Genomic DNA, 144,179 nt, shown 5'->3' on the forward strand with positions numbered 1-144,179 from the left:
CTGCCTTCAACCCTGCCTGCCAGCGCTCCCTCTCCTGCTGAGGGAGCGGCGCCACCGCGGAGCTCACCCGCTTCCCGGGCGGCCGGGCCTGCTCCAGAGGAGCGGCGGCCGGCCGCCCCTCAGCCTCCCCCGGGGCGGGGGCGGCACACGCCCGCGCGAGGAGCAGCGGCTCGGGCCCCGCCGTCGGGCGCCGTTAGCGCGCCGCGAGGGCGGCGGCGCGGGGCACGCCGGGACTTGTTGTCCACTTGAGCGGGGGCGCCCACCCGCTCCGGCCGCTGGGGCGGGAGGCGAACTAGAGCTCCCGGCATGCACCGCGCGCCGCCCTGCGTCACCGCGACGCGCTTGAAGGCCCGCCCCGTCTCTCTGCCGCCGCTCCTCACGGCCGGTTGTTAAGCGGCGGGAGGAGAGGCGGCCGGTGTCGTTGCCGGCTCAGCCTGGGTCTTCTCGGCTCCCTTCGTCCTCCCGGCTGGGCCGCGGAGCTGCCCCTTCCCTTCCCCCGGGGGTAGCGGGCAGCGATGCGAGGCGCGGCCTCCTCCCCGTAGCCGCCGGCGGGCCTTTGCCCTCACCGCGGCGCCTGAGGCGGCCCCCTGCGGGGTGACCCGCCGAGGGGCCGGCCGGGCCCCCACCGCCCCTGGCGCCCCTACCGCAGGGCTGAGCGGGCCCTGACGGCCGCCGGTGGGGCTTGGCCCAGCCCGGCCGAGCGGCTGCCGCGGCGGAGAGGCGTCTTCGAGGAGGGGCCCCCGCTGCTGCCGCTGCCGCCGCCGCCGCCGGCGGGGGGGAGGCGACCGGCGCCATGTGGCAGAGCATCGGGCTGACCTTGCTGGTGATTGTGGCCACCTTGGCCTGCGTGCTGCTCTTCATGCTGTGCGGTGAGTTCCGCCCGCTCCCCTCGGCGGGGGGCGAGGAGGTGCGGGAGGGCTGGCCTGGCTTGGCTTCGGTGTGCAGTGCTCGTGTCCCCCACCCTCACCCCCCCGCTTTCTCAATCTCTGGTGGTTCCTCTTTGCTCAGATTGACTGAAGGAAATGAAAGGACACCATGCCCCGGGGTGCGGGGGAGCGTGTGTGGTTCACAGCGCCCCCTTCTCTTTGTTTCCAAATAATTTTGAGCCTTGAAATGCTTCCAGAACTTAATTCGGTGACTAATCTGAAGCTGACAGCTTTTTTAGTGAACGGACTACTGAGCAGTCACTCTGTGCAGCTTCTACATGGGTCTGAAATGCTAGTGAATGGAAGAAGTAAACTTCCTACTGGTACCCCTCAGCTTTTGACATCTGTTTGCTAGAATAGATTGAGAGCAGCTCTTAGGAGGTTTTTGTATTATGTGGATCCAAGGCTTGCTTTTTTTTTTTTTTAATGCAGAGAGAAGGGTTATTTCAATGGGAGGCACGACTTGCAGGTCGGTTGGAGTTCTTGGAAGGAATCGGCAGTGTAGTGCGTGTGGGTGTTGTAATCAATATGCTGAACTTAGAGCTCTAAAAAAAAACACCCCCCAAAACTACCACCACCAAATTCAAACTATGTCATAGCCTGTGGTGAAAGGCTTGTGAGATAAAAAGCAAATGCTAGGTGGATTTATAAGTGATTTTTGAAAACCAAGGGAGCAAAGTGAAGAGTCAGCTGACATTTAATACTGTGAAAAATTGTTAATTGTGGTCAAAACGGCAAAGCATTGTGAAATGATTTTGCAATATCAAGGGACTGGATAGTAAAATGGGAGGTGAAATCCAGTATTAACATGTATGGAGTAATGTACATAAAAAGTGTGAAATGTATGCATGCATAATTTATGTGGGGAAATATAATGGTTTCAAACTGAGCTGTTAGTATCCCAAAGAAAGGATTAGCTGAAGTAATTGCAAGCGTTTCTCCAAAATATCTGTTTAATGCTTTGTAGCAAGCAAATAGGCAAACCAAACATGAGAAATTTAAAATAAAATAGAAAATGTAATTATATTGCTACAGGAATCTACCATGTGCCTGTGTCTCAAACTGTATTTTCTTGTCAAAGTGTATTACCTTATTTAAAAAAAAAATCCTAGTTTCTTTTTAAAAAGATGAGATGGTAAGAGCTATGTAGTGATTTCTGCATGAAGAAACGCTAAACAGGTTAGATCTGTTTAGCCTGGAAAACAGATGACTGGAGGAAGGGTGATGGTTATAAAACTGAGTAGAACGAAAAAGGTGAACTGGGAATGGTTGTGAAATTTTATGTACTCCAATTCCTCTGTAATAATGAAATTAAATGAACAAGCAACAGGCTTAAAACAAAGTTTTCTTTTACTCAATGGGGAAGAAAATTGCAAGCTCATTAACAAAGAATGTTTTGGATGCTGAAACTTTTATCATTTAAAGTTCATGGAAGAAAGGTCAACATCTTTAAGCCATAGTACTAATGCTCAGCTAAGGAAACTTCTGAAATACAGATAACTGGGACTGCAAGGGTATATGAGGGTGCACGTTCTATACTTTCCCTGGTCTTGTGCTCTTTTTCTGTGCGTCCTGTACTGTCCATTGTTACAGACTAAATGGTGACCTAAGTGGATATTTATTCAAATTCCTATATGCTCATTAGGTGTTGTCTGGCTGCTTTTTGTCTTTTAGAAGATGAAACATGGTACTTGCTAGGGTTTTTATGTTTTCAGAATATGCACGAGATCTTTGCTTTGTTGCTGAAAGATTTAAAATGATTTTGCAACGTGCTGTTCAAAATCGGAAACGAGGATCATTTTCTCAAGGCCTTTCCGCTTTTGTCTATATGTGACAAATGGAATTGAAATGCTAAGAATCTCTTTAACTTTGCCTGCTAACTTAAACATCTCTCCAGTGCCTTCTTGCTTAAAGAGACCAAAAGTAATTAATAAATGACTTTATTTTTAAGTGGCTTATAAATACTTAGAAGTTTGGAGTTCAGTATTGTACATTCAACTTGGATTCAATGAATACTTTGCTTCGAATCCTTCATTGTATTTAACTTTCAATAATATCAGAGCTTATCAAATGATTCCTAAAAATCATTTTCAAAAGTACTGAACACAGGAAGCTGACATGTTCATTGTTTTTTTTGGGGGGGATTTGAACTGTTACCCTGTTAGAAGTGACTCAATAGGATTTGATAATGATTTACAGTATTAGTAATGATTTTTTCGCATCATACAGCATTTATTAATTAATATTGGTAGACTTCTAGTTCTCGTGCCATGATTATTAATGGAAGGTATTCAAGGAAAACAGTGCCAAGACCACTACTAGAAAAAACTGAGTACAAGCTACTTTAAATTCAATTGTTTATCTGTGCCAGTGATGGGCAGTTTCTTATTCACCTTCTTACCTACAGGTTTCTAGTCTTTACAGCCTGTTAGACTCCCAGGGAGACTGAGTGCTATGTGTGACAGGATATAAGTAAACGCCAGCCAGTGAGACATACAAATTAATGGACAAACCTGACACAAGAATGGCTGGATATAATCTTGAGTAAGCTTGATCTGATGATAAAAATATTTTACAGCCATCTGATGAGAGGTATTGAAACAGCCTTATGAAAAGGACTTACAGGGTCAAGAGCCTAAAGAGCTGTAACTTGGACTCTGAGTGGCGTGTAAAACGACTCATGGTGTGAATGCTTGCAGAGAACAATAGACTTAAGTATCCAGGAGGCATCCTAGGATCATGTGGATTTCTGCTGCTTATCACAAATATGATGTGGTAAGTGCTATCAAAACTTAAATAATGGGGGAAAAAAATCATTTTACCATTTTTCTAAAGTGACAAGACAAAATTCAGAGCACAAACTATCAGAATTTATTTGGACCAGTTCTTCAGCTGTATGAAAAGCAAATGTTTATGCCTGAACTAGGCATTTATGTCTATAAAAGTACTTTGAATAAATGACCTGACTACTTCTTCTTTTAAACATTTCTGGATGCTTGCAACTGCTACTTTCAATGTTAATCTGAATTTGTTAGGAAGCACGGAAGGCTTGCAGCTAGCAACATCTCTATTTGTAAACTGATCACATCTGACATAGAAACCATTGAGGGACTGTAAACATAGCAATTTTTCAGTTGCTCTTTTAAAAGTGGGACTAAGATAACTTGCTTCCACTTTTTTTTTGCCCACCTTTTCTGATTTCTCTGGTTTCTCTGGTGGTCTCATTGCTGCTTTTCTGTATTCTATATTCCTCTGCAGATGGGAGGAACCCATGCATAGTCAAGGATATAGGATAAGATACAATACCAGCCAAGGTGAACTCTAGTACTGCTTACCTCTGTGTATTTGTTTTATTTTCCCAATTAAGTTATGCATGGAGCCATGTGAAATGGCCGAAGTGCCTTCAGTGGAACAGATGGAAGTGTTCATTTCATTTGGCAAGAGAGGCTGATGAGATGTGGTTTGAGAGACATGACCTTAAAACAAAAACATGTAACTCAAAGTGCTGAAACAAGTGTGTGTTTTGCTTCACAAGTCTGAATTCAGTTGCAGATGGGAAAACATTTGAGCCCTAAATTCTACCTGAATAACTTTTCTTTAATGCTTTGTTTAAACAGTTTTGTAACTATCTTAAATGAGTGAGTCTTGTAAAATACTTCGAAAGATGAGGAAAGTCATGCTTGATTAGACCACCGATAAAGAGAAAATACCCTTTAATTTGAAGTTGAGTTTTGAAACTGTTACAAGTGGGAGATGGGAGGAGAGCGAGTTTCTTTGTGATCAGTCAGCAAGCAGCATGTGGTAGAGTATTGGATTAAACAGGACCAGGTTTAAGGAGCCGTGCAGAGCAAAGCACCGTGTCACCTGATGTCTTCTGTTATTCCAGTATCAGAGTAGTGTATGCTTCCTTCAGTCCGATCTTCTCCATAGCAAAGCTATCCACTAGGGCAGTATATTCTCTATATCTTAAAAATGGCACAGCATTAAAGTGACTTGTCTGTGGTCACAGAAGACATGTGACGCAGAGCTCGGAGTAGAATCCTGTTCTCCCAAATCTCAGATTAGCATCTAGAGCTCCGTGCTCCTTTTTTTCAGCTATGGCTGCTTAAGATTTTCTGTGATGGACACTTCAGCATTTGAATACAGGCAACATTCACCTTGGTGATACCCCAGTTCTAAATTAGTCTTCATGTGCGGGAGTGATAGTATCCTGTTTTCAGATCAGTAGAGACACAGAGGTAAAATGATCTTGCAAGATTGCACAGGAAGTCCATAGTAGGGTCAGAAATAGAAGCCAGATCTTCAGGCTCTGTCTTGTGCTGTTACAGCATCACCTTCCTTCCTTTCTTCATTTCATTTGTATTTCACATAAGAAGAAATCAAGTTGCTTTACCCCAGCACTCTATATTAGCCCTGGGTTTTTGTTTTGTTTCCTCTTCCTGATTCAAATGGAAGAGGAAAATGTGCTCCAATAAAGAAAACTCTCTGTTAGCTTTTGCGTACAAGCCAGTATAAGGTGAATGAAATACATGGACCTGAGACTTGTACCCCTCACCTTTTGAGGGGGAGTAATGTGGTAGTCAGATCACTTTTTTTCTTTCCCCTTTACAAAGAACTAAGAGCTGGTGTGGGAAGTAACAGAAAAGGTAGCTTTAATGAAGCGTAGTCAAATCATAAAATCTGTTTAACATCCTGATATTGCACAGATGTTACATACATCTATGTATGAGTCAGTAAAAGAGGCTTTGACTCATGGTCCCATCTTCACAAACACGTTGCATCACGATTTATAAGAGGGGTTGACATACTGATGGCACAATGCCAAATGTGGCTTCAATGTCTTTGGATGGCACCTGGCTGTGGCATTTTAAGTGAGACAGTGGCTCGCAGCTTTTATGAGTGCTAAACTCTGCAAAGCTGGGAGCTGCTGTTTTGCCTAAGTGCAAAATACTGTCTGTTTGTGGTAGACAGGATGTCCTGACTCTCTCTGGATTCAGGTATCTGCTACACCAAGAGCTGGATCCCCCGCTTTGCGTTGCGATGATGTACTGTTGGATCTGGCTTACTTCTTTGAGAGGCAACTTCTTTCACTGATTAATGTAGAAATATTATAGTCTGCATGTCATCACTGCTTGTTTGCTGAAGATGAATTGTGGGTATGCTGTTTGGCTTCCACAGGTTCAATCAAGCTAAGGATGATTTGAAAAGGTAAATCAAATGGCTAAAGAAAATAAAGCAAGCACTGGAAGACTGATTCAAATCACATATTTTGTGTGTGGTGAAGTTAAACCAGTAGGACTTCTTTGAGAGCTGCTTACCTGAACAAAGTGGAAGCATTTGAGATGCAAGCCAGTGGTGTTAGTTACCTGTCCAGGAAGAGCTCTACAGCAAAAGAGCTGAGGTGCATAAAGACAAGGATGCACGGAAATGCCCATTTTCCTTTTTTTGTGTATTTTAAATTACTTTACAATTATTTTCTTGTTAGAAATATACTATAATGTAACTTACAGTTCTTCAGTATGGCATGATGTCAGGTGTTACCATTTTGCAAAGTTCTTAAGAGGCTGAGAAATTAATAGAAAATGCATTGTCTTCTGATTCAGAAGTAACTCAGTACTGTGAATCTGCCTCCAGGCTTTGTCTGTGTGTGTGGTTTTGTTTAATGATGTATTTAGCTGATATTGTTGCTGGAGAGAGTTTCTCTTACCCAGAATAACTTGTTCTTTAGTAGTCTGGTTATTTCCAAAGAAATTCTTATTGGTTTAGTAACAATGAGGTGACAGGGAGTCTCAGCTGAAGAGGCAGCCTTAACTTGATTCAGACAAGTGTGTTTGTTGTGGGGGCTTTTTTTTTTTTAACTTTCCATCCAAGCTGGCACTGTAACTAGAGCATGTGAAAGGAAGAAATCTTTCTACTTTGATTACCTTATACATAAATGTCTTGTGAGGTTTTGAAACTCTAGTTTTCAAGCCTGGTTGCCCTCCCACTAGTATCATTAGCTAAGCTTGTTGTAATTTTCTTTTCAATGCACTGCATTGTGGTTCATTTCACCTGGCTATTATCATTGATCTGGTTGTTTGTCGACTATAACCAGTCTTGTTGGCTGATTATTTACACTGTCTTGTTTCTAGTCTCGAGCTAGAGATCTCTGAAGTCTGTTTATGGTACTCAGTATTTTGGATACTCAGACCATTGTGCTCTAACTCAAACAAAACATGGAAAAAATTAATGCTGCTTTTCTTGAGTGTCTGAGAATGAACTGTGAATGTTCTTTAGTATCTCTTCCACCCGCCCCGTAATTCTGTGTGTTAAATGGCCTGTTTGCAGTGATAGAGGAAGCATGTGGTCCGCTTTATCTAGCCTAAGTTAAAATACCTCCCTTAATGGGGTATTTATTTATACCAAATCTATTCAAGTCATGCTTCTGTAAAGTGCCCTGTAACTCTTTTGGGAAGGGCTTGAATATTTTTGGCTCTTCCTTCCCCCTCCATGGTGGTCTCTGGAAGTAATGTGTCTGTTTCACAGTAATTCACTTTGCAGGTGTTTTAGTAGGATTTTAAACAATCAAACAAAAACCCAAACCCAAACAAATAATAATAAAAAAAAAAAAACCCAACCAAACAATTTGTGGCTGAGAGTTCCATTTCCCCCCCCCTCCCATGCTTAAGTGGATTTAGTAGAATGTACTACATGCTTTTCATGCTCTTCTAAGTCTAATGTCTCAAATTTTGTCTCTGTCAACAAATTGAGGAGTTGAAGACATTTTTAAATGGCTTGTAATATCCTGTTTAGGTCTCACTTTCTTGCAAGTGTCCTGTATTCACCTGGAATATTTTATGCATTTTCTTTCCTACGTGGACTAGAAATGAGCATTGCTTTGGAAATTTGATTACTTCTAATGATGTTTAGACCCATGAGAAGAATGATTTATGGTCTTCAGAATGCACAAAGCATTGAACGTTCCAGAGACCTGAAATACTCCTCAATGGAAACAACTTTCAAAAAGTTGCTACTTCAATTTGTACTTCTAGATCTGAAAGAAAAAAGATGCCAAAACCAGACATCTGCCATTGAGGTTTTTTTCTAGGTGCAGGGGGATTTAATGCATTTGTGGGACATCAGATTCAATTTAATCACAAGTCATTTAAAGGTTTAGGTATTAACGGAAAAGGAAATACTTGGTGTAGGCTTTAGGAATTAATTTAGGTCATAAAAGGTTGTCATACAAAAGCTTTCCTGCAACTATCCTCAGCGGCAGAGAAGTTACAGAAATTAGAAGTCTGCAGGATGTGAAAAGTATTCCAGGAGGGAGGGGAAGGGAAGGGTGGGATCTCGTTTCATCCTAAGCAATGGCCTGCTTGCATTGGCATGACTGATTACAGAGGAGGAAGAAAAACAGTGGTGCTGTGGTTACACAATGCCACTTACTAGTCTTTCTTCCCCTTCCCTAATATGCCCCGTTGTCCCTACTCAGAAGTCTGTTTCTACTGACAGCTGTGTAATTGGGAGGATGGGTTTCCCTAGCTCTGTAAAATAGGGCTCTTAATATTTGCGTAGGTCAGCAGTATAGGCTTGAATAACTAGCAAGACCTTCTGAACAGAGAATGGGAGTATTCATTTATAGCTCTATGCAAGACAGATGGTTTTTGGTGTTGCAGATGATGCTTATATAGCATATGTTTTCGAACAGCTGTTTAAATTTTATGCTATTTAACTGTGTATTTCACAGAGAAGTTACATTCCTGTTCTATGGATGATGAAAGTTGACTGGTTAGCTATAGGGAAAGGGATATCACTAGTTCTCAGCTGGGTAAAACTCCAGTCTCTCTTGACCTAAATGCTTAGATAAGGGAGACCTTTTAAAAGGAAGGCTTTAGGATAGGTTTAGATATATTTATATCTGCTTTTTTAAGTTCCTTGGCTACCTGTTATAGAAACACTTATACAAGAGAGAGGAGGAGCTGGATCTTAAATATTTTTCAAGAGACATTCTAGAAATATGACCATCTCAACTCATTACTTGCATAGTTTGGGGATCCAGAGCATTTTAGCAGTGGAGCAGAACATAAACTTACTAGAGAATGTTAATTTTACTTTAATGGGATTTGGGCATGGTGAGGGAACACTTTGAATTTGGGGGATGTGGTCTTTTAGTGAACATAAGGAAGACCTTGTGCGTTTCAAAATAGGATTTATTATAAAACATGGTATTAATTTCAGGGTCTCCAGAAGTGTGCTTAATAGTGATTATGTAATGCAGCTTTTCAAATGTGATTTTTCAGAATGATGTGTTTGCTGAGTGAGGGTAGAAACTCTAGTGCTACCTTTTTACAGTGCCTGTGTAATGAATCATGAGTCCTTGTTTTATGTATAACCACATAAATTCCTTTTCTCCTGACAGTTAAGACCTTTAACTGTGTGTTGGTGATCACCCACCTACTGCTTGCTGTGGCAGTACAATTTGGAATGTGCAGGTCCTTGCCTGGAGCTTAAATGTTTGCTTCCTGATGAGGACAAACTTTATGAAGTGGAATTGGTATTTATAGGACTGTAGAAAGGAGTGGTTGTGTTGTAGAGGGGTGTTGGGGTTGAGAGTTGGCAATTAGAGGATGGGAGCTGGTAAATTTTTTTCTCACTTTTCTGGTATATTTTGCATGAGAGCTGACTATCAATTTGTATGAAGTAACTAAGTAGTACCTTTTTTCTTTCTCCTACAGGCTGGTACGTGGTCTGGCAATTGTTTTTGTCTAAATTCAAATTCCTGAGAGAATTGATAGGTGATACGGGGTCCCAACAGGGAGACAATGAGCCTTCAGAGACTGAAGCTGAACAGGAGACTCCACCCTCGCCTCAGAGAGGTAGACAGAAATCTGCTCGACAGCGAAGGGCACCTACAGAAGACACAACTTAAAGTACTCCGTTGAACTTCTGACTAACTATGAATGGTTAAGCACCTCTGCACTGTGTTGTTCAGTGGTTTGATCTTACTGAAAAACTGACTTGAGGTAATATTAGTACCTGTGGACCTTTACTTCTGAGCTACCAATGTATGCTACTTCAGTAGAGGTTCAGGGAGGGCTTCAGCAGCGAGTCATAGAATACTGGAAGAAAGGAGGGGTGGAGAGAAGTCTCCATCAGAAAAATGCTGAGCTGCTGTAGCTCCTATCTCTGCACACAGATTAAAAACAGGTCCTGGACCATAGGCTTAGCCTTTGCATTAGTCTGAACATAGTAAACATTTCAGACTTGAAATGCTTTCTAAGTTATTTTTTCCTTACAGCACTGTAACTACATATAGTGAAATTGAGTTTTATTTCCTTAGCTATATATGAATATATATTTTTTTCTTCAACCTTGAGAATGCATGTGAACTTGAAAAACAGTTGAAAGAATATCCTGCTTTAGAAAGTATTCTAAAGTGAGATTTGAGTTATGTTCCTATATATATAAAAAGTATAAATGAAATATGAAAAATCAATATTAGATGCACATGATTTGGAGGCTTTTATTATCTCCTTTAAAAAAAAAAAAGGGGGCAACAAAAAAAAAAGGCAATCAGGTGGTAAGACCTGTTTTCTTGGTTTTGGCCTGAGAAGGTTACAGGTTAAACAGTCCTGCTAGGTTTCTGTATGTTTTTCCTGAACCTTTTACTCTAAGTCCAACTTCTGTTGGAGAGGGGAAGGTGCCTAGGTTATATACTCACTGTTTAGTATTCTGAAGTGTCATCGTTGGTTTTTGGATACTAAGCACTTCTCTAGTTCACTTTGTACACCTTTACATCAGGTATATGGTACCTGACATAAGTTCTTTCCTGGAACCAGTTAAGGCATTCTGACCAATTTGGTAGACATCACTGTAACACTTTGATAGTGTTATAGCAATGAATTTGGTACCTCATGTTTGCTGGAGGACTTACTGATTTTTACCGGTAATAAGCAGTTGCTCCTGTTTTCTTTGAGAATGACTTATACAGCTGTTTTGACATTGCACTTCAGAATGAAGAGCTCCACTTCTGTTTATCTAGCAACTCTGAAGATGGATGCATGAGATCTTTGGAAAGAGGAGGAATGTGCATGTACCACCTCTGATATGTGTATGAGAGAGAACTACCAACAGGTCTTGTCATGAACAGCTTCAGTTTTCTCTCAAAGCTTGGATATGCGGTGGTGTTTGGATCATTGTTCCCTGTATAAAAACTTAAACAGGACTACAAAATTGATCTTGTGCTTTCAGCTGTTAAGAAGTTTAAACCTGTGACTTCCAAACTTGTAGTTTGGTTCAATTATATGGCTAAAAGCAGCAACATTTAGTTTTTTCATCAAGTAGGCCTGCATCTGGGCAAAGAGCACTCTTTCAGTGCCTTTATATTTTAATGTCATCTGTGAATACTGTTCAAAAGCTAATGAGAGCATTCACCTCAAAATGATTTGGATGTTTCAGTATTAAGTAAGATCAGACCTGACCTTCCTTTGGCATCTTAAAAGTCTTTCTTTTGTTTACTAGCATGTATGTATAAGCATGCTTTGTATTACAGGGTTACATTTTCAAGCATGATTAGGCAGTGCTATGCACATATCCTTTAAACACATGTAGAAATACTGATAGTCTCCTTCCTCTATCCTGTCTGCTGGCAAGGGAATGCCTAATGATGGTTTGTTTTTTTTTTTTTTTTTAAATTGGTAAAATTCCAATTTATTCCAACTGAGCAAAAGCAATCAGATTCTATTCCATGCTGCTTTCAGTTGTTTGCCTTGCACAACTTAATGTCACAATATTCTTGTGTCTGTATGTCTTCTCACACGATGAGACTTTCCGTTTAGCAGTGCTAACCAAGTACTGTACATTTTTCTTAAGAAGCATCTTTAGCATCTTTGTCTTAGGCTTTGCTAATATAGGCTTACGAATAAAGATACTTTTTTTGTACTGACGTAGGATATTGACACTCCACTGCACTTCACTTTTACCTAGACTTTAGTGCACAGAAGATGGCAAAAGGCTGATGCTTGTAGTATCCCCGGCTGAGATAAGTAACAGTTAACTCAGTCTCTGCTTCTAGTAGCTGTGAAGAAATGTGAAGTTACAGCAATATAACAGGGTAGCTCTCAAGGTGCAAGAATCAAGACTCTGGAGCAAGATAATGAAGGAAAAATCCATGTGAGTTTGAATGGTGACACTGATCAAATATGCAATAAGATGGACGTGGAACCTCTGGGTAGCTCATCTGCTCTAGCCAAACAACTTCCTTCTCCCTTCCTTGCTGTATGTAGGTGTACATTTCACTCCCCAAAGTTATTTTCAATCTCTTTATTTTTTTTAAACAGCTGATGCTATTTTTTTAATGTTGCTGTGACATAGCTGCTAATAATGCTGTCTGCCTAGTATGTAACTTTAATGACCTTATTAGTAGCAGGCCAAAGGTTTATAATATGCGGTTTGGAAGAATTTTGGAATGCTGATGTCTTCTGTCAATGTATAATTTTTCCTGAAGGAGTCTGTAGTAAAATCTTTGTATAGGGCACTTCATGCAAACCTGAAAAAGCAAATATGTGTGAAAGCGTACTTGTGATGAGACCTGGGTTGTGATTGCTGGCAGTCCAATATACTCATGTCTTTGAATATTTTTACCAATATACTTCTGAAATGTTACTGGTGGGTAAGCACTTAACTTTGAATTGACCCGTTCAAGTCTGAAACCTTACGAAGACAACAGGTTACACAGTTGGTCTTGTTTTGTTTAGTAGGGTCTATTTTTAAAACTGTTTATTGCCTTATTGTTGCAGCCATTCTCTTGAATGTATTTTGGGTTCTTATTTTAAATAGTCATATCACCTTTGTTGCAGGGGCTGTGTAGCTTCAAATAAGCAGTAATTACCAATGTTGTATGTGACAGTTAATTGAAAACAGTTACTGCAATGAAGGCTGGAACAAACAGAGTGTAGACTGGTGGAAAAAGTACAAAAGCTATTGCTAAAATTTGAGTGGTGTAAACAATTTTGTTCCTGCTGAATTACATAATTCAGACCTGTTAGGGAGCCACTAAGGTTATTATCGTGGTCATTTACTGTTTGCCTGTGAGGCTAATTCTATGCAGTTCATCCACTAACACTGCTGCTGTAGCTATTTGCAGTAAATGCCATATACTGTGCTGCAATTTGTGAGCAACTTGCTGCTTAATATCAGGTTTTACACTGAACTAGACCTGTGTGTGTACTTCTGTTTTGTTTGGAAATGACCAGCATACAGAACGTGTTCAGTGTGGTCATTTGCTTCTTCAGTGTTACGATACTGTACCTAAAGCTTCTGTGGTTGTCTCTTTTCATCGTTAACTGTTCTTTTAACTGACTGCACAGATGAAAAATAAAGTAACCAGACTTGATATGAATATTTGACCAGAGTGGTTTTCTGACTTTTTTTGAATGGGATTTTGCCTGTAGAATAAGACTTCTTGTTTGAGTGTGCAACGCTACAAAAGACGACTTGTCAAAAGTCACATTCTAGCTGGTGTAATACCTGCACATGACTTCATTTGAAAGGGCAGGTTAGTGTATATCTTTTAGAGCAGTTGTTTATTAAAGGTGGGTTTTCTGCCTTATCCTTGAAAGTTGTCATTTTGTTTTAGCAATTAAACTCAACAAAAATCAAACCACCTCTTCCCTCCTTTGTTCTTGATACTTTTAAGATTGGTTGTAGACTTCTTAGTTTTTCTAAAAGTATGTTGGTAAAGTAGGAAGTTATTTTGGAAATGAAGATGTACAGGAGAAGGAAATGAGAATGTGTTTCATCCCTGATTGCTTCTGTTAAGTAAAATGCATAAATTGAATCCTGGGTTCTTTTTATTGAATAATAAAAGATTAAAATAAGATTTTGAAAAAAAAACAGATAAAATCTCTAATGTTGAGAGAATGAGTTGGTTTGCTATTGTCCTACTCTTCTCACTTGTAAAAATGGGCTACTAATGGAGTACAGTAAAATGCCATGGCATTATGTAACTTGAGCACTTGGGACTCTTGACCTCAGAAAGTTTGAGTTGTGTGTGGGGGGGTGTTTGGGGGGCTGATATGAGTGGGAATGATTGGTGGTGGGCTACCAGTATCAGATGCTTGTAAAATACATACTTGCTTTTCTGCTTTGGTACTGATCCCGAGGAAACACTTCATGGTCTGTTCCAGTGGGATGAATGAAGGTGCCCTTGTACAACTCCGCTCTGCCCAAAGTCCCACCAAAGGCTGTTTTAACTGGTGCTCCTTCCCCACGGGCGCTCGTGTGCTGTCAGGGCTCTTCTGTGGCCTTGATCCAACGCAATTAAAATCCACAATCTTTGTAAAACACAAGCAGTGTTTCATCTTGCTTGGGTAATACTTACATGAAGATTTTTTTTTTTATGTGGGATTAGACTGGAAGTTGGCAGAGTGAGTATGCTGGGGTTTAATATAAACCTTTAATACCTTAGCTGTATTCTTCATGTAGATCAGAAGCTCTTATCTTTTGAGCATCTGTTATCCCTGTGGGTGTTTGTAATCAATAAAGCGTTATTTCTGAAAGCTGGATAGAATGGAGGCTTTTTCACACTGCTTTCTAGACTGCCTGTGAGAAGGGTTTGCATCTGATCTAGGGCTTATGTCGACGTGGTGATGTCAGACCTTGCTTCAGGCAAAAGGAATGGCAAGATGGACCTGTGGGTGGACAGAGCAGCAGCACGGAGTGAACAGAACTAACCAGTGCTAATGTCTGAGAGCTCTTGGGGTGTAGTCACCTTTGGAGGAGGTATGGCTATGGAAATCTGGGGGAGAAGTCTCCTAGAGGCAGGAGACCTCTCATCAGTAGAACTGAAACCAAGACTAACATTCTGTTTTTTACAAATGGGGACACTGAGATGAAATAAATACATCTTGGGCTTTATTTTCCTGCGTTTCTATTCATGGGGCTTTTCAGCTTCCACAATGGGAAATGGGTAATACAAATGTTCCTTTAACTTTGGTAGCAAAGAGACCCTAATATGTAGGGGAGGATGGGATGGGGCCATAATGCGCTCACTTTGGGGTCGTTGTCAAAGTATTGCGCGCATACCGTTTGTGGTGTACCTCCCTCTGCTAGCAGCCTTTGTGTGTGCTGCCACAGGGACCCATCCTGGATGCTGGCAGTGTACTTGAACTCTGAACGGCAAGAAGAAGGTATCCTGTATCAGGGAGCTGTGGCCTGAGAGGTACTTACCTGTGAATCCCTCACGCCTGGGTCTGTGTGTGCTGTACAAGTCACGTGGCTGACTTCCACCCCCACCCCATTAAAACTTCCAGCCTTCTATGCAGATGACTGCAGAGTTTTGAAACGAGAAGGTATGCGTAACCTGTGTCCTCCTCAGAACCGCTGCAGCGGAGGACAGCTTGCTGTGTGTCGTATCAATTTCCTCTCCTCTGTGCTGGAGTATTTTGACATCTTGTACGGGGGGGTTGAAAGCTGCCTATCAGCAAATGCGTTGGTTCACAAATAACACTAGCTCTGGCTTGAAGCAAGTTTTGCTGCTACTGTGTGCTAGATTAAACCACTAGGGCTACATTAACACTGAATTTTGATTACAGCCAGTCTTGAACTTCCTAGCACAGAACCCTGCTCCTCCTTATTTAAGGACCTAATCAGGAGCCTTCTGTCTTTCTGAGAACTTCTTGCTTATTTTGAGTTAATTGCAGTTCTTGTGTCTCAAATCAGCCCTTCAATGCTGGCTGATCAGCTGTTAGCCTTTCCCATGTTTAAAAATGTCAGGCAACATCCTTGCCGTGGTAGAATGCATCAGAATGTGTCTCTTGCGCACCAGTTGTTTCCAACATGAGTGGTTTCAGCTTTTAAGAATGTAAAGAGTTGCTACCCTCAAGTTCAGTAAGACCCTGCTTTGAGAACGTCCTAGAAGAAACAAGACGCTGCCTGGGGATCTGTGCAGTTGTGAGCGGGCTGAGCTTGGCGCAGGGTGCTGGTGCCTGCAAGGCACGAACAGGCGGCTCTAAGAGACGCCACCGTCAGCTCAGGCACACCAGCTCTGCAGCATCGATTGCGTTCTCCGATGCTGATAACCCCCTAAAGCCCTCTCGGTTTGGTGGCGGGACGGCACTGCATCTGCTGTGACTTCTGATCCTGGCACAACTTGACCTTTGTCTTTCCAGGAACGGAACTGGTCTGATCGTCCTCTGGTGCCAGCGGGCTGGGGGAACGTTCGCCAACAACTGGCACAGGTACTACTGCCACGTGGGAAAATGCTCATCCTTCCTCCAGACCAGCGGAGGGGGCATGCCAAGGCAGAAGGCAGGGAGCTGGGAATTTCACTTTGTGGCTCTGATTTGCAGGTCTTCTACAGACTTTCTGTGTTAGCCTCTTTATTTTCCAAAATCACAAGGTTTATTTAACAATTGCGACATTTAAATACTAGCGATGACGCTTATTGCAGGCTTAGTTTTTACGCTTCCCAAAGGATCCAGAACTGAGGGCAGACTTGATTTTGCTTTTCCTTGTCCCCGCTTCCAGGATGTCCTCGCGTTTCTCCTGAATCCTGGGGTGGCAGGCATGGATAGGGAGGGGAAAGCGCTTATCCCTGGACTGCCTGCTTGAACAGGTGAGTTGCTTGCAGCGCAGATCCACTCTGAAGCCCCGGAGGCTTTCAGTATCCGGGCTGGGTAGAAAGGGAGCGTTGGGGCTGGCTTTTCACCACTAGATGGCATGGGCCCTCAAGCTTTGCGGGTGGAGGTCCACCTCGCAGGAGAAACGTTGAGTGTCCGTCAGGGCCAGTGCCGTTGAGCTCCTTTGCGTTTGCCCTCGCTGTTTTTGGTAATTCCGCTGGTGTTTAGCGGGGCTGGGAAGTACAGGGGCCGCTCCTTGCAGGGGCTGAGCCCGGTTCTTGTTTGGCCGTATGCTTCCGCCCAAAAAAGTGGTGGGACACGTGGAGTCCTATCTAACTCAAAACTGAGAATAAATGCGTTGGGATTAAAAACTGGGCTGTCTGTAATCACCTAGCAGGGCTGAGGGTGACACTGGCTCTCACACCGTTGCTCTGCCTGGTGGCAGGCAGCTCCATGGGGAGCAGGAGCGCTGCGGGGGGCATGGGACCACTGCTGGAAAGGACTTGGTTGCCCATGTGCTGGACCACTGCAGCTGTGGCCACCTGCCCGACCTGCGGGAGCTTGGGCAGGAGGAAGAAGCCTGTGCCCTATGGCCAGCTGGAGGAACAGCTGAAGCCAGCCTCTTGCATAGGTGGTGCTTAAGTCCTAAAAGAGACAGGGCTTCCATTTTTTTTTCTTGTCTGGACTCCACCCTGAGGTTGACTAGCCAGGATCCATCCATCACATCAGGGAATACAACAATCACGCTGGATTTTCTCCCCTCTCCAAGACCCTTCCTCTCAGTTCATGTTAAGTGACATGTGCTCATCGTCAACAATTTAACCAGGACTGGAGGATGCTTCAAAAGTAATTGTGAGGGACAGCGGGGTAAGCCTGTCCTAGGGAAAGGAAGAAAGTGTGCTGAGGAGACAAGAGTGTAGGGTGGTGGGGTTCAGTGTGTGCTTCCTGCTCTGGGAAGAGGACACACAGACTGAGGACACTGTTTCGAGGTACAGGTACATGACAGGAGCAGTGTTTTTTCACTGTACTTTACGCCAAGTACTTCAGCGGTGGCTGCAGCAACAGGTTTCTTGAGATGTCCCACATGTAGATAAACAAATGCACTTCATGCAGTTGGTAATGAAAGCCTGCAATGTGCTGCCACAGGATGTCATCAAGATATGTTTGTGAACCTGCAGATACAGGCTAATGGAGACTTCCATGGGCAAATCCTGAGTTCATAGGATAGTAAGAGGTATAGGCAGGCCTGTATTTCCTAACATCCCTGGTCCAATGATTGCTAGCACTACGGAGAGTCAGGTTTGTGAGTTTACCCTGAACATACGCATCTGCCCCTGTTAGAAACAGAATATGGGGCTATGTGCACCACGGCCTGATCCAGCAGGGCAGTTCTTACCTTCTTAAATGTTGGCAGGCTGATAGCTAGAGATGCTCAGAGAAAAAAACGAATGGAATATTGCACACACACATCCCCTCAACTAAAAAAGTCCCCAAACTCCAGAATGAAAAAAAAAAACAACCCAACTTTGTTTTACAAATAGCTGTTGTGTTTACTGCTATGAATGACCAGCAAGAAACCAGCATTCAGTGCAGCACATGGGAGGAGATCACAGCCTTTCCTGCCCACCTGTGCCCATGGCCTGGGATGCTCTGCACACTGAGAAGGGCCAGCAGAGATCAGAGCTGGGCTCTGCTTTTGGGCTTTGTGCTGCACTCAGCAGGTGTGAGACTGTCCCACCTTCTGTGTAGTTATTTCACCTGTGTAAGGAAGCTGTGAAAAGCCAATTAGTTCCTACTTGTGCAAATGGTAAGGTTTAGAAAGCCTTAAATTTGTGTTCTTTACCTAAAGGGCAAGGGCTAGAGACAAATCAGGCCTGGAGGACTCGCTGCTGTGTGTATGCAATGAGCTTTAAAAATAGATGCATCTCAGCTGATGATGGGGCCACAGCTGTGGCTTTTCTGTGCATAAGGCTTAGTGCCTTCATTTTTGTGTCTGTGGAAAAGAAGCATTGCTGAGGAATGGGAAGGTGAGCCTGCTGAAGTCCTTTCCTGGCTGCTTGTCATGCAATTTCCTCCTGGGAAAGCCATGGATGCATTCAGGTAGAAAACATTGTATTTCACTTTTCTACTTGATTGTTTTTTTAAAGGATGGGAAACTGAGTAATGTTCACAGAGCATGGAGATTTTATTTTCTGTTGCCTTGCCTGGAAGCAGAGGTTGGCATTTTCTGCTGAAGTTATTCCTTGTGAAGTGGGTTGGATGGGTTGCTCCAAAGATTTTGGTTTGCTGTGGAAGAGATGCCACGGGCTCCTGTGCTACTGCCCTATTCTGGGACTCTGAGCAGAAAAAGTTATCTGTAGCAGAGCCCCTCTGATAAGTAGCTGATGAGATGTCATGGCTCCATATGAAATACATGAATTGTGGGATTCCCCCTATGCTAGCGCAGCCTGAGGCAGATTGATCTGCTGGGAAACTAGTTAACTGCAGGAGTCTGGATTGCATGGTGGTGGTCTGGTATCTCGTGCTGGTCTCCAAGTGGGTGCTCTTGTTTCCTCCAATAGCAGTATTGCTGGTTTGTGGTACAGGAGTAGCTTGTGAGTAGCTCGATGCTTCCCTGTCTGGTTAGCTGCTAATGAGCATGGTGCCCAAATACCTGACTGTTTATTCCTGTGCTGCCAGCTGCCCCTGCAGTTCATTGCACAGGCAGTTCCTCGCTGATACAAGGCTTTGCTTGTGTCATTAGATACAGCGTTGAGAATAAGCTCTTTGAGAGTTTGTTCCTAAATATTGTGAAGAGAAAAACAAAAATGTGCAAACACTGTAGAAGTGAAAACTCATTCAGCTGGATGTACGTACTCACCATGTAAGGTACATGTTGTCTGCAATTGTGTCATCCTCATCCCCATATGAGGAAAAAAAACAGACAAAAATGGGATAAGGCATATGTGCTGGTAGTGGAGAAGCAGTCAGGGTAAATTAAAAACAATTTTTGCAAAACGTTTCTAACTAGTAAAAGAGAGCAAACTCACTTTGTCAGAAAATAATTTTGAAACCCACACTTCAAAATTAAATGCTGTTCAATGCATGAAGCTTCTTTAGCCTTCCTTGGTGATTCAGCCCTTCCTGTGCCAAAGGACACCCGGTCCAGATGTGCGGCTACTTAGCTCTGCATCTGGCACACACTCTCCCTGGAAATGAGTGTCTGAAACTCTGTATTACACTTTTCTAGCAAGGCAGGGATGTATGCAGGATTGCTTATTGAAGGGGAGCTAAACATCACCTAAACGGGCATCTCTGTGACCCTAAGAACATCTGTCTGATTTTCCTGTCCCGACCCCTGTGTTTCTCTGCCCCGGTACAAGGAAGAGCAACCCAACCCAGGAATGCCTTCAGGCTGGGAGCTGTGAACTCCTAAGCAAGCCCTCTGTAACTACCTGGACCCTGTGCTGCTATGAGTCCAGAGCTGGCAAGAAAACTGCTGGGAGAGTGGAGGCACAGAGGTGTGAGCTACCTGCATGTCCTGCTTTTCCTTCATCTGGCACAGAGCACGTTTTAGTCGACGGGACTTTAGAGTCAGGTCTGATCCCCAAGCCTGGAGGCTGCCTGAGCACAGGGGGAGGTGGCAGGACTGGGGGGATTCAGCTCGGATGTGGGTTGTGACATTTGCGGGCTCAGGCTCCAGGACTGCTCCGACTTGCTGAACCCTCAGGACCAATGGTTTGATGGTACCGACACCAGCTTCAGGCTTGATGGGCTGGGGGGAGTCCATGAGTTTCTAAGGTATTTTAGTGTTCGGGTTGTGACTTGAACTGTGTATGTGGCCACACCAAGTTTGAGGAGGCAGGTATAGGGTCTGTGGGTAGGGTTCATCATCTTCAAAATTTAAGAGCCTATGATATGGTCATTTGCAGCTGAGCTACTTGTCTCAGCTGTCCTTGAAGACCTAAGGAGACCTAATCATTGGAGCCTGGAGAGGGTTTATCTCATCCTAAAGTAGATTTAATCATATGGCTTGGTCTCTATTCCATTTAAAGGGGACCCTGATGATCTTTCACATGTAAATGTCTTCAGGCAGGCAAGATGAATTGCATCTGGGGTGTCTCACATTGGAAGCAGAGGTGGGCTAATCCAAATTGGGGCACTTCTGAGCATCACCTCCCCATGGAGAAGAAAGGAGGGAGCGAGAAAGAGGCTTTCTCATTTGTGTATCTCAGTGTCTTCAGCAGCTTTACTCCTCAGATGGAGCTGGTGGTTCTGTGTGCTGCCTGCGTTTGTGGGACGTGTGGATTTCCACCTTAACTTCTCAGTGTGCAGAGGCGGCTCCACCTGCTGCTGCTGCAGGATGGAAATGGTGGATCCCGCATCCACCTCCTTCTGTGTGTGTACGCAGGGGAACGAGGTGTCCTGTGCAGTGCGGCCCTGCTCTAGGAACGTCCTTTTGGTCATCACTGCAATTCCTATGGAAGTGATCTAAGTTGCCAGCAGGGTTGTGCTCATTCCTTAAGTAAATCTGTGAGTGGACAACCGAAAGCTGTGTCTTGAGCAGCGAGGCCTGAAAATAACTGCAGGTCAAGCACTGCGGAATGCACATGCTCATTCTCATTTATCAAAAACTAATTTCTCTTTGAAATGCGGCATGAAGAAAAGCCAAGTAAGTTAACTTCTCCCCTTCTGGAATGCAAGCTAATTACAAGTACCTGTTTCCAGCTCAAATCACCTCCTGAGATAAAAGGCTTTTGGGTGGGCTGCTCCTACCGTCCTTCATAAAAACAAAGCACAGGGTGAAAAAACAGTAAAAGACCATTTTTTCTTTTTCATGTTCATGGCCACTCACCCTTGTGGCTTTTTCTCTTTCAGCTTAACTGGGAATAACGGCAGACTTGAATCGCTGCACGGGAAAATGCCCTGGAGCCTTCTACCTGCACAAAAAGTTTTAAGATGCACTTTGATTCCTTTCTGCAAGACAATCTAAAGCCACAGCTGGCTTTTTTTCTTTTTTTCCCTTCCTCTCTGCTCTCTTCTTTGAGATTTTTCTGCTTGTCCTTCACTGTAACCTTCATTTAACCACGCTTAAGTCTGCCTTCATACAAATAGCAGATGCTTCTGGAACATTGTTATTGTGCCTTCCTGGTTGGCAATGGTTTGGGTAGCCCTGGCTGCAGTGTTGAGCAAGATAAAGCTAGCTAAGTAGGAAGCTACGAAGGGCCTCTCGGGTTTGGTTTCCTGCAGCTTTGCATCAGGGAAAGAGCTCTGATCATTTTTCCTGTAATTAAGGGGAATTACAGAGAAGGAGAAAAAAAATCCCCCTGATCTCAGGGGGAAACCCCCCCACCCAGCAGCAAGATTTTTACATCCCTCCCTTGGCTAACAGAAGCTGATACCCCGTGGGCGCGAGCGTGCGTGGAACCAGGGAATCGTGATTTTTGTTTGGGCTTATGGTACGTGTAACCTTCTGGGAGCCCGCTGTGTGCGGAGGCGGCTGCCGCTGCTTGTGCCGCAAAGCTGAGGCAGCACGTTGCAGATGAGATGAGCTTTATATATCTCCTGTAGACCTGATACTTCGTACTCCCCCGTTCTGTTTTTGCTGTAGCCAGCCTGATGTATCGAGTTGCTGCTTGTACAGAAAAAGATACCGTGTCTCTTGGTGTTCAGCAGAGAAAAGGAAACCCCTGTCAGGGAGACGGTACGTATGCTGAGTCCATTGCAGCTGCAGCAGTGCTCCTTGGGCGCAGGTTTCCCAGGCACTGACTGGGCTTTGCTCTCGGCAGGGACTTGGAGGATTCATGGAGATGGAGAGGTCAACAGCAACACAGCGGACTCCTATGAGGAACATTGACTTGATGGACTTTGCTTGTGGGGGTGCAGGGTCAGAAGTTAAACCCAGAGAGGTGCAGAAAGAAGAAAGCAAACTGCAGGTCCATTCTGGATTGAGCTAGCCCGATACTGTCTGCTGAGAAGACAGAATTGAAGCACAAACTCCTGTGAGGAGGTTACTATTGCAAATTAAACCCCACGAGAGGTGGGAGAGTCATATTCTGCTCAGCATTGCCTCTCCCTCAAGAGCATTTCAGCTTCTCCTGCTCAGAAATCCACGGTAACTGCGAGCCAAGACCATGTCGCTGTCAAGACATGGGTTTATCAGGAGGCACCAGGAGCTTTTGTCTCCTTGCTTCTTGCCACAGAACTGCCAACTCCTGATTTTCTGCTGCCCTGCGAGGCTGAAGGGGAGGACTCTGCAACAGCCAGCAGCATGCATGCCCAGCCATGACCTGACATTTTGACCTGAAACTATCCTTGTTGGTCCTTTGCTCTGGGAGGCCATCCCTAAGTGGTCTTAGCCACTGACCTGGAAGGTGGCGGGATGAAGAGCACCCTGTTCTGAACCCAGCAGCTCCCCAGAGGCACAAAGCAATGCCCTGGGAAGGTGTCTCCTCCAAGGTCAGGCTGCTGACTATTTCATGCCCTGCATAACTCGCAGGCACCGAAGACTAAATACTTGGTTTTTGAATGGAAAACAATGTACTTGCATTTCCCAAGTGATTCCAATGGCCGGCAGCATGTCCAGCATGATCAGGCCTTGCTAATGATGAGAACTGCGCTCCAAATTTAGCTCTAATTTAATCAAAGTAAAATTGCCTCTGGGCAGTTCGTTGGAGGGAAACTGAGGTGGTACGAGTTACTAAGAGTCTGTGCTAGCCCCATGCTAGCTCCCAGGAGGTTAAGTTTCACATCACTCCTGCTTTCTCTGAAGTCAGCAGGTTTATGATAAGGCTGGATTAGATGTTTCTCCTGCTGCAGTTCACTTTATTCAGGTACTCTCAAGCCTGGCTTCAATGTCCTCTTTGAGTCAGAAGAACTGCTGGGAGGACTTTGCAGCACTAGATGTAACTGTAGATTTACTCTGGTGTTGAAAAGCCACACAGCTATATCCAGGGCTCCTCAGACAGAGAAAGCTGCTGTCTTAGGTGGAATTTGGGTGCAAATAGCAAAAAGAAATTATTTTAAAAAACCCAAAAATCCACTTTATCTGGATAGTCCATCTCTGTGACGGAAAAATCTTCTAGCAGAAAAAGGGCTCTGTTGATTTAAGAGTGATGTGTATATGTTGCTTTTGAAACTGCCAGCGTAACAGGTTAAGATGAAATGAATAGGCACGTTTCAGAGCTGGGAGGAGTGCTCTGTGACATCCTCTGAGACTGGCAAGACCCCGTCTTTGCCCTGGAAATGTTCCAGTCTAAACATGGACTAATGCCGTGAACATTGTGAGAGGAGAAAGGGGCAAAGGAGGATTAAGAACTACCTTTGGAGTAAAGCCTACGAGTTTCTAATGCCTTTTGATTGAGACCGAGGCCTGTTAAGATGGAGCAGGCAGCCTGGAAGTCGGGTTCAACAGAGAAAAGCCGGATTTGGAGCCAAACAGCTACAGGTGCTTGGCTCGTGGGCAGAGGGAAGGTGTTACCAGTGTAGCAATACTCTGAAGAGCACTGGCAGTGGGAGGGACATTTCTGAAACGTAGCCCAGATGTACATGTCGGAGAGTGCCAAAAGCTCTCGGGTCTAGAAGTTACGGGGGATGTGAAGATGCTGGGGTGTAATCTAGCATCAGGTGACAGTGTGGGAACTTGGTTTCCTTCACCCGTGCTGCCGTTGCTGGAACAGCAGACAGTGGGTTTGCCGAGGTTGCAGCAATGCACAGCTAATGAAAATGTAGAAGCTGCGCAGCACTGGCTTGCAAGAAACAGTAAAGGTAGCAGCAGGGGGTTGCGCAGTATGGGGCGCGATGAAGCATGTCCTGTGTCCTATCTCAGTATGAACTGATAATTTCTCTAAAACCTGCCTGTTTCAAGGGTGGCTTTTGTCTCTCTTCTTTCTCCCTCACTCATCATCCTGGAAGAGAAAGGAAGCATTTTTCTAATTAACATGAATTAGTATTTACTTAATGTCTGGAGTAAGGAGCCAAGCGTGCTCCGCATTTGCCACTAGTGTGAGGCAGACCTTTTTCCCATACTGGACATCAGACAGTCATTTCACACTGGCCATCAACTTGGTGGCCAAACAGCAGCAGTTTCTTGGCAACTGCGTGGGGACACTGTGGCTCAGGGAGGGGAGCAAAGAGGCTCTGGTTTCTATTCTGAACCATTTTGGTTGTCCAGTCCCTCCTTCGTCGTTAGTTGACCTTTTTAAATTTGGCAGAGGAACAAAATGGAGCACTCTTGGGAAGCAGCCCTGCATCACCGGCTGTCCCCTGGCGAGGACACGACGAGCCAGACCAGGCACTTTGCTCTTGAGGCTTTCATCGCACTTACACTCCCCAGCGGCAACATCTTTTGTTGGTGGCCAAGAACTGGAGTAAGCACAGAGCCGGTCCCTGGCTTTTTCTCTCCCCTTGCACACTCAGGGTGTGTTTGAGAGGGGGTAGGGCAGTGCCTCGGCAACTGTGAAATGGGAAAAGTAACTTTTGGGAAAGAATCCATGATCCTTAAAGCCACGTGGTTGTTTCAGATGGAACCCACACCCAGATAATGCTCAACTTGGCATGTAGTAGAAGAGGGGTGCTCTTACCATTGGGCTGGGGGGAAGGATGGCTACGCTGAGCAAAGTTGCTCTTCCAGTTCCTGCGTGGATCATGGCTTCACCAGTAAATGGTGGAGAGGGGGAGCAGGCCAGAATGGGTGGACGGTCACATCCATGTCCTGTCGCCCCACCTTATCGTGGCATTGTGTTGAGAGGAACTGCCCCATTCGCCTCAAGGACCAGTGCCTGTGCTATGATGAGGTGGTTTGGGATACAGCTCATGCAGCAGGAATAGACACCATGAATGGGGCAGGAACGTGGCCCGGTGCACTGTAGACCCTGATGGTTGTATTTTGGACTTGATGCCTTGTGTAGCTGAGCTGGATAAATGCTTCACCTGCTTCTTCTGGACAGGCAGAGAAATTGTCTGTCCCTTCCTCTTATACCCTCAAGTTCTCACTTCACACTATAAGCACTGATCAGTGAAAAGATGGAAAGTGAACTCCTCATTTTAGAGTGGCTTTGATGGTATTAGCAAGCAGCAATATTTCCTTTTAATATGCTTAGAGGACTCTGAAAATGATAAAAAATAAGACCAAGTGTTGCCTTTTTTTATATAAAAAAAAGCTAATCATTTAATCATTTTAAAATGACTCTCTACAAGATAAACTGTAATACAGGCTTGCAATAAAGGTTCTCCTTTTGAAAGCACAAACTATCAACGAAACCACTAAGCTTCAAAACACTTTTTCACTTTCTAAAAATCTACAGTGAAAAAAATGGACACAGAAATCCAAAAGAATCCCAAACAACACTAGTACAAAACAGGTTCACGCGGATTGCTTTTTGGCAACTGGCTATCGGTTACAATAGCATAACTGCCCTTTCTGGATGTTACGCCAGAGCCGAGCCCTGGAGCGGATTCTAGGCTAGCTGAGGTTGTGCTGGCTCCCGCTGTCCTTCCAGGAACAGCCTACAGACCCTGGAAGCGACATTATGGTAGCTAAGAGCGGTCTTTACTCTGAGACAATACATGAAGGCTACGAGATTTCATACACTGCTGAAATGGTTTTGTTACCTAAGACAACAAATCCCATTTCAATAAGGCACCTGTTCAGATACAAACTGGGAAAGCAAAAAGTTAGGCAGAAGTACCTGTTTTCTAGGTGCTACTGATCTCATGACTGTGTATGTACCAGTGATCTGCTTGCTGATGCAGACGCTCAGAACACATCAATGTGGGACTACCTTGAACTACACAAGGACAGTAGTGTTTCTGCTTTAAAAGTGCCAGAATCACCTGGAACTTACCTGAGCTATTGCTCACTTTGAAGCATGGCTTTTAGTCTGAGGACCACAGGCAAACAAAAGGCAATGAAGACTAATTAAACTTATATGTGTTTTGGAGCAGCCAGCATACATGAAATTTCTAAAGGAGTCTACCACTCTGCTAACAATTTTTAAGGGTCTAAATTCAAAATTACTGGGTAGGATTGTGTGTACTTACTGATGGAATGGCCCCATTAAAACAGGAGGTCATTTCTGGCAACAGTGTAGTGCAGAAGGACCAGCACCTATGCAACAGAATTTGGAAAAAAAGCCCAATAGTTGAATGGAAGTCAGAACTGCAATAGATGCAATTAATTCCCAAGAATATGTCCCAGAAAAATAAGTGCTATTTCTTCATTACATTGTGTATATGCTATAGAGATGTTTAAATATCTGTTATTTCAAATTAAGCTGTTTTCTTTCCATACAAATTACAATTTGTATGTTAATCCCTCTGGAAGGGACTGGTATTTTGAGACATTGCTCATCTGCATCCTCGAAGATGAACGCAATGAATCCTGGGATGCTCTCAGGGTAACTCTGAGTCCATGAACAATAAGGCTTTTGAGCCTGACTGTTAAATTGCCAATGCAAGGACATACAAAATAAACATGTATGAATTTACACTGCTGGGAATCCATCCACGTTTTGAAATCCCATGTTGCACAGTTATTAGAAATAGTGAAATTTGAATGCCATAAGATATTAAATAAATATGATTCTGCCTTCTTCCCTAGAAGGTTCTGTTTCTTACATGGCCTAAAACCGCTCTTCTCCCAAATGCTGTATGCCTTGCTTGATGTGTTGCTTGTTGCAGTTGTGCATATATGTTAGTCAGAATCATCAAATGCTGTACATAAAGTAACATCAAGAGGAGAGTTAAATTTCATGGAATTAACCTATAGAAAGTAATTTCTAAGAAGGGAATGGAGTTCTATGAGAACCATTACACTTGCTTCATGGATTGCTACAAGTAGGTTTCACAACCAAGTCCATGTGCCAAAATCAAGATGGAATGAAACAAGAAGAGTGCAGCATCCAGTTAACAAATATACTGAGGAAACAGGCAGTATATACAAAAGATACGCACTTCTTACCCGACGCATAATTTTTAAGGTGCTTAATTGATGTTTTAGGGAACGTAGCAACATATACATACATGCAGTGTATACAAATCTAAATGTGTATTAGAAACATAATACAGAACCAGATATTCCCAGATCCCTGATTTCATTAGATTATCTAATGCATAAGAATGTGTTTAAAATATTCCATAAAAAATATCTAAAAAAAAACCAAACCACATTTACATAAAAATAGCTCCAGTTTGTTTGCTTTTCTGTTTTGTTGCTCACGGATTGGATTCCACGGGGTTTCATAAGGATGCCATTTGGACCAGCGAGAGTTTGAACAACTGTGCGTGACGAGACAGCTCTGTTACTTGGTCCACCATCTTCTGTAGGGCTGCTGTGTTGGGGTAATGCAAGGCAGCCATCTTGGTAGCCAGAACAACACTCTTCAGCAGTTCACACAACTGGTTGCTGGAGTTCATCACTTTGTTGCGTATGTCCTGAGTCGTCACTTGCCTCGTGAGCATGTCTCCAATGAACACAAGTTTGTGAGCGCTCAAAATGACAAATTTGCTGTGAGCCACGAAGATTCGGGGGGGCTGAGAAGCGTTGACGCAACTGAAAAAGGCATCGATGGCATTTAGGAGTGAGTTGAAGTGAGTCTCGCATTGGTCAGAATAGAATAAAAGCAGCTGGCTGTCACGGGAGGTGGCAGTGCTGTTTGCAGTCTGGAGAGCTTGAGGCGGCTTCCATTTTGAGATGTCATTCTCTACTGGCTTTGTGATCTCTTGCTCCAGACGTTGAAACTGATTGATCTGGAAGGCAAATAAGAAGGCTCTCTTCAAAGAATATTCTCGTAAGACATTATGTATTACAATTTCACCTTATGCCTCAGGACACCCCTGGGTACCCTAGATTGACCTTATGCTACTCCATATGTTTTCTAGGATCTTTTATTTTGGAAAGTGAGGGGTAATCAAGTGCTCTGGTTACCATAAATCCAAACACACAGAGTTCAGAAGAGAAAAACATCTGAAATACTTATTTGCATTTAAAAAAAAAAAAAAACCCTCCTGAATTTACAGGCTGTTGCTTATTTGGAATATTCTGAAATCACAAGTGAGAGAGATGGATCCAAGTGGCAATGACTCCTACACAATCTTTAAAAAGCTGCCATCTCTGTGGGATGTTGAGATGACAAACCTTTTAACTCTCACTTCCACATTGCTTGTACAATTTTCTGCCATATGATATGGCAACAACGTATTGAAGAATTGATATGAGGGCAAAGTGACAGCCCTGAATCTTATATGACCTACTTTTTTAGCATTTAAAGTGATGCTAAGCACAGTATTTAAGTTAATGGTATTGATGTTCACTGAACAGATGTGCAGGTGGCACGTGTATTCAGTGTGGTCCAGTGATGAAGGCACTGGATTGCAGGTCAGGAAAGCCAAGTTCTCAAGCTGGCTTTGTGACTGACCCACTGTGAGGCACTGCAGAAGTTTATTTCTCCTCTGTGGTAAACTGTTGGAGACAGAGACTGCTTTTTATTACATGTATGCACTGGGCCCACCACAATGGTGCACTGTATAAAAACAAAATTAGTCTCTTAAATTGAGATGGTTGGAAATCGTTTTCAAGGGAAGAGCTTATTCCTGCCACAAGAGATGTTGTTCTAAACACTGAGAGCTGTGGCTGTGCTTCCACTCCATTACAAAGTGGCAACAAGGAAATGAACAGGGCAGAGATGCTGGTCTTCAGAATAGCTACTCTTCAGTAAATGCTTAAGATTTCTTCGGCATAAGCAATCACTGACACAGTTGCACAGGGCCAGGAAGGTGCTAAAATCTTGATGCTCACTATTTCCCACTTGGAGCATGACAGTGCGTGTCCTTGTCCTTTGTGTTGATAAATCCATTAATGGTGGAGCCTGACTGGCACAAATCCCACTTGGAAAGAAACTAACCTGGAGCTGCTGTTTAGCCAAGACCTAACACCTGCCGTCTTCGCCATCTAGCACTTGGGACTTTCCAGCTGTGTGTGCTGGCACTCGTGCACCTCACAGCCGTGATGCTAGCAGCTGCACTTCCCTGCTAAGGGAAGGGCCTCTCCTGCTTTATTTGACCAGTACTCCTTATGTGCCAGGAACACTGCATTTCAATGCAATTATTGCACCTGAGCGAACATACCTGATGGTGCTCTAGCTCCATTTTGCTCTGCTTGATGATATTTTCTTTTTCCAGCAGCTCCTTCTGTTGCCTTTCAAACTCTTCTTTCCCCTGTTTTGCATAACATAAGACATGGTGTTAAATCAAAACCACTCCTGAGCTAAATGACAACTCATAGGTCAAATAACAGGCTTCTCTGTATTGGCTTTTTCACTGGTAGTGCACCACTAAGAGTATGGAGAAGAAAAGGACAGTGTGGCAGAGCAAAAGGCTATCGCTATTATGTATGCAACAGTCCTATTTGAGAGGAAGTAATCACCCTGGTGAAATTACTTTTGAATATGTATTAGTGTGACAACCTGATTGCTACTTTCCTGCAATCAGCTTCTGCAAAAACCACAGACAACTCTTACTTGGCCTTGTGCAGAACAAGGTGTTGGGTTTACTTACCTGCAGGTGAACATAATCGTAGTCATCCATCCAGCTCTTTTCTGAGCTCTCACTGGTGGTATTGTGAGGGTGCTGACCTTTACTCAGGAGTGGAGGAAGGGAACTGCAGTGGTTCTGTGCTTTTTCTCCATGACGCTGCATATGAGGATTGTCATACACATAGTCAGGAGTGTTCATGATATTCTCTGGTATGTTTTTGAAACGTGAGCTGCTTAACGCCTGTTTGAAGAGCACCTCTGCGTTGATGCTGATGGTAGTGGTCAGTTGCTTGGCATCATCCGGGACTGTCCTTGCCACCATAACAAACCGATCCAGGTCATCACACTTGTTCTGCAGTCTGTTGACAGCTAGAACATTCAAAGACCAGTTGTAGCTGTTCAAGTCGTGACTGGTTTGGGTAAGGATCTGGTGAGAGTCCTCCAGCCTTTGCACCTCCCTCCTCATTTTGTTAAGGAGGCTGAACTCGGATAGGCAGGAGGCATTGGCTGCTGATCCTTTCGCAAAGTGGAGGTACTCCAACAGCGACTGCTCTACCTTATCCACAGCAGTGTGAATTTCATTGATGTGTTTCTCCATATATCCATAAGACCGCCAGTCTGCTGTAATGAAGGCCATGAGGTTATTGACAGCTGTCTCCACCATCTGCTGGAGGTGATAAAGCCTCTCTATAGCAGTGTCTGGATCAAGGATTAGTCTTTTGTCCTGTGCAGTTGATGCTGAGAAAGAAGAGTCTTTTGATGTTGTTGACGATGTGGACATGTTACTCCTTGTGCTTCCTGTGCTGGAGAAAGACAACCTATTTATCCCATCAGTCACATCCTGTAAGCCTTTAGTGTCTTGGAGGACTGATGGTGGCACATCATATACACCTTCTCTTCCTTCTGGGATGAGACTTTCGCTGAGTCCTGTCTGTTGACCTGGGAATGCAATTCCCCTTGGGGTATCATAAACATCTTTTTGAGGTGCAATTTGCTGTCCAAGAAAATGGTTTTGATGGTTCATAGGGATGTCATAAACATTCTGTTTCTGTGGCACTCCTTCCGGCAATAAAAGGCTCTCAGGAGAAAATTTAAGTTCTTTCCCAGTTGCTTTGGTGATGGGAGGAGGAATATCATATACTCCTTCTGGTCTTACACTGTGGCCCACTGGAGACGAAAAATCCTGCAAATTTTCCCTCAGGCCTGTATCATCTCGGCATGCAGATGGAGGTGTAGCATAGACCTGAATCACAGAAAGCAGACCATGAATGAAACCTTTGGCTAGAATAGTAAAATATTTTACATCTTCCATATGGCCTATAAAATACTGGGATGGAAGATCTGCCATTGACTTTCATGGAGTCAGCTACTTATCCTCAGTTTGACTGAGCATCAGTTTTAATATCTCACTTTTTATCATTCATCTTGATGAAAATTCTCATAAGCAGCAAAATCCAAAAAGGCAGCATGCTGCCACAAAGATAATGTAGGTCTAATTATCAATTCACACTCCATAACGTTAATGATTTTGATGCAGTGCTTCACTTTACCAGTTTGAACAGTTTAAAAACCTAAGGAAATCTTTAAGTACTGAATCTCCTTTTCCTTCAGGATCATGCATGAACTCTTGTTTAAACATGTCTTTGGTCACACATGAAAATACAGGATCATGTGGAAAGAGCGTAATACTTACCCCTTTGGCAGGTGGTATGTCATAGACTCCTAAAGCTTTTGCTTCTCCCATGGGAACTGGAAGCGCAGGCCCCTTAACCGATGCAGGGGGAATGTCATATATCTAAATAAAGAATAAACTGGTTACAGAAACAAGTCACCTTAGGGAAGCTCTGATCTCAGATGAGTTTTCTCGGTTTCCGTGTTTCCTCTCAAACATCCTGAAGATGATCAGAGCTCTTCAACTTCGTTTCATATGGGAGAACTGCTTGGATTTGCCTGGTATTTTGGACAGTTAGGAGGAAATGCACTTTGCTAGGTCCCCTCTGGGCAACTGTGTGGACAGCAGGCTGGAGAGATGAAGGCATGGCTGACTTCCATCCTGAGAGTTAAATCAAGGCCAGTCTATTACAGATACCTTTTGGAGTGAACAGGGGACCAGTATATTCATGTGACCAGAACTGATCACACCCTTACTGACAGAGATTAGAGGGGTTAAGGAATAAGCTTGTACTAGTACACACTAAAGTCTCTGAAATGAAGGCTGCCCCTGTCAGCATTGCCTATCTGCTTTATTGGGTGCAGTGTGAGCTGTCTTACTAGCAGAGAGTACAGCTGTCAGATGTTTCAAGTGTCCCACTTGGTGGCATGTCCTACATTACAGTGGGTTCTGCATGTGGTCTAAGGCCACTGTCTGAATGTCTCTTAACCCAGACTTCCTAACAGTTCCAGCCATTCGGTGTCTGTCTGTGTTATGTACTATTGGGCTTCAATGTTGTTCCCTAGAGGAGCTGCTCTGTCAAAGAGCAATGGAGAGATGCAGGGTCATTGAGTTACAGGTCCTGCAAGCATCCACTCTAGATGTCTGTGGTCTTGGGGACTGAATGCTAAGGGTGTTCCCCAGAACAAAGATATATTTCAAGTTCAGTGACATGGTGCAGTAGGTATGTGGTGAAAACAACTCCCTGCATAGTAGCTGTTCATCTAGGCGATAATTTTACCCTTTACTCAGTGAATTACTGTCAACTATGCAACAACAAAGTAAGGGAAAAAAAATTGTTCCCAAGCAGCAAGTTTATTCTGTTTAGATATACTCTTTGATCAAAACACAGAAAACAAATGGGACTTTTGTGTTTGGTGTGCTGCCAAATCTTAGTCAACATCAAATACAACTTTGAAATACTTCTGCACTCTGTGAATAAGCCACAGCATCTAATTAAGACATATTTTCTCTCTGAAATGAGAGAACTTGCTTTGCTCATAAACTTCTGGTAGAAATTCATCACCTTTTGTGCCCTGTCAGTGCTGTTGGCAGTTTTATTGGTACCTACCCCTTGGAGAGGGCGAACAGGGGGGATATCGTAGGTATCCTTCTGGTATTTGGAAGGGAATTCATAAACATAACCTTGTCCTGACCTGACTGGAGTTATTACCTGTGGGATAAAAGAAAAAGAGGAAACATAAGTCTCTGAGGATCTTGGCATGTTCTCTCTGTAACTGCACAGGGTATAAACAGTCCAGTACTATTAACATTCACGCTTTATGTGGCAACGTTAGTAACACAAGTCTACATATACTTCTGACAGTTGAACACAGCAAAACAACTGTTAGTAGCTACAAATGCACCATCTTTTCCTTCCAGACCAGTTCTGACACGGCTGCTACAGTATCTTCTATCTGTCAAGCACAGATTCTCCAGCAGGTCTAAGACAGCTTGGTCCCTTCTTCCCATTGACCACGCATTAGCACAGACCGCACGAGGTGATGGTTACACCACCCACTCACTGAGATGAGTGAGAAGGCTACGTACACGCTGATCCTACTAAGGTGTTGAGTGTCCCCACTTACTGACAGAGGCTTAAAATACTACATTCAGGCTCTGGGAGTCTACCATTTTGCTTGTGGAGGTATTTCCCACCTACTCTGGCAGGATGTCTTGCGTACTGTGCTCCATAGCACAACATCCTGGATAACTGAGTGTGAGCTGTGGCTTTGGAAAGTCTTTACATAGAAAGGCTATGCTTAAACCTTCCAAAGCGGGACATTCAATTTTGCCATCTCCGTTTGGTTTGTCTATATTAGTGGCTAAGAGATAGGAAATGTTAAGCCATTCTTGAAGTATATAATGCAAGAACAGCCTCTGAAAAAAAAAAAGCCTAGAATTTACATTTTTTGACATTTTCTAAACCATTAACTACCATAATGACTTCAAATAAAATTTGGTGAAAAATAAATGCCTTATGTCTTGGACAGCATCTGCATGGCAGAATTTCAGTATAGTGTGGTATCAAAGACATGTTACCTAACCCCAAGAAAGAGCTGGGTTTATAGTGGAAATGCTGACATCTTAACCTCTGCTGGTGCTATTCAGCTCTAACAAAAAATATAAATACTGGAACCCAAAGGCATAAAATGGCAAATTACACAGGCCCATACAAGATGTGGCTGTCTACTCAGCTGGGGAGAATTCTGTACCAGAGCTACCTAACTGTCTTTAGAAATGTATGCAAGACGTACAAAACAGTTTCTGCCCACATGCTCAGTAAAGATCCTATAACAGTTTTTGCTGTAAGGAATTGTAGCATCCTGGCCAGATTTCACAGTGAGTTTTGCTTGACTGAGGTTGGCAGAGAAAGTCCCCGATGCTAACCCATTACCTCTTCTCTGCTATGTTAACAACACCGGCTTTTCTTCTTTTTACTTGGTGCCCAAATATTGCTGTGTAATCTCTGGCCCTGTACCATGAAACAATCACTGGATTTTCCCCAAGGTGACTGCCATACCAGCATACAGTACAGGTCTGATTCAATGTGAGTAGCCCAAGGCAGTGTGCCTGGTAGTGCCAGCCACTGCACTGACTGCGTGTGCCTTAGGTGAGGGAGGAACATCCACGCGTGGTAGGTGGGGGAAGACAGCGGGTTTTGCAGCTGCTTTTCCTTGAATTAGCATCAGGGGACAGGAACTGGAAGCAATACGGTCTCCAGAACGTGGGGTCAGTTCGCTGCCCATGAGAGAACTCCTGCTGAATTGGGTGTGGGGTTAATAGGGCCTACATACGTAAGAGTTTTTTAAAAAGAATCTAAACCTGTATTGAATTTATGACAGAGCGTTCCTCTCCCACAGAGTCACCTACTACATTGTAAAAGGTATCTACAGACAAAACTTTTAAGGAAGTTCTCCCTTAAGCTACTGGAAGCTTCCCATAATGGATCACTCCAGACATTATCCCTCCCAGGCCGCTCTCATGTAATACTGGGATTATTTTGTTTGCCTGAGAAACTTCTAAGTTGCATGAACATTGCTTCCTCATGCTTTTTCTGCCGGTAAGGGCTAGTGATCAGACTAGCATAGTTTGCCGTGTATTTTTTGTATCTCCCCCCCCCCCCCTTTTTTTTTCAGTTGGGTGCTGCCACTCAAATGCTTTCCACCCAAGTCAGGAACAGAAGGATTTAGTTTTAAGCAATGTTGACTCAGAGGTTCCTTCCAGGGGCTCCAAAATTACAACCATGGTGTTGCTTCAATAATGAGTCACTGGATGTTTAAAAATGATCCTCCGGGAGAACATACAATGCACAGTAAAAACAAAGGGCTGTTTCCTGGGTAGCCCATCTCCACAAACCCTTCTGCTACTGTGAACACTGTGGCATTAGGCTGCTTGCTAATATGCTGGGAAACTGCTTGACCATCCCAGAGAAAAAAACCCACACTGTTTGTGGCAGGCAGCCAGAGGCCCCACACCAGCCCTAGAAGCAGGGAGGACCGATGCACCACTGCAGTTCGGCTCTGCTTTACCTGCTGATTGTTACCTAGCCAGACAAGGCAGGAGTCAGGCTGCGTCAGGCTTCAAAAAGACAGATATTGGTCCCTCAGTCTGAAATTTTTATAAACCCTTGCTCAGTTGTGGTCTACTCCAGAAGCTGAACTCTATCCTAAATCCAGAGCTGGAGTAAAATTTGACCAGATCTCCTCCAGGCCTCAGATGTGTGATGCTACTTACAGTCCTGCCCATGGAGGCAACATATGGCACCTCTGCAGAAGCTTTATGGCACCACAGTTCTCCAAGGTTTGCACAGCACTTTAGAGAAGCGCCTTTACACAGGCTCATAAATAACTGTCCTACCCATCTCATGCCTAAACTCGTTCAGGATACAAGACACCACCACTCTCTCCTTGCTCAGAGAATTAATTTCCATGAGCAAACTCAAAGAAAAATCACAGGCCTCTAATATAAAAAAGGGAGTTGATCTGAGCAGACCTTTAAGATCATCGAGTCCAACCGTAAACGTAACACTGCCAAGTCCACCACTAAACCATGTCCCTAAACACACACAAGTAAAACCACTTGCTCTTGTTGTTATAGGTAAACATGATATTTTGCTTTTGTAAAAAGAAGCCCTGGTGGCAAAGCAGATGACATCCTTACACTGTGGAGCTTGGAACATACATGGAAGAGAAGCTGTGCTCATGCCCAGTATTTACAGAGAGATCCTCCCTCACTCTGCATACAGGAGTGTCGTGCAGCTGCGGTTATTCTTGTAGCTCATCTGTAGAGACCTTTCCCATTTTTCAATAAAGGCTGACATACCAGATGCTATATGAAGGGTTTACAGTACTACAAGACCTGTTTTTATTTTCTGTGCTGTGATACAGTCCTAAATAACTACACTAAAGCTAGACTGGCCAGATGAAGGAAGCCAGTTTCACTCAGCACTGCAGGACTTTTACCATGTATCTTGACACTTCTGCTCTTTCCCTGACTTGACTAACCTGAAGTAGTGGTCAAGCAGGGTCGCTCCTTTATTTGGGTGAAACAAACCCCTGCTCTGGGTGCTTCCGGCTGTTGTCAAAGGAAGTGAGAGGTTAAAACATGACGTGCCTGATTCTGGGTATTCATGAGTACAGCCTGCCTACATGGGCGACTGCAGACAGAAGACCTGAGCTGTCTGCGGGGCTGTGCTTAGCTACTTAAGGTGGCATTTATTTTCCAAGTAAAAATGCATCAGACGCTTTTATGTCTGCTCCTTTTTAGGCTTCTGAAAAAGCTACAGAAAAGACAGAAAATACAACTTTAAGAAACCCAGCAACAACCAAGGTTTGTTAGTAACGTGAAAGACAACTTTTTTTTCCTAATGACTCAGGTGTATTTTCCTGTGTGGAGGACTATCATCCAGTAACAACATGTTCTGAGTGATTTCATCATAAAATCCTCTACAAATGCTGATCTGGTCTGCACTGAGTACAAGAACATTTCCTGTTGTACCTCCACTCCTCTTCCCTTCCAACACTTTTCATTAGGTTAACCGTGCCTCTGGACTGCTTGTTCCTAGTCAATTCAGAACAGAATCAGCTCATCACCAAAACATATCTTGAGTGAACATTTTATAACAGTAATTAAAAGAATACTCACACTACTTGACAAAGTGAAAATGTGGAGCATTTGTTCTGACTGTCATGTCCCCAAGACATGACCTCACATGGGAAGCCAGGACATGTGGTCGCACTGCTTCTTCTCTATGAGGAAGAGGGAGGTAGCTGGGTAGGTGAAGTAAGAAAGGTACCAAACCCAGTATTTTCAGAAGTAACTTTTGATTTTGGATATTCACCCATAAATACGTTAAATGAACTTGCTGCTTCTGAATGGGATGCTCAGCCCTTGCAACACATTGCTGAACCATTTTTTATGGTTTTGAATGTGTGATGGCAGTTTAGTTTTGAAGATGGACTTCTGAAGGAAGGAGGTGGCTGCAAAAGAAAAGTTCCCCTTCTCCCACTTCTGGTCCAGGGATAGCAACCCCGTCTGGTACTTAGGAATTTATTTCCTAACAAATGTCACTGAACTTCAGACCTCAGGAGGATTCTTTTTCCTTTTACCTCTTTTCTTTTAAGAATGCCTGTGGTCATCCGAGTTTAAATAATCCTGCATTTCAAACCAGCAATTTTCCTTGTTTACGTGTTAAAGGAAACAGATGGTGTTCCCACAAACTATCTAGCCCAACATTCTCAAAACATTGTTAACCACTTAATCCATGCAGAGCAACTAACAGGGACCAGGTTTGGCTCTGGTGAAACATATAATAAGCCTCCTTCAAACTTTCAGTGCTGCAAAACAAAGACAATTGAGCAGAAAGTTTGTTCTGTTCTTGCTGAAGACCATGCTCTTCCAAAAGCAATTACTTGAGTCTTTTCCATGCCAATGGCATGTTCCTAACCAAGAAAAAGAGCTGAATGTGCACGTACTTTGCAAAATATCCAGTCCTGTGGTTCATTAAATCCCTCTTCCTTAAATATAAGGAAAAAAACCCCATTCTATTTCTTCTAGGACTAAAATGGACGTTAGGCTGCAACAGAGAACATTCCTAACTAAGGCAGCAACAAGACAGTTCTTGTGCTTATGGCAGACGCACAACACTGTAGTTACATTGTTTAACAAGGACAAAGAGTGAATAAACCTACTGAAGCCAACAGAATTACTTTGAATTTACAGCAACACTGTGGAGGGCAGAATTCGGCCTGCTCCCATAAACAGCAATGCCTGACATACAGAATGATGGGAAACAAGCTTTGCCGAGTTTTACAGGTGAGAGAACTGAAGCAGAGGTATGTTGCACCTCAGCAACACCTTGCCCCACCCAAACCACAGGCAGACAGGGGAGCTGAAAAGGGCAGCTTGCTATTTCCCAGTATGGCCTCTTAACCCCAAGAACCTACTGACGCCTGCTGACTGCTTTTAAAATAGATCAGTGCTTTTTGGAGGTGGAAAAGAAGAGGCACGTGAGGTAAATTTTATAAATTTATTTTAAATCTGGATGAAGAATTGTATTAAAATATATTTCTTCCCATGATGCTCTCCTTTTCACCCCATGGGTAACTCTCAGCAGTTGATGAGCTACTGCCATCAACTGCTGCTAATCTCAGCTGTCAGTCCTGTATCTATTAAAATCAGCTATAGCTTACCCTATAGAGTAAGAGTCCTGCTCTGGAGGAGGCCAAGTGGTGGTGCATAAAATGGGGCTGTTATAAAGCTTGGACATGGGAAAAAATGAATCAAAAGTAAGTAAAGGAAAAAGAGCAGGTTTGTTTTCTGTTATAAAGTATTTCTGTAAATTTAATAGAAACCTCTAGTTGTTGAAATGCTGTTCCTAAGCCTCTTAGGTGGATATATAACAGCTCCCTGGGCTCTCTTAGGCTTGTAAGGAGAATGAAATACCAAAGAGAATACTGGTAAACTATAAGAGAGAGAGAGAATTAGGGGAAAAAAATCTCATCCCTACTCTCTTGAACTCCTGGTCCTTTTGAAGGCAGTGGCAGGAGCCATTGAATGATGCTGGATCAGGCAGTGAGCCAACTCTCAGCCCTTCTTTCTGTTTTGCTGTATGTACTCAGGAAGCTAGGTGTGTCTCCTTAAATGTTTTTTCTTGGGAAAGGTTCTGTGGCTAAGTTAAACCACAAGAAGGTTCTGTTAAAGAAAAGAGTCTCTAAGGTAATCTGGGTATTTGGAAGAACCTGGCTAGCTGGCTATAACTTCGTCCTTTTTACAGAAAGCGCATAGTGTTTCCTCTCCTGTCTTTTGCAAGCTGCATCAAGATTTCCAGTGACTGATAATCAATTTCCTGACAGTAATACTTATTGTATCACTCAGTATTGTCTGGTGTAAAAAAGAGCAAAAATGTTTTTATGAAGCAGCAGCCTTGACTTACTTATTTGCTATATACGATGACATACAACGTGTTTCCCAGCTGTCAGTGAGTAAAGGTTGGGGTTTCATTCTCACATGTGCTAAGGATACTCGCTCTTACAAATGTTTGTTTTTGTAAGTTGCTATAGGTCTTAAGATTACTAAATCATAACACTTTATTTTAACCTAAATAATGTATGAACATCAGGCCACTATAAAATGCACTAGTAGAGTATCTTCTGCCAAGACTGAACCACTAGAGAGCTTTTGATCAAGGCTTACAAGCTGAAAGAGAGGGGAGGAAGCCTATAGAGGTATTTCTTCTAATGTACCAGGCTTGTAGCTGCAACTATGAGTTGCTTCTAGTGCTACAAGCCCAAATGCGTCTGCAAGGCAAGAGGAAATCAACAAAAATGACTGTATCTTCTTTCCTGGGCTGAGTTATCAGCTCTACTGTGTGGCGGAAAGAAATGCAGTATCAACACACATAGTGACGCTGCCGCTTGTCCTCAATAGGGTGTTCCCTAGTGAATTTTCTGAGAAGTAAGATTCAAGATGTATGAAGATAAGGATACGTGACAAATACTACCCTGATACAGAATTGATTTATAGTTCTTGATGTTGTTTCAATCTTCAAAATACCTGCTTATTTTCTCTTACGCTTTATGTTCATTTGTTGTCCAAGACCTATACCTACAAAGATCTGCTTTTCTGCTGTAACTGTACATGCTCTTAGGGCTAAAGCATGTCCAGATGTCACTGATGCGTGGTGTGTTAAATTAAAAATGCTTAGCTTTGCAGGCTCAAGGATTTAAACAGGAACTTTTAAATGTGGTATGAAGTGCTTCACCAGTAGATGCCCAGTCTTAAATACCCTCATGGTATTGTAATGCAAATAACAACAAGTAATGAAAATGAGTGTTATGCTTTTCTCCTTTTGAGGTCATGTTATTTCAACCAGATTTATGCAAGTTTTGGGTTGTGAGTCTTGAAGATGTAGAGCAGAAGTTGTGAAACTGATCTAAAATAAAAAATGTGAAATCATGAGCTGGCTTTGATTCAAACCCTCAACTGCTGGTGATACAGGTATAGCCAACTGCTTTGCAACTAGCCTAATCCTGACTTTTCAACTTCTGGTGTGACCCTTTCCATTAACCAGCACACAAAAGCAGGTTCATTGCACTATTTTTCAGTTTTGTATTTTTTCTAAATCTAAAGTGCAGGTTTATTGTCTTTCCAAACAACTATTTTTTTGATCTATGGAGTTACATAAACGATCTAAGCTCCAACTAGCATAAAATGACAGGGCTGTATTAAGTGTAGTGGAATGGTGCTGACTTGCATCATCTGTAGCTTTGGATTACAGTGTTGAATTTTTGCTTGCTGCTGGTGTTCACTATCACAAACTAAATGCAGATCAAACATCTCTCTCTACAGACCTTACTGAATGAGCAGTACAAGGTACAAAAAAGCTCAATAATTTTGTCACTGACAAGATTTTACCACTTTTCTTCTTTCTTTTAATGATGTTTTCATGACCTGATCCTGCTCTCACATCAACTCTAGGGCTTTCTGCCAGCTGTGTTATGAGCAACACTTCTGCTTGCTTCAGTGGAACAGGCTTGGTGCTAGCTGGCCTTGAATTGCGAGGCTGACTGGGAAGGGGTATTTCCTAGCTTCTGGTGGAGTCATTCTTGCTTACAAAATGTGATTAAAAAGAGTCAAACCAACACTTCTGAGGATGTCCCATTTTTTGAGAGGAAGAGAACAAGAGAGATGAACAAAACATAACTGTTACTATTAAATTATCATCAGCGTTTTTGAGAAGTGTGAAAGAGAACACTTGTCCAATACTCTCACTAAGAGTTTTACCAGTGCCATCCCCATGACAATTACTCATTTTTAGACAGACAGTGACATCACCACTTCTGCATGTGTTGGCCAACAGGGCTAATGAGCTGACATGTTACAGTACTGGTGACAGAACACGCATGCACTCTGAAATAAATGTCTGTGGATGGATCTTACGGAGAAATAAAATCCCCAAATTATTGTGTGATAAGTTCTTCTAGTGGAGAAACATGTTCATCTGATAAAGCATTCTCTGGAAACCTGTGATTAAATTTGAGCTGGAGTTTTGATTAATGAGAAGTGCGTGGCAAAACTCAGCATCTCAGCATTTTGGTATCTTGCCCATGATAAATACTTAAAGCAGCACCTTGCTTTGGCCATCCCAGTCTGTCTAGTCTTCCCATTTTAAAAAGGTTGTCACATGAAGAACCATTTGGCAAACATGCACTTGTTTTCTGTGCTGGTAACACTATGACTGTCTCTTATCAAAGATAGAAACCTAAATTTAAGGTAGGTTTGGAGGAGGAGAGAAAATGAAGAAAAAGGATGAGAAGACGAGGTGCTGGGACAGGTAGGGCAGAGAGTGGTCTTACTGTTGTGAATGACGTGAAATCCTAAAGGCTCACAAACAGTAAACCAGTTTGGCTCAGTCCAAACAACTAGTTTTAATTCTTTTGAGGATCTTAATCTTATTTCTGTTATTTCTTCCCTCCTATATTGAATTTCTAGATGGAAAGTTGGAGGGGGGCGGGGAAAGCTTCATTTGGGAATTGTTGAAGTAGGGTATTTCCATGACTTCTTGTTTCCCTTCAAATATTTTCTTTCTCCCTTTAAGACATTTCTCAGAACAGATCCTTCCCTGTCACCAATTTCAGTTTTGGTGAATTGGCATTTCCTAGTAGGCAAAAAAATGGTTGAGATGAAGCATTGCCAAAGAGTTTCAATTTCACAAGAGTGCTCTCGGAGGTACATTTGGGCAGAAACAATAGAAGTGTCTCTAAATCATTTAGGTTGGGAACTATGTTGCTCTGAGAGAAGTAGGCAAAGAAAACATTTCTTCAGGCAGAAGCTCAGTTTAATTTGACTTGTAGAGGTTCTCTGGCTCACAAGCTATATGCTGGCTCCATTTCTGTATGGCTTTCTCAAGGCAGCTGTACAGACAAGTGCTCCTATTAACTGGTGTTTAGATTAGCATAGCTTGCTTTGGCAAGTTCATGGAAGGTACAGACACCTTTTAAACAGATATAAACTCCATCCTTAATTGTCTGTTGCATCTATATAATAATTACAGCAGACCTCAGTCAGGACTGACTGTGCATATAAAAAAGTTGTGATGGTAAGACCAAAGGGAAAATGTGTCTTTTTAGAGATAGACTGTCTTATGGAAGATTTCTGTCTCCTAAGAACTTAACTAGATTAATTTCACTTTGATTCCATTCTAACTATCTGTTTTGGGAGAAAGCTTAATTTAGATTAATTTAAAAGAAAACTGATGCAATATTACCACTGCTATTTAAAAAAGAAAAATGGAAACGTTTGATGCCAGACATGTGGAATGATGATATTCTGATGCTAATTAGTCTTCCTCCAAAAGAAAACATCTACAAAAATTATCGAATGCCTGCAAAGCCTTTAGATTTCAATAGAACTATGCTTTCTGACCATCAGCAACCTGTCTTCATCTATCCTTTTCCTATCTCCAGAAACCACACTTCCTCCTTATGACGAGATTCACTTTTTGAATAATCAGTTTTCCACGTTTTTGTAAAATGCTCTGCTGTTGTGCTTGGGTTTTAGTACCTACAGGGAAATTTAGATTACCCAAACTTAGTGTTTGGTTAGTGTGTTTTCAGATGTAACCAAAGGTTAGATTTCTAACAACCAAGAAAGAGCCCATAAGCTTGCATCTTTCTTCTTATTATCACTCCTTTTTTTAGCTAAGTTTTGATCCTGCACTTCTGCCTGTGCAGGCAGATTTGTGTCCCTGGGAATCAGTTGTTGGATGACATTGCAGGACTGGCCTTTTTTCTGATAATACTGGGAAAAAATGCACGCCTCTGGTCTACAAATAGAACTGATGAAAGAGCCCTGCGCTTAGGGAGAAACAAGGAGTAATGCTGAGCTCATGTTTGCTCAGCCTAATAAAATGCAGTCTTTTTCTTAAAATACTTCTCTACAAATCACATTAGTGACTAACTACTGCTTACTCTGACTTGTGGATGAGGGTTTCTTCACTCAGTGGTTTTCATGGAGACCACTGAGGATAGATTAACTGCACAGGCTTTTTATCAGTAAAATAGCTCTTCTATTAATGTCACATGGAAAGTTACAAGTGAAACTGTGTGCTGTTTTTACCATTGAGTTTACATTTAATTTGAGAGAATTTCACCCTTTAGAGTGTACTTTGTGAAACAGAGCACTGAGTGTTGAGGTATGTGTTACCATTCCTGCTGCACTCAGCAAATTTGCTGTGTGTTCAGCACTTTTAACACTGAAGCAATATTTTCTTATGAGGGATACAAATCCCCAAAGTAGAATTTGTAATGTGAAAGCAGAAGAGAGACTATAAGATGACTCTTTGGGCCATTTAAGTAAAACATATCAGAGGAAGCTGGGGTATTTCAGATGTGAGGGTAAACGGGGACATTCTATCTCAGAATGTAAATATATTTTGTCATCAGAAAGAACAGGAGCATATCTAGTATTTTGTAGTTTGGCAAAATGTATCTGCCACGCAACTCTTTACTATGCTTAATGTATATCTCCTCTTACTTCATAAATGTGAAAATAGGCAAGAAAAAAGATAATAATGTAAAGGCAGGCTTATTTCTGGAACAAACATTATATGCAGCTGTCTGTTTCCTCCCAGCTAAGACAGTATTTGTTTAATTGGAAGGAAAAACATTGTAACATGGCTAACTGGCTTCTGCTACTGAAGTCTGTGCCAGAGCTGTCAGGGTGGTGCTGCTTGTGGGGTGGTGTTTCCACTTTCTCATGGATTCAACCAACATGACTCTAACGTAAATAAAGACCAGGGAACAAGGTCTGTTCCCTTAGTCGTGGTTTACCCAAACCTCCTGCTGAAGGCAGTGAACTCTTGAGAAAGGTGGAGATCACAGGATGGCGGGGTGTGAAACCCTTGATCTGTCAAGGGCATGTTTATACTTGGAAATAGCCCAGGGATGTTTGCGTGTGAATATGAGTTCCTTCCCTATTCTGCTTTATCCACTTTTAAAAGGTGGATAAATGTGAGTGTTTCCTGAATTATAAAGCTCTAGTTCAAACTGACCACAAACAAAAAAGCTGATGTGTTGCAAGTTGGCATTCATCTCTATTTGCCTGAGTTAGTCCATGCCTTGTGGGAGCTGCAGTTCAGGGCCGGTAACCCCTGCAGTGCAGCCTCTTCCCTGGTCGAACAGCCGTGGTGCATCAGCCTCATATTCTGTTTTGTGCTGATTTCCCTTGATCAAAAGTTCTGTAGGAACCAGTAGCTTTCAGGAGAAAGCTTTCAGAATTTGCCAAAACTGTCTTCCAACAAGGAAATGTTTCCCTTGAACTTTTTGGCCAATGTCATTTTCAGGATGGCGGGACAGCACAACAGATCAGTTAGGGGAAACACTGAGCCAGAAAAAGAGTGTTTAAATTACGGTGGTGACTTTTTTCACATGTAGCTTTCCCTAGTTTAAAGCCCATGTGTGAACTAGTGATTAATCACAGATGCAAAAGAGACTTTGTGCTTTGACAGCACCTTTCCCAAAGGATGTTCTCAAAGCAGTCCGTACAGAATGAGTTCCCTCATAATTACCCCACATATTTTGCAGATGAGATTGCTGAGGTGCAAAAACACCGCTCAAGACTATGCAGAAGTCTGCGGCAAGGATAAAATCCAGGTTTCCTCAATGTCAGATTCATCTGAAGGTTCCTTCTCTTTGCTGGTTGCAGCAAAAGAGAGTAAGTTTGAAGGCAGAGCACAGAAAGGAGGAATAAATTCTAAAACACAGCTTTGGTATCTTTATGCTCCTCAGACACTCTTCACACTTAGGGGTGTAACAGTTTTGTGACTGAACTTGCAGCGCAGCTATAAAAGCTTGAGGCTAACCCAGGCTAATTTTAAACCATCCCTCTGTCATTTGTAGGGTGAGTTTTAGAAGGTGGTATTTTTATTTGATAGAAGGAGCTGATACAGCTCTGTTGTCAACAACTAGCTTGGCCAGAATCAATTCATCGTTATAATTACCTGCCTCAGGACTCCTTTTTGACTTGCTTTGCCTTTCTGGCTAATGAGATGCGTTACCTCAGCACAGCTTTATAACATGCTTGCTGTTGATTTACTGTTGCTTGAGGCTAGACAATTCCTGCCTGACAGCAGTTCCTAAGCTTTGCCTGTAGAATTTGTATGGCAGCCAAACCACACATTTGCACAAAGAAAACAGGCAAACCGTGCGCAGAAATGGATAGGATAGAAACTGCTGCTGATCCTGCTTAGAATGGTGTCTAGAGGACATGGTCTTCTCTAGCTACTGCTATGGGAAGGAAGAAGGCTTACATATAGGATGACCTCATAGCAAAACCCTTCAATGTCCTTAAAACTGCCAAAACGCACAGCTTGCTAACCAGCTGTTTCTGCTGATGGAAGAAGGCAGAGTGGCTCACTTAACCCATTGGGGCAGGTGTCACAAGTCTGAGAAGAGATTCAGCATTTTGGCAGTCAAAGCAAAGATTCCCAAAATCAAATCTTCAAGATTTCCAGCTTTCCTTAATACTAAGGATTGTTTTTACTGATCCCTAGAGGAGGAGGATTTGGAGGACAGACTGTTTCCTCAGACAAAGGAGACAAGTGCTAAAGTGCTTCCCCTTAATTAGGCTTTTCTTTCACAAAGGCATTAGCAGATAGTTGCAGCTGCAGCAGTAAAAAGCAGTTTTGCAAGGTTAGGATGATAAAGAATGGTCTCCGTTTTACCTCGGACTCCTCCCTTACTAATAGCCCTACAGTTCTCTCTTGTCTACCATGGTTTCAATCCCAATGGGCTCTTTTTAGTGTAGAACTGAGCAATTTCAAGGGACTAGAGACATGCCTGCCTCTGATAAAAGCAGGACACTGCCATGAGGTTTGCCATCCAGCAAGCCTGCTGCTAATATACAGTGAATACTGAGACTCAGGGCTCTTAGGCTAAATAAATTTAAAGTCAGGATTAAAGCGATCCTATCCTAAGTAACAAGAATTGGCTAGTGCTAAGCAGGTTGGTAGCTACTTTGCTGAGGGTAAAATGCTTTATAAATGTGTGTGTTTAGTTTATTCTACAGTTGGCAGCGTAGCCATTTGTTTTTATGCAGCATAGCTGACCTTTCATAGGTTGCAAGGAATTAAATGAAACAAGTTACACGTCAGCCAAATAAATGGTCTGAATTTTCTAAAGAAGGTGACTTGAATTCAGAAAATGCATATTCAAGCTTGCTGAAAAATTTCTAGGCAGAAACTTGAAGAAAACAGGTGCTTTAGTGCCTCTGATTGTTGCATCTCAACAAGAAGTTTGCACTTATACTGAGAAACTGAAATCTTTGTTTTAATTTATCTAGGGTCTTAACACAGTCCCTGTAGCAACCACGTTTATGCAGAATATCCTGTTAGTTTCCGTGGAGCTGGAGAGGGTGGGAGGGAGAAAAAACTTTACATGCAGTTGGAGAATTTTTTCCTTTCAGGCTTACACTGTGCAGAGTACACACACACTTGCATTAAGCTAAATAAACTATGCTAATGGTCATTTAGGCAGGTCAGGTCCTAAAATTAAAGTACACAGCACTTATTCCAAGCTAATATCTTGGGCTTCCCAACAGACTTCAGTGCAGCTCTGCAGTATGGTACATCTCCTGTGGTCCAAGCCAGCTAGCTGAGGCATCTCTGCACAGCGCTGTAATGTTTCATGCAGACATACACTAAAATGGGATCTCTTCTGTGCTGTCCCATCAACAGGCTATTTACCAGGTGTTCACTATCTACCTTGAAGGGTATCGAAATGCTACTGTGGACAGGTAAACTATACTGCCCCTGAAAAAGATTTCAGTATATCTAGTTTATAGGAAAAGGAGAGAAAAGATGTGGATTTTCTTGAGAAATCTCACATAATTGCTCCAACAAAGCTCATACCTCTACCTGTGCAGCAAGTGCAATTTTCTCATTTTATCTTCCTGCACATCCTATAAAGCATAATCGTGGAAAAGCTGAGCAAACAAACCTCCTTATAACTTGACTTGGAATGATTTCATAGGTTTTTTTTTTTTCTCTTGCTCAGAAGGAAAAAAATCCATTTATTCTTATCAAGGAAAATGAAATTATAACAAGGAAATAAAAGCATTAGAAGATGTCTTCCAAAGGCCTGATATGAAAAAGGCTGAGTTGGGGCTGAGGCAGGGGAAAAACCCAAAACAGACTGCCTTGCCAATCTAAATTAGGAGATGAAGGTTTAAACCAGTCAGGAACTTCCTGACAGAGACATCATCTGCTCACATAACTTGGATATAAATACTATGTTTTAAGCTCTAAAGGTAAGGAGGATGCTAATAGCTGGAGCTGTTCAGCTGGGAATGGAGGGACTGTAGGAACTTCCTTTTGGCTTGGCAATAAGGGGTCTGGAAGGCCAGCAGAATCTCCTTCCTCCCTCAGGTACCTTCCTTAACCCTTTTCTGCCACCAAGGCACTGTGTGCCACCAGGGTACCTGGCAGGTAACCTGTGAAGGTAAAATGAGGGAGTGACAGGAGATGTGGAGAGCCTGAGACGGACAGCAGGAATAAGGGGGAACCCACATAACGCAATGCCTCTCACTGGAGCCTTGGGAGCTCTCAGCTGCTGCAGTAATGGCTGCATCATGGAGCTGTTGCAGCTCCCACTTTCAACCAAGAAATTTAGCTGTAGATAAACATCAAGTGCACCCTTATAAACTTTAGGGTCGGTATTAAAACATCCCTCATTATCATCATCCTCTTGCTCCCTCACTCTTCCAAGTATGGCCCTTGTCTCATCAATCATTGCTTTCTCTTTGTAGTTTAGATGCACTGCGGCTCTTCCAGCAAGGCAGTACATCATTTTTAATTAAACAAAAATTACTTGGCCAGATGATGTAACTGCTCATTAATTTGTGGGAGAGTTAATCCTACTGCAGCAGCTCTCTTTTTGAGCATATAATGCAAGAGTGCCATAGGCCAGATGTGCTTCAGCCTCCCTGGGAGCCTGTGAGGACACAAGATCACATACTTCCCCTCACCTTTAGCAGCTGCAGTAGCACAGCTCCAAAATGCTCTACTGTGTATCTCAGTTGCAAACTAAGCAAGCCATCAAGAACTGGGCCTTTCTTTTCCTCCCACTAACTATATATATATATATTTATCCTTCCTATATCTTAAGTCCACAGGCTATCACCAGATATTAACCACTTCACTGGTGGTCAGCACAAGTGACCTGCTTTGGTCATGACCTGCTTTGGTCATGAGCTATGACATGAAAGCAAATGCACGCACCTTGTTAGTCAGAGCTGGACCATCAATACATCTCTGCATGGAGGGTGGCACCTGGTAAATTTCTTGTCCCACTAGACCGTGACCAGTGGGTATTTGGTAAATTCCCTGATTCAGATGGGAAGGTGGCACTTGGTAGACAGGGTCTCGTGCTGAGGCATGTGAGCTTGGCACTTGGTAGATCTTTTGCTGATTGAAGGATTGATGCATCAATCCTGAATTGGACATATCCTGGCCAGAAGGACTGTCCTGTACAACTGGACCTATCAGAAGCTTCACACGGTTGCCTGGAACGATGCCTTGCCGGCCGTGTAAGGAGCAGAGCCACCATCCTTCAAGACCTTCAGTGTTCTGTTCTATCACCGTCAAAATGTCTCCTTTGCGGAAGGCCAACTCTTCTGCACATTCGGGGACATTATCGTACAGGGCTCTTGCCATAAGATTCTGTGGAGAAAGAAGGGCAAGAAAAACAAATGAACAAACAAGCTAGAATTTTTCTAAAACTTCAAGCACTTTCTAGGTGGAGAGAAATAAGAACTGAATTTGAAAAAGTGTGCAGGAAATCAAACTAATATGGAAAATAATGCAGCACAGGATTCCTCTGTCCCAAGTTGGAGAAATGAGGGGTTTATGCATTAGCAACACTGCTAGTGAGAACTTTTCCACTAATACTAAGTCAGATAGAAGCTCTTTATATGGTCTATTCACCTGAACAGATAGGAAGTCAGGAAAGTTCTGCTCTTGGCATTGAGATGTTCCTCCTGTGAGTGGGCGCTTGTACCTTCATCTCTAGACACTGATTTCCTGATAAACATGCTCTGTGTACTGCTACAACTATAAAACTTGAACAAGACTCTCAGGGATGTAATCCAGAGCTGTTGTTTCCAAACACTTTTACATTTGCAGGGTCCCAAAAGACTTTCCACTAGAGGTGCAGATCCCACTAGTGTAAAGACAGTGGGCTGGCTTTTCTTAGCTGCCACCTGCAGGCTCCTTAAAGTCAGGGATCTGTAGACCACGTGGTGAGAAAAACTAGCCTAAAATACAAATTGACAAAATGTCACAGTTTTTGAACTATGATGCTCACGTTGGTATGTAGCTTTGTGCCTTCTCATTCTTCCCGTAAACTTCCTTGGTGGCACAGCGCAGCATAGCACTAGATTAATAGGTAAAAAGCTTTTTTCCCCCGCTGCCTCAAAATCACCACCACCACCACCACCAAAAAAAACCAACCTCAAAGGACAATGTTCCTCAGTGTGCCACTCTCTGTAGAAAGGCTGAGGAGAGCATTATTTAAAAAATAATGTGCCCAGTGACCCCAGCTGGAATCATGCCTTTGCCATGGGGAAAGCCGTACCAATCTATGTGGGCTTGTCCTTATGTCAAAGAGTAGATGAATTTAGGTACCAAACATTACCATAGAGTACATCTATACATAACTTGGGAGGAGTCCAAGGGCAGCCAAGGAGTGTCTTTGACGTGTGTCAACGTAGTTTAAGCATACTTACATGCATTTTGCTTGATTATGTCAAGTGGAGCAGTAACATTAATATAGGGAACTTCACACAGGTCTACTCCCAAGCGTTTGCCTAGTGTTTCAGGCAGGCTTTGCAGCTTGCCCGGACCTCCGTTTTGTTGTGGCCATGCTACCAGCAGTACCTCTGCTAAGAAGTTTTAAGCCAGGTCCAAATGGATGTAAGATTGTGGTCTGTGAGGTACAGATGTGTTACTAACAAGTGCCATCTCCTCTCACGGATTGAACCAGCTCCCTTCCCTCTTTCTTTGCAGGCCTGCATGGCACATCCAGTTCTGAATAATCAGCCAAGCTTAGGTATTCAATGGAAAGCAGGCAGGCTGTCAGCACTGACATTCTTGGACCCCTCACAAAGGCCGTGAACATTTAATTTCTTGGCTCTGGTGATATTGCCAAATGCGTTGGCAACAACTGCTCCATGCCTGCCTGCTTTTCGGTGAAGGCAGTCAGCAGAGACGGTTATAAACTAATTGTAAGCACTTGAAAAAATATAGGGAGCCCTGGATCTGGAGTGTTCTAGCTGAAGTATGTGGATGCAGTACACAAACTGAAATGGTGCTAATCCACCGTAAAATAGGATATGCAGCTGTCTTGAAGATTTATCTTCCCTCTGTTAAAGGGATAGTGTCAAGTACAGTTTAGTATTTTTATGTGTGATATTTATCCTCCTTCTTGGACATATCAAAACTTTTTTTTTTATCCCCCACTTGTTATATCTTTCCCCATTGACACACACTGATGTTTTCCCATCATCTCTGTGCCTTCATCAAGATAGCAGACTTCCATTTGACCTTGCTCAGTTCAACTTTTCTTAAGTGTAACATACAGCCAGGAGGCTGTATGAAGGGCTGACTGGATGGAGAAAGGGTAAGCTCACATGTCACATAGAAGGTAGATGAATCTGCTTTTCCCAAGACATGTAGTGTTGAAACGGGGTGCATGAGATCACTTTTCTCTTCTCTGAATGGGGGATCAGCTTTCAAATGTATGAGAAACACTGGTTTTGCCTTTCATCAGCATCATTAGAGGTCAGTATAAATTAAGCTTTGGCTTGGAAAAGCAGTACTGCCATTTTGAACTCCCATGTAAACAGCAGCACTGGGGCCCACCATTCTCTCTGATGTACGTCTACTCAGCTCATCAGTCAACAACACTAAGAAATGCAAATAGAGATAAAGCGGGGAGAAATTTTGTCCATGCCTTGGCAGAACTGTAAAACTATTCTTTAGCACGATCAAAACCAGTGGTCTCTTCTTGAACACTACATCTATGCTCTTGCTGTGTCGACCTGGCTGCTCAGCTGAGTCCAAGGAGCTCAGAAAACAAAAGCTCCTGTCTAGTCTGAATATTCAAGTTCATCTCTTATCTTTCTACATTTCTTTCTAATGTGTCTTTCATAGGAGAAATCTACTAATGGGGGGGGCACAAAACAAGCAGGCTAAATCAATGATAAATGCTTATTCTTCTATACTTTGGTGATTAAAGGTATTTGAAAAGCCTGATTAGCTTCTACAGTAAAGCAATTCTCAGAACAAAGCTAGAATGGTGGTAGAATTAGAGCAGATAAAAGTTCCCATGTGAATTTTTTTTCCAGTTGCTCGTTATCTCTGTCCCAGTGACCTTCTCACCACCTGGCATGCAGCATGTTAATACTTTCTGGATGTGCTTCAAGAACTTCTTTGCTGCAAACAGCTTCAGATGCTCGTTGTCAGTGTTAACTCAGGCACCGGTATGTCAATTATACTAATTGGTTGCCACTTGTTTCACAGCAATTTCCACAAGGCCTTTTAAATAGCCCAGAGCCATGCCACCAGCATCAGTCACTGATGGAGCAGTGAAGCAAGCAAAATATTCCTCAAATAAGCACTGGGACCAGAAACACTAAGCCTGTTGCTTGTTGCCAGCAACATAGGCACTGTTCCTGCTAAGCAAACCTTCTGTGTTTTGAGCATTTCCCTGACTTCATTCTTCCTTCACAGGATTTCTTAATATGAGCTTCAGGAACAGTGGCACAGTTGCTTTCATTAGTCAGCAGAGTCAGTCTTGAGGAAAATGAAATTGTCACCACAGAAGGTCATCAGGAAAGCTTTTGAAAATCACAGAGGTACCTTTAACCTGCTGTGGTGATCAAGATGGTAGTCCCTACTTTTCCACACACAGAAAGAAGTCCTGATCAAAGACACCCCTCGGTGCCTGTGGGCTTTATCTGGATTGATTTGACAAATTCGAATAATTTTTGGATGCTGTGGGCATCACAGTCCACATCTCGCAACACTCCCTCTCATCAGCTCAGAGACTGGGGAGGGTTATCTGGAATTAATTGGACTTGTTCTTAGAGGTATGGATCTGTCTGTGAAATAGGCACCAAATAAGCACTAACATCTGATATGAGAAGGCAAAGGCACAGCAGTGACTTTTTTGTATGACTAAGTGCTAAAAAAGCCTTGGCCATTTCCTAAACAAACTGGCAACAGAGAAAGGGCTGATGAGAAACTTGTCTTGGAGCTTGTTTTCGCAACTGGAAAGTTGCACAGAAGTCCCTTTATATTTCTAATACAAAGAGAAAAATGGAGGGCAACAGATTCAGAACTACAAATTCAAGTTCTGTAATGGCAGGGGAGAAATGATCTGATCCTAGATAGGGAAAAAAATTTTGGTTTGCCATAGAGATCAGCTGTGCTTCATAAAATGAACATACTGGCAGCTACCACTTTCTTTTAATAAGATTTAAGGATGGAAGTCTCTGTTGCTCTCCTTTGGTCCAGTTAAATTAACTACATGATAGGTGCAGTGGTGTTCTCCTCAAAATATGAAAGTACGTGTGGTCTATATACAGCTCCATTCTCCTGAGCCCTCTGTGTTACAGCAGCCATACTTCAATTACTGAGTGCTTCTATACAACTAATGGTTGACTGGAAAGATTCAGTTCAGCTTTCGCATCCTCAAGCCTTGCTAGCCATACCAAGATGTTTGGAAGTTGAAGCCAGGGTCAGGCCCCCACTGTGTTAATACTCTACAGACAAAACAAAACAAAACAACTTGTTCTTAAGAAGCTTAAATTCCTCTTAACCTTGGACTCTTGAGTGCAGTAAAAAGCATCTTCTGTAAAATCACTGAAAAAAGGAAGTTTTTCAGTCTTCTGTTAAATAAAGTGCTATCCCAGTCATCAGGTCAAAGTGAAAGGGAGCCTGACCCTAATGACTGCTCCCTGGGGATTTTAGCTGGAACATGCTGCAGGAAAAGGCTCAGCAGACTTTGTTGATGCCTTGTGTCAGAAACTGTCTAAAAGAACTAAAACTGAAGTGGATACTCTCTCGATTAAATGCAGATTACAGTGCCCGTGGTCCCAACTTTCTACATTGGTTGAGACAAAAGTAAAGCTTTTAAGCTCTCTCTAGGTAAGGTGAACCTGGGATTTGAAACTTCTGTCTGAATTTTCTTTTAATGCCAGTTGCAAGTCCATTAGATAAACCCCGGAAAGGCGCAATTTGTATTCTCTGCACATCTTAGATTTTTTTTTTTTTTCTCGCTTTTGCATCCAGGACGCATGACCTAGTAAAACCTGACTGAAAGCAAAAGATGCTGCCCTCAAAGCTGTCAGCTGTTCTACTTGCAGAACCTGAAGAAAAAAAAATAAGACTCTGTAAACTATTTTTCTTCTCAGATGCTGAAGGAATTACAGGCTAAATTCAGATGCATAAATGAGGCCTATTATAGGACAGTCAAAGGTGTCTACTCTCCCCTTAGCCTACTGCAACTGATGGTTAACATGCCTGCAGCTGAATAAAGACACGTGAAAATACTTTGAAGAATATGGTCTGCTTTGGTTGGCCTTCCCTGCAGCGAAGGGAACTGATGGAATTCTGTAATTTGTGGTTTGGAGGATGAAAAGGTTGTTTGTTGATGAGGCTGAGTGGCAGAACAGGGCAGAGGCAAGAGTTAAAGAGAGTGGCGGAAATATCTACTCTTTCTGTTAGAATAAACGCATCCAGTGATGTGGGTAACAAGAGCGTTTGAGGTGCCCACAGCCATGGAAGCAAACACAGGAATAATAAATGACATGCTATGAGATTAAATACAATGGACTCTTTAAGTGCTGAGTGTCATGGTGCCAAGCTCCTAGTGCAGGGCTGCCGACTTGACTCCTCAGCCAGCTCTGCAATGAATGAACGCTTGAGGAAAAGGTTCAACCAACCATAAGCTCAAAGAATTTGTCACTTCCCTCAGAGATGCAATACGAGGATGTTCCAGAGCACGCAGGCTTGTGGATACTGATCCCTTCTCTGTGCTTGGCTGGTGGGGCGTGTTGTTTTGCTCTGCTTTGTCTTGTTCTTAAATACTGCTTCCTATGCGTATAGTTTATGTGCTAATAGAACTAGGGAAATCACCTCTGCTAACTGAAAAAGGGTGGGACCCCTTTTTTCTATTATTGGACAAACTGTTTCTTAAAACACCAAATGGCTTCTGTGTTTAGCTAGCTTAGGAGAAGGAAGGAAGAGAGGAACAGAGGAAGGAAAGATGGGGGAAGACACCCCAAAGGAGCGTCTGTGCACAAACCAGTAGCTTCATTTTGGTTGGATCACTTTTAATTATCTATCACATAATATTTTTAATACAGATTCCCCTGTCTTAGGTTTCTTTAAAATGAACCACTGCCATTCCAAAGTAAGCTTAAGCATTTATGTACCCTTGTACAGTTGCAGTAGGCCTAACAGTAATGATTTGCCTGTGAGACTGAAGAACCGATCTGAAAACAGAGTAAAGAGTGAGTTTTATTCTAAGAGAAACAGTTTGACTACAAGCAGTAGCGGTAGAAGAGAAGGAAGTTTGTGCTCTGTTGTCTCTTCTGACAGAAGGGCTTCAGTGCAAGAGTCATTGGACAGTTTAACATCGGTGGGTTTTAGCTCCCATCTCCTTTTCTATTTCTCGCTGTCACTGCCCCTGAAATAAAGAATTTATTGTGCTGTGTTTGCAAGGAAAGAAACTATTGAGGGACAGTAACAGGTCTATCTATGACAAGCAACTTTTCATGAAGGCTACTTAATACAAGTTGACAGAGGTCACTGAATAAGACATTCAGCCTTGAAAAATGTCTGTTGCTGGTCTCCTCAAACCTGGAAGAACACAGTGTGAACAGCAAAGGCAGTATCTGGTACACACAAAGCTGCACTGGCATGTTCTTAAACATGTCCCTGTGGGCACTGACATGGGGAATGGACTATGAAATGGCTGTGTGTAGACCTGTAACAGCTAATCACCACCAACAAGCTGTGTGCAGGTACTTACTTTTTATCTTAAGTCAATAGCTATGTAGAGGAGGCAGGAAGTGCTACCACAGGACGTATGAAGAGCTTGCTGCACTACCAGGGTGTTGCAGTCACCACAACTTTGGCAGGAGGACTCTGAAAGGCCCTTAGCATCTAGTTCAGACTGCAGGTCTGCCTGCTGACTCTGGGAACTCTGAGCTTCCTTGGCTCACAGCTAACAACAAAAGAGGGAGCCTGGTTGCAAATGCTCAGCATAGTAATGTTTCAGTTCACTCTTACAGGCAAAGCCCACAGTTCCAGTTTTCAGGCACTCTTGCTTTCTTCCACCAAAAAAAATAAGTTCTGTTTTAGTGCAGATATTTTTCTGGTCAAGCATTCCAGCCCAAATAATTACAAGTCCTGCTGGATGGAAATTAGGGCAGTTTTCCATGCACAGATTTGGAAGGCTGGCTTTACAGCTAATGAGAGAGCTATGAGGTAACAGGCTGAGCAGAGCCCTAAGGAGGACAGCTCTTCCTCCACCCTAAGTATCCTGGCACTCTAGTCCTGTCCATCTCTGGAACAGAGGCTGTCAGTCATGCTAAAGTACGCCAAGCTGCCTGGAGGCTGTGATGTGGAAAACCTTGGGTCTGCAGGGGAGAAAGGCAAGTATCTTATTTCAGTGTTCCACCAAGCTGTCCCAGCCCCTCTGTCTGGCCTGAGAGGCCTGAATTTCAGAGTTTGTTCTGGCTGGGTTTTTTTTGCAGTGTGACCAGTTACACACAAAGTTAAGGATGAAAAATGGGAATGTCCCCTCCTTACTGGATCACACTTGGATAAGCCCAAGTAGGCATCATGGCTGTCATGCTCTGGATACATTCACTGCCAGTTTATGCAAACACAATACTCCACCCAGCAGGGGCGGCAGGCAGCGAGCAGAATGATTAGGGCCCAGGCACTTCACACTCCTGCTCAAGATGCTGATGTGGTCCATCAGTTCACCCAAGACTGGGGTTCAAATGTAACATAACCATGTGAGAGACTGAAGGCTCTCTGGTCTGAGAACATTTTTTGTTTCAGCATAGCTGTTCCGTTTTAAGCAAACAGGAGATGTTTGTGTATCCAGTTTTTTGTAGGCAGTTCGCAAAGTACTTTGCAAAACTGAGGCACAGTGGTGAACCTGCAACTCGGGAAGGAATCCAAACATGTGAATCCAAAGAAGGAATCAGAACGGTAATAAAGGAATGGGGGGGGGTGGGGTGGGGGGTGGTAAAAAAGGAAAAATGAGAAAATGAAGGTTAGAGCAGGAGATCCTAACTGAAGCTTTGGCCTGTGTGAATAAAATACTTAATTGTTCTGCACTGAGTGCATCAGCTCATTGCTGTGCCTGACACTTCAAACTGGACAAGTGAGTTGAAAGTTTTCTGGCTCTGTACCTATTGAGCAACAAAATGATAACTCTGCATTGGCTAGAAGGACAATAAGCTAGGCTTTGTTTGTTCGTTCGGAAGATATTCTTTTGTCTCGTGAGTTTTGGTTTGTGGCTTGGCCGGTTTTATTTTAGTTAGAGGGAATGTGAGGTGTAGGGGTGCTGCTCTGCTTTCCTGGGCATTACAAAGGTAATCATAGAAATATAATTCGAGGTCAGATGTTAACTAAGGAGTTGATTTACCCCTTCTCTTTCTGATGCAGTGAAGGATGGATGTATTGTATCACAAACACCATTTATATCACACAAAACCTCTGAGGTGCTCAGTAAGCTTGTAGGGGGAGTTTAACAGAAGTGGCAACTCCCTTTTACTACATAGCAACCTTCTGTTTGGAGTCTGTGCAGTGAGATGCAACAGGTCATAGCTACACTAGAAAACGGCATATCTGAGGTAATGCTCTTTTGCTCAGCCCTGGGGAACACCCCTGAGATTAATGCACACTGCTTCTGTGTTGTCAGACCACCCACCCTGTTTTGGAGCTATCATAGAAGACCGATACGGTTTGCGACAGTAACACTTACAAGTGAGGCAGAGCACTGATGACATATTCTGATCTTATTCCCCTGTCCTCCGAGTTCCTGGGGTTTTACAGGAGTGCTGAAATACCATTTTCTTTGCTATTTCTGGGAATGCAAACCACATCCCCTGACTTACCTTCAAGACCTATTAATATTTTGGGAAATTCCACCACACCTAACTCGTGAAGTTTTCTGTGTATGTTTTACCCTCATAATCAGTTTCCTTTCCCCCCACCCAAGGAAGGGTGTGATCTAGTTCCATGACTTTAAAAGGCCTTTTCAAATCTGTCTGAGGGCTGTGTGCCTTCTGTGACATCAACGGGGGGGAAGGAAAAAATAAAGCATGCAAACAATAGCCTTAGAGTAAATATGATCTCACTGTGATTAAACCGCAGTACATCAAAATCAAAAAGCAGATGGAAAACCTAACCTTTTTCCCTCAGGCAAGCAATTAAAAACTTAATGAAAGGAGATCGGATGTTGAATGCTTAAGAATTGAAGGAGCAGAGCAGAAGGGAAAAAAAAATATATGGAAAGAAAGAATCCTGAAACGTGTGTTTTCAGTTCTCAGTTTTCCATTTTCTGGCATTTGCAAGCAGTCTTCTCCCAGACAAAGTTTCCTTAAAAAACCCCCCTCCTCCTAAATTTAACCCTTCTCTGTGCAGCTCTGGGGAAACAATCACAACTCGATTGTCAAGAAACCATAGCTGTGCAGACACAGTACCTCAGTATTGTCACCAACTTCTGTCTGAAGTCTTCAGCTTTGGAAAGTAGATTATTTATTTATTTAATCTAGAACTTGACTGGGACATACTCTTCTTCCCCCAAGTCTCTCCAAAAATTCTCCATAGAAGGGAAAGCCACCCTTCTCTGTCACTTTAGTGTCACCATCTGGGATACTACACAGCAGCTGCAACTTGGGACGCTCTGAGAATCCAGCTTACTGAAGAAAAATAAGCTTGGAAACTCATGTTTCCAGGCTCCTGCCAGCCTTCAGCAGGCTGGTGGGGGGACAGGCAGCAAGTTGCCTGTGAATTAGATACACTTCCAGGGGAGCCAGGCCTGGCTGGCAGATGAGGCTTGCCATGTCTGGTCAGGGCCTTCTCCATACCACAGGGCAGCGGCCAGGAGTCAACAAGCCTCCCAGAACAGCTCGATTTTGGCAAGCTGACATTTGCTAGGGAAGTGTAGCCCTGGAAAGGGAGAGTGTGTGGGTGCGTTTTAACCAGTTATAGTTACTATGCTTAGTGTCAGAACGAAATACAACTTAACTGTGTTCTTGATCGCGTGAGAGATCGGTTTGTGCAGTTTCTGGGCTGCAAACAAGATAAAGCAGGGAGAGAGGAAAAAAGAGAAGATATCTGCTTGTAAACTAGGCCCTTCTATAACAGTAAAAATTGGTTTATTACCCTAAGCATTTTAACTGGATGAAAAGGCCATAGGGCAAAGGCATTCATGACCCTACCTACTGCAAGCTGTATGTTAAATCAAAGAGTGCACACTTACAGTTGTTTTGTACTTAACCCTTTGGATCAAAAAATTCCTTTGAAAGAGAATCATTGAATTTTCATGGTCTGTATTTTCCTCCCCCTGCCCTCAATTAAGCAGGATATTCACTGGAGGAATTGAGATTTACTCCTAGGATCCTTCAGCATTTTCTAAGATTTGTTGCCACCAAATGATTCACAGTATTGCTATGGCTAAAGTTTTCAACCTTGCTGTGAATGAGGCCTGCTTAAGAAAGGGCATTCCTGTAGAGTAAATCCATTCTTATTACTCTTCCTTTTCCAGGCAGGCTAATCCACCCTGACTGTGAATGAAGTGTTTTTAAAACAAACACAAAAATAGAAAGGCGAGAATGGGCCTTATCCCTACAGAGAAAAAAAATATACAATTTTTGTCATGCTATGTGCTTGTGTTTCTAGGACTGCAAACTATAGCTTTAGCAGTCCTGTTTCTTGTCAAATGCAAGCTATGTCCAAATCTGCTGTGGAAAAATGAACTCCTTAAAATTAAGACAGTTTCCACTAGTGTAATGTCTAGACCGAAAGGCAAAAGAAAAAGGTCACTTGCCAAGAGCAGCCTGTGATAAACAGGCAGCAATATTCAAGGGCTGTACTCTTAGCTGCTAGAAAGTGACCCAGCTTCACTGAGAGCTGCTGCCATTTACAGGCAACAAGGAGTACCTCTAAATGCAGCTTTACTCAGCAGCAGCCCGACTTAACAAATATTGCTGAATACATGCCATAAATATTCTTTTGCAGTACAGTCCCAGAGGACTGTCTGATCAATCCTACTGAAGATCTAGCATAAAGCATCTTTCAGGGGTCAGAGTACTGTTGTAACAGGTAAATGTCCGTTGCTTTCATGGATGCTCAGAGAGCATGTCTTAACATAAAGAAGCACCTTGAAAAGTGACTTGCACATTTACAATTCCAAACGTCACTAAATGTGGGCTCCTACAAAGGTGTGTGGACTTCATGTCTCAAGAAGTTCAGCTAATTGTCTCCATCAAGTGCAGCCAGAAATGGGAACCGTCGAAGATAAGGGTTCTCCAAAATTGTTGCAGCTAAGGCAGATACCTGTGCATGCTCCTCTTAAGTGCTTATATTGCTTTAAAAATGAAATTAAACTCTAGATCTTGGAGATAGGCGGGTTCCTAATTCCTGTTGGTATGAATAGGATTTAAGTACTTAAATGTCTGTGATAAGCTAGTCCAAATAAAATAAGCAAAACAAAAGTGACTTTACCTAGGCCCCTAAGTGACCTAAGCCCATCTATTGTATGCAGAAGTCATTCCCACGCCCCTAACATTTTTGATAACAGCAATATGACAAGGAGGAAGCCCTATGCTCCAGTCATGTTTTTCTACTTTTTGTATGCACAGAGGCACAAGGCTGCTTGCTGTTTCCAGATACTGAGGGAACGTCCTTTTCTCCTGTACTTCCGTGCAAGAGCAGGACCTCATGCTTGGCTGAGGACTACCATGAGTGCAAGCTCTTTGTGAGAAGATAAATAGGCTTCTTGTCTCCTACCATTTCTAAAGTTGGCCATAGTAGCCAGTAGGTACACTCATTCCCGTAGTGGTACATGGAGGTATGTGTGACTTGGGAGAATTGCCTCATTCGAACTTTTACTCGGGTCACCAGACGCACCTGGCCTTGCTGCAATGACTCTGGTATTTGTAATGGAGCACAGGCAGTTCAATAATATAAACTTCTCCTGAGCCACCACACGTATGAGTTCAATGTTCAGTGATAAGATATCAGTGCAAGTACAATGTTTTCTAACCCCACTTGTTGCTGTGCTTGAGATCATAAGATTCCAAAGGTGAGTTTGTATGTGGTCTCAGGAATTGCGCTCCAACACTTAACGAGTTCACAATAACGCTTCATGAGACTTCTCCAAAGTCTAGCCTGTATTCTGCAAAATGGTGGTTATCGGCTTAGAAGGGCTGCAGAACTCCCCTGAAATGTACTTTCATTTTTCCTTTGCAGAAGATGTTTCCATCAAGTCTTACTATTAGGCAGTTCTCGTGCTCTCTGATCTGGTAGGTCTCCCTCTGATCAGGTCTTTTGATAGTATGGCATTGTTTGGAATGACTAATGTTGAATCAAGGTACCTCACAGCAAAGTAATAGTCTAATGTGACTGCAACCTCTAGCAGAATCTTAAAAGCAGGAGTAAAACCCCCAGATTAGTATCCAATGCCTCTTGTACTATCTAGGGTCAAATTGAATTGGAACTACCAAAAATATAAGGAAGACTGTTCATCTGGCAGTTCTGCTTCCCCATCATATACTAGGAACTACTGGACAGAGACAGATTAGGCTACCAGTTTCTTGATGAAATAGATTTACAGCTACATTACTCAGGAACAGCTGTTAGCATAAAAACATCGAAGTTTAGAAATCATGCAAAAAACTGCATGCTGTTAGCTGTAATGCTTTGTGATGGCTCCTCTTCTTCCTCTGAAACAAGTCCTGTAACATCCCTAAGCCTCAGCACCTCCATCTGTAAAACAGAATTAACGGCACCTTGCTATCCTACCAAGTCTTTGGGAGGGCAAACAAATTCTATTGTGGGGAAGAGTGGGAATCTGAAAATGACGGTGGCCCTCCAAGCTTTGGGAAGGAGCCAGTCCTACTGCTACATCTCACTAGTGCTGTTGCTGATTTAGGCCTGACCCTGCTAGACTTCTGCCACCTCCCTCCGTAAATCACGAAACTTCCACTGCAAATTCACGACGGTAATAGAGATGGCACAAACTTGGACAGTTTTTCCCTTTGTTGGTTTGCTCCTCTAGTACTACCTGTTAGAAGTAAATAGGAACTGTAAAACCTTGTATGTTTGACTGTCACCCTGTGATTGCTGAGATACCAAAAAAAAGGAGAACAAAGAGGAGTGTGAGGAATAAATGAAATGGAGAGGATTTGGTTAGTAAAGTACAGGCAGTTCTTTTCCCTTTACATGGCCCGACACTCAAAGTCTTTCATTGCCAGGGTTACAAACAGCTTTTCACAAGCATTTCTGGTTGGGAATATAGTATTTCTTCCCAGTGACACTATTCTGTTTGTCTTGGCGTGCAGGCATTGTAATCAAGTCTATATATTACAGGACTGTGCCTTAGCACAAATGGCAGGCATTTCAAACCCTATTTACTTAGGTTTCTTCCTTGCCCAACAAATTATCTAAAAATAGATAATCAAGACCTCATACTTTACATCTACGTCATTCCTTTTGGCTTAAATGAGGTAAGGAATGTAGGGGTTGTTTTCCTCTCCTCTTTCACTAAATGTTTGGATCTTTTAGTAAACAGATAAGTCCCCCTTTCTCCTTCCCCCTCTTTTTTTTTGTCTTGCTTGTGAACAGCCAACAAGCTACAAAAGCCTTGTTATGATAATGCCTTCTCCCTTTTGCTTCTGTCACACTTCTATTGCCCAAGATAAGGGCATTGGAATTGCTGGCCAGATATATCCTCTCCCATCCATGTTCTTCTCTGATGATAGTAACCCACTGGTATTTCTGGTCCTACATAGTACATTTTAGCTGTAACTGCTTCATCCTTGGAATCACAGTCTGGGTTTGGTTTCAGAAAGTGTTGATCCTACCTTCTGGATTACAGAATACTGGAATGGCATCCTGTGAGAATGTGATGGGATGTAGTTTTGTGGTACAGGGAGATTTAGCGCAAAAGTATGCTGTTGTCATCAAATGAAGAACTGGGGTGTTGCCATAATACAACTGCACCCTACAGGAATTAGTTTCTGAAAGTAGCTTTTAGACAAGCAGGACGAATAAATGCTCACAACCAACATATAAGTATTTGTTAATGCTTAACACTTCCTATCTTTCCACGGCTCAGTCACATCTTCACTGAATTTCACACAGTGCGCAAAAGATAGGCAGAAGTGTAGAGACATATATAAAGTAAAATTCTGAACTTGCTTAAATCCACAGAGATTTTCCCAGTGGCTTTCAGAGGATTCAGACTTAAGTATTACGTTGGAAGAATGTTAAAAGAGTGGGACGGACAATAAAAGAAGCTTAGGTGAAAGAAGAGAGGGAACAAGTTTTTAAAACGCTTATGAGTGAAAAAAGGGTAGACTGAGTAGCGGAAAGGATTTCTACGCCAGAAATGACCTTGGGCTTAGTCACACTGAAAGTGAAGCCCTCAGTGATGGAGAGACATACTCAGGGTCTCGCACGAGTCAGTTCCTGTTCTGTCCAACTGTTAATACTCTAAACTATAATAAGCATCTCAATCATTTCATTAAAGGAGGCCTTATCTTATGGACCATCACAATGAAAGTAAAGAATGACAGGCCCCAGTATAACACCAGGAGCAGTTAAATAGACCCAACTCTGCACCTGGAAGCTAAGCCACCTCTAAAGTGATTATATGTCCCCAGGCAGGCCATGAGAATGCTCTGTTCCTTTATTTTCTGTATACAATAAAAACTACAAGACATTTGTTTTCCTATAGAAAAATGAAAGAAAGAAAGAAAATACAGAAAGAAAATAACAGACACTGAATGAGCAGGTATTTTCTTTATATGTTACTCCAGGGATAAGAAATAGATCTAAGGATGTTTGTCCTAGTTAAACAGCGTTAAGTAAGTACTTCACATTTCCCAGGGAAAGTAAACACCCTAGTCTGACAAGAAGGTTTTTGAGGCCAAAACCCTCAGCAGTCTTCTCTTTTTTTTTTTTTTTTTTTTTTTTTAATGGCTTGTTCTTTCTTTGTCTAGCTCTCTCCATCTAGAATTACGTAATCACAAACCCAAACCAAAATGCTCATTCCAACCAGACAGGGCAAAGGAAACATTACAGAGCAGGGAAGACATCCCCCTTTTGAGCCACCTTATCGGTCCCTATTCTTGCAGTGCCACTGGGCTACATATGAAGCACGATCTCCTTGCAGCAGAGGAAGGATAGATGGTGACACGAGAAGTCAGGAAGCTGCATAACTATGCAGGACCATTATTTTGCCACTGGGATACAAGTGTCGCTTAGCCATGGGCAGTTGGAAAGCAGTTCATGAGCAGTTCTGGACTAACAGTGACACTGCTCATCTACCCTCAAGTGCCTGACATTTTGTGGTAAGTCACAGCTCCTCTAAGCAGCTATAAAGTCCACCTGAACTGATTTGAGGAGGAGTAGAAAGGGACAGGAGACAAATTTGATCTCTGACTTCAAATCAGTGAGTTGAGACAGAATTAAAAAAAAAAAAAAAAAAGCCATCAGATCCAGATCAACATTTGCAAAGTCATGGAGTATCTTTGCCTATCTATATCTTATACAATTTCTTTTTCCTTGTTATTCTTAACCACCATGAGATGCAGAAACTGGCAGCAGCTTTGAAAACTTAACTCTGACCTTTCCCAAAGTTTGGATATGAGAGATCCTGAAAGCTTGGGTTGAGCTCAGATATATGGAAAAGCATGAAAATCTGTGTATATTTACCTAGGTATCACTTGCACATCTCATTCTGCCCAGGTTTATAAGCCTTATACAATGTTATAGCATCAGAGCTCTTTTACAATACACTGCCTAAATTCAGTAAGAAGATGGACTTCACTTCCAAAGCAAGTTAGTCTCCAAGTAAGTATATAACGTGTGACATTTCCAAATCACTTTTTTATTGATGCTGAAGTTATTTTTGGCAGAGGAAGGAAAGTTTTTTTTTTCCTTCCCTCCCCCTTTTTTTCCAATCATACAAGATTATGGTATGTCTGTACAGTAATCTAATGCCCTGTGGGCAATTCAGTACCTTGCCCAGATGTTTTTAAGTACAGTAATATTAGGATGAAAGCCTCCACATTTGCGTCTCCTGGAAAAAACCTCTGGTAAAAGGTTAATCTAAAATCACTTATTTAATACGAGAAAGGGGGACAGGCTACCTATTTTTTTAAATATACGGTTATGTGTTGGGTATTTTTTTTTTCTTGCTTGTGACCCATCACACAGACCGCCCTGAAAAACTGCGCTGTGATAACGAGACATTCACAAAGGACTGGAAAACGGGTGAACTACATCACGGGGAAAAGCAGCGATACTTGTCCCAAACCGATGCTGAGCATCGCGTACAAACACGCCTTTCCCGAGATACCGGGCTCGCACCCTTAGCGAGCGCCGGCGTAAGCGGGAGAGGCGCCGAGCCACCGGGCGGGCACCCGAGGGGGGGGGGGGGCAAAGCCCCTTCTCCCCCCACCGCCAACACCCTAGAGCAGCCGGGGGGTCTCCGCCGGCTTGCCCCCCTTCGCTGCCCCCTTCGTTTCCCGCCCCGGACACCTCCCTTGGGCCTCTGTGCCTGGAGACAGCGCAGAGCGGCAGGCGAGAGGAGGCTTGGCCGCCCTCCCGGGCCAACGGCTGTACCCGCTTGCCCTGGGCGGGGGGGGGGGGGTGCCGAGGGGAGCCCCGAGCCGGCCGCCTCCTGTCAGTGCTGCGGCCGCTCCGCGAGGGGAAGCCGCTGACAAGCCCGTGAGACTTTGAACGCCCGCCCCAGCCCCGGGACGACGCCCGCCGCCGCTGCCGGCTCACCTTGTACTTCATGGCTGCGGAGCGCTGAGGGGGCCCGCGGGGCAGCTACACCACCTCCCGCCGCATCGCCGCCGCCTCTCCGCGCCCCGCCGCCCAGCCCCGCCGCCAGGCTGCCCCGCTCATTTGCATAGCGCCCCCCCCATTGGCCACGCTCGGGGACAAGGTGGACCCTCCCCCGCCCCGCCCTCTGCCTTCCCCCCGCCCCCGCCGCCGGTCAGTGCTGCGTTGGCGCCGCGCGCCGGGGCCGTTAGCGCGGCGGCGCTGAGGGGAGCGGGTGCGGGCTCGTTGGGGTGAGCTGCTTCCCCCCTTCCATGTAGCGGGCGAGGAAGCCCCGCACAGAGCGAGGGCTGAGGGCCCGGCTTGCTGTGACCCGGCGGCTCCCCCCGTGCCGTTTCAAAGCCGCTCACCTCGAGTTCTCCGCAGGAAACGGGACACTCGGAACAAAAGGCCGCCTGTCTGCCGCCCCCGCCCCGGCTGCTACGTTCAGTGCTGGGGGATTTCTGGGCCTGTCAAGGTTCAAAGCGCCCCGGCTGTCATCAGTGAAGGCAGCCCCGGGAAGAGTGGCTCTGAAGTGACGAAGTGGCGAGGCACCAAAAACGCCCCTCGCAGCCTGGCCGGGTCTGGGGCCTGCAGGGCCGGGGCCTGCCTCGCCAGCCAGACTGCGCAGAGGTCCCTGCGTGCTGCTGCCAAACCTGCCTGGTGCTAAACCTTTTCCGTCCATCCCCTCTGTAGTTGCCTTTTTTTTGTGCAGCTTTTGGAGGGGTTGAACGCTTCATGCTGCTCCGTTCCTGTCTTTGCAATCGATTTTTGTTCTCGTTTGCCCCCAAAAGATGATCTTTTAGCTACTACCTCTCGAATCAAAATGCCAACTGTTCGCTTTGCCTGGGAAAGCCTGCTATTTAAACGCTGATTAGACACCAGAGGCCAAGATGGCTTTAATGATCTAGAGATGTCCATTATAAAAAGTGACCATGGCAAATAAGGATTACTTGGAAGAGAGTAATAATTAACTCTGGTATCTTGGGGCAGGAAAGAGCGGGGAAAATAAATGTGTGGTGATCCTCCATGCTTTTTAAGTCAGACCCCTTAATCAGGCATGATTAATATGGTGCACATAATAGAATCTTTGTGTATGGGACATACTCCAGCTTATTTAGATGAACAGGAAATAAATTCTCTCCTTTTTGCCCAAGTTGGATCTTACCCAACATTTCTAGGTCACGGATGGACTGGAGACTATTTCTAGCGGCCTAAGGAAAAACAGCAAAGAATAATCTTGTTCTACCAGATTACAAACATAACTTCATTCCATAGTACAGTGATATCCTTAAATTCTCATGTGACAAATCCTCTAGAGTGGGATCCTATTGCTAAAACGGCTTCATGGCTTTTAAAGAATGTCATACTTTATCTGCAATCTTCTCCGTTCTCTAGTTCCAGCATAAAATCTGTGGTTGTACTATACAAATTTACTAAATGAATGCAAAAATAATTTTTTTTCTATACCATCTTCTTGACTGCACATGCCCTAATAGTTCATCGGTATGAGGCCCTGTCAGTACAGAAGATGTCTCAGTTTTTAGTGAGAAAAGTGAGCTGCTGCTTTCTGCAGTGCAGAGCATGCCACTGTGACTGGGCTGCCTATGCAGTTCTATAGCTTCACTGGCTGTAACCCCTCGTAGAGGTTTTTCTCTGTTTTTCTTTCCGTTTTTGTTGTTGCTGTTGATTGTTCTGATTTTCCAAGAAGATACTTGAAGTAGATAATATTTTATATGCGCTGAGTTTGCGGCAGCGTTGTTTTAAGTATAGCATCAAAATAAGTTTGGGTAGTTTCAAGAGAATAAAGCTCATTTGTATGCTGTGTCCTTGGACACTATTTAAGAAAAGAATTCTTCCAGTGATTATGCATAACCAGCTTACTATTAGGAGAGTGCAAATCTCTTTAGAGTGTTTCTTAACAGTAGAGTTTGACCTTTGATTTTCTTTTTGCATGTTTTTGCTCGTCATACTCCAAGGATAAAAATTTCTCCTGGGAGGAGAAAATTTCTCCTAAGTGCAGAGGATGCAATGACTAAGATGTTAGCATGGTATTGGACTAGCATCCAAATCCCGTTCCCTGAATAAGCTCTGTGTAATCTCTTTTTGTGGCACCATTGTCATGAAGATAAATGCACTGAAGACTGTAAAACCACATTAATAAGAACTGGATAAGTATCAGAGACAAAAATAAGAGAAGTAGAATCATATTTCTGACTTCACCTATATTTAAATGGAGAGTGCATCTGGTTTCCAGTCATCCCACCAATAGTGATACTTTTCACATAATTGGTGTTTTTCCTTTTTCAGAATGCTTTACAATCACATTATGAAACCTAAGCACATTTGAAAAGCTGTGCCTTCTGCTTTTGTTTTAGCTTGCATTGCTTTTAATGTATGTAAAATGTCCCTGGCTGATCTTATTATGAAGTAACAGATGTGTTAATGTAAAATTCTAGTTGGGTTGTTCCCTTGTATGTATTGTTTTGCCTTTATCACTCTCCATAACTCATATTAAAAACTTTTAATTAGATGCCACTGGAATGACACTTTGGGCATGAAAACACAAAGTGTATTGGTGTTGATAGCTATACTTTAAAATTCTGAAGAAGCAGATACAAGAATTGGTATTTTACAGGGAGAAAAAGAGATTGCCGTCGCACACCACCTCCTCAGTGAAGTCCCACTGCTCATTTTATTCACGCACCCTCCCTCCCTCTCTCTCACCTACTCGGTTTACCGTCTTAGGGTTTTTTTGCACTTTGAGGGGGTTTTTAATTTCCCCAAGGGTGCAATACCCCCTCTTAGTGCAACACTTCTAGCAGAGCTAGCAGCGTGGCGGAGCTCCCCGATCTATCACGAATATCAGGAATTAGATATACCTTGAAAGAGAGATTTCTAAATATGATCCTCTAACCTTGACGCATTACTATAAGAAGCCAGGATTGTGGCAAGCACACATTTGTGGTTAGTGCAAGCACTTTGCTGTTCTTGACGACCTTGTCAACTGCCGTGCCTTTACTATATAATATTGTATTTCAGGCGTAGTCTAGGAAAGTTTTGAGTTGGTTGCCTTGGATAATCAGCTCAATTATACAATGGAACATGCTGATGAGGAAGCCAAGACCTGGCGTTACTGATGTCTGTGTTGTAGAGGCAACTTGAGCTGTATTGCCAGGATTTATAACTCCAGGGTCCTACTGAAGTTCTTGGGAGGGTAATTCATGTAATGTGTCTTTTTGCTTCACAGCACAGCAGTGGCTTGATTCACTGCCTCATATTTTATGCCGCTGCAATTCGAGCAGAGTAGCAAGCGGGTTCTGTGACTTCGTCTTGTGCCTGCCTCAATGGCTTTTGTTTGTTTCTTTGCTTTTGCCGAGGGCAGTTAATATTACTCTCCGCTCATTTGGGCAACCTACTGCTTGTCTCTGACCCTCATACACCACCCCGGTGAGCTTATCGCTCGCTTTGTTTCTCACCGCACCACTGGTCTGTGTCTTCCCGGTGCCCTCCTGATTGCCAGTTGGGGTTCTGGGCTATTTGGGGGACGGCAGCAGGTGAAATGGTAGGGCGGCCAAAGGGACTGCTTGTCAGCCAGGCTCTGCGGCTCGCCCGCCGCAGCCCTCGGCACACAACGTGAAACGGAGCTGTCAGCCGGGCTGGGGGCTGGGAAGGGAATACCCATTGAAGCAAATCAGCCAGCTATCGCCCTGTGACAATTGATAGGAGAAGAACACGAGACAGATATCCTGCTCTGAAAGGTTACTCAAACAAAAATCCCTTGTTCCTATTTCCCCATGACACAACCTGAGAAAAGAGAGACACAGCAGAGTGTCTCCCTCACAGTTGAGAGAGTCTTTTCAGGAAGGGTCTGTGAGCTCTGTGTTTGGGAAACACTGAGCTATCTTTTTCTTTTTTTCTCCTGCACAAAGCCCGAACTATCCTTTGGTTAACGTTGTGCAGCATCTGCATCACTTCTTGCTGTGATACTTGGCCAGGGGATTGGGATTAAAATTAATTTAGTTATAGTGCCACTGCACTTTACGAGCAAAGGAGTCGTGGTAATTAGCCTTGGTCCTGCCACCTCTATAACGCTACCCAGACTGGTTCAGTCAGTATGCAGTGGATGGAATTTCTTCAGTGTAGAACGGTTTTATACACACTCAGAGTGGTGGAATTTGCTTGCTTGGACAAATCTGTTAGAAAAGATGAAACGCTGCTGTTTCCTGAAAAGAACATTAACAAAAATTCACCACTGACGTGGGCAGGCTTCTCTGTCTGTCTGCACAGAAAGGCCCCCTCTCCCACCTCACTAGGAGATAATGAGAAAAAGATTTCATTCTCACCCAAAGAAGGGAATATTTTGCCTTTCAGCAAACCAAAACAAAGTCTGCTCTGTTTTTCTTTGACCAGTGATGGAAATCTTTTCAAGCAAGCGGTCTATTCCATTTAGCAGTAACAGAAGTCTGTCCTGGCAGACAGAGGGGTGGGTAGCGATCGCTGTAGTGGTCAGGTTTAAATGCAAGGGTCAAATTGTGAGAATAAAAATTGTTAATAGAAGCATCTTTTCAAATTTGACTGTCCTTTGCCATTCTACGTAAGATGCCTTTTAACCACAGAGCTAGTTCACTTGCCTTGCTCAAGAATTCTACATCTCCTTTAATATATATGAACTAATCTTACAGGCATCCCACCTCCTTTCACAATAAAGCACAAAAGCTGTTCACATTCTCAGGGCATTTTATGCAGTGTTTCTTCAGGAATCGCTCATTTAACTTTGTAAGTCAACCATCAAGGCCCTGTTTAGTGACCCTCCTTCAGATAAAGGGAATAAAGGCAGCTCCCTCTGTCCTCTCTGTTTTGCTTCAAATGCCATCCAGAAAGAAACATACTGGTGTCCTCCCACCCAAAAGGTTTTGAAAGTGAATCCAGCCTTTGTTAGCTTGAGAAATCATGGAAGGCAGTTGGAGTTTAGATATTCTGGCACTAGCTATCGCTAAGCTACCAGCCTGACCCAGTGAATAAAAACTGAAAAGTCTGTTCAGTTACAAAAAAGGCGGGGGGGGGATAAATACCATTACAATTTTCACTTGTTATGAGAAGCAGGCAGTCACCTTCTCGGGGAGAATGAACATGGGAAAGGGCAACAGTGGAATCACTATTAAAACAGCATGAGGGAACCATCTCACCCTGGAGAAAGGAAAGGAGAGAATGTAAAATCGAAATGAAGTAAATTTATCTCTGGTCCAACGCCGAGTACTAACTGCAGATGAGGATGGAAAAGAATAGCTTTTCCAGGTCCGTGAAGCACAGCAGCTCCCCAGCCATCTGGCCGGTGTAGAGCACCTGGGTCAGGGGGACTTCATGTTCTCAGCAGCATTGGAAGGAATTTGTGGAAGACGGCAGCAGTCGTAGCTGGGCTGCCACGCATGGTTTGCAAAGCTGAGGCAAGTAAGAGCTCTGCGAACCTTGGTATGTGCACTGGTGCAGATAACATTGGCGCCTTGGGTAGGAGAGATGGCAGAAGCTGGTGACTTCAAGATCGGTGCAGACTGGGTCCCCAGTGCTTGCCTGCCCACGAACCAGTGGTGTTGGGAGGGCAAGAAGAATGTAAGGTATGCGGGGAAGACTGGAGAGGGAAAAGAATGTCAGGATGGAGGACGCACTGGCCTATTCCTTCCAGAGATACTGTCAAAGGCTTATTCATTTCCCAAACAAACCAACCAGTCTAACAGTCGTGCTCGCAGAATACACTCCTTTATTTTCCCCTCTGGCACTGAATATTTTTAATACATGGGTTAAAAAATACAGGCTTGCTTCCAGACGTGTGGCGTGCATGCCATTCAACCTACTGATGCCAAAAGAGGTTTTTTTTGTTTTTCTTAAGAAAAGCTGAGAAATAGCACAACTATGGAGACTGCAAAAGGCTTCTGTTCTCTCTGGTTCACAATTGTGCGGATGAAATAGGATAAATGTAAAACAGGGAGGTTGCTCAAGAGGAAATGTATGTTTAGACATCACAGCTCGTTTAAGATTAAAGGAATCCAGAATTGGAACCGGAATTGCCTCAGACGAGAAACTTAGGCACAGAGCTTAGGCATGTTAAGCTTTTCATGCAGTCGTAAGAAGTCATAGTGCTGGCATCCAAAAGCTCAGATCTTTACCTGAACTTTATCCACATGGATCATGTTACATTATTCCACCAGGTATTAAAAGTGTTAAAATAGGAGTGAATTGAGTAAGGTTTTTCTTTTCTTTTTGTTTTTGGGTTGGGGTTTTTTTTTGGTGGAGGCCAACCATCCCACCACTGCACTATGATCCCAGTTTGGAAACACCCCAGGCTCTTTTGAATACATGCATCCGGCATACTAGGTTTGTGGGATTGAAGTCCTGGCTCAAATAGCACATAACCCACCCGCAAAGGAGTTCCTTCATGAAAGCAGGAGTGTGAGTGTGGACAATTTAAGTAGGAAACAGTGGTCTGGAGTAAAAAGGTTCACTTTCCTGTGACACACTGTTTGATGTTGTGTTGGGTTTGTGTAGCGAGGGAGGGGCTGCAGGGGTGGCTCCTGCGAGAAGCTGCTAGAAGCTTCCCTGGCTCCAACCCGGACCTGCCTCTGGCCAAGGCCGAGCCCATCAGTAACGGTGGTTGCACCTCTGTGATAGCATATTTAAGAAGGGGAAAAAGATTCCTGTGGTGAGAGGGTAAGATGGAGGAGGAAGAAGAGGAAGAAGAAGAAGAAGAGCTACAGTAAAAAAAGAGGAGGAGAGGAAGAAGATGGGAGAAGAAGAAGAGGAGCTCCAGTGAGGAGAGGAGTGGGATGTGAGAGAAACCACCATGCAGACACTGAGGTCAGTGAAGAAGGAGAGGGAGGAGGTGCGCCGGAGCAGGGATTCCCCTGCAGCCCGTGGAGGACCCCATGCCAGAGCAGGTGGCTGGGCCTGGAAAAGGACGTGACTCTCTGGGGAAGCCCACGCTGGAGCAGTTTGCGGAGGACTGCAGCCCATGGAAAGGACTTGAGTTGGAGAAACTCATGGAGGGCTGACCCCCGTGAGAGGGACCCCATGCTGGAGCAGAGGAAGAGTGTGAGGTAGTCCTCCCCTTGTGGAAGGAGCGGCAGAGACAACGTGTGACGAACTGACCGCAACCCCCATTCCCGCCCCTCTGCACCGCTGGGGGGGAGGAGGTAGAGGAATCGGGAGCAAAGCTGAGCCCAGGAAAAAAGGAGGGGTGGGAGGAAGGTGTGTTTTTAAGATACGGTTCTATTTCTCATCGTTCTACTCTGATTTGGTTGTAAACCAAATTAAATTGGTTTATTTTTCCCCCCGAATTGAGTCTGTTTTGCCTGTGACCATAAGTGGTGAGTGATCCCTCCCTGTCCTTGTCTTGACCCATGAGCTTTTCTTTGCTATATTTTCTCTTCCGCATCCCACCGGGGGAGAGGAGTGAGCGAGCGGCTGCATGGTGCTTTGTGGCCGGCTGGGCTTAAACCAAGACAGATGTCTAAAAGATAAGGTTTTGTAGACTAGCACCAGTAAGTTTTTTCTCAGCAGGTGTGATCTCTCTCGCCTCCACACATGCACACACAGAGTAATATGCAGCAATTCCCATCCCCAGAAGCTTTGTCTTAAATGCGGTAGCGCACGGCTCTGCTCTTTCCAGTGTCTGGTGCCCTGCTCCTGCCTGCCTCTCCCTCCTCTCCTCCTGCGTTCCCAGTCCTGCAGTTGACAGGGTGGAGAGCCCCACTTCCAAACACACATGCCAGCACTTTCCTCTGAATTTGTGTGGAAGGAGGTTGTACAGAAACAAGAAGCTACAAAATGGTGTATAAAGAGGGGTGTGCGTTGAAGTCCTTACACATCTATTAGATGATAGATTTAAAATAATGCATCAAAATCCTTGAAATCCTGTGAATCGTCTGTGCAGAGCATCTCTGCATCTTAGCCCCATCTCAGGGAGCCAGGACCAAAGAAACCCTTGTCTAAATACTCACCCCTTCCCCCTGATTTGCAAAATGCACACTACTTTAAATTGGCAAAAACTCAAAACTGACCCTAAAATACAATCTATCCTGACTGTAAATTGTCCGTCAGTTTTACACATCATCCAAGGAGTCATCCTGTGAGTGGACTAGCCAACTGTGTCCATTTTGCTTGCAAAGCCTGTTATTTTTGTTCTCTCTGGTTTTAGGAACCTGTTGCATATCTGCCGCACTTCTTTTTCCAAAGGTAATCTGCTGTTGTTATTTTTATATCCTCATGTTTTCCCTCTCCCCATCTCTCACCAGCAACTCTTTCACAGCACCAAAAGCATTTCTCCCTGGTAGGGCCAGCAGCTCGGTTGTTGTCCACTATCCAGTGACCAGTTCTTTCCAGTGAGAGGAGGGGAAGCAAAAATGAAAATTTAATAAAATGCAAATTAGGGATTTTTTAAAAAAATCAATCCAAAGGGAAAACTCCTGTTTTGCCTTTACCACCAAGCTTCCCATGAACTCTCAGCCTGGAGGTGTTTTGAGGCTTGAGGAATTTCAGGGAAATTTGCTTCTTTTGGAGGTGTTTAGAGGACGATAGGAAAGCGATCATCTTTTCTCTCTTTCACATCAACCAGATCTGTGGAGGTCAGCTGATATCCATAACAACAGAGAACGGCACGTGAAACGTGTCACACTCTGACTTATTTTTCTCTTCTTTGGGTGTTGGTGTTTAAACTCTCATCTCATACTCAGTGTAAATTTGCATCTCCACAAAACTGCCAAAAATGGTTATCTTTGCTGCCATCTAAATCTGTTTATGGTCTACTCTCCCAAAATCATTCTTTAAAGGAAAATGACTGATTTCCAAACCCCTCCTCCTCTTCTGTTATTTTTAACAAGCAATTCAGTCCGATGTCGTTTAAAGAAAAGATCATTGCATTACTACGTGTTGCAGGACTCTCAGGGAACAATACTAGAAGAGAAGGAACGTGGGAACTCTGTTCCCTCTCTTTTCCATTGCTATCATTTGCAAACTCTGAATGCTTCCAGCAACGGGGTAGCCAAAGACGGGGTGAAAAGGACAGAGCATGTTCCCATTGGCAGAGCTTCCCTCGACTTCACTGGGACCAGGATTTGGCCCACACCACGTAGCATCCCGAGCCTTGGCTTGGCTCCTCATAGTAGACTCTGTAGTCTCTGCTGAGGGAGGCAGCGCTTGCAGATAACTCGGCCCTCACGAGTATCCACCACAGTTATTCTTCTGCTTGCTTCAGTCTGGATACTTAGACTTGCACAGCTGATAGAAGCACCAGTCTTGGGATCACATGAAAGGAAGGCTGCACGCAACCGTTCGTTGATCTCTCCTTCAACACCTACATTCTCTTCTCTGTCTGCCCTTTCCCTCACATCCCAATTGACTCATGGTGTTTGCTCCTGAAGTCTGATGAGGGCTTGAGTCATAAGGGTTGACACGAGGATTTGACTCCTCACCTCCTCAGAGTTCAGCCCTGTCTGGGAGCTGTAAAGATCTGTCTCCACGTGTACTCATGGCTTTTAAGGAGGGGCTTAGCTCATTTGTTGTGCCGTAAGGTCCTGGAGAATGTACATCTGGAAGCCATTGCTAGAAATCTCTGGGAGTGTCAGGGTACTGGAAAGGCTCTCCTTTAACTTTAAAGTTTTGAGATAGAGCGTGTTGGCTCTGGCTCTCTAGACAGTAAGTAGGCACTGTAAAAGGACCTTAGTCATACTTTCAAAAGTAAGGCACTGTAGCGCACCGTAGTGAGCGCAGCTGCCGTGGGATGGGTCCACAGTAGCTATTCGAGAAGTTGTTGCTTCCAGCAAAAGACCATGGTATGGATGAGTGTTTGCCCAAAAAGAAGACCATGATGGCCGTACGTATGCGATCCCCTCTCCCTAGAACATAAGCAGTGGTCTGACATGACTATTTAGTGGTGCAAACGCTGGCTCAGGAACATGAAAGTCAAAGATGTGCTGGGAGAGCAGGTTTCAGGTGTATATGTGTAGATAGGGTCAAAAGGTTTGGACAAAAGCTGGTGGAATAGGTTCCTTAGACTGGTCTTATAATTTCATTTTCCTTATTTCTCAGAGATGGATGTTCTGGTGCAGAGATCAAAAGTGGGAAAGCATAAGAAATGCAAGGTCCCAAATGCTGACTCCCGACCTAAGCACATGAGTGAAAGAAAAGTCTGTCGGACCAAGTTGCATTTGTAGGAGCTGTAACCACTGTGGGGAGGAATGGAGGGAGACATTTCTTTGAATTTGTGGGAAAAGGGAAAGAGGGCAAGAAAAGGAAGATGGGTAGAGAAATAGACTATTATTAATCAAAATAATGAGAGAGAAATAGTCAGGGGCATTAGGGCTACAAAGCACCCCACACCTTATGTGGATCAGTACAGATTATAGCCTTTTCTGTCTTTTGAGAAATCTGTTCCCCTCCTTACTTTGATATTTAAAACATTCTGCACTTGATAAATAATGAAAAATATGGTTCTTAAAGACCGAACCACATTCTGGTAGCAGCCAAGATAACTTTATGAAGACAGACAAACTTGTATTAAATTAAAATATATATATATCACACTAGAAAGTTATGTAAGATTCTATTTTAAAATCATCTGGTCCTAATTTACTAAATTTACTGCCTCAGAGCTAATGCCAAACTGCTGCATTTGATTTATAGAAATACTTTAGCACATTTTTCCATAAGGCTATTGTAGAGTATATTTACTGCCTTTTTATTATTGTTAAAAATGCAGACTTCTTTAAAGGAAAGGAACATTTTTGAAGAGCTTATTGATAGTTTCTCACAGGATGCCAGGAGACATGCAGATAGTAAACAATGCTGTGTGCTTAGGAACATTCCACTCGATTTTCAGCTCCTTCACCATCTTTTTTTTTTCTTTGTAATTGAACAAAGTGATCCATCTGGTAAATGGATGTTTGAAAATGTGTGGTTTGTGCCAAACCACTTTTCTTAAGCACAGACTACATTTTTTTCAGGCAAATATTTAAACAGCAGCCGTACTGTGATGCATTGCTAACCATTAAAAAAACACACACGAAACCCAGACAGCGGGCAGTGGGGAGTCGGGGTGGAAGAAAGCTTAACAATTATTCCATTAAAAATCTATCTAAAAATACCATGCTAAACAACCCTCCTTCCTCCCCTTTCTCTCCCTGACAAGGGTTTCCAAATGGGAAATGACTGCTAGGGAGTAGAACCTATGCCCTGTGTTCAGCAGAGCGATTGAACGCGTGCTTAACTTTACGCACGTGCTCAAGTCCTTCCTTATTCATTTGTATGTGTGTGCTTCACTGAACTGGGTCCTTGATGAGTCTTTGCCCGCTTGTGCAACAAAATTGTGTTCCAGAAGAGTTATGTTTTTCAAGATTTTGAGAAGTCATCGTAGCTTGCTTTCTCCTGTGTCCATCTCCTATTGAACTTATCCACTAAGTTTGCACCATATGCAATGAGTTCTCAAATATATGGGTATTGGATGGAGCTCTGGTTCAGGCCTTTCCCTAATTTTTATTCCTCTCTGTATACTGATCTTCTGAACCCAGAAGTGCCAAAACACCACAAGCAGAGGGAATTTTTCTGGTATTTCCAGCTTGAGCAGAAGTAGGTGGTATTAGACATCCCCTTTTCTTCTGTGGTAAACTCAGACTAATTCAGATCTAATCTAGCAGTCATACCAATACCTCTTCTCCAAAAGTCCCCATGCAGTTACCTGAAACTTGTATTGCCTGCTTTCATTTTGATACCTCTCTTTCCTCATCCATCTCTACAACTGCTCTCTGTTGAGTCTTAGATTCAAATTCAGAGTCTTCTGAAGTCAGACAACCAACTAACCAAGGACTTTAACTTCAGCCCTGTTTTGAGTCCGTAAACTCCCTCCCATTTTAAAGCCCAAATCTGAGTAATTTTGAAGCTCAAGGGATTGATATTTTTTGCCTTGATGCAGCAAGACATCAGACTCTTAATGCCAGCTTCAAAAAAAGCATCAATGCTTTTAAAGTGTGTGGTCTCAACAGCAGTACTTCCAGATGAGTTGGGTTTGCACAGCTGAAGAGGCTGTTACTTCAGTAAAAGAATGAGAGGATGTAATCTCAGTCCTAGCAAAGCTGACTCAAGTGTGGCTGTGACTCCACGGTATCATCTGTTTAGTCTCAAGATAGAGAAGACTTAGTCAGCTATCCCAGCCTTACAGTGCCAAGGCAAAGTTGACGTCTATTTTGTATCCATGAATGCCTTGCCACTGAGTCTGCTTGTAACATCCCAAGATTTTAGGGCATTTCAGTTTTGTGAAACAGGTTACTAGGCTGTTGTGGGTTGTGTAGTTGTTGTTACGGTTGTTCGAGAAGGACTATCAGAAAAGGGGAACTGTGTTTGTTGCCCAACATGAAAGGCTCCTGGCTGAGAAAATTTCCCTGCAGCTCATCAAGTACAAATCCACTGAATCTTCTCAAATGCTTCTGTGATATAGATGCATGAGAGCCACTCATGAAGAAATGGACTGACATGAAAGAGAAGGAGGGTAAAAAGGTCGCAGCTGGGAAAAGAAATGATTCAGCACTAGTTTTTGCGGGCTGGCATTTGTGTTTGCAGGTCAAAGTCAGTGTAAAGTTGTAAATGTTCTTCTGTGTTCTGCTCTGGAACGGAGATAACGGCACAAGACAAGCAAAGTGCTAAAGTCTAAATTTAATTTGACACACCATGAAAATGAGACAATTGTGTGCTAGCTGGTTGAGGTCCAGAGATGTCACCTCCCATTACTATCATTTGTTGAGTGGTTGCCAACATTTGTCCGTTTTCACAGCCCCATCAATGCTATAGAAGAATATTTCTGGGACTCCTCGGCAGTCTGAGGAAGAGTGGAGCTTTGTTTTTCGGGAGCTAATCCCCTTAAACCACTTCCTCTTCTCATTGGAGTGAGGTTTTCTTAATGCCTTTTTGTGTGTTTTGTTTTGTTTTAATCACCAGTGCTCTTGGGGCTGTTTCCAGGTCTCCCTGGAAGGTCAGGTCTGCTTTTCTCTTTGCTTGCCATTCATATGGTGAGTGCTCCTCCTGCCCCCTTTGCTCAGGCTTTGAGGCTGCTCTGTTTGCTGACCTCAGTTCTCTTCTTTGAGGTTGACAGTGGTTATTTCATTATTTCACTCTTTAGAAAAACAAAAGAGTTCCTTAAAAACTTGTGAATTTATATCCCTTTTGCTGTTTATCACTACTTCACCCAAATATCTGGGTAAATAAAAAGTGCATCTGCATCTTTCAGCCTTTTCTTTGCACAGTGCTACAATGAAAGACACCTGATGCAGAGAGGAATTTTTCCACCTGCAGCTCTGGACAGCTTTCAGCTCTGCTTTAATGTTTGTCTTTGTTGTTTTCTCTTGCAGGGTTTGTTCTGCATTTCAGAAAACAAAAACAAACACGCATGTGACATGTTTATATAGTCATGGTTCTAGACTTCAGATGTATTTTGTGTAAGCAGGTGTCCCCAGATAATCTAAAATATATCAGGCATGCCATTTTTATAGACATACATGAAATAACTGCTTAATTAAACTAGCATCCTAAAGACTGCATTTGTCTTTGATTCGTTCAAGGTCTTGGTGGTGTTGAGAACCCGCAAGCTATACTGAAGCTGCTCAGTTTTATGAGTGATTACTGCCTCTTGGGACCAGTCCAGTTGATAAAGCTTATGTTGAAGTAGGTGACAGTTGCATTCATATGTGTAGGGTAATAATTCTGACTTACTACATATAGATGACTTCATACAGATTAATTCTAAATGCTCACCATGAATGATGTCGTTAGATACAGAAGAATCTGTCGGGGTATGAGAAGATTTAACTTAAAAGTGAGTCCAACCTTCAAAGCAGCAACTACCTCCTCTTTAATCAAGGACTTGTCTTTTTATAACAGTATTAAGTTCCAAAGTTCAGAGCCAAATAGCTAATATTAGCTGGATGAATTTTGCTTCCTTCTCTCTCCATTACTTATTTACAAACAATTTGTGCTATTTCTCAGGTTGGCTGATTTATTTTCAAAATAATTTGGGGCTTTTTTCCTCATATCATGGCTCCATTTCATTAGAAAAATCATCTCTTGAATTTTTTTCCTGCTATTCATGACTCTCTGATCCATTCCCCTTCAAGGTTTCAAAAATGAATTGATTGCAGAGTGTGCCACCTTTGGACCAGATGAGGTTAGAAAACAAGTGCTGAGATGCTAATATGAACCCATCTCTGGACCACAACCACAACTGACATGAGAAAAGGAGTACTGGAGAAGAAGTTGGTTCATTTAGCTGTGTTCTTTAGCAGAGGAAAATAAGGGAAGGATTACGTACATTATAGTCTGTCAATGGTTTATTGACCACACTGTGGTTGAATTTTGGTTAAAAGAACATCTTCCAATGTTTAAATATATATTGCCCTAGAACTGTATATGGCAGAGATGTAATACACCTATTTGATCACGTAGTCCCTTGCATTTAGGAAAATTTACTGCATCCTCTACTACAGGCTTTCCCCTGGTGTATGTGGTAGGTCAGCAATCTCTGAACTGCTGGCTGTTCTTTGAGATAGAGTAGTAGTATCACCAGTATTTTGCAGGAAGGGAAACTGAGGCACGTGGTGGTTTGCTCATGATCACACAAGAAGTGCAAAACAGCTGAGGTACAGGCAGCCGTGAGCTGAATGGCGGGGAGAATTGGCTACTCAGCTGTGACAGCATTGCTTAATGGGGGAGCACAGACATTGCTCAATGGGGCTGCTGTATCTTCACTGAATTTCCCCCATTATATCCTTGGCTGTGTTGTAATGCTACAAATAGCACCTAGCTGGATCTCCCTTGCTCTCAGGCTTGTGTCATCCCTCTCCTCAAAAATCAAAGTGGTTTGGAGGTTTGGTTCACTTAGGCATGTGAATGTTTGAGGGCTAGACTTTCAAAAGTAAATGTGGGTTGACCAGGGATGGGACTGGGTTGCCTGAGTGTGGAGTCTATGGACAGGTCTATCTTAGGGTATCCCAGCTGACACATAGCTGCAACTCCAGGAAGGCAGCTGTATCCAATAGGTCCTATTGCATTATACTCACCCTTGCATGGATGGTTGAGAGTTGGGTGCCTGAGCCTTTTGAATCCAACCCCTGAACATTTGTTGGGATCGTGGCCAGGATATCTGAACATCCTGGCTCAGCAAAGCTGAGCTGGAGTTTGAGACCTGCGTCTCTCCTGTCCACAAATGCATTTCTTCTGGCAGAAACCAGACATGCAGAGGAGAAAACACATAAAATAATAATCATCACATCTTCAAAATATGTTTGAGCTGTTTCCAGGTAAAATTTTGGTCCAGGAATTCTGGGAACAGGAGAGATTTGGTAGTCAGAGTAATAGTAGTAGAAAAATCCGGGCCAGTTTCCGGTCCCTAAGGTTCAGCCAAGTGAAAATTCATCCATTGTGAAATTGTCACAGCCTGCTTGCTTAGGCGGCCATGACCTCTGCCACTTTTATCCTGTAAGTACAAAGTGGTCTCTTCCCTGGTCCAGCAAGGAACAGAAAATGATTCATTGCAGTCAAGCATCTCAGTGCTCAAAGTAGCCAGTAAGTTTTTCCCAGGACTTTTGAAAAGCCTGTTCATTTGGTGGAATGCGCACAAAAGGCAAAGATATGGTAGAGGGAAACTATTCTTTTCAGTTGTTTTCTGTTTCCACTAATTTGTGCCATATTTAAAAATGAAAGACCCCTAAATCCATTACTGATTCAGTACCTTCTGCATCAATATCCTGCTCTCTGCACCAGCTAGCTGCAGCTACCTTGCTAGCTGCAGTGACAAAATGTGTCTTTCTGGTTTTTAGAGTGAAATCACACCTCACCCTGGGAGTTTCTAGGTCATATGCTCACATTCAGAAAGGATGTGGTTTTCCTGTTCTGTAGGTTGCAACACAGAGCTGCACCGAAATGGACTCTGAGAAAGCTTGCTGTGTAGTGCCAGCTATGACAAATGCTTCACCATTATTCTTCACAAAAGGGTGAAACCCACTGTTTTAGTCTTCTGAACTGCAGCTAGCTGGGAAGGCTAGACTCAGGTTTAACTTGCATGCTGGGCACACTAGGACAATAGGACAATAACTAGAAGGACAGGGAGACAAATGGAGACATGCAGCACAATGATGCTCGTGCAAGTGCTTAGTAAAACTGGCCCTTACTTACTCTTTGCTTTGGCTTCTGCTCATATTGAAGGTGCCATCACAATAAATCTCGACCCTTTCATCCTCCATGGCAGGTACCTAACTAGACTTTGCATCCTGGCTTGACTCCATACCACAAAGCTGCACTATACAAGGAATCCTTATATGCCACCTTTTTGCTTGCCAAACATCTGCTAAGTCCTTGTCAGTGCTTAAGAGGTCTAGTCTGAGCCCTCCGGCTTTGCAGTCTGCAAAGGGCCTCACTGTGCTCGCAGGAGCTAGTTTCTGCAACCAGTTCTCATTCAGTTACGAGAGGCTTAGCAGACTTCCCAGGAGCATGGAAGAAATGTAGGTGGGGACATCTGCTCCTTAAACCAAATGATGGGGAAAAGCAGATGCAGTGGTTCCTCTGAAGCTTCCTCCAAAAGGGTTACACGTTTCTAGGAACACAGGGCTAGTTCTGCAGGGACTAGCTGTGTCACTGAAGAAGCTTTATTCATTCACTCAACCCATTCCTGCTAAATGCCGTAACATAGAAAAGAAAATTATCTTTCCTTTTTGCCGGCAGGTGGGCATGGTTCATCATCAGTGCATTTATATCCTCAGGGAGGGATACACTCCTCTTTGCTGGGAGCTCAGCAGTCCATGGGTCTTTATGCGTGAGGACCAAAGGTTCTCTGCCCTCCTTCCTGATAGATTTGCTAATAAATTGAGAAGAAAAAGGGCTCACCACATTAATGACATTCCTCCACTCACTGGCAAGCAGTAGACGCCTCTTGTGCTAGGTGCCGAGGATAGCCCTGATGTGCCTAGGAGATGTGCACAGCTATGCAATTAAGACATCCACCCATATCCTAGGAGCATTCGCTGTACTGGCTGCTGTTGGCCAGAGGGCCAATGCCTGCTAAAGCTCCTTGGTAAATCTGTTGCAGCACCCCATTTGACAGAACTGGAACTGCTGAACGTACTCAGCATGGAGTTCTTTACTGCTAGCACTGAAATCATGTCTCCCATCTTTCTTCTTCAGAGAAATCTGAAATCCCTCAAAATCATAGTTTGAAACTCCTACCAAAGAAAAGTTTTAAGGAAATATTTGCCCACCGATTAGTAAACTGATCTTTAAGGACAAGCTCTTGAGATTATTGCATAATTCCTGGTCTCCAACCCCATAATGAAAAAAAGCGACCCTTCTCTAAAACCACCACCTGGCTACAGATCATGATTTAATTTCAAGGAAAAGCTGATATTAAAATAATGAGACCAATTCTATGTATTACATTTTAATAATCTTCCAGACCGTCTCATTTATCCTGAAGTGGCTTCTCTTCTTCTCAAAAGAAAATGTGTAGAGCATAATCATCATACATGGGTTGGGTTCTTTTTCCTATAAATATGTTTTGAGTGTGAAACATGGGCTTCACAACAATTTGCTTTTGGTCTTGATTTCATGTGGGTTTTTAATGGGATGCACAATGATGTCAAAATGGCTTCTAACCTAAACAGCTCATCATTCTCCTGGTATGGCTGGAGACCACATGTGGTGACTTAAGAGACAGTAGTTGCTGGTGGATCTCAGATATCTTCTCACCCTTCTAACAGAAGGTAACGTTTTACATACAGAAGATGTTACTGCAAAATTTCAGCCCATACTGAAAAAAACCCAAGTTGAGTCAAGACAGACATGGTAGTGTGGGGACTGCAAAAGCAAAGGGCTAGCTCAGGGCGTGTTTGCACTAACCCAAAGGAACTAGATACATTTTCCGGCTCTTTTTTTATTCAAACATAGCCTCAGGTCTGCTGAATCGTTCATACCATTCGACAACAGAAAGTTTCTAAAGTCTTGCATTAGTTGAATTTTCACAGTGCGTCTCCCAAAACTACCCATGGCAGTATGCAATATTTATATCTAATCTAATATTTACCGCCCCGTTCTGCAACTGTGCAGCTTCTTCCTGGAACAGTGAAAGAGCTTCAAGGGGGCTCCCACTCATGGGTGGATCTTGTGGTTAATGTGCCGGGCCCCCAGTTTAACAGTGAGGCCGTTTGATGCACTAGCATGCAAGCGTCTCTTCTCTCTCTAATATAATTTGCTAAATTCAAAGAATACAAAACACAGATGAAAATGGCCCTGACCTTTCTACCAAGCCAGCAGTGTTGTTCCATTTTTGTGCTCTAGTAAGCGGTTCTAACAGTCTGAAGCCTGCCTAATTCTACACACATTTAGCTTTGTTTTGTTCTGCTAATAGTGTAATTTATTTCACATGGAACAAAGGCTGCCAGGGGCACTGGATGCTCTTCCCCTTGAACAGCACTCTCAGGGTCTGCTCCCAGGTCATTCTTGTCTCTGAATATTTTCTGAGGACTTACATTTCAAATTGTTCCTACCAGCCTGGCATGTAAATATCTAAGTGGTGATGACTGCAGCAGCTCTTATAGAAGTCTTACAGAAGTCCGTAGGCCAGATTATTAAAACTATCTCTAGGGGAGGATTCTACTTTATTTGTGAAGTATCATAACTGATTTCAATGATGCTACTCATCAACCGAGGTGTTTTCAGTCAGAATAACAAAATATTGGATTCTGTACCTTCTGAAAAGGATTCCTGCTTTCAGTAATCTAGTTTCTAATTGATAATGGATATTAAAATATCTGCATGTGTGCACATTATATTCACCTGTAAAGATACTCATTTTACACGTTATCCTGTTTACAACTAATATGGTAAAACATTCCTCTGCTTTTTAATTACCATAAATGTACCTTAACACAGTCAGTAAGTACTGACTGCATGCTCCATTCAAAACACTGATATTTTCTTTCTTTACTCATGTTGGGTAATATCATTCATGTTAAACTGTCTATCTTCTTTCATCAGTCCAACTGAGAAGTAAATATTCTGGTTGAGAAAGAGTAACCAAGTCTGACCCAAGCACCTGTGTTGATTAATGTAGTATGTAATTTTGCAGCAAGCACCTCAAATAAAAAGGAATGTGAAATCAGTTTGACACGTTTATTTCCTATTTTATGCCATATTACACTGATTATTGAAAGGTTGAGTTGGAGATTCTGACTTAAAAGGTATCCTCCTGAATAAGGAAAAGAAATGGCTAAAAATTCTTGGGTTTTTGTTTGTTTTTTTTTTAAAAACAACCCCTAGAAATTGATTTATCTGAAATATAAATAAAGCCCCACTTGGTGTCAAGTGCAGACTGAAGAGTGAGTGTAAAAATTTCAGGCTGTCCCTTGGCTCAGCGCAAATCATCCTAGTTCTGCTGATTTGAATGAATTGACACACATCTTCACTAACCAAGGATCTGGCCTTTAGAAATGACTGTGTGAAATGACCTCTACTTTCACAGCATTCATGACTGACTGTCCATTCATTTGAACTTGATTAAGGTCTAGTGTCTTTCTACTAGATTGCAATAGATACCAGACCTCTAGTGCACGCTGCTTCCCACCTTTCAATTGCCTCTACTTAAGAGATTCAAGCAAAAAACTTGTCTGTCTTTTCCCTTCTACTTCCGTTTAGATCTTTGACTTCTGCAGTTGTTGCTGGTCCTCTGCAAAAGGAGAAAAATCAGGTGGAGTTTACACAGCTGTTTCTGGTCGGAAGCTGCCTCTAGGCCTTGATGGGATGGGCTTCTGGGTGGCTACTGAGAAAAAATTGTCCCCCTTGCCCCCTTTCCGAAAGTTGCACCTATGAATCTTTCCATCATTCCAGTTCAGCATTTAAAAAGCAGTAAATGCATATGGAGAAGTTTAACCTGATCACCTTCTAGGTGATAGAACAAAGGAAGACCTGGAAATGTCGAGATGGTCACCATTTTCCCTCTGTAGGTTTTCTTTAAAGCTAAGGATTTGTTTGCTGAAAGTCATTGTTCCCTACCTTCTCATGCTTCTTCAAAAAGTGTTTTAGAATTGCAATTCACTTAGCAAAAAATGGGTATTAAGGAACTTGGGAATTTCCCCTTGCCTCTGCAGGTGTTTTTAGACTGGCAAGCCTTCATTTCGCCTGGAATATGAACCACTCATATCCAACTGCTGCATAGTTTTGGAAGTATATCTATATTGTCTTGTTCCTCTATGCAGATTTATAAATGGCAGCTACTTTAGGACACAAAACTGTTTAGTCTTTTATATCTTAAAATATTTTTCTATGAGCCAAATTAACCTTACAGAAATTATCTATTTCCTACTTCACTGTTGAAGGAAGCCTTTAAGACAATGGAGAAAAGTATTTCCTCTTTTCCTTCTGCTCCATGCTATATCTATGAATATTGTATTTCCTACTAACGTTGGCCCCTTATATTGAAAATGCAGGCAGGATCAGAATAGCATTCACATAGCTCCTTATGAGAGCCTAGCTAGTGACTGCAGTGTATCAGATTTTTGGTATAGGAAATGAAATTAACATAGTATCCTGAGGATAGTGACACAATGGCAAATAAGTTCTGCATATTCAAAGTGATCTGTATACTGCAGGTAACAATACTGAGGCAGATGATTGAAAAAAAAAACCCATGCTTTTCTACATTAAATTGTTTAAGTGTTTCTCGCAGAGATTTAAAACAAAGCCAGATGACCTTTATTTCAATGTAATTATTTAGTTTCTGGGAAGAGAAACAACATGCTTGTATTTTGGGGTATTTCTACCTGATTTCTCTCATTTTTCTCTCATGCACAAAAGGAGGGTGAAACTGTGGGGTTTCTAAGTCTGAGGAAGTACCCTATTTCCAGTTGTAAAAAGAGTACAGGTGTTGTGTGAAAGTGTTTTATTCCCTTCATCTTCTAAGATTTTAAACATATCTTCCTGCATTTTTACATTTTTAAATGACAGAGAATAAAAGCTCTGTAATAACTGGGGGTTTTCCTCTTTTTTTTTTTTTTTAAAACATGTAAAGAAATGTAAGCTCTTGATCTACTTCTCCCTCTTCCAGGGAGCGCTTGGACTGCTAGCACCTCTCATTCCTCTAGGCCAATCTTTTTATGAGTGTCCATCACTGTAAACACCATCCACTAGAAGACTAAAAACTTCATGTTTATTACACGTCATAGCTTTGCTTATAGCTGAAGCAGTTTATTAATTCACATTAGCAAAACAAGATTAAGGCTCTGTCCCACGACCTAGTAGAACAGTTCTTGCTCTCTCAGGTAGTGCTGTAAAGGACCTAGGCCTGTTGTGAATAAGACCTTGTCTAAAATCTAGGCTGCCATAAAGGAGGTAGCTAGAAGCATTTGCAGGACACCATAATATCTGGAACTCATCCACAGAAATGCAATAAAGTATTTTTAAATACATAAGAATCTTCCAAACCTTTGGAAATCTGAGCAGTTTGCTTTGAGAATGCCCATAAATTAAATATCTCCCAGACCTGCAAACCACATCTGTTGCCAGAGTTTAATCCCAAATACCAAAAGTGCAGAAAGAAGCTGGCTCATAAAGTGTGCAGCGGTACTCCTATGTGCAGATAGATCATCTCCTTTTGCAAAGTCCCCGACAAATCCCCAACATTTTCAATATGCAAAATCAACTTGCAGCTGCATAACTGCTACAAAGGGGATTTCTGCATTGCAAGGAGATGGTTTTCTTCGTGGTATTGCTTTAGGTACATCAAGGACTTCACAGGCAATTTGGAATTTCATCTCACTGGGCTAGACTCTGGATGAGCTACCAGCCTTGGCTCCCTGAAAGTCAAGAGTCATGAGTTTCTTAAGTTCAGATAAATGATTATCCACGCATACGGTGAAGTTTTCTAAGGAATATATACGTGTACACGCACAGAGTGTTCTCCCTTAAGCTTTCTTTTCCTTAGGAAACCAGGCACACACACACCCCCCACAGGTGCACACACATACAGATAGACATTTCGTAGATCGATTTAAGAATCAGTTTGACAAGTTTACCAAACTGTACTGGTCCCTGAAGTGCTATTTTGTCCTGTTGCACATTTACATAGGCTGCATTGGTAGCTGACTTTCGGAACTAAACGCAAGGGAATATGTGTGGTTGCTGTGATGCTTTCAACATATGTGTTATTGCAAATTTCTACTTCTCTACATGTTAACCGGACTTGTGGGTTTGGTAGCACTTTTGCATAACTTCTATTCGTGCAGCTGCAAATCTCTCCTCTTCCTGCATAATTGAGTTCTGGCCATTAAAATCAGAACCAACAAAAAAGGTCAGCGTTTAACAATAATCCATTATATAAAATGTCCACATGTTGTTTCCTATTCCCTCCCTAGATAACTAGGATGGATTTTTAGGTACTTTTTGGCTGACAATTAACACATGTTCATCGTGTAGTTTGTGTCTGTATTCAAGTATTTTGAATCTCAGCTTGATTGCTTTTATGTGATTTCTTCTGTGTAAGGAAGTTAGGGTCAGACTTTTCCATCGGTTTCTCAAGAATAAACTCATTCTTCTGTTGCTGCTGGTGTACATGACTATTTATACTGTGCTGAGGTAGGACCGAGTTAGACTGTTCAACTAATGTTTAGTTCCTTGGATCCTTCCAGCAGGCAAGATGTGCAATTCCTCAACTATTCAGTAGGATAACATTATGAAATCATGTATTTTTTTTACCAGCCAGCAGATAAAATGACAGCTCTCCCTGTGCTCTGGAACGCCATTGTAGTGGCCTCTTTTACAAGTCTTGTCAGCTTAAGTAAAACAAATACCCTACTCATTTGCCTTAGGTTACAAAATAACAACTAGGCATTTACTGTTGTTATAGGGAACCATAATTATTATCAATTACTAAGTATGCAAACGTATTTTGTATACTCAATGGATTTAGACCTATTTTCATTCCAGTCTAATTAGAAAGCTACATGGTAATCTCCAGCCTCAGGCTTTTCCTACCCATCCTTGAGTGACTGCTTAACTTATCCCTTCAAAATAAACAAAGAGCTGCCACATCCACAACAAAGCTCCAAAAGGAGGCCCCATACACAGTGACACAGCATTAAGAGATGACTTTTTTTTAGCAATTCCCTTCTATTTTGCTTTGCAAAATTGTCTACTAACTACTAGATTCAATGGGAAGTTTTAACTTTGAAATTCAATTTCAGTATTTCTAGACCAAGTTAATATTTTCTTTCATACATGGGGGGAGAGGAAGAAAACAAATTTGGAGCAAAGATTAGTTAGTTGACTATAAGACAAAAAAGATAAATTCTGGGAGTATAAAGTACGGAAGCAGGTATCTGAACGAGGTTATGGGCTCTCCTTTCGCATGTGTTTTCCAGAGCATGTTAGATAAACCTGTGTCGGGGTTAGCCTAGGGATATCAGACCCTGCCTTCTGGGCAAAAAATGATACTAGATGATCTCATGAGGTCTCTTTCAGCCCTAGTTTTCTAAGATTAAATTCAAATTAGACAGGAGGCTGCGCTGTGCGAGTCACTGAACTTAATCCACTACTGCTAGAAATCAGGGTGCCCACCGTGCGCCCCAAAAGGTAAGAGCAGACCCTCCATTTGAGAACTGTGCTGCTGTAGGAGGAGGTGGACATGGAGATGGGAGGACGCTGGCAGTACATCCCCAGGATGGAGGCTGTGAGCAACGCCAGTCACAGTGGGTCACTCCCCTGGCCTCTGAGACTGGCAAGGTAGTAGAGGAAGAGTTCGAAGGGAGTCTGCCCACTCTTCCCCAGGGAAGAGGCAGAACTGGCTGAAAGAAGAGGGCTCCTAAAGTTTGGGTCTCTTACACCCTGCTGGGACTTGGTGGGCATCTCTGATGTAATTGACTGTTTGCTGGAAGGCAGCTGGATGCCCAGCTTCCACATTCCAGGTGAGCATCCAACTTGCTGGGTTACTGATCTACCCTCTCACTTCCTTTGTTATCTTTGTCCCAGTTTAGGTGAGGGACCAGAGTGGAATAAGTCCATCTAGTGAGACAGTGGCAGGACCACTCCAGGATAACATGTAACATAGTAGCTAAGGCAGCCTCCTAGGAGTTGGAGAAACCATCGTCAAGCGCCTGTTTCACATCAGGCAAAGAAAGGTTTGAGCTCTCGCTTCTGGTGTCCCAGAAATAAGATTTAGCCATTGGGCCTCTTGGTAAAAGAGAGGCATAGTCCTCATAGCCCCCTCCTGGGCATGGGTTTTGGGTGGTTGTCATGAACAAGCCTGCTGGAGGACCAGTATTTAACATGTATTAGGCACAAAGCAGCTTGGAGCTGAATGAAAGAGAAAACGAGGTTCAGTGTCTGCAGGCTGAGGTCTGGGTTCTCAGGGTGTAAACCACAGGCTTTGTGCAGAACATGGAAATTAGGCACCTAAACCACCCACACAAATCTCATCCCATCAAACTGTGGTGTTTGTCTGTTTATGTTTATAATTATGGTTATATTTGTATTTTAGAGGGAAACGCAAACAAGCCTCTTTACCAAAAGAAAATAGCTCATTGCACAAACAACATTTCTGTCAGGAAGAAGGGACCCCATATGATAGAGATGGTCACACTACCTGATGTGCAGCCGGGAGGTGTTTGATACCACAGCAATGAGGCTTCCATGAGAATTTGGGTAGTTTAGAACAGAAGTTTCAAGCTTCAGCGAAGGGCAGGTGAGTGTATATATCCTCATGTTCACTGTTGTGTGCGTGACAGCACATGTATTTTAGTCACAGGATGGATATGCTTTTTGATCATGGGAGAAGCCAGAGCTGCTCGTGTCCATTTACAAGGTTAAGTAGCCTGACTCTGGCAAACAATCGGACTCTATTTCTCTGTATCATGTTAATATTTCCACTCTGGGATATACAGTGGCTTTAGGACCTCAGGAAGAGCTGTTTGTGCAAATTACCAAGCAAATCAATGGTATGTGCATTCCAAGGACTCATAACTCAGGCAGAAAGAAAAAAAAAAAATCATCAAATTGCTCAAAGGAACTTGTTTAGGGTGGCAGTTTCCTTGCCATATTTCAGCTCTCTGTCTCCAGCTATTCAGGCTGTCTAAAATAAATCACTGTCTTTTTTTTTCTTCTTTTTTTTCCTGAACAGTGGGGGAAGTGTGATCAGTTTGTTTGTGCTAATTCTTTTTTTTTTTAATTCTCCTTTCCATCAAACCAAACAAAACCTATGACTGTTTCTATTGACAACTCTACCCTAAGACCTAAACATGCAAAAACTTTCAATGGGCTTAAAGTAGTATTTTAACCAGGAGAAGTAAAAATAGCTTAGCTGTTTTACCCACCACTGGAATGTAACACAAGCTATGTACGTAAACCAAGCCTCACATATTAAAAAACATCAATAAGAAGGCAGATCCATTCCCCCCTTTAGAAGCTATGGATTCCATCCTACGTTGGAAGGATGTGGAGTCCAGACTCCTGTTAGGTGGCCTTATCCCAGACAGTGGTGAGTCCATATAAAATCACAACCAGTTGTGGGCCTTTTTTTGCCAAAGCTGAATATATTTCCCTTTGAAGTACTGTTGGTGAGGAACATGTTTTATTACGCATGGTGTTAACACTAGTTCAAAATTTTAACTCCTTTTTCATATTAAAATAAGAAATTGTGTCCGTGAGAGCTTGAGACCGGCTTTTTAACGACAAGCTGCAACTCTTTTTTTCTCAAATAAAGTAAAGGCACTGCTTGGGAGCAGGAGACCAAAAGGATGTTTCTAAGCTAAAAGGCAGGCAGAATAAGCTTGGCTTGTCACCAAGTTGCACTGAATTTGACAAATGAAATTTCATTAGAAGTGCAGGGGCGGTTGTGAAACTGCCAGTAAATAACTGTCTCCCCAGAGTCTCACACTTTTTCCAGTCTATTTTCTCTTCGGACTCCATTCTGCCAGGGACAATATTTTAAAAGCAAAAACCAGAGCTAAGTGTCAGAGTTAGAAGTTAATAGATAATAAAGGTCAAATGTATTTTTTCCAGGAGCTACTGGAATTTATGCCATTATTTTATCTTTTCTTCCTCCCTTGCGCTTTCTCTCACAGTTGTTACCACTAATAGGTCCAAGCCAAGGCCGTGAGTCTAGACAAATTTGGGGATGGTTCCAGAGCTAAATTGTGTAGCTGACCATTTTCTCTCCAATGACCTGAAGCAAAACCCAAGCCCCATGCCCATCACCCTGTGCTCTGAAATGCTTGGAGCTGTTTCAGACCTGGATCTGAACTTCATGGCTGATGACCTTCTCTAGTCATCATCCTTCAGTAATCCAAAATATAAATTAACTGCACATCATCATTCATCCCACCAAACCACATCTGTGCATGAAGCTACTTTTGCTCTCTCAGGGCATTACAAAACCATGAAGTATCTCTCCTCCTGGCTGTTATTGAGCAAAGAAAAAGGGTTCTTTGTCTTGTTTCTTGCTGCTTCTGTAAGGAAGGTTTTCTACTCTTTCTGGCTTGGGGTTGTAAGACACTTCAATTTCCAAACAGGAGGCTCTGTCATGACAGTTTGTGTTTTCTGTGAGGATTAGCTGTTGAATTTACTCTTCTGTACCACCCCTCGCTGCTCCTCAGCTGGAATGTGGGCTGGGGTGGCCTGGACAATGCAGCTTCTTTTGCTCTGAAGCCAAGGCAGGAGGTCCAGTGATGGTCCGAAGTGTGGGAACGCAGCTTTCCTGCACGGACACTGTCACTTGTGATTGACTGAGACTGGCTCGAGGGAGCACCCAAGCTCTTTTCACAGGAGGCTCCCCCCTCAGTGACGCAGTCTGTATCTCTTCTTAGAAATGGCACTCTGAAGGACACCTACTTCTGAAAACACGTATATCTGCATCTCTGTCTCTCTTTGTTGTTAGACGCGATTTTGATCATGTGTAGAGATGTTTTGTAAGTGAACACTTTCCTTCCCTGCATGCAAGGAAAGAGCTAGCTTTTCTTGGTAGCAGGTCAAACCAGGTGTATGAAACACCCCTTTCTGAAGTGCACAGCAGTGTCTCCAAATGGACAAGAGATGGAAGAGGAAGTGCCCTCAGACTCATTCTCTAGTTTTCTTTTTAAAAACTTGAGACCATGTGTTTTGGGCAAAATTCATACCTGCTGCCGTCAGAAGGGCAGAGCTGGGATTCCAGCTCCCTAATTTGATTGATAGTTTAATTTGCTGGGAAACAAGTCCTGCGTATCACATGCTTCAGCTGATAAAATCAGCAGAACTTTACTACCTTCCCTCATCAGGCCATGTCACTGATGTAAATGGAAGTCATTACATCGATAGTTTATGGGAAGAGGATTTAGGGTACAGAGAGAATAGAGCCCCGGTCTTTGCTCTTCCAAGTTTCCTAAAGCCATAAATGCTTGCAGAACTAACATGAAGAGCATATTTCCAGTGTAGATGAATTTGGAGGACTCGGTTTCTTGGTACAAGTTCTGTTTTCTAGAACCTTAATTAGAACTTTCAAAAATCACTGATAACCTAGATGTCTTGCCACTGCTCTTAGTAGAAGGTAATCCTAGATGACCTTCCACAAATTCCTTTTAATTAGCCTCTTTCCCAGAGTGTGCCATGCCAGCAGATGATTAATACATTAATCTTACTGTATTTGCAGCTGATTCTTTATTCTTTCTCTACAGATGGAGTTTTATTTTGAGGTCCCATGAAGTTTTAGGTTGCGATCATCTACTGTAAAATCTATTCTCACCCTTAGAAAGTCTAGTCACATTTAGGGGAGGATGGGGGGGGATGATCGAAAATAAAATCTTGCAGATGATATTGCACAAAACACCGCACACAATTGCAGACAACAACATACACAATGCTGCCAGCAGTCCTGCTGCTTAAGAACAAAAACTGTCTCATGAAATCTGAATTTACAAGTTGATTGTAATGCTATTGAACAAGCTAACAAATGCCATACCATTGTACAAGCTCACACAGGAGGCAGTGCTAACACATTCATTAATGGTACCAAATTGTGTAGATTGTGACATCAGATATACTTTTTAGTCTTGAGAAATAAGAATTTATTTATGCTGCTTATTATTGAGAAATAATACAAAATGGTTCGGTTCACATGAGAAAAAATTCCAGTTATGGCACTTGATATTCACCATTGTACTGGATAGAAAATAGCCACGTGAAAGGAAAATCTGGGGGATTTAGTTGGGCTAACTCAATTTGCTGGAAAACATGTCCTGCATATCACCTGCTGCAAATTTGATCTGAATTTGGGTCATCAATCTGATGTTAGACTGAAATGTAACATAACATTAGGGAGGGTCAGCAGAACATTGAGCTTTGTATTTAAAATATTAGAATCTATGTCAGGCATTAACTACATCAGCTGCTATATATGGCACTATGGAAAGCATTTTGCAGCTGGACTCAGTAACTCTCTGAAAACATTTTCCCTGAAACTTTCTGTTAGGGGAAAAAAAGGTAAAGAAATAGGTAAGTACACTTTTGGTGTCTCCAGGCTTTATGAAGGTATGACTCTGTGGATGGTCATGGGGAGTGAGGATGGCAAGGTTCAGGGTGGCGACCGGTCACGTAGACCATGGGGAGTCTGGAAGGAGGATCTGTCAGTCTGCTTCAGTCGAGTTTATCTGTCCCAGTGGTAATCTGGGTACCAGCAGCTATTTGATGGCTTTATGGTAGGCGTGGGTTAGAAGCCACTGGAAGGGCTATAAATTTTCAGACTTGAGGCATGAACTGACGTGTAACTAATGGAGGTTAGGGACAAGCTTCTCCTTTGGGGAAACTGCTGGGTTATCTGTATCTTAGCAAGGCAGCTGGTTTTACATCGAAACCAGCACGTGGATTAGATGGACAGTTAGTTGTATCAAATACAGTGGTTCCTGTGTACTCCAGCTGTCAGGCTGGGTAGGGAAGCTCTGTCAGATGGTGAAAGCACACTGTAAAAGAGATCTGCCAGTAACTTCTTACCATAGCTGTATATATACCGTATAGTTAAATGCTGAGGTACAAGACCCAACCAGTGCTGTCAATTGCTGAAGTCCTTGTAAGTGGGGGGGTATGCCGTACCTTGCAGAACGGGAACCTGGGGCACCTGTCGTTTGAGTAGCAAAGGGGAAAAGCCAGAGAACAGGGAAATCTGATGGCAAAGAAATCTGAGACAGGCTCCAGAGAAGATTTGCAGCAGTGATATTTTGCACTGTTTCCCACTATGTTCTGGGAGCCAGTAAAGATTTCTGAAGATATTCACTTGATAGAACACCCACTGCTTGTTTTAATTAGCTTGGTCTCATTTTTTAATAGGCACCAGATGAAAATTTTGAGTGGGATCTTGCATGCATTTCAGTATTAATGCAGAAAGATGGGCCTGACAGAGTTCAAGCTTGCATCCCAGTTATTGCAGGTGTAGTTCCACGGGTCTGGTATGGCACAGCGTAGGGGGAGCGGCAAGACCCAGCCAAATTAAACTTTGTGGGTTGGGGCTATCTTTTGCATATCACTTGAAAGACTTAAAACATACAAAGGCCATTTAGGTTCCTTTTTGCTCATCTCTGTTCAAGGCTGCTGAGGTCTTATGTTGAAAGCAAGTAATGATTGCCTGTGGTGGATAGCTTTTCTATTAAGAGATAGTTAAAGCATGTCAGCAATCTTTGGCTGATAGCAGACAAACCAAACTCCTCTCATGTTCTCTCACACAGAGCTTTTAAGTCTTGCTGACATGCCTGGAGTTGAAAAAGCCAACGATGAGCTGTGATGATAGCTTGTAAACACAGAGTGTAGCCACACCTTGCAGCATCTACAGCCTCAGGGAACAGATCTGCCAACCTATATCTGCCCTTAAATGCCAGGAAACAAATAATTGGTAATAAAACACAATGGCTGTTCTCCATCTGCAATCAATTTGTGTTTAACTAATGATGTTAAGTAGAAAATAGCCACAGATCTCTTTTATTAGGTTCTTGAATAAACAATGGCTGTAGCTCAAATGCTTCATTAACAGGGAGGGAAGCAGCCACCGCTTCCTTTTCCAGGTGTCTGTAGCTGCTAGGGTTTAGCATAAACGTGGGCAGGCAGGAATGGCCTATATTACTGCCATCCTCCTTTGCTTGTGTGATGGAGGGAAGTGTGCCTCTGTTTGCTGCATGGTCTGGATGAGTACGGTGCGCTCATAACAGTGAGGCAAGCTCTGCAACCCAGTGAAAAGAGTAAGTTCTTCTGCTAGTTGCAAATGGCTTTGGGCTCAACCATGAAAAAAGTCAGCCAGGGTCTGGAAGAAGTTCTGGGTGTTTGGGGGAAAATTACGGAGCTGGGGCTGCCTCTAAGCTCTCAAGCAGAGAGCCTGAGACAAGCCACCTTATGTGTTCCCTGTCTCCCCTTGAGCAGGCTTGGGGGGCAACTGCTGGTGGCATTGCAGTCCCCTCGAGCAGGCCAGCTGCATATAGTCAAGATGTTTTTTCAGGCTCCACAGCAGAGAGAGGTTCAAGGTGTAACGTTGGAATCGGGGTCCGGTGCAAAGGTTGTCAAAAGCTGAAGGTGATGATACAACTTTGATTTGACTCACTAAAAGCCATACACAGGTAACACCTCTCAACTTTTCTAGGCTTAAGGTTATTCACCCTTTAAGGTAGTTTTTTGTGCCATCTATAAATTACAAATCCCAACTCTCTTAAAGTGGAAATTATGTGCTATGTATGCACACAGGGCTTGGCTGTTCTCTTAAAACAAAATGCCATGCCAAATAAATAATCATGAGCATAAGGAAATGTCATGAATGAGAGAAGGGAAAAAAATAATAAAATGAAATAAGACTCCTTAAAAATATTCTGGGAAATGAACAGACTTTATGAGCAAAGACAGTATAATTTGTAGGCAGACCAGTGAATCTGTGTTCTTTAATGGCATTCTAATGCTGCTGATAAGAAATGCATGTATTTATGGGACTTAAGTAGATGCTAAATGCTCTTGCTTTAGGGTTAAAGCAAATAAAGCTTTAAAGTATTTTCAGAGAGCCCCTTCACTTCTAGCCTGCTCTCTATTAGCTTTAAAAAAAACAAAACAGAAGAATTCCTAGAGGAAAATATTTATGTTCGCTTGGGGCAACCCAAAGCCTTTCATTTGTTTTTGTTTTGAAAGGCAAATGTTTACCCTGAGTCTGAGCCTAGCCTGCAGGTGTTGTGGCTGGCCCTATTAACCTGCACGGGCCTGCTCACACGCAGGCGGCTTTCAGGGTGGCCTGCCTCACTGCACTCAGCTTAGCTTCTTCCTTTGCTGGGCGTGTTATAGAGCCATCTTTCTTGTGAAAATCTGAGTATTTCTGGCTTGGATTAGGTTAAAGAAACTGTGAAAGGAAGGGGGTTTGTTTTGTTCTGGTTTTCCATTCCTGCTATTCAGTGCTAATGGCTTCAGCCAGATCAAAATCAAGGAAAGCAAAAGGGACTTCTCCCTGACTTCCCTCCAGTGTCTGACTGCTTCTGACCATGCAAACATTGGTTCTGAGCATTAAATGTTAACACTGATCTAGTCCAACCCTTTTGTATGCATCTGTATTTAGTTTGCTATTCTGGATCCCCCCTTCTCCAATGGAATAGTAATGGTGATCATGCAATACGGGGTTATGTAAAAGGGCCATCCAAAAAATGCTATATATTGCTACAAAGAGTGTTTACTTTGACTGCTTCTTATGTGAATCCTAGTGATCCACATACACACGGTGGTAACCCTACACAACAGTGAAACATAACGACTAGAGGCTGTCTTTAATTGAGCAGGGTAATATTAAACAATTGTACGAGGAGTCACCGAAGCTGGAAGAGCCCAGCCCTTAAATATTGGGTTACTCAACAGCTGATGACCATGTCATCTAGGTCCCTGGGCTCTCCCTTCTGCACTCATCCTTCTAACTCAGTGATACTTTCTCCATTTGGTCAAGGATGCATTAGTCCTTAATTAAAACTTCAGCTAAGTCTCTGTATCTCTGCTTCTCATTACTCTCCAGTAGGCTAGAGCTTGAGATGTGCCTCACTTGCACTTTGTCATACTTGGAAAGGAAAGAGGACTAAGCTGGCTTTAAACTTGTACCTGGCTGCAGTCTAGGAGTTACTGTGTTGGACGCAGGCATAAAACAGAGCAAGCTTAGGCTTTTTTCTGCACTTTGTTTTGTCTGCCAGCATCTCCTGGGGACTACTCAATCGTGTGAGGATTGTCAGGGGGTGGACTTCCCACTTATGAGTTGTCCCTGAGGCCTTACTGCTGCATTGAAGAACAGCAAATGCAGGAGCTGCTCCCAAGGCCAGGCTTCCTTGAAGGATTCCTTTAGATAAACTGTGGCCAATGTGTGTTCATGAACTGATTGCACAGCAGACGGGAAACAAATGGAAAGCATACAAAACCTTCTATCCACATTACAAGTTTGTATATTTTCTGCCTCCACTTCTAATCCAGTCTGAAGCTCTCTTTTTTCCCTTTTTTTTTTCCCTTAAAAAAAAAAAAATCCAAGCGCTTGGTATTTTTCTTCAAGATCCATTATGAGGTACTCTGTTTTTCTTGCTGCTTTACTGGACACTAAACCCAAATTTCTCCATGGTAATTTTTAGTGACCTAAAGCTCTGTGCACAACATGTCTGTAATTGGGTATATTTCAGGCAGTTGCTGCTTCAGGCCTTCATCTTCCTGTATTTCAATGGAGAGGAAAATAAACCATCTATGTCAACTGGAGGTAGAGGTTATAGATGGAAAACTATGGCCCCCATGAATGAAAGTATTATTCGTGGAGCAAGATGTAATCCCCAAAATCCAGGCTGGGAGAACTGCTGCTCAGCTGAGGCCGCTTTTAAAACCTATAAGGCAACTTGCTTTCCTTGTAAACTAAGGAATCAAGTATAAATACATTTTACTGCACCTTTAAACCACAAAACAAAACAGATGGTTGAAAGGTACTGTGCTCTCTTGTCAGCTCTCACCTTCTTTATGTGGACTACTTCCAGCCCTCCCAGTCTTTCTTTGTGGGTTTTAATACAGTTATTAATCCCAGTTTCCCTCCCCCCTTGGCAAGGAGCCTCTCCCCTTGCCAGTCTTTGGTCAGACAATACTACTGAAGCCTGATTCAGAACCTGCTGATGATGCCAAACCTGCGATTAGCTATTGTTTGGAAACGCTAACAATTAGGCAGGGTGTATATGTTCAACTGGAAGCCAGCCATCTTGTGCAGGAGGTCAGGGGGTGGAGATGATTTGCTGGACAAGTGTCACAGAGCAGCTCAGTTTACTGTAGTGCAAAGCATCAGGGGATGTGCAGCGAAAATCCCCGATGACACATTGGGAGAGGACATCCTCAGGAAGGGCATGTTGTGCTGCAGCTGCCTGCACAAACCAGGTGGGTCGGCTTTGTTGCCTGAACTGCAGAAGCAGATAAAGCACTGAGGGCTGAGTAAAAAAATATATAGCTTTCTCTAAACAAAAAATAATTCAACGCTGTGATTCTTGCAAAATCTGGGAGCTGGCAGGGCACTGTAGAAACCAGCACGTGTTCTTAAGTCTTGTGCTCCAGAAAATGTATCGTGAGCTGGCAGTGCTGGACAGTGGAAGGCTCATAAAGATAAAATATTAATGCTGTGTGCTTTAAGGTGCTGCATGCCAAGAGGGAGGTACTTGATTCAAATATAACTTGCCTGGGGGCCATGTGAGCCTGCAGACTTGTTTCAGCTTGTTACTAACCGCTGTGCCTTGTTTCTGCCATCAACATCCAAATGAGTAGCTAAGAGGACAACTTAATTTAGTTACGCAGCTCCCCTGAATCCAGGCATGGGCATGGCTTTGCCAAATGGGTTGGGTTGTGTACAGAGGGCAAAATGTTGCCCTTGCCCTGCTACCATGCAAGCACGAAGATGCGTGGGCAGAGCTGAGTTGGCTGTTGTTTGGAAGGCACTAGTGTTAAGTACAAATTATATTTCTCAGGGCAGGAAGGCTGAAATTTATCCTGCCTAGCTGAGATGCTGAGAGCTAAGTATCTCCAGGGCTTATTCAGTCTAATACCAGTTTCTATTGACTGTGGAGAGAACAACCTAGGCTAGTTGTCTTTGTTAGGTGAGGTCGATGCTAATGCCCCAGATCCTTGGGTGCAGGGCTGGCTGGAGAAATAAAACACTGTGGCGCTAGCAAGATAGCCAAGGACCAGCGCTTCCTTCTGTAAATCCTGAATATGGAGTTGGGGGATATAGTAGGAGGGGATGTCTGCATGGGCAGACACTGAGACAAATGTGATTGCCCCTTTTCCATTGACTAATTGAGGATGGAGTGATCCTGTTCTCTCTTTTGTGGGCTATGAGACATGTACTTCACCTCTGCTGGGCAGCGGTGCAAGGCAGAGACTTCCCTTCTCTCTTCTAGCTGGGCACTTTGGCCCAAGTGCGGGGCAGTGGTTTTGGTCAGTCCCTGAGAATAAGAAAAAAGCTATGTCTGAATCCTGCTGTCTCTTCCCAGGCACGCTCTGGATGCAAGCAAGCCTAGGTTTCTTATTTGACCTCAATTTATACTTTCCTAGAGAGAAATCAGGAGGGTCTGCAACTGAGAGTCCTGACTGGAAGAAAGCAAAGTCTGCCACAAGCAGCTATCTACCTGCCTTAGTAAGAGGAGAGAAGGGAAAGTTTCTGCTTAGTGGAAGAAAGAAAGTGAGTGCAGCTAAAACCTTGCTAAACGTAGGGAGTCACTTGCTACCTTTCAGCTCCTGCTTACTCCCTGTGATTTGGCAACACTCCATTCCACCCACACAATTTCTTCAGTGTGAGTGGGCTTTGCAAAAACCTCCTTAATCCAACAGAGAAAGGTTTTATGCAATTGCATCCAGCACTATTTCACTTGATTTAAATGAGAAAGTTAAATCTCAGTCTAGACAGAGTCCTCTCTAGCTCCTGTGAATCTTGCACTGGCGAGGTGTATCATCTGTGAGTATGTTTCTCATTTTCTAGACGAGCCCAGGGGATCTGCACCCCCCTCCATAAAATTCCTGTCTGTGCTAAATTGCCTTTTAGTCCTGATTTATATGTCAATAAAACACATCATGAGAAGGAGAAAATGTTTAATTGTATAACTGATATGACTTACGCAGGGCACGTTTTTGGTGGTTATTTATGGACTTATCTTCTTTAAAAGGGGTATAAAGACCCGTGACTTTCATTTACAGTAGGAACAGTAAAAGGCGAGGAAAATAAATGCGGTGAAGGACAAGGAGTAAACCTTAAACTCATATGGCTTCTGGAAAAGGACCTCTGTCAAAAGAATCACTGAAAAATATGAAGAGATGGAGGTTGGATTTGGGATCTTAAGGGGTTCCAAGAAAAACTTCGAGATTCCTCCTGTCCCCTATCAAGCCAAGCCAGAAAAAAACCTTACAGTGGGGCTGTTTGATGTTGAAAGTTGGAAAACTTTACTTTTCTCGAAGCAGTAGCAAGTGAAGAAATCTTTTACGTTGCTTATGAAATAATTGATTCTGAGTTCTTGTTTGATTTCTTTCACTCAGACCTCTTTTAAAATTGCACTGTGTTTTTCTTTTAAAATAGTTTTCTTAAGGGTGAATATGGTGCTAGACACCAAAAGACAGGTATGCAAGCCTGTCTTCAGGTTTCTGCTGCAAAGTTTCTACTGGCAACCTTGTCCTACTGATGACAGGCACCCTGGCAGCCCCTTAAACAAGTTTTCAAGCGGCACATGCAAGATAAGAAGACTCCAGGATAATTAGAAATGGGTTCATTACTGGGAGGCCGGCATGATCTACTTAATTACATCATAAATGTGCTTCCTTATCTTTTCTATCGCCTGTGTAAGGATGTAGCTTCTAAGACTGTTCTTTAGGGGTAAAAGCTAAGGAGCAAAGTTAAGCTTGTTGTTCAGCTCCAATTTGGTCTCATTACTGATGTTTATTATGGAATGGAGTTAGTGTTGACATGTGCTTTGTTCTGCATGACGTGATTCTTGCCTCAAGGGCCACCTAGACTTCAAACGCTGGAGAGTAGGTGCATGGTAATGCATGGACATGCCTATGTATTTGCATATTAGGCTGATAGAGAGAAGAAATACTTCATAAATATGTAGGTCAGCAGCATTCTTATCTCCTTGGCTTTCACTGTCTGAGCCCTGAGCCTACTTGCCTTACCTATGGTGGTGTCCTCTGCATGGGAACTTGGCCACTATGGTGCTGTGGACCAGCAAACGGGGAGAGTGAAGTTGGGAACTTCTGAAGATTTCAGAGTGGTGGGGTACAAGGCCTCCTAAAATGTCTTAGACTGTCCATAGGAGATGCTGAATTCTTCCTGTTGACATCTAGAAATTTCCCTTAAATATGAGAAGTGATCAGCGCACTCTTCAGTTCTCCTCTAATGGAGAGATGGACGAAGTCGCTCACATCTTTGTACTTAGATGCTGTACCCCAATGGGCTGTATCAATCCCCTGAGACATCGTTTACTAGAGACAAGCCTCCCCCTTCTTCACCGGAGAAAATCCTCCTGGCAATATGTTCAGTAAAGATGCATTTACTACCAAGACTTGCAGCGTTATCCTTACCCAGGATACAAGCTCTTGCTAGCTTTGGCACTAAGACTGGTTGCAACCAAGCCTAACAACGAGCGCTCTGCCTGCCTTCTGAATAATGTGGGTGTTTGGTCAGCCTCTAAGAAAGAGTATTTTCTTGCTGAACTGAAAAGAAAGGCAGTTATGCTTCTATTAAAACAGCTTTTGACTTTGTGGAAAGTGAAACTTACCATTATCCAGTGTTTTTGGCTTCCACCTACAGTATGTTAATCGAAGGAACACAGGAGCTTTGTGCATCGGCGATGGTTATCTCCATAGGAAATCCAGCATTGTGGTTGCACTGGCCATTTTTCTGCCTTTCCCAATTTTAGGACTTCTTTTCACTTGCAGGACTTCCTTGTTCCAAATATTTCTTCATAGACCCAAGTGCTTTTTTTTCCTCCTCTGAAAGAAAAGGTCAATGAAACAGAGATGAACAAAGGAGGAAAATGTCTTTCCACTTACTTACCGTCCTGCCAATTCAAACAGTTCTGTGCTGCGCAGGGTTTCCCTGCACGCCTCTCCTGATGATGCACAAGACTGACCTCAGGGAAAAACTCTGATTCGCTCTAAACTATGATTAAATAACTTTGCCACTGTCAGTGATATGTGTTTTCAATCAGCGGCGTGACCTTTTTTTATATCCCTGTTAAGGGCTAAGGAATTTTGGCAGGTATCATAAACTGATGCATGCTGCACGGCCTTACTTTACTTCTCCCAATGCATTTATCAGGAAGGCTGATATCCAGAGTTGTTCAATAGCTCTGGAATGCTTATTCCAGCAGTTCCTTCATCTGCAGATCTGCAGCCTGATGTTGCAGCTTTGTGCTGGAGAACCAAAAGGTCAAACAGACCTCATCCAGGGTAAAATCAGCTACTTTGTGGGCTTCACTGAACAAGCTTTGAGAGAAACGCAGCCAGTAAACCAAAGCACAACCAATCCACAATTGTGGATTAAAAATACAATATTTTATGAGTTTGAATAGCTTAGCCGTTTTTAAAATATTTTTGTTGCTCTTTGTATTGGAACAGTGCCTAGAGCCAGACCACCACATGGATTATGCAAACTTAAAACAGAGGGTTGATCTCTATACTGGAGATCATTAATCTAGCTTTAAAATGACCAGTCATGCTTTCAGAGGTCATTTTGGTTTGTTTTTTAAACCTGCTTGTTGTCTTGAGTAACCCAAACATAACATTGCTGAGGCCCTGCCCTTCTTCTGATAAGGGACACAAAAACTGCTATCGTGCATGGAATTTGCCTCCTGAGTATATAGGTATATCAAGTATATAGGTGACTGTCCACTAATAACCAGTTCTTCCGTGTGAATTTTCTGAGTCACTTCATCTTTCAAAGAAAGACCTGAACTGCATGAAAAAAAAACCAAAAAAACCCAAACCAACCTGTGGGAGTTGTCAGGAAGTAGCTGACCAAGCTTGTGAGAAAATTGTGAGTTAAAGGAATATGTGAAGAGTTTATGCCGCGTGTGGAGGGTGTGAAGTTTTAGACAGGCTCAGGGTACGGCTGCAGTAAGCCATAACGTAATCCTTCTAGCATGCGATGTGCAGGATGAGCTAGAGGTTGAGTAGAGTTACTTGGCTTTGGGATCTTTTCCGTTTGCCAGGAGAGTCAATCTGAAGGAAACCTTGGAAACAGAACACACTTACTTTTTTTTGAAGAGCTCAGTAACTTTTGCTATTTGTACTTCCAGATCCAGAGAAGTGGTTGTCACAAATGACTCTGTTCCTCTTGACTTGTCAGGGGGGTCTCTGAGGTATGACAGTGGCTCCTGAACTTCAAAATGCTTTCACTATCCTTGTGGTAGCATGCAGAGAACCCAGGAGGCATGACTTCCCCCTGCCCCAAAATTCATCTAGACAACATTAATGCCTTGTCCAAAAATTACAGAGGACACAACTACACGAAACGTGGTAGAAATGACTGCTGCCTTAAAATATGCTCACATCATGGCACTAACACCTGCCCCCGCTCCCAACCAAAACACATTTATAACAACGGCACTGAGTAAGCTGTAGGGTCCTTCAGCTGACAGCAAGACTGCTGGTAAAGGTTGCAGAGCAGTCTCCTTTCTCTGCTCCCAACAAATGAGGAAAACTGATGTCCTGGCAAGGACTTTTCCTGTCTGTCTGGGTCTTGAGCACAGAAGCAGCACTTCCCAGGGAAGAAAAAGAAATTATATTTTTGTATGCAAATAGCAGCCAGCTGCTGGTTGTGGTTTTTGTTGTTTATTCCCCCTGCCCCCCAACTTCTAAAATGCGTTCAACATGTTGAACCCAATTTCTCACCCCTCATCCAACCTGCAGAGGATTTAAAGAACAGGATCAAAAACTTCCCCATATGTCAAATACAGCAAGTGTCCTGAGGGATGAAGGGGCTGAAGGCAACTTGTTGCACCAAGCCCAGTGTATTGGCTCAATATGCATCCAGAACTGTGATCAGACGTTGGGCCAAAGAGTTTGGCCAGGTGGGAGACAACTTCAGGGGGACTATTCATGAAAGCAGTATGTGCTGCCTTGCTGCAGGACCGCTGGTGTTGGCCTTAGTTCATCTCTCTGGACTCTGTTTTGTAGAAGCTTTAGCAATCACTTTTGCTCTCCTCTTCCTTCTCTCCAGCCCCTGTGGTGTGAGCCATGCACTGCTTGTGGTCCTTCCTCTCAGAGCAGAGGGCAGGAACGTTATTTCCCTCTCTGTCTTCCCACCAGGCTAACTTTTCTTCTGCAAAGTGTGACCTTGAAAGGCAGTCTGTGCCTGCCTTGTCTCCCATCAGGGGAGTGACGGGGTCAAACAGCTCATGCAGGATTTCTTGTTCCTGGTGAACGTGCGTCTCTCCTGTGACCTGGGAGATGTGCTGATACTGCTGGGGTTTGTCTAGGTGTGAGGAATCTTACAGGCACAGCTGCAGGATGAAGTTATGCCATTGCAGTAATGCCAGCATGAATTCCTTTGCTTGTGGATCAAGAGCATAGTTCAGGCTGTTTGAGCTGTTTCTGAAGCGGTAACTCTTGAGTATGGCAGGACAGGCAAGGTATCTGATCCAAGCAATGCCCCTGCTTTCCCGAGATGCATTACTGACCTGCTGGTATGTACTCAGTCCAGGAAAGAACATATAGCATGGGGGACTCGCTAGCTGAGGGATCTGTACAACAGAGTAAAGCAGGACGGCCTTTTGCTAAGGGCGTCAAGTAAGAGTCTGAAGTCTGTTGGTGTGTTATTTCATCTGTTGGTGTGGTAGGTTTTTGGGTTTTTTTTTTCCCACTGCCCAAGAGTGAGGCATGAAACCTGCCCATGAAGTGCCTACAGCATTCACCCCTCTTGCTTACTTAAGAGAATCTCGAAGGGAGTTGCATTACTTGCTTTCATGTGAGGCAGCAGTAACCTCGTGCTAAATCCCGTGAACCAAAGGCTGCAGGATACTTGAGCTTTCAGCCAGCACTTGACTTCATAGCTTAGGCAACCAAATAGCACTCCAGAAGTAAAACAGGGTTTCTCAAACGAGTGCTTTGGGATTATTACCCTTACATTTCAATTAATATGTTCATTCCTGTAGCGCAGTCTGAGGCATACAGAAAACATTTGTTTTGCCAAATGGTACCAAGAGCAAAATTACCCTTCTATGATCCATGTGGTTTACCAGGGTAAATCATAGTACTAAAAAATGATGGAAAGACAGATCCAATTAAAATCCTTTTAAAAATAAAAACACTAAAGAAATCCTTGTCAGCTGTGTTTAAGGAAGAAAGGCAAACATAAAATCTTAAGCCCCCCTCCTCTAAAGAAGGACAACATTGTACTGAAACAGCTAACTGCTGCTCTATATACTGCATGATTTTACTTTGTATACTTTCATAGCACTGAGGAAAGAAAATAAGCTACAACCAACATGCCTTCCAGATATGCCATAAGGCATTTTCCCCCTCCTCCTTGCTCCATAATGAACAAACACTCTGCCTTTGCTTCACAAACAGATTATTTATTGCTTGACACTGAATTCCCCTTTTATTTGGTATATTATTTTCACCAGTGTATTTCGAAAGTTGCTCTTTCGGGTATCTGCTCTTCTAGCACTGAAAAATGCCTCTCTGTGCTGAATGAAGTGCCACAGGAAGTTATTAGTTTCTAATTAGGAGAACAGCCTGAGGGACAGGCTACACAGGCAGTCCTTGCGACCTGGCAGGTAACAGTGAGAGAGCAAGCACTGATATGAGGACCTGAAGTGACTTGTACAAGAGCCGGGCAGAAGATCTGTGGTGCTATTGGGAACGGAGTCCACATTTTCTGCATCACAGGAGGGTCTCATCTCTGACAACTCTGGATGGCAGGATTTTCGGGACCCCAGGAAACAGTCACTGTTGTAGCTGGAAATAACCATCTTGGAGATTGCAGAGGTACATTTAATTTAAACTACAGGGAATGTACCTGAATTCCCGAGTAACCTGCAGTGAGAATCGCCTGATGCTTCTCACCTGGAAGATCCTGCTTGAAGGTGTTCACATGTCTGCCAGGCTTTGACTGGGTGGGTTGATGGCTTTGGGGTCAGACCACAGGCACAGATCCTGTAATCAGGCCCAGTTTTGGAACTGAGAGCCACTCCTGCCATGGCTGCGTGGGATGGGCCTCACCTGATGGCTGCTACTGAACTGCAGCTTTAACCACCACACTTAAACCATAAATACCTCTCAAACTGTTAAGCAAGCTGGAGGGTAACTTGTTGAAGAGCGTTACCCCAGAGGTCATTCTCCTTCAGGGCTTGGAGCAGAGGTCTAGGCTGCATTTCCTTTCTCTGCAACAGGCTGCAGACCCGCTGGAAGCTGTCTGTCTCACCTTCTGGGAGGAGGACCGTAAGGGGAATAATGACGGGTTATTGCACTAGCTAGTAGAGCTAGTAGACACACTAGTAGAGGGGTGTAAATGTTGCTCACAAGAGCCCATTTCACAAGTGAAAATCTGTTGTTTCAGTATATTTATTGTAAAATATTAAGCAAGTGGTGTTAGAAGCATCTTGTTAATGTTGTTTGATCGGTGGTTTTTGATGATACTAATGGTACTTTTAAAAATGAATCAATGCCAAAGTCAAGGTCATCTGTATGACCTTTACTTGAGGTTAAGTTGCTTAAATCGTAAACTTTTCCTCTTACTCAGTGTAGTCACTCCCTTTCTGTTTCCTTTCCATGCTGCGTGGCTCCACGCATTATCTGGTATATACTGTATGTCCTCCTCAGCCCTGAACTACATAGTTATTTTTGTGTTCGGCTGTCAGGTGGTGCTGCTGTTGTAGATGTCCATACAGTGTTTATCTGTCTAGTGATGAGAGGTGATATTGTGGAAGGAGCAGAGAAGCACAGAAAGTTAAGTTAGCATCATCCAGGGCAGGATGTGCTGCACCTGCCGTCAGGCATCTCATCTGAGCCACTTCTCAATGGATGGGTAAAGACATTTCTAACCCCTCTTTTCAGCTGAAGTCTACTTCTTTCATAATTATGGGGGGCGGGGGGGAGAGAAATATGCAATCCAAAATCTTGCTTTTCATTTCCATTTAAAACACGCTTTTTATATCAAAATTTAGATAGCTGTGTTCTTAAACAGTTTTGTTTTGGAAAACAGTAAAGCCAAATGTTTGAATTTCTGATAATGCTTGCTGACAACTGTTTTCTGACTTTGACCCAACTTTGTTCACAGGCTCACTTAACTGAAAACCAGATTTGTTTTCAGGTCAAAACAAACTGTGAAATTGAGAGCAGAAAATCCCAAACCCTTCTTACTTGTACACTTTTCTTATACTACTTGATTAATTTAAGCATAGCCCTCTGCTTTTGGTTGTGGTTGTGGATGCTCACCATTCTAGCAAAGCAGGCCAAAAATGTTTCAGTGTAATTAATTGGAAGTAGATAAATATCAAGTATCTATTTTCAAAGCCTGGGGTTAAATAAGGTAATAGGCATTTTGTAGGAACTGTGCAAATGTTATGGATGCAATCTGAGACTATGGAAACCTTTTGCGTACAAGAGACCATGATTTTTCTTTCAACAAACTGCATTTGCTACTTCAGCAGCACATTATGACTTTACAACAAATAAAGCAGGGGCCTTCTAGACAGGTTACTTACTAGGGCACAGCACCTGACTAACACTTAAAGTATTGGCAGTGAATAAGGCAGAGGATTTATGGAAAAATAGTATGTGATAAAATGCATACGGGTGAAGACTAAAGCTAAGAAATGCAGATATAAAGGCTATTTGTGCAATCTGGATTCAGAGTACTTTGTAGCTATAGTATTCTTTTAATTTGTAGTCATTTTTGATACTAGGAGTGCTGGACTGAGATATGGCAGGGAGGTTTGATGTGTGTGTGCATATATATATATATATAGCACATATATATGCATATTTAAAACATATATATTGGTCTAAAACCCATGCTTGGTTGTTCTTCCAACCTGTATTCTGTCTGCGTGGAGAGAATTGAGGGAGTGGGGACCTGGACCTCCTCAGCCTTCCTGAGAGGTACAAGCAAGGAGGCGGATGCAGAACCCTGCAGTACCAGCTGTGTGTGGCACGCATGATGGCAGACAAGCTACTTGGGTCAATAGGACTCCCCTTGGAGTGGAGCTTCACTTGGACAAGGGAGGAGAGCAGTTTTAGTGGCTGCCTGTGTTATTTAGCCTCATTAATTCACAAAAAAACCAATGGGCAGCACATATGCTGCTGAAGCAAGGTGCTTGGTTCTGGTGACAGGTTGCACCAGAATGGTAACTGCCTTGCCTGAGGTGAGCAAGAGGAAGGAAATTAAACCAAAGATTAATTTTTCTAGCCTTTTGCTCCTGGAGGTGGATGAAATTCGTTTGTGTTTCCATGTCAGATGAGCGTGGACGTTGCAGCCTCACTCTGTGTGCCGTGTGGCACAGCAAACACCACCGATGCTCAGTTAACAGCATGCTCTGTAGCTCCTGGGTTGAGCTCTGTCAGCTCCCTGGGCAAACCGTGCCAGGCCTGTTATTAAGTAATGCTAGTTCAGTGCTCAGGAAAAACAAGCTGGGCTAAGTCTTGGGAGCATTTGACAGTTGTTTTTTTTTTTTCCCTTCTGTTGCAGAGCAGTAGGGAAATGTTGGGAAATTCAGCATGGGCAGTTACAACAGACTCTCTGCAAGCTCTGAAATACACTTCCGTACTTTGCAGTTTCGTGAACTTTCAGGTATAAGCTGTTGCTTTGGGCCTCTCTCAACAGATTTGCAAATAGGGAGCAATGTTAACGAGGTTGATAGGGATTAAATACTGCACCAGTAAGTGCTCAGTGTGCGTCAGGCCATGGCACTTTCTCTGTTCAGGCACATCACACTTTGGGACGTACAACCTGGTAGTGGAAAAGCTGGAGGCAGGCCTCATCGATAGGGTTCAAACCCGTACCCTTGCTGAATGAGTTACCTAGGGGAGATTATTACACCTATACACGTACGTGCTCCTGGGCAAATCTACATACTTGCATTATCCCATCCGCAGCGCTGTAAGCATGATGTTTGCCACCCAGCGAGTCTTACCTGTGCATGGGGGTTGGGGGAGGTAAATCATACGAAACAGGAGGTAATAAAGAGCCTAATGACCAGCAGGCAAAGCAGACATGAGTTAATGTAAAAGCAGAGTAAGTAGTGTAGTTAAAAGCTAAAGGAAAATAAAGCTTTGGCTGTCCTGTTGCAAGTGCATGTATCAGCAGGAGTCCCCATGTTCTAATTTAAGTGAAGAATTAGTCACAGGCAGCAGAGCAGAGCCTCAGGGAGGTGAAACAACGCCCGTAGCTGCCTCCCAGAGCCCCGCTCCCTCCACGAGCATGCCAGGAGCCTCCCTGGTGTCTGCCGGTGGGCAGACAGGCATCAGCCCGTATCCTTCTGCAGTCTCTGGCTCACAGGCTCAATTTATCAGGGACCGGCTTGGTCCCGGGCAATAAATGAGCAATAAAGGTTGACGTGGCAGTGGAGAGGAGCTGCAGGCACTCGTTGGGCTCTGCCTGGGCAGCCGTTAGGAGGATGGTGTTCCACCCTGTGCAAGCCCACGCGTTTGTAAGGGCAATGGGAACACCCTGACTGGCACCCGTGGCGTACAGACAGGATCCTTGAGGAAGTCATCATCACAAACTGCTGTTGCCTACGTGAACGTAACCCAGAGTTGCAGTTGTGATCTTCCACCTGACCGTACATTAGCTTACGCTTGCTGTATGCTGTGCCGAAGGCAGGTTACTGGTCAATAGCTCTGTTTGGCTTCAAAGCTGATGCTAGAAAAAAGTGCCTTTTCCCACCCACCCCCTCCTTCAGTTAACCCTGATGAATAAGCCATTCTGAGTTAAGGCAAGACAAACATCAAACACTTACATTTACACACGCCCCCTCCCGAGTTTGAGACATGGCTTGCAATTCCTCTCAGGCCTAGTTGCAGCAGCAGATGATGATGTTGCCATGCTGGTGTGCCCAACCTCTCTGCCAGAAGCTGCTGCCACCATGGCAGAGATGACAAGAGAAGCAGCATGCTCCTCTCTCCCCAAGGCAGTTTGCAGCCTCACATACTAACACCAGCTGAGGTCAATGCTGGTGTGAGGGGGGATGCTGGGCTCCGATGTGTGCGGCTGAGAGCCATGCTTCAAATATTTCTGTTGTAGCAGTAGTAGCTGAAGTTCACCCAGCCCTTGGCAGGTCAAGAAGCAGCTTTCAGTCCATAGGGATTGCAAATTGCTTCTGACCTTGCCTGGTCTACCTCAGCAGTTTTATATTATGGGAGGTAGAATAATTGCCACACAGACCTCTTCCCCAGCTCTGAGGCACCCAGTTCGTCATCCCCGCTCAGAAGTCATGTGTTAGGGGATATCACTGAGATCCCGTCCCTCATCCTGCTTTAAAAGCTTTATGTTCTTAAACTCCTGTGGACCTGCTGATCCATTTACTTCCCATATTATGACTTCACCTTTTCCCAGTTCCTGTTTTTATTTGTCTTCTCCCACTTTCTTGCAATTTCTTGGCTGCCTAAGTTCATACCCTAAACAAAGCATATAAGAAAAATGAGCAAAACCACAGCAGAGCATCCAAGTTTAAAATTTATCATGGCTTTGGATGAGTAATTAGCAATTGCACTGCTTCAAGAACTATTTTTACAATTGCCATTGAAAGCTCATTACAACTTGTATTTCTTTTTCGGCAATGATGCATCAGCTCATTGAATTAGTAGTTGCAAATGTCACTTGGACTTGACAGGAGGAGGACAAAAAATCTAGTTAAATAGTTTGGGTTTAAGATGCTGGGGTGGGTAGCGGTCTCATCTAATATGAACTTTCTAGGGGAAGAGGCATGAAATTAGAACTATAAAGAAATGTAGAAACTGCCATAGTTGGCAAGATAACGATTAATCTCATCACTTGGCTAATTGACAGGTTTTAAATTTGGTGCCTATATTCCCTCCACCATGTGAGGTGAACTGGGAACCTCAGCATGGCTCTCCTGGTTTAGCACTGTGTCGGTGATGACTTGCTCTGAGACTCTGGCCTGAGTGCTAGGGCACTGGTGGATCGAGAGGCTAGACTGGCAGCCAGTTAATATTGAAGAGCTGAAAGCAGGTCAGATGAGTACTCCCTCCTCCTTTTCCTGCAAGACTTTACAACTAGGTGGTTTAAGTATGTTCACAAGAGTTGAGGCATGGGTGATCAAGTGAGGCAGAGAACAGAATTAAACATTGGTTTCCTTGCATTGCAGCTGAGCTGTAGGGTACGAGGAGAACCACAACTCCTCCAGTTTTGTTTTATGCAAACCTGTGAGTAATCGTTCTAGTTCTCTACTAAACTGGGCCTCTTGGACAAACTAGGCAAATGAAGTCTTCGTCTGTGGATCCCCTCTAAATCTGAACTTGAGCAAGCCAGCAGGTTGTTCAGCTGTAACTTTGCTGGCCAAGATGTTTGCCACCCCTGCTTTGCACAAAAATGCCTGCCATAGTGACAGGATATGTTATACAAGGTAGACAAGGGTCTTGGCCAGCAAAGTCCATCTTCCAAATACTGTGTGTTACAGTGGAGTAGCTGCCTTTGACCAAATGCTCCTATACCTGCAGGCCGGCAGGTATATAAATATTCTGGTTCCCTCCACTGCTGTGAATGATTTTCCATATTAGGTTAAGAGACTTGCTGGACTATCTGAAAAACTGTAACATTAGTGGAAGGGACTTGCATCCAAGGTGACAGTAGTTTATTAGTGACATATCTCATGAGATGAATGACTGCTAATGAAGTCAATTATGGTTTGAGCTGTCAGGACAGTAATTGTAGACAAAAGGACTAGTTTGGACTCTCATGTGTTTAAAAAAAAAAAAATCCTAAGCATACCTTTTTATTGAAACCAAATGTGTTTTTGTGAAAGGTGTGAGTTACCTAAGAAAGATATATATTTAAATGTTGTCCTGGTTTTGGCTGGGATAGAGTTAATTTTCCTCTTAGTAGCTGGTACAGGGCTGTGTTTTGGATTTAGGGTGAGAATAATGTTGATAACACCCTGATGTTTTAGTTGTTGCTAAGTAGCACTTATCCTAAGTTCAGGATTTTTCAGTTTCCCATGCTCTGCCAGCAAGCAGGTGGACAAGAAGCTGGGAGGGAGCACAGCCGGGAGAGCTGACCCAAACTAGCCAATGGATATTCCATACCATAGAACATCATGTTCAGTATATAAACCGGGGGGAGTTGGCTGGGAGGGGCGGATCGCGGCTCTGGCATGGTCAAGCGGTGGTGAGCAATTGCATTGTGCGTCATTGTTTTTTTTCCTTGAGTTTTGTTTCTTTTTTTTTGCTCTTCCTTTTTTTATTATATTCCTTTTCATTACTATTATTATATTTCATTATTATTATTATTATTGTTAGTATTATATTTTACTTTAGTTATTAAACTGTTCTTATCTCAACCCACGAGTTTTACCTTTTTCCCCAATTCTCTTCCCCATCCCACTGGAAGCGGGGGGATTGAGGGAGCGGATGCGTGGTGCTTAGTTGCTGGCTAGGGTTAAACCACAACAAATGTGCATAGTTAAGTGTCAGTTTAGTACCTCATCCATTTTTGTGTTACGAGATGTGCATATGATAGTTGGAGGTTATCTTGGGTATGCTTCTCTCGGTGCCAATCCAGTTCTGCTTCAGGAATATCAGTTCATTCCCTTTCATGCTTATTTACCCCGGCTTACTTGCAGCGCTATCAAATAATCAGAATTTGAAAATTTGCCAAAGGGTAATTGTTTTCAGCATTGGGATAAATATGGAAACACCACTTGTGACATTTTAAGCCATTCATTTTTGTCTTGTGTTTTTGTGGGTTTTTTCTTCCCCCAATCACAGTGAGTTACATCCCTAGATAAACATCTCACTAGCATACCATTTAAATGGTCATCCAAGCCCAAATGTGTATGTTGGGTTTGCTGACAAAAAGAAGGGCATACCACTTGGCAGCAAATGCTTCTCAAAGTTCAGCAAGCCTCTGACATAAATTTTTATATAGGTATAAGGGGTTTTTGGTTTGGTTTTCTTTTTTTTCCCCTCTGAAGTTCTGGAAACCATTTTCCTTAAACTCCGACAATAATGAAAAACACTTGTTTGTAGCAAGGTCTGCACTGTCGCACGGGAGGCTCGCCTGGAATTCGCTGGCTCGGGGGTCAGATGAGCTCACGGCAAAGATGGGGAGGTGAGCGCGAGGCGGCACGCAGGCCGGACGCCCACCAGCAGGCAAGCGGGGCTGCCCGCGCCGTGATGAAACGTGGCGTGCTAGGTGGCTGAGCAGCCCGGGCAAATAACCCTGGTATTCACAGTTTTCTCACGTAAAAAAGCAACTCTCGAGACTTTCATGCTCCAGCAGCTCTGCTGCAGAGTGTACCACCTCTAGGAGACGGTATGAGGAACTAACGCCCGACCTCGACTTGGGCCTCCTCCAGGGGAATTCAGCTCATGAGAGCCCTGGCCACAGCGCAGCGTGGGGCCCGGACTGCTCTTGCCCACAGCGGTGCAAATCTGTAATCACTCAGAGAGTCCGATAATCAAACCACAGTATTTCCCTTGCCGGGTCAGTAAGCGTACTTCACGTTTACGTTGGCGCATGGCAGAATGCAGTCTTAAGGGCTCAGTCTAGTGGTATGCCACATGGCTCTGACCAGGAGCTGGATGTCCTCTGCTCCTCTGGTGGGGAAGGACCGTCCCTTTCACCTGGTGTGTTCAGGACCACACACAGCCACGTTATTTCAAGAGTGGGAATAAGAGCTGTTGTACCTGTTGCTCTGATCTCTGGGCCATTCAGACTCAATTTGAACAGTAATTCATGTGTGGAAGAGTTATTTCATGCACTGTGGTTCATGGCTACAGATAAACCTGATAACTGATCACTTCAGTTCATTGCAGTATAGTTGTGGAGAACTTATCTGGGCAGAACCTCGAACAGGGTGTCATGTCTTTATCGGAAATAGTTCAGTGGAGGAAAAAGTCACCCACTGGAGCACCGCAGAGAGCTGTGGTTTCCCTCCTCCAGAGATCTGCCTCTGGAAACCATGAGTTCAGTTGCAGCTGAGAACGATTTCAAAGGAAAAAGTCAGTAGCAAATGAAAAGAAAAGGTGGCAATCTGTTTGCTTGTGTCAGCTGCCCTGGCTGCATCCATAAAAATGTGTGACTGCTCTTACATGCAACAAATGGGAAGCGTGTCTAAAATACCGCTTCTCAATTTTTCCTTGAGTTGGTCCCCTGGTTCCACAAGGACTGTCTGCCTTAAGAGGAGTGAATCCCATTGCTTGTGCCAGCTCTGTCAAATCTGGCAGCAGATTCAAACCTTGGGAGAGAGGCCATGGATTTGCCCTTCATCACATGGCACATTTTTCAAATGTGCTAAGTGATTAACACTGGACAAGATTGGGATCTGTAGCCTTCTGGCATCCCTGGTAGTGCTCAGATGCATGCAGGGGCAATCAGAAAGCAGTTTCAGTATATCTACTTCAGTTTGCCAGCAGTTACAAACTCATAGTTGCCTATAAGCATTTTTTTTGTTGGACGGATGACAGAGGAGGAGATTGTGCATTCAAAGGAGTATTACGGGAGGTCATTTTTTTTGGTGGCACTGGAACGTGCTTTTCTAAGCGTGGAAGCTGTGGAGGTCAGAGGAGTCTCTTCCTGCTTTTGCAATAGCAGTAAGTTTCAGTTTACAAAACAGTTTCCCTGGGACACGAACACAAGGCATTTGACAGCCTTGTTAGAGATAAGTTGTTTGGGAATGTTTTTCTCCAGATCATTTTTGTAAGAAAACAAAATCCTACTTTGTCTAAAACTAACCCTTTTCATGAGAATTAATAATTATACGAGACTTAGCTGTAAAAATTTCAGGGTTGGTTGTTTGGTTTTTTTTAATTTAAATGCCCTGTTTTGATATTTTTGGGTAGAAAACTCTAGCTCAAAACTAAAAGTCTAGTTCAAAATTACCTTCATTTTAACACTTGACTTAGTTATAAGAACCCTGAAACAAGAAAAAAATCAAAATATTTTGAAGTGCTCAAAGCTTAAAAAAACCCCACAATGGGGGAAAGAAGGGATAAGTGTGTTTTAGATTTTCTTTTTTTGTAAATCTAGATTTCTCTTTAGAATAATTCTCTCAAAGCCTCAAATATTTTCCCTCACATAGGAGGATTGTTTCTAGTCCAGTTTATTATGGATTCAGTAGTAAAGCTGTGTCTTCCACAACAGATAACCTTGCAGATACTGTTTGAGGAGGAAAGGAAATCTGACCCAGTCAGTCTCTTAGTGGAATTACTCAAACCAGAGGCCTTTTCTACATGATATTATGGGTACCTGCTTTCTGATGCTTTCCAGACAGCACTCATAAAGAAAAAGGGATGGTGTCTCTGAATAGAGGGGTATGGAGAAGTTTGGGCTGTGCGGTGGCATGCCGTTGAACGCGTGAGCATGTACCCGGAGCCTGGGCAAAATAAAAACCGAGTTTTGTTGAGCTCCACCCCGATCCTACCTCCACTGCTCTTTTCTAGTGGCGCTTTCCCCCTCCAGCCTTTTCTGAAATCCTCACCCTACAGGAAGGGAGAAGAGACCTCCCTGGAGGAACTGGGGGCCCAGCCACGGCAGCTGTGCCCAGACCCTCTTGTGCCACACGGAGGAGTGGGGTGAAACAACTGGAGGTGTTTCCCCGGCACAACACAAGAGATGCATATCGGTAAGGTGGAGCATCTTTGAGATCTCTTGTGATGGACATAAGGCTTTTCAAGTAGGCTGTAGTGCCAGTGGTGTCCCACACTTAAGGGTTTTTCAACAATCCAGGATCACCAAGTGGGACTGAAATCATTCACCTTCCCTGCCTGCTGCTTGTCCCACAGCCACCAGTAACGCTGTGTGGTCTGTAGGGCTGCTGGCACCACTGGGAGATGGACTTGTGACTAATCCGGAGAAGAACCTGGCAGTGATGATTTGTTTGCTGATGGGGAGGGAAGTGGTAGAGGTTGACCTACTCCTCTGCTCTCCCACCTCCTGTAGGACTTTATTTCAAGAACTCTGCTCTCTGTCCCTTTGCTTTGGTGCTTTATTCTCCTCCGTTTCCCTCCTTCAGGGTTTTATTCTTACCATTTTTATCTCACCTGCTTTCTGCTGCTTTTGTGTTTTGAGAGCCAGTGATGAGAACAGTCATAGCCTAGGACTTGCTACGAACAGAGCCTGAGCTGTTGCTCTGTTGCTACAGAGCCTCAGCTGTTCCATCCATTGCTGCAATCATGGGCTTTTTTATTATTCGCTTGTTCCGTATTGAAGTTTTTAAATTTCCAACTTAAAGTTTTGGAGGCGTACCTCAGAGGTGGGAGCATGGCAGTAGAGCTGCTGGGGAAGTCGCAGAGGACTTGCTCTGAGAAGGCAGCACAGACTGGGTTGAAAGAGGCTTTATGTAATAATGCTCTCTCCAGCTTCCCCTGACACTTCAGATGAGTGGTCCTCGCCCTTTCCTGAATTAAAAAAGGCTGACCAAAGAGATCCCTCCCAGCAGGTCAGCGTGCCTGCTGCTTCTTGATAAACATGCTTTATGTCAAACAACTTAGCTCAGTGCAAGTTTTCCCTGCCCCTGAGCCACTCTCCTGTTGCGATAGCTGTTGCTGCCCTTCCTGCTGGGAGTGAGCGTGTTCCTCAAGGGGAAAGCGCCAGGGCAGGTTGTGGGAGAGGAAGCATATCCCTGACGAAGAGGAAGAAGAAGGTGGAGACCAAGACTTTGCACAAGGCCCCCTCCCAAAAGCCCCTTAATAATCTTGTGTCACACCCCTGGTGTCTCCTGTTTAATTCCAGGAAGTCCTTAACTCTTACCTAGTTTCCCAAGTATTGCCATCAGCAAGAAAATGGTGCTTAAACCAAGTGCTACCAGTGCCTCTGGAAACCTTGAGTTGATCTTTGCTGGCTTGACTCCGGAGCCAGCCAAGGCATAGTGGATCACCTCTTGAAGGCTGGCCATCCCCAGAGTAGCCCCATAAGCTAAACCCAATGAGCAAATCGGCGTGGAATGGCTCCACGCTGCAAAGGCTGTTTCATGTTGTTTTAAACTCGAAAGCTGGAAAATTCAGAGCCAGCACTAAATATTCATTCCACTTTGAAAGCTGAGCATCAGGGAGCCATTCCTTAAATAGTGGATGTCTGTTCTCTGAGCCCAGATGTGCTTATAGCATGGGTCTTGCCAGCGTTTTCCCTTCCTCATGCTTCTCACACAAATGTGCATGTGGCTTTCTAGCCATCCGTCTTTACCCTTTAAAGTCGGTGTGAGGGGTAGCAGCTGTTCCTTCTTCAATACAGGTGGCAATAACACTGTACAAATTGTTTTCAACCTTAATCACTAAAGCTTGCCACACAAGTGATCCTATTTCTTGCCAGAAGTGATAAATCGGACACGATTTTGGAGCAGATGAAATGTTAGACAAAATACATTAGTCAAAGACACTTTGGAGTATCAGTTACTTTCCCATGGTATGTAGGTAATAATTCAGTTCTTAAAACCTTCCACCTGGATTTGGAAGGTCACCTGAGCTCCTGTTGCAGGCATTTAGCAGCGAGTTAGCATGAGGTAGCAGTGCTAACTGGTATGTGAATTGATAGATAGCATCGTGTTACCATTTATGTAACTAGAAACAGCAGCAGACTCCAGCCTGGAATTTGGGATACTGGTCTTTACTAATCCATCTTACTGGGCCCAGGCTGGGATGTTCCTGTCACTTGCTATCATTTTACAGAGGCAGCCAATCTCAAATTATCACAGCTTTATCCCTTCTTTAAATAGCGCAAGCTGGGCAGACCCAGGGTAATAACAACGCACAGAGATTGCACCAAGCACAAATGGACATCTCCTGAAGGTCAGTCGTCCCTTCCTTCCATCTTCGGTGGCTGCCTTTGCCTAGTGCGTGCAAAGGAGAGGTTATCCTGAATGAACCAGAGGAATCAAGAGCTGAGATGCTTAGAGAGGGGAGCTTTTTCTTTCCATAATGCTTCTGCCACCTTTCCTTGCCCTGAGTAAACCTGTTGCTCCTCTCAGGGAAAGAAGTTGCTGAAGGAAGGCAGTAGGGTTATTGTCTTCTTACTGGTCATGTGCACTGCAGCGCTGGTGAAGGCATCTGTCAGATTGGGCTTTGTCTTGGGCGCTGCACAAAGCTTAACAAATGATGTGGTTTGAAGTGATGGAGTTGCATCACTTCAAGTAAACTCAGTAAGACGTCGATGTGAGAAGGGATAGATTCCACCTGTACCTCTTACAGCAGGTTCCTTCCCCCGACCAAAAGAAGAGCAAAGGTGAAAGTTTTGAGAGTTTTAACCAGGTTTTCTACTTTTTTAAAGTGACCGTGCTTGTGCTTGTGTGCAGAAATTTTATTTCTAACCCAGCAGAGGGGACAACGTGTAGAGGAAGACAGAATGGCCAAGACAAAAAAAATCACAATTTTCTCTACTGTGGTCTGAGGAAAAATGTGTTCTCATTTACTGCACCCATACCTCCATCATATTTCAGCACCAAGAATTGGAAAATAATGAAGTCAGTTGTCAAGACATTGAAGTCAAAACCAGCCAGCTGAGTCAAGTAAGGAAAAGATGGGAGGGATGACTCAAATAGTTGAAGAGCAGGTGGTAATCTGATAAGTTCTGGGGCAAATCACAGGAAGGCTGATATGGAGTTGAAGTTAGGAAGGGGTTAGAAGAAGGTAATAAAAATCATGGTAATCAATGTAGTTTTATGAAAATTGTCAAATAATTGCAATGTAATTTTTGTAAGATGCCACCTGTTTGGTTGGTAGAGGTAATGGTTTTGATATCTACTTAGACATACATCTATTGAAATTTCTATAAGGTATATGATTTTGTTCCACATGATGTTCTGAGTTAGAAACAAAACTATAAATATATAAGACTAATTAAAGACATTAAATGAATTGCAATCTGGCTAATAGTCACACTTTCTAAAGTAATTATAAATGAGGAAGCATTCAGAATGGATCCTCCTGACAGATGCTCATTCTTAGGCTCAGAGCTATTCAGTCACTTGGTTTTTGACTTGAGAGCACCTGTCGTATTTCATTAGGCAAAGACAAAAACGATGACGCAACCATTGGTGAAGTAATAAAGGACAATGTCAAGGACAGAACTGTTCTTCAGGGTCTTCAGGATTGTCTGGTAAACTAACCTCATCCAAAAAAAAAAGTGTATTTAAATCTTCAGTCAAATTCAAGGTACTTATAGACCAAAAATGTAGCTTTAGAGCCATGCCATTTGACTGGGAGATTGTGTTTTGGAAACATGTGACTCACTCAGGCTCGTTGTTATAATGGATAATCAGCTAAACATGCACTCCCTGTGTGATACGGTATACCTGAAAGCAAATGCTACTGTCTCGGATTAGAGCAGATTGCTGAGTAAAGGTCAAGGAGGTGATATTTCCATGTGCACAGCATTAATGAGACCATTACTGAAATACTGAGTCCACTCCTGGTGTTTACACTTTTAAAAGGATGTTGACAGATGGGCAGAGAACAGAGAATGGCCAAGCAGCACGAGCATAGGTTGAACCGTGCCGTCTGAAGAGAGGCAAGAGAAGCTAAATCAATTTATTTTGCTGAAGATGAGATTTTATATTCTTCTACTAGTACCTGAAAGCAAAGAGATAATTAATAATCGAGAACTATCTCTGGATATAGCAAGGTAGTTAGGTGCTGAAGGTGGACAAAGTCAGATTAGAAAACAGGCAACTAAAAATGCCTTTTGCATTCAGTGTCAGCAACTAACCACTTAACTCGGGATGTGGGGCTCGCCTGTTACATGAAGTCTAAGCAAACACTGAATCTTTTTCAAAAAGATAGATAGGATGCTGGTAAACAAGAGTTTGTGTGAGGCACAAGTGTTGTGATAAAAATACTGTGGCCATTATAGTTCAAGCAGGTCAGGCTAAGTGAATTTACTAGTTTCAGTGGCTCTAGACAGAGAGAACTGATATCTCCCACATAATTTTAGCAATTCGGAGTAAAAACACTGAATGCCTGGAAACGATCAAATGTTTGATTGTTGCAGGCAGTGGTGTAGGGAAACTTGGTTTGATCTGAGCATCTCAGGTGGAAAGGGCAGAGCAGGCAGCAGTGTCATCTTCAGCTTGCAACAAATGCAAAGCCTCGGGGATGCTGCCACTAACCACCAACAAGCCATCCGGTACTCCGTGTTTAGCTTAGTTCACCTCCTAACTCAGTGCCGTTCCTGGTGTGCGTTAAAGCAGGCAGGGTACCCCCCTGTCTCCTTAACTTAGGGCTGCTTTCCCTCGGTCCCTCGAGGAAGGGCGTCCTGCGCTCAGGAGCTGTAATGTGTGAGAAGACCCAGCAGAAGGGTCGCTGGGGTGGTTCTGCGGTAGCAATGTGGGAGCCTTAAGGGAGGAAAGTCTGGCTGTATGGATGCTTTACGCTATTCTAGTGATTAAATTCCCTGGAGAGAGGGTAAGCCAGTATCTCAAATCTGTTCAAAACACAAACAAGGATGAAATCAGGATCCAATAATCCCTTTCCCCTCATGGCTGCCAATTATTTTTATGGTTCCACAGCCAGGATGTTACTGTTGGGCTTGTTGTACTTCTGAACACTGCAAATACTGAGTAAAAGTGAAGCTTTTTCACTGTAGTTTTTAAGCTGAAGACAGCCTTTCAAGAGGGCAGTGAAAGGACAAAGTTCTTAATACAAAGAAAAACACCAGGATGGCTCTTTCGTGGGTCTATGAGGCACTGAATATTTATGTCAACTTACAACTGGTTTTTGAATTTGGTGTATCATCAGAACATGAATCATGTAGAACACAGTATTAGGCAAACTGTGCATAAATACATTAAAGACTGAGAGGTAACAGATGTACTGTATGTATATACGTAGGAAGGTCTAGATCAGGATGAACTTTTGGTCTACTGTGGGATCTGAATCCTAGTTTTGGGACAGCAGGAGCCTGTCAGTGACTGAAAGTACTGGCTTGTACACATGTGAAATAAGAATCACCATCACCAACCTTCCCCCATAGGTGCAGTAGGAACAGAAATGTTAGACATTTGGCTCCACTTGGATGCAAGAGGAGGCATTTTATGTTAGGTAGCATCTGCAGCCTGAAAATCTATTCCTTGCTAACTTAGGGGACTGAAAGGAGTAGGCTAGCAGGCACCACCTATCTTCATGATATGGTTTGTATGAAGTAATTGCACTCTGGAGAGTGTGATGTGTGGTGGGGGTGAAGTAGGAGTGAGGGGCAGGGATTCACTGATCTCTCAGATAGGGACACAGGAGCTGAACGAGAGAGGCATAGAGGGTCATTACTCAGTGTAGAGATAACTGGCTTTCTCATAAATGATCTGCCTCTACCACCACAGAAGTCAGTGTGGGCAATTTATGAAGCTTGTCTGGCATGTGTGAGCTGCAATGGTGCAGTAAAACGTGTGTGTGTGAGTATCCATCCTGTATGTGAGTGCTTTGTACCTGAACAACGCTGCTTAAGGTGCCATGGGCCAGGAGTAAGTGCCTGCAGCACAAATACACTCAAAAAGCCTCTTGATTCCTTCTGTAAGGAATTCCTTCTGTAAGACATTCCTTCCTCTTACTTCCAGCACAAACACTGCAGAGCAAGACTTTTTGCACAGGCAGTGAGTAACACATCTCATGTTTGTTTGATGTACTTTGACTTCTTGGGAGGCTGGAAGAACTGTGAATTTACATCCATTTGTAGCTCAGATTAATTTCCCAAATGGAATAGACTTTACCAGCAGAAGAAGGACTTCTAATGTTAGTATGATTGTGTCTACACTGGGGCCTTCGCTATGTCCAAAATTTTTAATGGGGTGATTTTTTTAATGTATTCATTTTCACAGCTATGCTAGAGCCAAAGTATAGAGTAGGTTTAAGGACTGGGGTCCTACATATCTTCCTTTCATAGGAATGGCATTGCCCACATGTTTGTTCTGCTTCATGGGACAGATTTAGAAAAGCTTGTTTTGATAAACTGTTTGCTTGCTTGGCTTGGCATTCCCAAACACCGTGTCAGCTTTCCACAGAGCAGTCTCATTTGGGTCAGTCGGGGAATTCAGCCTGCTGCTTGGCAGCACTCAGCCAGCAAGTGGCATGACTCAAGGAGAAGATAATTGGGTGGTTTGTTTTTTTTTTTTCCTGAGTAATTACACAAGAATTGCAAAGCTACTTTCCGAAAGTGGGAAGAGAAGGTCTGAAATGGATCTGAATTTTCTGCTGAGTGTTTGGGAGTTGAGAGCCACATTAGGCAGTGGCTAATGATGGTAGTGGTAATACTTCCCTTTGGGTGGGGGGTGTTTCTAGATGTGTGGCTTGTCAGTGTTGGCTAAGTCTGCAGCACAAGCCACAGTCTCTCGTGTGGCTGCTGCCATCTACTTAGAGAGCAAGTGTTGGGGAGTCTGCTCTCATACCAGCAGGAGGAGAGGGGGAGAACACGCACGGAGAAAGCTAGAGATGAGACCTGAATACTGAGGGACCGATCTGTATCGAAGGATTTCCGAAGTACAAAAGACAAGTGTCTTGGCTGCATGGAGGACCTTTATTGCTCATGCTGTCCCTCCTGATCATCTGTCTCCCATTTTAACGCTTTCTTGCATGAGCTCCATTATGTAGGTACAGAGGTGGTGGGTGCCTGGAGGTGGCTTAGTAAACATAGCAAGAGTGGAGTGATCAGCCACTATAAAACTAAGTAAAATAAAATGGAAACATGGACAGTGGGAGCTGGAAACTAAACACCACTGAAAAGAGAGGGAAGGCTGATAGGGGTAGTCCACAATTTCTAGTAGGCTGGCATATTCTCTAAGAGAAAACAAGTAAGATTTGGGCACGCAGCGTTTCTTCAGACCTGTGTACTTGAAAGCTTGTCTGTTGTTTTCTTAATTTCAGTTTGCCTAACACAAGCTATTGCCTCTCTGAGACCTGTTTGTCATTTACATCCTTATACTACTGTGGCTCTGCCTGTCACTAGGATGCTGACAGAGAAGTCATTTTGCAGGAAACACTAATGGTGGGTGGATGCCGAAGGGATTCTGGTTTGGGCATTGTTTTACTTGTGGAGGCAAAAATGCTGAAGACTGAAGAAAATAAGTGAAATGAAGAGGAAATGAAGTCTCATTCTAATTTCCAACCTAAACGTATTACTGACCAGGATAAACACATTTTCAGGGTGTGGGAACAACACTGTCTTTCATCTTTGGTCGTTCGCTCTTTTCTGCCATACTTCCCCACTGTGGGTGTTTTTGGGCAGCAGTTGGACCCTCCTCCACCTTCCCTTGCCCAGGCTCAGCTCTCAGCTTGCTGGGTTTCCACCGCAGCGGGTCCCAGCCAGCACGAGCTGGTGGCTGCCGAGAGCAGCGGTCCCACCCTTCATCCTACTCCCATCAGGGCCGCTGCTGCCCTCCTCTCCTCACCCTCCAACCCCCTGCCCCTCCCACGTCCTTATTTTTAACCCAGATCAGCGTCTCGATTCACTTCACCCTGTGGCCTCCTGCTTCTGCCAACAGAAACAGGCTGTGAAACTACAGAGTTAACCCCAGCTTCTTCAGGCTCCCCGCAGCCCTTCTCACCCTGGGCAGCTCATCCCCATCAGCTGGAAGCATCTCCCCTGGTAGCGTGGAAGATGGCACCAGCCTTTTCCACTGCTACGGCACATGAGGACAGGCTTGTATTGCCTTTGTTGTGGACTCGGGAAGAAGCCCGGCACAATGTACGTAGGCTTCAGTGAAAAGTTATTGGATCCTGCAGTACATTCATAACTTGTAAGATGTGCTAGTAGAGTCGGGTATTTTTCTCCTCTGCTTTCCTCATGTTTTTCACTATGAAATTCCACTCAGTCTCTTCTTATAGTCCTCAAGACTGTTCCAGCCATGATAGTCAAGAAGGAAAATATCTCCTCAATAAATAACCATTACAATCGAAAAGTTGTGAGAATAAAACTCAAGATTGGAAAATGCACCAAAAATGTATCTCTGCATGGAGTTTGTATATTTTACTTCTGAGTCTGTGCTGACCTCAATAGGCTCCAAGCATAATCCACCCCCCCGCTGAAGTCAATAGGGGTAGGATCCATCTCATCTAACTTTACAGGTGTGCACTATACGCAGCTATATCTGGAGTAGTCAGACTCCCTTTGTAGTCAGGGGAGAGTAAATGTGTTTTGGCACTGATCAGTCCGACCTATTTTAGCTTTCTGCCTAAGTATGTGGACTTATGTCTTTTCACGGAGAGTAATTCAGTTGCCAATAATGAGTTCAGGTTTGGATATCTACATCTCAAGTCAGCTGATGTGTACCCTCAAACTTTCCAGTTACTTCACTTGGCTCCAGACCAAGTCTTGACAGATCAGCATTTAGTCATGACCACTCACGTAGATATGACGATAACCTTTGAGTTCTTGCCTCAGAAGATCTTTAACTAAATGGATATGATGCTATTGGAGAGAAGGCCCACAGATTATTATAGTTAAACTGCCCTGTGTGCTCTCAAGAGCTATCCAGTGATGACTGACAATGTTTGTATACCTTTAATGACAAATGACAGTTTACAGTATGAGAATCTCGGAATAATTCAGGTAGGAAAGGGACCTCTTGAGCTTACCTAGCCCAACCTCTTGCTCAAAGCAGGGCCAGCTATGGGATCAGCCCAGGTCACTCAGGGTTTTGTCCAGTTGGTCTTGAAAACCTCCAAGGATGGAGACTTCATGGTCTCTCTGGGCAAGCTGCTCTGCTGCTTGGCTGTCCTCGTGGGGAAAATGACTTTCCTCACATCAAGTCAGACACGCCCCCTGTTTCGATGTACAACCTTTGTGTCTCGTCCTCCCACCATGCACCTCTGAAGAGCCTGGCTCAGTCTTCATGATAACCTTCTCATAGGTACTGCAGGGCTGCTGATAGATCACCCCAAAGCCATCGCTTCTCCAGGCTGAATGAGCCCTGGTGCCTCAGCCTCTCTTCACAGGTTAGGTGCTCCAGCAATGACCATCGTGGTGGCCCTACACTGAACTCACCCTAGGCTATCAGTGTCTTTCCTGTATTGGGGGGGGGGGTGGTGTGTGAAACTGGACGCAGTGTCTAGATATGCTCTAATGAGCACAGAGCGAAGGGGAATAACCACTTCCCCATATCTGCTGGCCGTGCTCCTGCCAGTGCAGCCCAGCGCTCTGCTAGCTTTCATTGCTGCTGGTGTGCGCTGCTGGCACGTGTGTAACTGACTCTCTGCCAGGGCTCCCGTGTCCCTTGCAGCAGTCAGTTGCACCCCAACCTGTACTATTCGATTAGTAGGATTTTGGCAGAAGTTTTGCAGGGATTGAGAGCCGTGCTAAGAAGTAGCAGTCACTCTTATTATTAGTTATCGTTAAGCCATGCATTTAGAGTAGCTTCAAAAAAATCAAAAGTCCATTGGTATTTATTAGGCATACTTCCCTAAAGCAAGATGCTCACTGGGATTCATTATTTAGCTGAATCCTGATACAAAATAGAAGTAAGCATCTGATGTGGGAACTCTCAACAGCTCAAATAAAAAGAACAGTTAGTTATATTTCTAGGAGATGCTGGTGCTGTTCGGAATGAAAGCTGTGAAGTGCTGAGGTGCTCAGGCTGGTTGTGTACAGGCTTTTTATTTTCTTTGCAGCACTTGGTAGTGCACTGTGTGCACAATGCGTGCCCACTGTTGTGTTCAACCTTGTGAATCCCTTGTGAAGGAGGAATGAGTTACACTCGCTGTTTAAGAGGGAGAAGCCACAGTGCAGAAACCCAGACACCTCTGACCTAATTTTAATTGTCATAAGGTTAGACATGCAGTCCCAGGCTAGCAATCCACAATCCTTCTAGGAAGGGAGAAACAGGTCCCTCCAGAGCTTCCTGGATTTCATCTCTTCCCTACATGTTTCAGGGTGAGAAATGGCCTGTCTGTCTTCACTGACGCTGGCAGAACCTGAACAGTCAGTTTAAATTACTAGTCTTTAACTGAGATTCGGGGCTAAAATCCTAGTTAAAGCTAAGCCTTGGCATTACCATTTAAGTGCTTCTCCCCAGACTAGTCGCAGAGAACTGTGAGTGCTTCTAGGTTTTCCTCCAAATTAAACAAAGCCTCCAGACCATCCCTCATTTTGCCTGAGGGATGCCATGGAGGTGGGGGGGGGCTGAGGGAGATGGCAAACAGGCTATTCTCCTCCTCCTCCCTCACTTCCACCTTTGGCAGGACATTTGCCCTCCATTGGTGTTGGCATGGGTTCGTTGCCGCAGGGGAGGCAAACAGGGGGTTGCACTTGATGTTTCCATTCCTGTCTCCTTGCATCTGTGGATGATCCCAGCAATGGGGACAGAAACTGCCCTCTGCTCCTGTTGAAAAGGGACCTAACCTATTTCGCTGGGGAAAATGTTGCCATTTAGCTGCCAGAGTGTTTGGAGGTATCCTGAGTTTAGAAATGGCACTAAAATATCCCTAATTTTCTCCCCCGTGTCAGGATCTTTACAACTAATTTCAGTGACACAGTCATTACGGCTGAACCGCTTGTTTTCTTCAACACCTCCGCAGATACCTAGATGAAACCCAACTGCTAGTGAGTTTTGCTGGGGGATGGAAGGTTTTGTTTTTTGTTTTGTACAGTTCTCGAGAGAGAAGCTGAACTCTCACGTTGGGGGGAGAAGTCACCCATGTGTATGCAGCGCAAAGCAAAATGACAGCACCCTGGGGCACAAACCACCAGTTTTATTTCCAGTCTGTGGGAATCCTGGCTGGGTTACACTGTTCACAGGTTTGACTAGGAGAGCACTTCAAACAAAGAAACTTTAATGCTGAAAAGAAACTTTGATTGCTTTTTCCTAAGTATTGAAGAGCTCTCTTGCACAACCAGCTTGCAGCAATGAGAAGTGCTAAGGGTCCCTGTCCCAGTCCTTCCTCAAAGGTGCCCTGGTGCTTTGGTTAGAAGAGTCGTGCAGTAACCTAAATGACAGCAAGTCTCAATTAAGATTTAGTTTGGAGGCTAAAAACTATCCAATGATTTAGTCTCAGGGATTAAGGAAAACAAAACCTTACCGACGGCTGGATAAAATTCACATTCCTTTCAATTGTGATCATCCTACATCAAGGAAATGTTTGAAATGTTGGCAGTCTCCTACGATATGCCTGCAAAAGTTATTATATTGCTTTAAATAGTTTAAGAAAAAGGAACCAAGAGGTATAGCAGAAATGTGTTATATAAATCTTCATTGGGATCACTGTTGTTTTTACAAAAATAGTTTGATTGATGTCGGGTCCCAGTGGGTGACCTTTAAAAGAGACCACATCAAATGGAGGGGTAGAGCTGCAGCTCTCCACCCCCGCACTGGCCCTTGTCCTCCTCACTTCTCCTCACCAGAATGCCTCTAGACAGCTATGTCATCTGTAGCCATAAAATAAATTGAAGAATGTCTGTCTCGCTAAGGGCAAAAAGGAGCCCTTTTCTCATCTCCGTTGAAGTGGGCCACATCCCTTTGCAGCTGGGCTGCAAAGTGAGCTGTGTACCTGCACAGGGGCTTAAATGACCGTAAAATCTCCTCCTCCCTCACCTCAGATCAAGGTGTCCTGGGTTAAGAGGGATGGTTTTGTGGGGCCTGGGCAGGGAGCGACAGGAGTCCCAGCTCTGTGCCACTTTTAATTTGCTGTTTAATTAGTGTGGGAACAGCATAATTTGCTACTGATGTCTATCAACATCAAACTGTTAATGCTAGAGGAAGGAGAAAGTTTGATTTTTCAGAGGGGCTTTCTGAAGCACAGCTCCTCCTAGGAAACACGTGTGGGATAGTTCATTGTCAGTGATGCTTCTTATCCTGAGTACTTATGCTCAGAAGAAGAGTTCAGCACAGCATTGAGGGTGTGCAGCTCACCAGATCGCTTGTCCAATCTTTGAACCAGGCTGCAGGGGTCAAAACTCACCAATTATTGTGGCAGAAAATCTGCTTAGGCATTTTCTTTCCTTTTTCTTTAACAATGGTCTGTTTGGTTGCAGCTTAGAAAATCTTTTTTGTACCGCTTTGAATCAGAAAGGTGAGTAGAAGGAATCAGTGCTATCGTTACACAAGGGTGTCTTATTTTTAGAAAGCCATACAACAGTAATATAAGGCAAAATAAAGTCCTGCTGAGGTGTCCTGCATGAGACATTTAGAGATGCTGTATTGGCAAACAAGAGTTCATCTACTCAGAAATGGTGCTGGTGGAACGAACCATTACTTGAAGGGAGGTGAAGTGTTAAGTGAAAGCGGATTTGTTTCCTTGTGGCCTAGGGGCAAAGGGGAGGATAGGGATGTGGGTGCTTCGTGGCCGCCTACTCCCCTGTGGCCAAGTTACTGCACCAGGCCATCGTGTGTCTCAACATACCATGTGAAACTTGTGAAGAAATGACACACTGGTGCCCAGCTAGCCAAGGCAGCCTCCCTCAACCTATGAATCATGGTAACAGAGGTCATTTCTTGCAGTTCAGATTATTTTATAAAATAAGATTCTTTTTCCCTTCTTTAATTCTTTCCATGACCACATGAACAAATATCCTCTCCTCAGATGTTTCAGTCCCTAGTACTCCTTGTCACCCTCCAGAAGAGCCCTTTGGTCCCTCTCTAGTAGCAGACAACCAGTGGGAGGAAGCCAACAGGTTTAGAAGCTACCTTAGAGAAGGGGAAAATGTCGCAGAGCTTAGACAGGCTCTGGTTTAAGCATCCCTAAAGGCCACAAAATCCTTCGGAGCTTTCCCTGCTCATGGTGAATGCATGGATGTTGCAGTCATTTCCATAACAACAAGTAAGGTCCAGAAACCAAGATTAGACTTTCTATGGAAGATAAGTAGAAGATGCAGCAACGGGTACTTGTTTGGATGCTCTTTTGGGCAGGGAGCCCAGTGCAGTTCAGGCACAGGACAGGAGGATGTTGATCAGTAATTGGATGGAGGGAAGAACACGAATCTACATCTGGGTTTGGTCCCTGCTTGCTTCTTACCTCAGGGAAGATGTCTATGCAGTATCTTGAGAGCCTCTCCAACAAGAATACAGGGTGGATCAATTATGGGGCATGTTGCACTTACAGTTTTTTTTTCTGGCCTGCCATGTAGACGCAACCACTGAGTTTTAAATCATAGGGATTGCAAAGATTAATTGAAGATCATTAATTTTTGCCTTATAATATACTGGCCTGCCTAAATCTTCTGGGAATCTGTTTAGATCTCTTTTTTACTGCTAACAGAGGAGAACTGTTGATGTGGTCTTAGACAGGATGTCAGAGGGTCTGAGCACAGCTGACTACATGCTTCAAACCAAGTAATGGCATATATTATGCCACTTGTTATACCACTCACAGACAAAGAACAGTCTCTGCTTTTCAGGCTGTTCCCCCAACGCTGTTGGGAGTGCTTTAAGTATTTGGTATTCGTGACATACTCTTTCGTTAGTATTTGATCCATTCAAATTATTTTTCCACTGAGTGGCAAGAACAATAGTTTCCAGTTTCGATTCTTGAAAGTACAACTTTAAAATTTCTTTAAAATGCCAATATTTGCTTAAACTATGCTGCTTCTGATAAAATGCCTGCCACTAAGCTTGTATGGTAGAGCACTCAGAGAATGCTTTGCTCTGAAAGAGCAAATTTAGGTGAGAGAAAGCTAATGAAAATTATTTTGTTTTTAAAAAAACAACCTGTAACCTACAATCAAAGATATTCTGAGTAGTTATGGAATCATCTTAACTATCGTTATCTGTTAGCCCACCTTGATTACTAGGGGCAAACTGTCCAGGAGCAGAGAAAGCCCCTAAGTTTGGACTTGGGAGGCTAGGCTAGATACATAGTTTAGTGCTTGAGGGGGTGCTAGTGCAGCTACATTTTTATGTAATAGCTGCTTCAAGTTTGTGCTCTCTGTGGGAAAACATGCAGATCAAAATGCATGGTGTAGTGGTGAGGAGAAAATTCACTTTTGGTGAAAGGGTAGGCAGGACGATTGGCAGAAGGAGTTCATGGGGACTGTTAAGAGGGTGATGGAGAATGCCGTACCTTCCCCAAACTACTTCACCCTTCCTCATCCCCCTTCCCCCTTGAAACACCAGATTCCTCCTTCCCTATTTGCACTCCTCTCACCTTCTCTGTCACAGGCCTCAATTTTGGATGCTCCTGCTGCGAGGTGTTGTGTCTCACCAACCTTCAAAGCTTGGTCCCAACAGGTTCATTTATCTCTGCTATCAGGTGCAGGCTAGCCCTCTAAGCCACAGTGGGCCCCTGGCTCTGAAGGAGAGTCAAAGCTCTTCCCAAGAGGCAGTGTGGCTTGTCTGATGAAACACAAGTTGCTATTATCAGCCTTGGTTTGTTTTCCTGAGAAGCAGACAAAAAATTTCGTGTTCCAGACACTTAGCCTCAGCACAACATTCCCATGCCTATCCTTGGTTAAGCTTTGCCTGCTGTTTATATGATGCTTTTACCAGCACAGATAACTTTTTTAACTGACCCTGTGAAGCAACGTCGCTTCAGAGGAAGCCTCAGCACCGAGGCGGATTTTCTCTCTGTTATTTCCTGGCTTAGAGGAGGGCTGTCATATCTGCAGCTGGTAGATACAGACTTCAGCGACCTACAGGGAGGTTGCTGAGGGTTGTTTTTAGTGAGGTTTGGCCGCTACACAGGTGTCTCCAGCCTTGTCTTCCTGGCTGAATATGGACAAGTCTCAAAAAGAGAAGTACAGGGGAATTGATCAGTGCAGTAGAAGCAATAGTCCCCCTTTAAAAATTCATAGGGTGTTGCAAATTACTTTTAGCTGAATTTACTCTACAAGCATTTTATCCAAGTGTATTTTTTAGCCCAGGAGATGATTCCTTCAAATAGGCCAAAAGAAGACAGAACAATTAATTTTCTGCTTACAGTACACAATGTGACCCAAATCAGATCCTTTTGTCATATCCTATCGCACCCTGAATTGTGTATCTCAAAGAGGCTGGACTGCCTGGTGCAGGTGACCATGTAATATTTCCTGAGGATTCGTGCTTGGTCTCTGTACAATCACAGATCAGTTGTGAGCAGCTGCAGAAAGTGAAAGAGAGGGGCATGTACCGCTGACACAGCTTTTGTAGTCGTTATTCAAATAATGTTCGCAAATGCTTTCTTGCCAAATTTTTTTGCTTCTTAAATCAAATGCCACCAGCATTAGAAAACAGCTTGCCCACCACCACAGACTAGCAAAATAGCAATCATGTTATGTTCCTCCATCACTATGAATTGCCTAAACAAAGCAAAAAAAATCATGATGTAAATTCAACCATGTGAAAATCTATAGGCTAGAAAGCCTAGGAATGAATAGGAATGACTGAGGCAGACCTATGGTGAAATCTGCACTTGCAAAGGATGATCTCTTTTGTCTTTAAAACTCTATTTTAAAATTATCTTTGAGCTTTCTCATATCCTAAACCTCTTTTAGAGAACTACCAGTATGTCCTGATGCATCCAGGACTGACTGAAGCAGATTTTACTGCATATTCAACACTAAAAAGGAAATTAGAAACTTCCTGTCTGATAAATATAATTGATGATATAATTAAGAGCTGACGATCTGTTTGGTAATGCATAGCTTAGAGTAAGGATGGGCTTTCTCCAGAAGAGTTTATAATGTGTTGTTTCCTCTCGGCAAACAGCAGGTACATGGGTTTTGGCCCCTTCTTGAACAGGAGTGGCAACTCTGCAAATAAACTCACTGGTGCCAGCCAACTTCCTGATTTGCCTGTGGAAATGAGGCAGGACTTCTCTGATTTCTCATGAAATGCATCTGCATTAAAGAACTTACCGGCATCCAAATAGTCAGAGGAGGTAAATTGCAATGGTCAGTTGTCACATAGAAAACATTATTTCAACAAAAAAAGCCCGTGAGAGTAAAACAGCAATTAATTTAGCCTTTAACAAGCACAGAGTTCAAATTCATTGGTAGGGTTGTTCAAAAAAATCAAGAAGGTCGCTGCATGTCTAAATGAAGAGGGACCAGACTGTTTATACACTTGCAGGTTCAGGCTCAGCTATTAGACAGCAGCACATCTCCAAAACACCAGCAATCGCAATGGAGGGGTTTTGCCGGGCGGCACTTACCTTGCCAGAGACGCTGCTCCTAATGCCCTCCGCCAACCCTTCTCATCGGGTTTCTCGCATCCTCTGCAAGGTTAACGTAGCCCGAGGAAACCACGTCTGCCCATTGGCTCGTTAGGGAAGGCTTGGTTGTAGGAGTACATTTTTACTCCATCTCCCCTCTTTCTTGTAAAAGAGAGAAACCACAGATGTTTTTCTTCCGGTTTTAGTCATTTCCTCTCTGCTTGGCAAACCTTGTTTTTTTGACAGGATCTCTCAGATATTCAGGCTGGGTTCTCCTTGAATAAGAGAGCCCACGGGGAGAGTTCAGTGGTCGTCTATGGCTGTCTTGTAGGCACCAATTTAGTGGAGCTACGCTGAGTAATAATTTCATTTTATTATGACGATTTACTTGGCAGTCCCAATTCCTGAGGATATTCCTAACGTTGCTTCGGTGCTACAGATGCTTGCAGCTCTGGAAAGTCAGACCGTGGGCTTTGAGCTTTCCATGCCGCAGCCCAGCAGTGCCGTGCGCGGTGAGATGGCTGCTGGCTCCCACAGCTCAGCACCTCTGTGGATTACGGTCATGGGCAATAAGAAATGCCTCTGTGCTTCAGGGCCCTTGCTCTCATTATCACAAATGATTAAGAAGCCAACAGCCTGAGTTGCTTTAAAAAATGGAGTTAAGGAATAGTGGGGTTGCTGCAGACAGAGGTTTCCTTCCCATGCAGGTAGGGAATGGGAGTGATGGAGGTTTGGCATGCACCCCTTCATCGGTATGGAGCTGGGACAAGGCCTGGCCGTTCATCTAAAACCACAAAGTGGGAAAGTATGATTAGGTGTATTACCCCTTTCTCCAATGGCAAAATTCCCATCGGTCATAAAGCAAAGAATATCTAACGGAGGAGGGAGTGTGAGGGAAGCTCCGGTGTCCTATGAGACATCGCTGCAGGTGTTTTGGTTGTCCTGACCACAGATGCTAATAATTTCTAGAGAAGCAACAGATGTAATGTGATGCTGATAGTAGGCTTTTCAGTGGCTGTTTTCAGGGCCTGAAGGTGTCGAGCAGGGGCCGTACACCATGCTGCCCTTCTGTCAGCCTGGCCAAGCGGCAGGGGAAAAGCTAATTAACTCAGGAGAAAGGCACTAATGTCTATCATGCAAACAATATTGAGTAACTGATCTCTCCATATTGAAATCCTGATCAATACTGAGGAGTCTTTAAACTCCCCTCATTGCGTGATGGAGCATGGCTGAAAGGGGAGAGAGGGTGGTATGGAAAGAGGTAAAGTGATGGTGTGAGACAGTAAAAAAGAAGTTATATGAATTTGTTTGTCAAGACAAGATCCAAAGAGCTCTGTCAGTGAGTGGGAAAATTGAGCCAGACCTCTGAGGTCAAAAGTGGTGGGCAGGGGGGAAGTGGGAAGCACCAGGGTCTGACGGGCTGCCAGCAAGAAAGCTGGAGTTAGCAAGAGAAGGGGAGGTGAGAGAGACAAAGGCTAATTCGTTGCACTTCAGCTTCTTAGTCTCTGTGCACACGACTTCAGAGTAGGGTACTTGCTGAAGCCCTTCCTGGGGGAAAGTAGTACAAAAGGTAAATTTATTAATTTCTGTGTGCCTCACAACTACAAAGAAGCCTCTCAGTCTGTCCCCGGGTGTATTCTGCTCCGAAAGGGATAAGCAACCAAAGCTGACTGATCAATCACCTTACGAAGCAAGCGCTGTTTACATTTTTATCTGAACTGCCTGTTTGTTAGTCCTAGCTTTTTCCGCCCGTAACACATTTTTAACATTGTCAAATATTTCTGATCTCCAGACTAATCGGCTCCTCACCTACGTAAACAGTTATTAAATTGCTTGTGGAACATTTTGCCAAAAACCAGTCTTTGCATCTGAGATAGGAGGACCCAGACCAAGCTCTGTGCTCACTAATAGCCAGCAGCTGGTCATGCTGGTCTGCTTCCTGAAGTTGCATTTCCCTTGTGCTTCTTGAGCCAAGGTGGCTGCAGCTCCTAGCTCCATGGGTGCTAGTATCTGCTAATTTATTTTGAGGTGGCAAGATGAGGACTTCAGGTTCAGGTCCACAAAAATGGATTGCCTGCCTTGCCCTGGTCCAGGGTTTGTCACCTCTGCAGATGCAGCAGCCTGGCTAACATACCTGCTCCTACGTTTCTAGGTATGACCACGTTGTACCAAAGTGACTTGTATCAGCTTCAACCTGGCTGCAGAGCGTATTAGCTGAGCTTTCCAGGTTGCGAGCCCTGCTGCAGTGGGCTGCTGCAGCTGAAGCAGGGGCAGGCTCCAAGCTCTAGCAACAAGGACTCCTCCAGCTTTTGCACCTTTTCCTCCTCGGACAGTGAACCAGAGCCTGCAGGCACCTCAGTGCCTCTGTGGGCCGTGTTCAGAAAGCCTCCTTCCCACAGAAATGAACCTTCCTTAACAAAGACAGTAGTTGCAGCCATGTATTAGCGCTGTGGGTGTGTGTTGCCTCCAAAAGAACAGGGCAGGTAGAAGGCAGAAAGGGTCCTCAGGCATTTGGAAACCCCAGAAAATCCAACTAGTTAGACTACATGAGACCTGAACAGGCTGGAGTTGTTATTCTGATGAGGTATAAGTATTATTTTCTTAACCTGCACAGTCCTCAAGGCAAACTCTGACATATTGACAAAAGATGCCTCTTACTGGTGAAAACCAGTCATCTTTTTGTATGCATGTATGAGCCTTTTCATATTAATTTCTGCTGCACTGGGAAGATTGCTATTTTCTCTGTCAGCGGAGAGGTGAAGCATTTGCCTGGTCCTCAAAAGTCTCATCATAGGTTTGTAAACTCTTTGCGGTAATTTCAAACAGGAAATCCCAGCTGGGATGTGGATCAATGTTCCTGGTGAAGTCAAAGAATAGATATCTTACAGTAAATCCAAGGAAACATATCTGAGGACCCTCGTTCATCCAGAAATGAAAGGTTAACTTTAGATGAAAGGGAAGAACCAAATGCTTTTGCTGCAGTGTGTTGAGCACATCAGAATAATTACTTGGGTTTTCCCATCTCCTTCAAGTCAAGGTCTTCATTCCCAGCTTCTCATTTTCCTCAGCTGGACAGACTGATGCTGTGTGTCCAGATTGGTGCTCCTCCTTTTTGGATATGACAGCTGTGTGTCTTGTTATTTGGCATGGACATGTAAATCAGTTTGTCCTTCCATATGTGAAACTCATTATTCTCCAAAATTTTTGGTTGAATAATAGTTCCAGGCTTACTTGCCCCCAAAAGAAATTTAGCAGTCCTTCCTGATGGTCACCGAATTGGTGAAAAACACCAACAGAGTGTTGCTCGAACACCAAAGAGGAGTCTCTTTCAGGTAGCTTCAGCCTATTTCATACTGCATCCATGTTACACACATCAGCTACTGCTGCGTTTTGGCTCGCAGAACCTTCTCCTCCCAGAGAGATTCCTGGTATAAACACCAGTGGGTTCACTATTGAACAATTTGCTGTCTGTCAATTCTTTTACTCTCTTACAGCCTACAGCGCTGCTTGGCAAAAGTTGTTCCCAGAGGTATTCCACCTTTAGAAGAAATCCTTTCCCTGTTCAACACTGGTCCAACAGGTCCAATTATTCTCCCAAATAGTAGCTTGTACCCCTGCTATGGTCTTCTGTAATAATTTTCCCTAAGTCCAGTGGCCATCTCTTTCTGTTTTTCTAAAGATACTTCTCTCACCAAATCATCTTCCAACAGCCCCATAAGTCTGTATGTTCATAGCCCCCTTTGAGGTAACTAGTGCCTTGTAATGTTTAGACTCATCAAGTTTTGTCTGAGCTTCAGCCCCCAGAGCTGTCTATGTACCTGCGCCCCAGTTCCTCAGGAAAAGGATGTTTTACATAAATCCCTTTTACATAGCGCAGTTGTTGCATGAAACATGACATGAAATAAACGTTGCACAAAATGACACAGCAGGCTTGAGGACTTTTGCATCTTGCTCCTTTCCCATTTTCTCTGTCTCTGGCATGCGGCAGTCATGGCAGGCAGTCCTGTTTAGCCCCACACCCCTCCGAGCCGGGGTCTGCAGACTCTGAGCTGCTTCTGCAGCACTTCTTAGCTAATTAAGCTTAACAGAGCAAGCCTCTGGTTGTGGCTCGTTTGTGTCATCTTTTTTTTTCCTCCAGGAGTTGCTTTGGCATAAATTCACCTGCGATGAAGCTTGCAAGCAGGACAGATACTCAGGGTGAGGTGGATGTGCCACCCCAGTGTAAGCTGGGCAGGTTCACAATGGTGGTATAGCTGGTTAAGGCAGTGGACTGAAAGCCAAAAGCCTTGAGGCTCTTTTCCCAGCTCTGCCATGGAGTGTGGCCTCTGATAAGATATTCTGGCACTGTGTTAATACCTTCTTTCTCCTCTTCTCCTTTGTAATATCAATTGCAGAGTCCCTTTGCATCAGGATTGACTTTTGGCTTATATTTTTTTCAGTGCCATTAAAAACTGCTTCCTCTCCCCCTGGCCTGTACATTAGATGGACACATTTAAAGTGATCCTCAGTACAAACCTTGAATAATGACAGCAATAAAGAAGAAGGAACTACAGAGACTTGGTGCTAAGAAACACGAATTACACTTCATGGGTGTCTGCATTTGCATCAGTGTGTGTCAGTGAGCTCCTGGGGACAGCTTCCTTTGGTTTTCCCAAAAAACTTTTGTTTCAGACAGATCTGTGTTTCGGGGGTTTGGGTCTGACCTCACCAAACACTCCAAAAAGCCCTTTCCTCTTTCATCGGAACAAAAATCTACATTAAAAGAATCCCAAACGTAGAGATATTGAAACCAGGTACAAACTGTCTGCCTTGGGTCTCCCTCTCATTTCAATGCACTGAGTTCATTTCTCTGTTTAGGGAATGAAGCTGTCTTGAAGCATCACCAGATACCAGAAAGTAAACCCATCCACTGAGTTTCAACTGGGCTCGTGTCAAAATTATGTGAAATGATAAGTCTCACTGGGCTTACGAGTGAGGCTATAATAATTGCTCAAAATGGTGCTCAGGGCATTAGAGATTTGCTGGAAGATTCATGGCCCAGAAGGAGCCTTTTACAGTAAATCTGGTCCCACACCTGGTTTGACATTGCAGTCTGAAAATGGGTACGATTTAAAGAGTTTTGTGTCTTGCCAGGAAAGCTGTAGCACAAAACATTGATATGTTTTTCACCCAGTGGAAACAGAATAGCCCAGACTTCTGTTGGTTTGGATGCTGATTAAAGTGGTGGCTCTGAGAGAAAAGACAACAGTGGCTTCTGGGTGTTTTTTACAAAACTGAAAATACATGTCCAAGAGGCGGGTTCTGGGCATGGTCTAAGCAGTTGTGTTGAATGACATGCTGCTGGGTTATGAAAGGATAAGCAGAGTCCGTTCTGATGCATCTCAGTGCCAGGGTGAACTAAACACAGTTGCGTGGAACTGTGCAAACGGTGCAGAGCAGTCTCAGCTTGACGGGGCTGCTGCTGGGCTTAGCAAATGAGATGGGGCTGGGAGCAGTGGGGAGAGAAGCTATAGCACAAGCCAAGCCATTGCAACTGGCCTGATTGATAGATCCATTTCAGTTATGCTCAGGGTCCTGCTTCACCTCCCACCTTTGGGATGCTTGCAGTCAAAAGAAATAATAGAAATAAGTTACTGTAAAATGGGAGACTGGGATCAGCTTCATAATTTGTAGTCAGCTGCATTTTAAATTCCCTTTTTACTGCTTTCTAACTGAAAGCTTCTGAGGCACGACTTTCTCTCAGAAAGAGAAAGATAGATTATTGCACTAAAATTTCTCTGGGATACTCTTTGTTTATCTGTGCTAAGGTTAGATTGCTCAACACGCACTTAAATAAATAACATAAAACCCAAGGACTAGCTTTAGCTACTGCAAAATGTTTTCCCTAAAATAATGAACTGGCATTGCTTGAGCAAGAGTTTATTATATTGTTTCAGTATTTTTTAGTGTAGTAGGAAGAGGGCAGAGCAGTAGAGAATATCTGGGAGTAAAGCACTTGTCCTTTTTCTTGGTACTAGGAAAAGCAGCCAAGGCTGGCCCTGAGGCAGTAGCAAACCTGACTCCATGGATGACTGAGTGCAGAGGCTGAAATGTGTACGTCATTCTGACAAGACAGGGGTGAGCAGGGTGGGTGGGAGGCGTGTTTTGGAGGAAGCGTCAGATAGTAGTGTGCATGGAAGAGAAAATGGGAAAAATGTAGATGTGGCACACATTAAGGTCTGTGGGTTGTTGACAGCTGGGAGGTGCTTACAGGCAAAGATTTGGATTGGGTGGAATATCCTACATCCCTCCAGAGCTGCCTTTCTGGGCCAAGGCTGGCGCAGGGGGTAAGGGGAGCTTTAGAGGAAGGAATTGGTGGGGCAGCCTGAACGTGACTTGTGCAATCTCTGTGCTTGGTTTTTGTACACAGGGAAAGGAAAGATGTGAGTACACTAGTTGTGTAGTAGTTGATCACAAGATCACCCTGAGTCACTAGCATGATCTGCCCTTAAAGAAAGGGAAATGTGATCTCAACATGAATTGCCAGGAAGGGCATAGAAATGTCAGTGCTATTTTGTAAAGCGCCAACAAGATGTCATCTAGAAGTCTAGTCACCTACTTCCAAGAAAAATCAATTCATACTGGCACAGATGCAGAGACAGGTCATTAGGTTCATTAAGTAAATGATTAGGGGTTGGTTTTTTGTTAGGGAAAGGTATTTAGCTTAGCAAAACAGAAGCTTCAAGGGGATACAATTGCTGTCTATAGATACTTCAGCAAATACACACCAGAAAAAGAAGAGAGCTGTTTAAGCTAAAAGAGAGCTCTGACACAAGAACAAATGAACCTCAAGTGCTCCTGCCAACCCTGAAAGGAGACCTCTACCCTTGGGAGAAGCAAGAAGGCAGTGTTAGTGTGATAAAAACAAACCTCATTTGAAGGTGCAAATGGAAAGGCATTGTATGACCTGGGACAGGGAAGTCCTTTCCAGTCTTATGTCCCCATTTGCAGCAGGGTTTACAATAGCTGGTGGTGAGACCAGAAGCTTTTTAGATGGCGGGCAGTTTAACATGGGAAGTATTTAAGATCTTCCCTCATGTTTCTAGTGCCTTGTGCTCGCACAGTTTTGTGCTCGTGTGCAGAGAGCTGTAGAGTGCCATTGTTCTGACTTACCTTTGCTTTGGGTTTATTTGGACAAGGGTAAAAGTCTGCATCGAGATTGAGCTATTGCATATGGAGACCAGCTGTGAAGAAATGGAGAACTTTTGTGAAAGGCTGAAGTATGTGCGAGGGCACTTGCAGCAGTTCTGTGGGTTGCATGTCTTGTTAGTCTTTGCTGTTTATTACCCCGTTGTTTAAAATTAATGGGAATTGTATGTATCTTGTAAATGAACATATAGGATCATTTCCAAAGTCTCTATCCATTTATTTCTCTCCTAAGTAGAAACTAATGAGATCTGCAGAAATTGTTCATTGTAAATAAACTCCTTGACAAATATTTGAATGTTTTTGTTTTATAAGTTAGTTGTAAATATTTTTATCATCGTTCAATTGTTACCAGAAATAACTCAGCCCTGGAATTCACTCCCTGATAATACGTTACATCTTCCTGGAATAACTACATTCCAGAGGTCACATTCTGCGAATAGCTTTCCTAACTTAAATTACTAGCCAAATAGTCTGAAGGGTCCTATATGACTGCTATTGCGAAACCCAGCTTTCCTGGTAGCCAGCTGCATTTAATCACTTCCAGGGAAAAAAGTTACATGCAGTGCTTTTGGACCCATGCTTTTCTTTTGAGAGTGCATACCTGCAAGTATATTCATTATTCACATTTTATGTTCGTGTGAAGGATGTTCATACCTCCCGTTCCCAAAAAACACAGTGGGGTACTGCTAATAATGACCATTCTTCAGTGTCAAGTTAAACTTTGGCAATAGCTTCAATATTATGACTATGGTGCTATAAAGAAATGAGGAATATGCGTTTGGGCTTTGTTTAGAACAGAGCACTGCAGTTTTCATATATGTTCTCGTTTCTGTAATTTAAGAACTTCCAGGCTCGGTAAAAGTTAGAAATCAACTGAGAGTCTGGAGACGGCAGAGGTAACAAAAGGAACAGTTATTTCTTAATTCAAACTAAAGTTATTACTATCCTTTGAGCAGGACTCAATTGGTAGGGAGAAGGATGAGGGGTAGAAAGAGATGGATGGGGAGCACAGATGGAGTGATGTTCTTCAGGGGACATCATCTGCATTTAAGAGAACTGTTTCAACTCATCTCTTCAGCATGAAAGATATTCAACTTGCTAAAAGAAAACTTTACAGGACTAAGGACCAAACCCCCTTTCTCAGTTATGCCACCTAATTCCTGCAGCTCTGTGAAGTTAGTGAGGGAACTGGAAGGCAGAAAGGCAGGGCTTTGGCACAGGGGCAAATGTGGCCCCTGAGAACAGAGCACCACGGAAAAGCATCGAGCGGAGCGGGGCATCGCTAGTGGAAAAATACAGGAAATTCTTCCTGCAGTCTCCAGGGAAAAAGGCTTATTTCGAGACCAGAAGAAAGCAATTATCTCTATTTTCTTCCAGGTAAAAAAAAAACAAAACATTTCACAATCGTATATCTTCCTTTTTCTTCAAAGTATGATTTATCATGAATGTACAAGCAGAAAAAAGGCTGATTCTGAACAGCCTACATAACTTTTTTGTTTGCCTGCTAACAGTAAAACAGGGGTATGATCCTGACCATTTGATGAGAAAATAGGAAGGTAGAGGGTCCATCTAGAACAGACGCTACTTCTTTTTTTAACATTTTGCCTGGAAAACACTGAGTTGGGCAGTGTATCAAAACCTGCGGTATTTTGGCTGAACTTTTTTGAGTTTGGGAGCATATGGGGTTTTTTTGCCCAAATGGTAACATTTTACTCTCTATTAGATGTACATGATGGATAATTTCATTTAACCAAAACTCTGATTTTTCCATAGGAAACCATTCGCAGTGGAAAAAGGTTTTGTTTCAGCTCAAAGAGCAGGCAACGGGCCGCGCAGCAGGAGGGCCAGGTACCTAACGCAGCCTCAGTCCCAGCGGCAGGGCTTATGGGGAGATATGTTTTCCTTGTAAGCTTTTATAACCTTGGCAGTGTTTCTAACAGCAAGCAAGAAGCTACCAGGACTCAAACAGCTCTCTGGTGACCATCATGTTCCTGAGGCTCCACTTGACTGCGGCACGACTTCATATAGCAATTTATTCCTTAATAGCTACAGGGATCAACCACATGGAACAGCATCCTCGGAGCTGGCACTGCGGTGGCTCTGAGCCTGTGAGGCCCCCTAATTTCTCCTGTTACGTCCTGAGGTTGCTCTCTTTGGAAAGCCCAGGCCTGCCGTGCCGAGCTCGGTGGGATCAGTTACAGGGTAGCTGCTGCCAAACAGCTTCGTGGGGCTGCTCAGAAAATAGTCTCTGAACCGGTGAGGCTCAGCTTTTCTAGCAGATGAGCGGCAAGGGACCAGCTCTGGATTGTGCCCCCTGGGGAAGGCAAGGGGGACTGAGACATAAGGAGAGGTTTCTTGGTTGTATGCTGAGGTTTATATCGAGCACCAGTATTACAGGGCAATACACATCAGGCTCTCGGTACACCCCGGGGGGCAGTTGGGAGTTAAACCTTCAAGTGGTGGGTATCCTCAGGATCCCATGTACAGGCATCTGTCTCCACCTGATGGGGGGCAGTTGGCTGAAGCACCACACCACGGCTTGGTGTGAGGAAGGGTTTTCTGCTCGGTGGGCCAGCAAGCATCTGATGAGCGGGCATCATGCTTTCCCCTCCCGTAATTACTGTGCAGAGGTGCAGCGTGCAGTGAGGGACAGCGCTGCTGAACCTGCTGAGGCCCTGGACCGGCCAACGCCATGGTTTGTTGTTGCAAGACTATGTGGAGCGGTCACTCATCAGTACGTACTCGATCCCCACCAGGGAAGGACACACAGCGACATTTGGATGTGATGGGCAGGCCAGGCCCTGCTAAGTCAACCAGAACCTGCAGTACAGGGTTTATCCCGATTTCGTGCTCTTATGGTGGCTTTGTACTGATGGCAAGGTCTGCTCCGGCATGAATCTTGCCAATGCGTGAGTAACCATCAACACTTTTTAACCAACTTGAGCCAGCAGATGGAATTTATATCAGATCAGCTTTTGCATCACATGGTCACGCAGTTTCACGTACGGGACTAGCAGTATCTGAATGCACTGTTTCTCCTAAACTACGCCCTGCCTGAAAAAAGCATCTCTGCTGATCACCTGCACTTGCAGAAAGGTGCCAGAGGGAGGGAGAGAATGAGAGGATGAGTTTGCCTGCTGGGGACTGAGGACTTGCATGTGGTGGTCCTAGGAGAGAGTTAACCCTGGGGCTCAGCTCTCTCTCTCTCTCCAGGGCTCTCCTTTGCTTGCAGAGGGGCTAGTAACCCCTGGATGGAAGTGTGTCTGTAAAGGATGGGGGAGGGCAGGGGGAGCTTTTATTTAAGGAAACTTTCCAGAAAAAGCTGCCTGTAAGATTATTCTTTCACTGTTCAATAACATACGTTGCAAGAGAGAGGAAATACGATATTCTCCAGATTAGGGAAGAGGACTTTCTGTGTTTTGAACTGTTTCAGAGAGGCCCCTCACAAAGACTTCAGAACAAAACTAAAAATAGCTTACTCCATTAATACCGAAGAAACACTTTTTTTGCTAAGAAACCGCAATCCTATTTTTTATGCCTACTGATTTTAGAAAGCAGACTTATAAGTCCCTTTGTGTTGGGCCTCTTTTTGAGTAAAGAGCTTTAGGAAGATCAAGGTTGCTTTGTACTTTGTTTGAAGACCTATCAAATAGCAGCAGTATCAGATAATGTGGATTATCATCTTATAGCTCTCTACGGTTTTATGCATTTTAATTACTTGTACAGAAAGAGTTCTGTGGGACATCTGAGCCTTGGAAACAGAACCTAATTAAACAAGCAAAGTGTGCCGAGATCTCTGTTTTCCTGAACAATAACAAAATTCTCTAACAGGTCAACACAAACTTCCACCTCCCCCTCTCATCTGAGCTGCAGGTACTGAACAGTGTAATGTTTTCATAATCATCTGATTTATGTAACAGCAGATAAACTCAAAACACAGAAAGTAATTGGGCCAGGAAATCCACAGTGGCTGTTCCAGTAGCTTTCCAGAATCCCTGACAAACCTCACATCAAATCCCCAGCTGCAGCTTTACATGAAGAAAGCCTGTTTTTCCCTGTGGATCAGTGTTGTTATGAAAAAATGTTATTAAATCATAGGTAGAAAGGGTGATCTGTTCAGGGCAGCAT

General features: G+C 43.6%; 2 protein-coding genes and 1 long non-coding RNA gene across 4 annotated transcripts; 2 read left to right on the plus strand and 1 right to left on the minus strand.

Moving 5' to 3' along the window:
* Positions 1–736: 736 nt before the first annotated feature.
* On the plus strand, positions 737–13,308 carry SMIM13 (small integral membrane protein 13). 2 transcript variants are annotated; one of them, XR_007766108.1, is made up of 3 exons: positions 737–869; positions 9,644–9,931; positions 10,922–13,308. XR_007766108.1 is itself a non-coding variant. In XM_050892693.1 (2 exons), the coding sequence occupies exons 1-2, from the start codon at positions 794–796 to the stop codon at positions 9,835–9,837; spliced, it is 270 nt and encodes an 89-aa protein (XP_050748650.1). In that variant the 5' UTR covers positions 737–793; the 3' UTR covers positions 9,838–13,308. The 2 variants fall into 2 exon arrangements, 1 of the variants encoding a protein (XP_050748650.1); XM_050892693.1 differs by having other exon boundaries at positions 9,644–13,308.
* Positions 13,309–18,571: 5,263 nt separating this feature from the next.
* On the plus strand, positions 18,572–26,256 carry LOC127012976 (uncharacterized). The gene is made up of 3 exons (XR_007766044.1): positions 18,572–18,628; positions 22,119–22,211; positions 22,297–26,256. It is a non-coding gene; the product is annotated as an uncharacterized LOC127012976 (long non-coding RNA).
* A 1,278-nt stretch (positions 26,257–27,534) lies between these two features.
* On the minus strand, positions 27,535–65,617 carry NEDD9 (neural precursor cell expressed, developmentally down-regulated 9). The gene is made up of 7 exons (XM_050891478.1): positions 65,577–65,617; positions 48,750–49,190; positions 33,042–33,143; positions 31,733–31,834; positions 30,062–31,282; positions 29,633–29,722; positions 27,535–28,255 (listed from the first exon to the last, which is right to left on the minus strand). Exons 1-7 carry the CDS (start codon positions 65,586–65,588, stop codon positions 27,746–27,748), a joined length of 2,478 nt encoding a protein of 825 aa, XP_050747435.1. The 5' UTR covers positions 65,589–65,617; the 3' UTR covers positions 27,535–27,745.
* Between the last annotated feature and the right edge of the window lie 78,562 nt (positions 65,618–144,179).

This window comes from Gymnogyps californianus, chromosome 2 (genome assembly GCF_018139145.2).
Source record: "Gymnogyps californianus isolate 813 chromosome 2, ASM1813914v2, whole genome shotgun sequence".
NCBI classification, from domain to species: Eukaryota; Metazoa; Chordata; class Aves; order Accipitriformes; family Cathartidae; genus Gymnogyps; species Gymnogyps californianus.

What these genes read in the sequence shown, in the direction of transcription:
- SMIM13 (XM_050892693.1), top strand. Translation starts at nt 794, where the DNA reads ATGTGGCAGAGCATCGGGCTGACCTTGCTGGTGATTGTGGCCACCTTG. An exon ending in GCTGCTCTTCATGCTGTGCG is followed by an intron (nt 870 to 9,643) that starts GTGAGTTCCGCC and finishes TTTCTCCTACAG; the next exon opens with GCTGGTACGTGGTCTGGCAA.
- NEDD9 (XM_050891478.1), bottom strand. An exon ending in CTGTTCGCCCTCTCCAAGGG is followed by an intron (nt 31,835 to 33,041) that starts GTAGGTACCAAT and finishes TTCTTTATTTAG; the next exon opens with ATATATGACATTCCCCCTGC. An exon ending in ACGATTATGTTCACCTGCAG is followed by an intron (nt 29,723 to 30,061) that starts GTAAGTAAACCC and finishes TATGCAAAACAG; the next exon opens with GGGAAAGAAGAGTTTGAAAG.